Here is a 131,702-nt window from a genome sequence, read left to right on the forward strand (position 1 = left end):
AATGACTGATCACTCAGTCAATATAGAAACTAAAATGGCACAGCCTGGATCCAAGGCATTAGCAAAACACATGGTGAAGCTGCAGAGGTTTGACCAGAGTAATTAGCTATCCGATTAATTTGTTTAGAATATTTCAGGCTTCAACCAGTACAGCTGCAGCTGATGCAGTGATGTAAGAAATGTTGAGGACAGCTGCCAACTGTATAGAAGGGCCAGTGAGGGGAGAAGCAAAAATATTACTTAATGATTAAGGTAGACAGGTACTGTCTGTGCCTGATAACGTATTCATTTCATCCTCTTACTTTCCTCCTCATGATCTACAAAGGCAGGTGAAGGTGTGGACAAAGGAGTCTACAGAGCTGTGCCAGTATTCACTGGGCCGCAATCTGAGTGACCCACTCCCATCCGAAGTATTTCATTTCACTGCACATGTATTTACGTGTGTGTGGTCAGGAATTCTACCGAAGAAGAATAACATTCAGAGTGGGTAATGAAAAAGGTTTGACTGATTATGGAGACAAAGAAAAGCCTGAATAGTGGTGCTGGGTACAAATCAGCAGGTCGGCTGAAGTCAGCAGCTGTCCCAAGAAGTGTGTGTGTTCAGTTCCTCCAAGTTAAATATTGCCTTAAGCTCAGGTCCTACACATGAAATAAAAGCACACGCGTAATCTCTGTGCCAAAACAGACACTGCTGAGGAGGACAGGAGGAGAAAATTAGCAGTCCTGTTGTTGCCACTTCTGGAAATCCCTACTTTGCGTGAAACAACACAATCCAAGCTGTGACTTGTTTAAACGGTGGGCTGGGTACAATGTAAATACTCTGACTCAACAAACGAGGCCCCCTCTCTGCTCATTACAAACTAAGGCTATAGAAACTGTTGCCGATTACTTACTTACTTGTTCCTTATCTCAGTGACTGACAGATTTGTGTGTTACAGTATATAAAAGAATGATGGTGAACACAACAAAGAGAAACAGCCAAGATCTACAAGTGCTAATGCTACACACAGGCTTTAACACTGTCAAACACAAACAATGAAGGGTTCTGCTTTTTCTGTCTGTATAAATCAGCTTGCTGAGAGGCTTGTTGCGTGCCATGGTTCTAACAATATCACAGTGTAATGTTACCATGACATCATGTGTTGGATCTTCAAAGAAAAATCCATTATTTGACCTGACAAGCAGTTTATTCTGACCCAGAAGTAGATTAAATATGAGGCAAACTTGCCAGTTAATAGAAGTTGGGGCTTTGGGGAAAAGAATTCTAAATATTACTTAATGGGGTACATGGTGGTGAAAAAAAAACTTTCTGTTCTGCCAAAAACTGTATGGAGATGGACTGAAAGAAGGAAAGGTGGAACGGTGAGGGGGTGTAGCATCAAGCTATAGGTCGAGCAGCACCCTTCCCCCAGTCACCATTGTTATGTTCAATCTCAGTCACATGTAAATGACAGTTAAACCATGAGCTAGTCTGCTGACAGAGTACACAATCCTCTTCAAAGAGCATGTCTGGCCTTTTTTCTGTCTTCACCATTGTGGCTACATCATTGTGCTCAAAGCTATCCTGTAGATCCTGAGGTCATACTCCCATTCATAATGCATTCATGTGGCTAAAAACACAACGCTTAAAACATAATGCTTTAAGACAGCAGTGAAATTAAGGGTCCTTTTTGGCAAAGCAAACAAAGTAACCAGTCAGAGGACTGTGGTACTTGTTGGCAAATATCAAACCTAAGATAACCAAACTCAGATATAGTCCCTTTTAGTCGATTCTCCATGAATTCTGTGGCTTCACCTGCAAATAATATGGACTTTGACGATGCTAACAGATAATGTTGATAGCTGATGCTTTGTGGATTTGAAGGCGTGACATGCTTCGTATCAGTCTGTGATGTCTTTCAGGAATGCCACCTGTTGTCTAATTAAGCTGGGATGTCTAATCCATATGTTTTTTTTATTACCCTGTGAAACATGTAAAAATAGGTAAAGATGAGTTATCTACACTGCAGTATTATAGCATACATTTATGATCTCCTATCAGAGGCCCGTAAAACAGCATGCAGCGCTTGTTGTACAACATTTGCGCAGCATGAATCCAAAACACTGAACAGCTGCAGAGCAAAATCAAAGTCTGATGTGTCTGTAGAAGGATGGTGCAGCTGCACTTCCACTAAATGAGTCTACAGTACAGAGGGGGACCTGGGATGAATCACATATTATCGATGATATTATACCATCCCACAATAATTATTCATGCTTGCAGATGGCAGCTACATCAATTCACATCATCTGATTAAAGCAGGAATGCTGTTTATCTGACAGGCCACTCTTTAGGCTGACATGTCCAGCCGCCTGAACTTGTTGCTTTGAGAGACAGAGAGCTTCATGTCTCGCTCTCACCTTTAATAATTACCTTCACATTCCACCAAGCAGCAGTCTGGTTCCATCTTCTCTACCTTGGCATTGAGTTGGAAACCTGATTTAGTCTTGCCATGACAAGAAAACCCCTGGAGGTCTCATGCCTCATGTAGTCTGGGAGAATGCATCAAGCAATTGGGCAATGCTCACTTTGTCTACTTCCAAGGTTCGCCGGGGGGCCAATACAGTCCACCCTGAATCTGGCCTTAACCCAGTCAGAAGTAGAAAAAAAATCTCCGTAAACACTTCAAAGACCTAATTCTTTGGCTAAACTTTATTCAGATCCTTGGCAAAACGTTCAAGCATAGAGTGGCAGGGTTGAGATAAGAGCAGCATGAGGACAAAGACACTTCCAGAATTCTTTCATTGCTTGTATGTGATAGATTTATAAATAACGGTTAAACTGGGGGAGAGACGGGAGTAAATTGAAAGGGCGAGCTAACAAGTTCCACATGGCTTTGGTGGATGAGCTAAGCATGCCATGTTTGTGAATCAAAGGCAGCAGCCTGGCACAGGATAAAGAGCCGCTGGCCTTCTTACTGCCTTTATTTCTCCTCCTCTGCCTTTAGATGAGCGATGGATTATATTTCAGGCAGCTGTAAACCCTGGAATGCCTACTCACTCTTTATGCCGCTCACCATCTAATCTCTTCACTGTTTTCTGTTTCTAATCAGCTCATCTCATTTGAGGCTGACTGTAAACCACAAGCAGGCCGGCCTTATAGAGACAGCAGCACTATGTTGGCCATTATGTTTCTCTGTTAGGGGGATAAGAAATCGGAGTAGACTGGATTTTCTTTATCCAGGCATTTGGTCTCTGGCTACATGAGCAGGCCTCGGTTCAGCCATGAGGGAGCCACATAACAACAGTCATCAACTCAACTGTAGTTTTGGATGAAGATACACGCCAAGGGAAAGGCTGGTCTGGAATGCAGAGCAAATTTTAAACATTTCACCCTACTGATGGCCCTCAAAAACAAGGCAAAACCCAAGGTTGTGATTGTTCTGAAGGTTGAGTCACATGCAGATCTTAAGCGCACCTTTAGCACAAAATTGTATGGTTAAGGCAGGCAGAGCTTAACAATAGATGCATTTTAACAGGTTCAATCACCATTACTGCAGCTCAATATATGTTCAATCAAAGCAGAGCAGTGCTGCAGCACATTGTGTCATTGTTGACATTGTAATATGCTAATTTAGCAAATATCACTCAACCCCTTTGTTTCAAAATAAAATACATTTTTGCATTTGGGATTGTTTTCACAGTGCGCACAAGTAAAATCAAACATTTTCCTTCAGTCCGGAGGGTTTATCTAGGTTACAGAGGCTGCATGCCAACAGGGTGTTGCCTTTCATCGCAGTGACACTGAGCAGTGCTACCATTCTTAGACTCTGTTGAAAACTACAGAAGCAAGATTTAAAGCCAAAACACATCATTATGATGGGAAGCGGTGCTCAGGAGCCCTCCCTGTTTGCACGACAGAGTAGGAGTCAGCCAAGAGCCAGCTTGGGAATAGGGTAAATGCGTATTAAATGTATATAGCAAGTAAATTAAGTAGGTTTAGTGATTTTTATGCAGCTTGGCTCATTGTGTCTTGATTATGGAAGACACCTGTAGTTAGCCTTGTTTTATATGGAATTTATATGAGAAATACCGTACAAGGCTTGTACTCACCAAACTGAAGTCCCATTGTGGTCCGGGTGTGAGGAAGGTGAAGGAACTTCCTCTTCGCAGTGACCTGTATGATGACATGGACACCAGATTACAGGAGAAATACTCATCTACAAGGCCTGTTTATCATGCCCCACCAATGTAATTTCCCTGGGAAAAAGTGATTAAAGCCATTAGTGGAGTCCACTCTGACCTAAAGTCCTAGCCAAAGAGTGAGCAAAGCTGAGTTCAAAGCATTCATACGGTGATAAGACGAGGACTGTGACTCCTCATCGTGGTGTCCTGAGAAAACATTCACCTCCCACTACCTACCACAGCCTCAGCATAGTGTAGTTGTAGCTCAGATAGATGAGGATTCATCCAGTCACAAAGGGAAGAGAGACATCACCACAGGAAGCACTAAGCTGTCCTTAGCCCTGAGACCCTTGTGACATCTGAAGGAGTCCCACATCCCCACCCTTTCTAAAAACATCACCAGCACCCAACAGTCTTCTCCTGTTAGTTTTTTGAGAGGGGGTGTTTTTTTTCCTTTTTGGGACCCCAAGGTGGAGTCATGCAAACTCTAAATCCTTCTCATGTCAAACAACTTATCTCCAACCTGTGTGATTATAAAAGCATTACGAGGTCAGGCTGGATAAGACCAAAGTGAGGACAATTACACAACACATCACGCTTGGTGAACGGATGGTTACACAGCGAGAAGAAAAACATCAAAAGGAACACTCAGGATCTGTCTTGTACCAACAATAAACTAGACTTTTACTGAAGCACTGTTTTTCATACAGATGAAATACTTTGTGAGAAGTGTGCCTCACTGCCGTACAAGGTAAAGTTACTGTACAGCTTATGAAACTAAGTACACAAGTTATAAAAGCTGTGTTATGCTATGTGTTATAAGTGGCCTGTTTAAAAACACACATTAATGGCAGAAAGAATTTTATGCCTGTAGTTAAAAAAATAAATTAAAAAACCAATGAGTACAATTCAAACAAAAGATGACATGTTGAGACATTGTGTAGTGTGTTTAAAGGAACTATTATGCGAAATGGGTCATTAGACTCCGCACACACGACAGCGTGCTCGATCAAAACCACCTACACCGTTCAGCTTTTAAAACTCAATCTGGAAATTGCACATGATCATAAATGGTGTCAGAACAGTTGATAATATCAAAGATTTATGTCTTGGGGGGCCTTAGATGCTGGGACCGAAAAAGGTATCAGCATCCAGAGAATGCAGAGCTGCTCAGAAACACTTGTCAGTGTGTGTGTGTCCAGCAAGAGCTGCTCGTAAGGCTGAGTCATTCCAGTCATACTGCACACACACCAACTGTCCTTCTAGAGTCAGCACCGGAGGCAGCTGCAGCATTTTCTTACCCACATTTACTGCAACAGAATAGAAGAAAAGAAATCATGTGACAAACTAGTAGTAGTCTTTATTTTTGCATTGATAGTGTTGCTTGAAATGACTGGTGCTATTAATCAATCATCAAAACAAATATTCATTTGACTGGATTATTTGAGCCAGTTAAATACAGCCACAATACAGCTGTAACATAACTGCTGGAGAAGCAGTTATTAAGTGTTATCACAGACATGTTGGCTGATACAACAACAAACTGAACCAACAAGCAGTGGGGAGGAACAGAGCAGGACAGGTCAGACAGAGCTCCGACATGCAAAGATTGGGACCACCCATGCTGAAATATAAGCACTGATGCTGCCGAAAGGTTTTCCAGATAAACAGCATGTGTAGTGCAATAACAACAGCTAATGATAGAGTAAAAATGTGAAGCTCTCTGGGTGTCCTGGAAATATGTCAGGGGTCAAAGGTCGCTGCAGGTGTTGTTCAGACTTAAACCGTCAAACTGCTGCCTAATTGTTTAAGTAACTGTTCCCTCAACCTTCCAGCCAGCTACACAAGAGGAATCAAATAAAGTGGAAGTAGCTAAGCAGGACAGTGATATATTTATTATACGCTACACCACAATGACACACAAAAATCCATATTGGATTTTATGTACTATTTTAATTGTACCCATTTTTTATTCCCTCAAAACAAAAGCTCCCACAGTGTACTGTGTAGACGTAAGATTTACTCAACATTGCCTACTTGGGCTGTGGCTTACAGTAAGGCAGAGGTGTAAGGTGTGGAGCATTCACAAGAGCTGAGTATTAATAATCATTGTCATATTATGTTGCTGAAAGATGATAAGCATTTACCCTAAAGCCAGGTTAGGAGTGATTCTTTTTAAACACACTCAACTGTTTCATCATTGGAACAAAGAAGTTAGCTAATTTCTCACACTGCTGCTGAAGGACATGCCGGGAACCTCACTGGAGCAATTAAACAGAACCACTCTTCTGCTCACTTGATGTATGCATAATCTAAACATTACATTGTTCCAAAGAAGATTTGTAATTACAGAGGAGTGATTCAGTAAGCTCATGGCAGCCAACAGGAGCACTGGTTTGACTCTTAAAAGAAAAAAAATCAGTGTGATATACAATCAAGCAGGGATTTTGGCTCTGGTGCTAGAAGTCCCCTGTAAAAACTACCGGTAGTTAACCATTTCTGGATAGAACACATTTAAAAAAAAACTGATAACAAAAAACAGCACTTGTGTAAAGAGAAGAGGAATTTGCTTTAGGGCAGGGGTGGGCAATTATTTTTTTTGCAAGGGCCTCATAGACTTCCATAAGAAAAGTCCATTTTTTTCTTAAATAATAATATAAATTGGAGATCACTGGCAGAGTATCTACCTTTATAAATCTGCTCTTGTTACATTTTCATCATTGTCAGAGTCTTTTGCTGTCATTTAACGCTTACTCATCTGTCCTCTGTGTGTGTCCATGTATGTGCATGCCGGCTGTGGAGTTTCTGTACTTTGTACTGTACATTTCAGCATAGTCACACATATACATTATGTAACCGGCATAATGTATATGCTCTGTGTATGCTTATGCCGTTCACACAGGACAGTGTGGCCAATCAATGGCATACAACAGAGCCACGACGAACAGGCTGTGTGAAAGGGACAGCAGAATGCAAAAGTGTCACAGTTTAGGGACACCATTCTTAGACATATTTGAAGACAGACTGCCTCAGTCTAGTGACTATGCAGTCCTCTTCATATGTAGCTTCCAAATGTTTTTCCCTGCTAGCCAAGGATGCAACGGCTGGATCCTTTTACCCTCACATATTCCATGATTCACTGCATGATGGAGGCCGTCTCTGTAGTGTAAAAAAGATACACTGAACTCTGATGAATATCTTTCTTGTCTGTTGCTTCATGGGCAGAGAATGAACAAAAACCGTCACACCTACACAGTAAAAGACTGAAGGTGGGTGACATCATGACAGACATCATCGTGATGGTTGCCTCCTTCAAACAGCCTAACCGCGTACGTCAACAGTTTTGTGCCAAACCATATTTCAAAGCGTCTCCTGAGACAGAATCCCTGTGGACACATGAGTAACAACTGAACAACAGAAACATACATTATTTAAAGAGAATTAGAGCTCATGGCCAAGAATATCTGATATGCTTCATTGTTTGTTTTGTTTGCAGACAACTTCCTAAACGATAAAATCATATGAACCTGTCTCTAGAGGAATGACTCATGGAGCATGTAGAGTTATCCAACATCAGGAACTTCGTGTAAACCAATTTTTCAGAGACACATAATTGATATCACTACACATTCATCACTGCAATGCCACTAAAACTCAGGGGACAAAGGTCCTTTCTCATCCTGTACCTGCTCTTATGTGTCAAGGGAAGTGTAGCCCATGAGTCAGTGGCTTAGCATCCTGGCCCTTCCCTTGTTTGTTAAAGTTAGCCAACTCTGAAAATGAAACTGCCCGCACCCCACAAGCAAAGGCTTGTCTTTTATGGAGATCCTATAGAAGACACAAACAACAACCTGGCAGACAACAAGTGCATGTGCATACCTCTGGAAAATAAAATGGAAAAAATATGTTACTTTAAGGCTTTCTTCACTCCTATTCAAAACACTGTGCTTTATCGGTCAATAACATCAGAATGCTGAGAGTACAAGCTTTCATCCATGTCTGTTTGGTTGAAACAAGATAAAAAAACTGAACCGGCAGCCCGGTCTAATATTTTATTGTCGCTTGGGAAATCAAGCCTTATTTTCTTTCACTCAACATTTATATTTTTCCATAAGCCTTTTTATGGAGGTCAAAGAACGGGTGATGTTTTTCCATGTTTGTCAGCAGAGCCAGTCGGGCACCGGGGTAGGGCTAAGGCACATTGGCACACACTATGGAAAGCCTCTCAAAACGAGTCCAACATAAATGTTCTCAGGGGTTTATCATCACAAAACATGATGGTTACTACTTTATTAGCTGCCAGTCTGAGAACACACCCAACAAAACTCATTGTATTGGTGTAACTGGGCTCTAGGGCGCTTCAGTAAGATGCTTTTAAGGACAAAGATCAAGTGCTGTGTTACTGTCAGTTTCTACACTGTTGTCTACAGATTCAAACACAATACACATCTATCAGTAGTCTTGTTAAAGATTTACAAGGCCCTGAGGGCAAACTAGAATCCATTAAAACGGAAGCAGGATGTAACGGGTTAAAAACTTCACGTTAACCAAATAATGTATGTGCACTATTAACGCGTGCCTTACATGTTACATGAGCGTACAACAGATTGATAAAGCAACAAGAAGCCAAGAGGCTGCGGTGTCCACAGTGGACCTCGGCTGCCATCTTGTGGCCATATGGCGCAGTTGAAATATCTACAGGACGTTTAAATGTTTGTATACGCGCTTCGTTTTCATGTTTGTCTGTTGCAGTACATGTTTTGTATTCGAATATGACTCGTTATTGTCATACCCTTGTTATTTGCACGCAATGAAACACCAGTTTAAAGGAAAACACACATGTATAGCTGCTTATTACAACGGCACGGCAAGCTAAACTATTCTAGCTAACCTAGTCTCGACATGACAGGTACTGAGGACTCTGCTGGTGATGGTAGTTTTGTGACTTTAGTTCTAGAATCTGAACAGAAATACACGAGGACTTACCGTCTCAATGTCCTGCTGTTGTTCTCAAGTGAGCAGGCTTCATCAGCCGAAAGCTTTCTCTTTAAGTTCACGGCACTCGGCTGGCTTTTCAATTTTTCTGAGGTCGAAAGGGGAGCTTGGACGTCAGCGGTTTCACCCATTTGAATGATTAGACTTGCTTTTTAGATTGTGTGTTCCTTGAAAGGGTTAATGGGAATCATAACAATAAATCTAACAATAGCAGAAACTCGTGACTATTTTTTTGAATATGGCGGAAATCCAAAGGTTAACCAATGAGAGAAGGGCAGTAGAACGCGTTGCTAGGATATTAAGATAAGAGGGCGGGGCTACAGTAGTTCAACTTGAGGGAAAGTGTAAGAAAACAACGTAAAACGCTGTAGTGATGTTAGTAAATTATAAATCACCATTCACTGTAATTTTCTACAAGTTTTGTGTCAAGTGTAATGAGCTCAATTACAATATGCATTTACTTACAAACTAATGTTTCGAACGTCATACTATACACCAAAAATACTATGCACTCAAAGAGCATGTGTGCAAAAACATAGCTACATGCATCAACTAAGCAGCCTACAATAAGTCAGGACATCTCAGAATGTGCTGAAGGACAAGTGGTGACAATATTTGTACTTTGTTCTACAATAACAATAAAGACCTAGTCTACATTGTTGTACAGGAAATATCTGCAAAAAGTTTGCACTTAAAAAAAAAGACCACCCCAGCAATGTTTTTTACTTTGCTTAATTTATTTAGAAGTAACACTGCAGTGAGTCAGGAGAGGCCTTAGTGTACAGCCAATGCTGCCACCCTGTGGTATCTAATGACATCACCAAATTACATTTGTAGTGGGACATTTGCTTTTGTGTTGACTAAAGGAAAAAGAACAGTTTTTGGAAACATACCGGTAGTAGTCCTTATAATTTTCATTTAATTCAGGACCAACCCCCAGACCAGTCACAACACAGCAAACAGCAACTTCACAAGGTTATTGGATAACATGGAAAGCTGTGAATCCACATGTTTCTTACTCACTCATAATTTTCTAAAGGGACTGCTTAAACACGCATGAAACTGGTAAATGTTTAATAAATTGACACAATGATCAGAAGGGCTCGTATAGAATAGTGAGGCTGACAGTTTCACGTTTACTCAAGCTGAAGATGTTTATAATTCTGGGGGGAAAATATATACATATAACAGCATTTCACTGTAAAGGCTTTAACATCACTGCTGAATCGACAAAGTGAACGGGTGGCACACAAATAAAACAACAACATCTTTGAGCACTCTTCAGTCTCTCCCAGTGGTCTTCTCCTTATTTGAATTGTTGATGACTCACAGAGGCAGTGATCCACAGTTTTATAACCGATTTCAAATGGTGCTAGAAGGCTGCAGTGGGCTCTAAGCACCAGAGGAAATCAGTTATCTTTGAGTGGAGACAAGAGGAGGTGGGGGGGGGGGGGTGTCCTGTTCTCGTTCTCCTGAGGCTCACTCACTGCTGGAGCTGTCCTGCTGTCCCCAAGAACACTGATTTCAAATGGTGCTAGACAACGGGAACACACATCTAAACCACCATGTGAAACCAGCTTCTGGGGGAAGATGTTCTGTGATCACAGCTGCAGCGGTGAGGTGAACTTTAGACCCTCATCTATACTTCATTGTCTTACAAAACAGACTAGACGGCTTATTTTTTGTCCTGTTTGCCAATGTCCAATTTACCACCACCACCTGTTCTAAACACAGTTCAAGGATAAATAAAGAAAAATGTGGGAAATTAATGGGAAGAAAATTGAACTTTTTTGACTTACCGTACCTTTTATGAGATTAATTAACAGCCAGTTAGCTTAGCTGCAGTACACAAGAGTGCAGCTACACCAGACTGCTGTGTCAAAGTGTGCAGGAGTTCAGCTCACCTGCAGCCATCTGTCTGAGCTGCCCAGCACAGGTGTGTCAGATCTAATCACTTCAATGACATCAGCTGTAAAGGATTCAGCATGAGAGCCTCACAATTGTAGAAACAGGACAGCACACTTTAACTCCTGCAGCCGAGGCTACAAATGACATTGTTCACATTCTCATCACAGAATATTTATATGAGCAGAAGACAGTGCAGAGGAATTAGGCATCAGTAGGAAGAAGATACTGCCACACGGCCGAGTCGTGCACTGCCAGCTGGGATAGGTCAGGGCCAGACAGGGACAGCAGATGGAGCTGCTGTCTGCAGCAGCATGTTGTTGAATGGCATCATTTGGTTTTGTTTTCAGGAAAGCTGTGGGCCATACACAGACAGAGGAGTGCTGGATACAAGCTTCATGATCCACGGAAGAACCAGGAAAAAACAACAAAAGCTAGTCAGCATTGAGATTTATGTGCCTTTGATGCCTTTTAGCACGCACAATGTCCAATTTGTAGCTGTTTTACTGTGACAATAACAACCACCACAACACCAAAGGCGACCATGACATGCCATTCAGGCGTGCGTCACAGACTCACACAGCCCTGTTAGTCAGGTCAGGTCAGCCTTTTCTCTCCTGCAGTACGTCCACGTGTCATTCTGTCAGAGGAGGTAAAACGTGACGGCGCTTTTTACCTACAGGAAGTCTGCCTCAAATGTGACAGCTGTCAGATGCACTGTTGCTGCGACATCGTCACGGCAGCACCTTGTCATGAGTGGCTGACACGTGAAAAGTCTCCTCTAACAGCGCAGAGGTATTCAAATAGAACAAACGTCACAACCCAGCACACTGAGAAACTGATGGTGGCTGTTGTCAGGTATGTACTGAAGCATGCTGTTATTTTAGACATTACAAACACAGAGTAAGTAAAGATGCTTACAGCCTCGCTGCCATCACTGCTGGGAAAGAAAAGACAAGAATCACATGACAGCAGAGCAGAAAGCCCCGTGTGAGGGAACAAATGAATGTATGTACACACATTAGTATTCAAGAGTGTACTGTACACACCCCTCAGCTCTAACCACAGCTCACTTAACAGCTGAATACGACTGACTGTGCCTGTCCTGATATTAGCAATCGGCCTATAATGGAAACTCTCTTTATAGGTTGCAGTATGTTGGAGTTTTAAATAAGAATTGATAATGACATAATAATCTGAAAAAAGAAGATTCTTTAAATGTGTACTATATGGTTTAAGTATTATATTGGATTGGATTGGATTAAAAGAAGGCTAATTTACTAAGCTGATAATTCTTTGCATACGTAGACGTTCCGACAACCTTGCAGTTTCGTAATTAAAATGTTTTTTTTAACACTTTTGATTTGCTTTAAATTTACTTGTAGGAGGAAATACAATTAACAAAATCAAAGAGGTCTTATCTCATGTAATCAGCAATCTGAGAATGTCACCCAGCTGGCAAATTCTTCCCACTCATTCCCAACACAGGATTAAATGACTTATGAAAGTGGCTGTATTGTGACAAGTATCGGGTAATGTACATACACTGACTGTGTGTGTGGTGTCTCATGTCGCAGCACAAAGACCTCTGTACAGCACTGCTTGTGAGAACTGGCACCCAGTACTTACATAACCAATCAGGTTGTCATGACAACAAAGCTACTGTAAATGCTCCACATTGTCCCAGTGACTATTGAGATGGGTGTCAGGTGATCTGAAGTGTGACAATCAGCATATCCATATTGGAAAATTACTATTTGGGGCTCTGATGACATCATACTGTTAGGTAAAAGGAGAGTAAGGAGAGTATGACCTCATGCTGAGAGGTGCTTCAACTCTCAGCACGATGTTTTGTCAAGCTGTCAAATATGATAAAGGCAGTGAGTTATGTAATTCTACATTGAGGCACAAGATGGCGGCATTACACATAGAAGCGCCCATGTTGGCCTATGTAGTTACTCCTGCAAGTAGATACTGTAGGTAAGGGAGGTCAAAGGTCAGGGCCAGTGCAGCAGCAGCAGGGAATAAACAGCATCAGCCAGCACACAAACCATTTGTAACAAGGTCACTTCCAGTGGGATGCAAACATGCACACTCTCAGCAGTGTGTCTCCCCCTTTCTGTCTTTGTAGTACCTGTTTAGTACTGATCTAAGACAGCACCATCATGCCGAGTGTTATTTTGGCCCCAGTCTCCACAGGACCACTGCTTTGACCTCTGACCCAGACAGAAGAAAAAAATGACCACAAGCTGTCTCTCTGTGGCTTAAACAAATTCTTAACCAGCAACATCTCTCTGTAGCATGAATGCAGGACTGAGTGACGGACACACACACACACACACCCCTCCTTTTTCTGCTCTCGGGGGAGAAAGGCTTCCTTGTGGAGGTGAGGGCTGTGGGTTCTCACTCCAGCTTCCTGTTCTATTCTCTCCCAGGAAGTGACACACAGACACACCGCTGTCATGAATGGCAGGCTCCAGGCTCCCACGGCCGCTGGTGATGTCATCCTCCCTGCCACTCAAGCCGGGCTGCCTCTGTGCCTGCAAGGAGAGAGGTAGAAATGACGTTAAATGTTGATGATTGTGACTTTATATAAGATTTATTTTCTCCTCCCCTGGCTCCAGTTCTGCTGAGTCATGGTGCAATATTCCACTGCGCCGACCTCTTTCATAACACGTCTATTTTTTCTGGTGTTTGTTTTCCTCTGAATCATGAAAACTCCCGGCTTCATATGCACTGTGATAACCTCTAGGGAGGGACAGATGAATGGATGGATAGAAGGGAAGGTGAGCGTAGGATGGGGGGGGGCAGCATTAATCAAACAGATGCACAGGATGTTCACGCCGTTTAGCCGCAACTATTAGTCACACTGCGGAACCACTGTCTGCACCACCTGCCGCAGGCCACATCATCACACCCCTTAAGGTGAGAAACGAAGAGCAAGTGTGAGAGTCGCACACAAAAAAGGGTATTTTATTGTGTTTAGACATGACAAGTTTCACTGAAAGGCAGAAGATAGATCAGAGCAACACTCTATCACCTAAAACCAATTTAAAAAAAATCACATGGTTTCTTGCCCAGGGACAAATAAAACTCTGTGTCTTCTAATCAAACCACCCGCCAGAACGTGGTATAACCCAAGGACAAGGATGCACCAAAAAATGGGTTTATCCACCTATCCACGTAACTTCTGCGTACTGCCTGGTGAGCTGCCAGAATTACACATGACTGACATTGTCTAATTAAAGAAATGCTATATATATTATTTTATATGTGGCTAGATAGCAGCTTCATTGCAGCTTCACCAACCAATGAGATGCAGTATCAATGTGAAACAACAGAGAGTGAAATCAGGATCACCTCTTTGCATAGATTATTGTTGTCAGAAATTGCCTTTGTCTATGGGATGACCGTTGTCAGTGTTGGACATTATAAAAGAGAGATAGAGGACAAAGCGAGTAATCTAAGTGGCATGTGACAGCTAAGGAAATGATGCCAAGTGATGCATTTCTGGGAACTAGCTAACATTTAATACCACCACCAACATCTACTTATTTGAACATCACTGGCTAGTGACAGCACTGACTAGCCTGGTCAGCCATCTTAATTCTGAATGTAGGTAATTTCTTTAGATTTGTCTCAACTGTGTTCTTGGGCTCAAGCAGTGAATTTAATGGTCTAAAGGTAAGGGTCAGAGAGACCTCATAAAACATGTTTGGCCCCTTTTGGGCAGTACGGTGGTCCAGTGCAGTGGTTAGCACTGTTGCCTCACAGCAGGAAAGTTAGTGGTTTGATTCTGGCTGGGGCCTTTCTGTGTGGAGTTTGCATGCTATCTCTTGCGCCTCCCCTGCCACATTCTAAAGGTGATTGTAAGGTTAATTGGTGACTCTAATTTGGCCACAGAGTGTGTGATGGTTGTTTGTCTGTGTATGTTGCCCTGCGATGGACCTGTCCAGGATGTACTCTGCCTCTCACCCAGATTTAAAGCAATAACCGCGCTTTTATTGTCTACGATTAGGCTTATATATAGATCTGGGACAGGCAATGGCACCTGTATTCACTTATAATTCTTTTAGCATTGATTTGTTGTAAGTAAAATAAACAAAAAAAATCCCTGGCTCCAGTTTTGGCACTAATACTTTGAGTATCATTTATTTTTCGAAAGGAGGTCGTTCTGTGGAATGAACCCCTTTAATTGTTCCTGTAACAGAGATGACAGACTTGGGTGCACATGCAGCATTAAAAAACATTCATCATCCTATGCTCTTGTGACTCTACTAAAGTCAGACAGGTCCGGAACCTGAGGGCTGATGACCTGACACTGATCCTCCTTTCCCGTAAAGAACCCCCCCCCCCTCATGAGTCGTCTTATTGTTCATACGTGTTCCAGGAAAAAGAAAGTGGTTTGACACTGACACGAGGAAGCAAATATGCCATACAGAGGCAGCAGTGTTCTTTAACAGATGAAACACAGAGCAGTTAACTGCAGCTAATGATTGAACCAATAATTCCTTAAAGAGCTCTAATACACTGCTGCTAACTTCTTCTTTTACTTCCAGGGATCTGGGAGGGAACGCTGGCACACACTCAAACATATATCATTGGGAAACCAGCTGCAGCTTACAGGTGTCTGTAGCATGGGAGAGTGACTGCTTAGCATGTTAGCATTAGTACGTGCTGTACGAGGTGCATAAGCTCTAGCTGTTATCTGATGCCTGTTGTGCTGTTTGAAGCTCTTTCACTGTAATGAGCGGCGCAGGCCTCCCTCACCCTATCACTGACAACAGCCACAGTGTACAGTAGCTGGCTCGGCTGTTATTTGTATTCAGCCCAATATGAGCCAGTGTTTGCAACAATGACTAAGGCTGTGTTGAGGCAAACATTAGTATTGTATGAGACAGCAAAAAGACAACACCAAACATTTCCACAAAAAATATTGCTTCGTCTTTACACAGGGCGAAAAACAGCTTGGTACCTTAGAATATACCTGTACTTTTTGTTTAGAGGTATATTCTAAGAATACACGTCTGGTGTGACCACCCCACAACAAACAACAGCCAGAACTTAAAGCTGTCAGCTATCAGAATAACAACTGAACACATGATCACATGTTTTGTGTCACTCTTATCAGCCAGCTGCACTCTATACATACTGCTCTATTTCATATGATTGTTTTGGTTGTGTGGTAAACAGAAGTTTACTGTTTTGGACTTTGGTGCACAGCCATGCTTATCAGTGTTGTCTCTAGCAGTAGCATTACTCCCACATAACTGTTTTCAAGGCAAGGGTCTGATAAACCCACTGAATGCTGCCTTTCATGCATTGAGGAGCAAATGAACAACTGAGCAAATGAACTGATGAACAACAGCTGGTCTTGCAGTTATGTTACATATTGTATTTATAATGGCCAAAAACATGACTTACAAAGTTTAGAGTTATACTATCCATAATAATTCTCCATTAACCAATTAAAATGTAAAAAAAAAAAACGGATATCTAGGGATTCTGAAATATGTGGTATATCCTTATTGCGTCCATTGATAACACCCTCCCCAGTCTAATACGTACAGCAACGTTAAAATCTAGCAGCCCAATGTGTGCTAAGGTATATCAAACCATGATGAACAATCCAAGCCCTCCAGCAGGTTTAATGCCTCAACTCTGGGTACACTTTATCTTTCTCACGCCTTTCATTACTGTTAACCAATGCCTGGATTTATGGATAAATGTCAGGGTGTGAGACAGACTGCTGCTGTTCCTCGCATCGGCGACATTACCATAAAGCGGCTCATGCTGCGCATATAGCCGAGGGTTCCTGTGTGTGTTAATGTGTGTCAGTGCAGCGGTTCAGGCGGAGGTCGTGCAGAGTAAAAGCCCAGAGGGAGGCAGGCGTGTGCAGAGTTATGCTAATGGAAGTGGTGCTGATGGCGGCAACCAAGAGCATCAATCCCAGCTAAGGAGCGTATGCACACACACACACACACACAAAGACACACTGCTTTACAAGAAACCAGAGTCTTACAGCTTAACATTTATTCATGAACTCTATATCATCATGAATACCTCTTCTTCTCCTCCTCTACCCGGCCCACTGTCAGCAGAATGGTTCTTCCTTATGAGCCGGTTCCTGCTCAAGATTTCTTCCATTAAGGGAGGCTCTTGGTGTCTGTGAAGCGCCTTGAAACAATTTTCTAATTGTAAAAAGTGCTGTATAAATAAAGCTGAATTAAATTGAATATGTCATGGTGCGGTGTACTGTAGCTCATAATTAAAAGGTGAAGTGGGAAACCACAGATGACATGAATATGACAACTGAGTCTTCTTTTTGCTGTTACTGGGTGTCAGCTGACACACAGGAACCAGAGCTAAAAGTAACCAGCTGACAAAGCAGAGAACAGCTCCATGTCTATAACGATCATGGCTAAATACTCACAAATCTTACCAGTAGGTCCCACCCCAACTGTGCCCTGAATGCACTTCATTACATACAGCTGTGTGACAATCTACTAGAGATAATCTGCTTCTCTAAAACATCAGTTGATCATTTATCTTATCATTTTACAAATCAAGGTCATTTCAAGGCTGCATTTATAAGATGCCAAGTAAACACTGCTCCAATATGTCTGGAATCTGACCTAGAACTGGGTCCTTGGTTCAGAGAATTTTGTAGTATTAAGTACACTGTAAGATATTACCAGGATTTTACAACATTTAACTGTAATGTGTCACAACAAATTACTGTATTTTTGTGTTACAATATTGTACTGCACTATTTACAATATGATACTGTAATCGATGTTTTCACAGTAAATTACTGTGAACATCATTTTGCTGTAATTTCACAGCTACATACAGCTTTATCACAGTGATTACATTGCTGCTGTAGCTGTAAAGTTACAGTATATAGCTGTAATTTTAGTGGAAATTAGTGTGAAATATTCACAATATTTTACTGTAAAATATTTACAGTAATAAGTAGTATTTATTTAAGTAGTATTTACTGGTAAAGTAATTTACCAGGAATATATCACAGTAATTTACTGTGATATATTCCTGGTAAATTACTGTGATATTACTGTGAAAGTAATGCAATTATTAGCCAGTATTTTACTGTAAATTCACAGTGAAAAATTTAACAGTATATGTGTATATCATCTGCATTGACAAAGCCTTAACAATCATCTGTACACATACAAATGTGGCACAAAATTATACATAAAGGTATGTCCTCATTGAAGTATCATGAGAAATCTAACCTGGCCTTGACATATTGGACTTTAAAGGAGCAGTCCAACTAAGGAAGTATGACAGTCAATATCTGTTACAGGCTTCAACCAATCAGATCAATAAATGAAACACAATCTGGTAAGTAGTGGTTAGCATGTCAGCAGACAATTAAGTGAACTAAAAATAAGTCTCACAGGCTGTTATTACAGCTAAAGCTGGGCTTGCACGGTACAACTTTTCAGCTCCAAAGTTCCCTAAGTACTTGCTCACACTGTACAGTCCAGTCTTCAAACAATGACAAGAGTGCTTGCACTGTATGTACAGTATATATGATTTTCCAACCGTTGACATCTGTCAATTAAGTTTTACATCTCTGAGTGATGTAGGTGTGTGTTTGCTAGCATTATTTATAAAGCAAACCAAGCAGAATAGTGGCTAATTCCTGCCAGCGTTCCTCCTGTTGCTGTTCCTTAGATGTTCCTCCACAGGATACATCTCATCACCGTGGCACCTTCAGATTCTCTGCCACATTGTGCAGGTGCAGCAGAAGTGACTAAATCATTTCATGTCTCTGCTTTCAATGAAGCAGAGCAAACAGTGTCTGTGCTGGTGACACAACTCTAAAATGAGTGAAAGAGTAAAGATTTAAATATTCCCTGTGCTTCCTCATAGGAATCCAAACCAGCTTATGGTTCACCTATCAGCACATAGTTCATGGATTTGAATTAGTGTGAGTTTGTGTTCTCAGTGCCTTGCATGCTGTCCATGTTACATGGGAGAAGCACATATTACAAATATTAATATATCTCCTGTGGCCTGCAGTGCAGTCCAGTATAATGACAGATGTGGTTTCAATGGGCCAAAGAAACAACATTAGACAACTCAACAGTAATGTGTCTTTCCAGATCATGATCATGACCTTGGTATTCAAAACAATCCATTGACAAACGCTAGTTGTCATTCCTCAGCAGGCCCTTTAGAATCACAAATACAACCTGCTTTTGGAGTCAGAAACATGAGCTTTGTACCCTAAGGTTTGTGGAGGAAACATTATGTGAGTAAATCCTTATATGATGCCGTGAAAGGAAGCTGTGACCTGATCCTACCACTAGATAGAACATCAAGAAGTCACTCAAACCCTCCCCTTATCATCATAAATACATGAACCTCAGTTCACTGTCGAAGTACTTTGAATTAAATGAAGAAAAAGTCAGTGTAATCAGGCAAAAAGATAAAGGGCAGCAAAATGCCATGAGGACTGGATAACACAGACAGTCTACATGACTGGCACAAATTAAGAGGCAAAGCTAGCATTGATTTTCATCTGAATAAAGACCTCAGACCATGGGCCATCAATAATTCCCTGCAGAAAAAGGCTGCACCAGGATCAGCCTCACAGATCCTGCTCCTCTACAACACAAACAAGAGTGACGTACCCCCCCCCCCTTTTTTTTTCCATTTTGAAAAAGTACACAGGACAAAACAATTCTGGAGAATTTCAAACATCTGGCTTTGTTTGGGCTTGGTTCCGGGAACGGATCACAACTCCAGTCCACTCCCAGTGCCACGGCGGCCAGCCAGCCGGCCAGCTTGGCCGAGAGGCCTTCCTCCCTGGACGCAGATAAACAATCTTAACAGGCCAATTTGAAGTGGGGTAAAAATAGCAGCGTGTAGCTGCTCATAGATCTGAAGTTAACTGGAAAACAGTCTTTAAGGAGGAGAGGAGGAGGGGAAGGAGGGCAAGCTTTTCACCTCTTACTCAAGAGGGACACACACTGCCAGGAAGCAGAAGGAAAAAAGCATCAATGGGAGCATGAAAAAACTCTCATATCTGACTGATGTTTGGATGGATAGAGAGGTGTCACCCTGGAGGAGGGGGTGAGATTAGATGTTGTCAAAGCTAAAAACAGGTTGATATAAGAGTTTAGAGGATGCCGCTCTCTTGGATTGGAATGGGGTTTGGTTTGGGGGGGGGGGGATTCATGATTTAATCGTTACACATCACCCACTTACAGTAAAGAAGGTTAGTCATTCCCTACCAATAACAGCGCCTACTCATCCCCAAAACCCTTTAACTAGCTCACAGCACACACACATGCGCTATGATCACACACTTCAAACTCCCCTGAGACCAATCTGGACTGCACTGCAGTTGTTTTTCAAGTCTGACACACTTCTCCTCAGGCCCACAAAACAGTGAGTCACACACAAATAAATTACAAAGAACTGCCCCTACTCACAATGTGGTGCCAAAAGAACCTTGTCACGTAACTCAAACACTCCGGCCTTGCTGCCGGGCAGACATGCAGCAGCCATGTGATGAATGCATTAAGGCTGCACACACACATACACAGAGAGTTTGCCAGCAAAAGCACTAACCACAAGCAAGACTTGTAAATCTTTAACTTCTGCTCTGCTTCCTTCTTGGCTTGGTGCCATGTCAGCTTCCACAAATGAGCGGCGGTGTTACAGTAAGAGCTGTTACGTTCCTGGAATCTCCTGTCTGCTCTCTGATGCATCACTGCTACGAGCTCTTTATCCAAAACCAAATATGCCCCAATTCCAAACAGACTCCCTGATATCTGACTGTGGGTGTTATGTTAGGAAGTGTAGGCGATTGTCTATTGCTGGTGAAAGATTCATGTAAAGGTCTGTTGGCAAGAGTGTAAACAGTCTGAGTGCAAATGAAAGATCTGCTTTCAGTAAATTCTGGCAGCGCTCTCGCCATCTCTTTTATAAAGAAAAGATCTGTGAATGTGGAATGAGCTGTATTCACCTAGGAGGAAGGCTTGATATATTTATTAACTGTCCAATTTTCCATGTCAAGCTGCAAACAAGTTACAGAAATCCTTTTGTTGAGCTGTCACTGCACCTTACAGTGTGATGGATCAGTCCACACCCACTGTGCTGCCTCTTGGCTGGAGTGACAGGGAGGAATAGGTGGATATAAGCATCCATTCCAGCAGCTCTGCTCAGGCTTGCTTTTGTTCGTTTAGTCATTTAAAGATTTTCATGCATGGTGCCTTTGCACACTGGACTAACTTCCTGTGTATTTGTATGCAACAAACTGTGTCAGGATTTTTGGCAAAGGCTTAAAAAACAATGTCAAAGACTCAAAGCCTCAGCCCTTGATCTACTGTGAAACCACTCCCAGCAACTTCTGGAACAGGTTGACTGCTGGAATCTTACTACTTACTTACCTAACCTTACTTTCTGTTGATTTTATAAAGTTGTAAATCTGTTGGTGTTGAAATATTTAAATCCAGAAAGTGAATGTCCTTTTAAATTCAGCCATATTGAGCGATTTGGAAATTATAAATGTAGGTCTCCCTGTTTGAAGACTACTACAACCAGAACATGGGTCTTTACAGTATAATTACATTTGGTTCACACACCACTTCTTCACTCTGCTCGAAAGTGATGCTTTCCTTCAAAGCCAAGCAGTGTTTGTTCAGTAATTCAAACCATGAGTTCCACTGAACACATTTTTCAAGCAACCAGTGACCATGCTGGGCAATTTAATAATGACAGTAGGGTCTTGTGTGCCAAAATCCATCATGCCTATCATGTCAAGCTAGATCTCAGACAGCAAAGATACAAAAGGTACCCATCAGGTCACAGGAGAGTTCAGTTTCACACCTGAAGAAGAATGCCTCCATGTAGGCAGCATTTTTTATTTAGATCTATATCTTCATTAATAATTATCACCCTGCATCAGCCAATATCTGTTAATACAAACCTAAGCAGAACAACTTGTCAGGGATTAAATAAGACGAACGCAACCCACATATGGCTCAGCGATCACCAGCTGGGATTCATAAATGTCATCCGTCAATCAGCAGCTGTGGGCGTGTAGGAACCCATTATCGGGTTCAAAAGCAGTGCTGACAACACAGAGGAACAGTCATGCATATAACAGAGGTTTGAAGCTTCAGGAGGTGTTGTTTCATAACGTCTGAAGAAGTAATACACTTTACTTTCCTCTGACATTTTCAAACCTGCAGAGTTTGGACCTGTTGACTCTGGGTTGCATTACGCATCGGCACAGGTAAGATCCAGTCATTTTTTAAGTCATAAGTAATTCTCACTGATAAGCCCCTAAGCCTCCAAGTTCCAAGTACAAAACTTCGGAGATTTGAACTCCATCATGAGTAATGCACACTGCACCAAATATGATACCATAAATGGACCAATAAGCTGCAGTCCTATTGGATTGTATTTTCTTACAGTACTTTGATTGGTCTGAATCTGAAGAGAATAAGGATGCACCAAAAATGAAATATCACTAATCCCGTCTGAAACTACTGATTGTGACCTTTCAGCTGTTATAATGAAACTTAAAAGAACCAACAACATACTTCACATCCACCATGCTGAGTCATTCAAACTACACATGCAGGCTGTTACTTTGTCATGACATTCATTGTGTTTAAGAAAGTGTCAGCCGGCACTGGTGTCAAACGTCATAACCCTGTGTCTAATTTGAGATGTGAGGGTGTAAGTAGAACAAAAAAGTCTGTCTAGTTGCATGGAAACAGGAACTGTGGGTCTAATAAGCCACCCCTCCATCTGACTCTGCTTTCTGAGACAACTATGATGGCAACATGGCTTGATGATGGAGTGATAGCTACTGACGGGGCGTTGTGAACAGTTTCCGGTTTTAGTCAGCATGGTCATAATTCTTCATTACATGAACAATATATGAGACAAATAAAGAGAACAATGGATGCAAAGACAGAGGAGACTCCAAGTACTGCCAAACACATGGGCATGAACAGTCATCGGTTCCTGTGATCTTATTAGTGGGTAACACCAATAGGACAATGCAATTCTGTCATGTTAGAAAGGAATAACTAGCATACAATACATACACAAAAATATATCTTAACATAACTTACTGTGTTTAGGTTTCAGTCAGCTGATCGTGAGTTTTTCCCTTTGCTTTTTTCCAGTGTAGTGATATCACTTCATCTCTGCTTGGTCTTCTCTTGACTCTGCATGGACAGAGAGAACAGGAAGACTGTTAGTTGGCCACACCTCCATTATGTATCATCAATAACAGGTGACCAGCACATTAAACCTAATCCACAGAAGTTGTCTTTCTGGCATTATTACTCCAGATCCATTACTGATCTGTAATTGAGGAAGTATTATCTTTTGTGTCATTTAAAACTTGTGGCAATTGCTGATCCCTTCATATAATATTTCCTTCCCTCCAGAGCATATGAAAACATAACACCATCTGATTCCAGGAATGGCCCTTACACATTGGTCACGCTGTGTTAGACTGGTCTGAGCCAGGATCAGCACCTGGACCATTGAAATGGCTTCACAATAATGTCCCTCCTATACAGCCTCATTAAGAACTTAAAAGATATTTTGACAAAAACCGCCAGCAGTACGACCACACATACAGGCACGGAATAGCCGGATGAGATCACAGCTTGTCCTTCCACTGAGAGCTGCGGAGTCAAAGGCTCCCTCACAGCAAGTTAACGCCCGCCACAGCACATAAACACACCCCTCTGTGACACATGCTCTCGGGCCGCTACTTCCAACTTAAACAAAGTGTTTGGCGTGGCTACTGCCAGCTCCCAGCCTGGCAGGAAATGATGCAAAGCAGGCGCACGTCACACCACGGCTGCTGTCTGAGGGCACTCCTTTGACGCATAATAATGGTCAGGTGTCAGACTTTGTTGGGTTTAAAGCATATTATCAAGACTGATTTTTTTTTTGCCTTGGACTGGCTGAGCAGGTAGTGTGAGATGAAGGTTGGGCAGTCAAACAAATGCATTATAACATGATGAGCTCAATCTGTGGAAAATCCCTTGTTTGAATCAAATGAATGGAGTATATCAGGTTTTAAAGCTAGTCATATGACACTTAGGAAGTGAAGTTACCGAATGCAAACGATCAGCAAAGTCATCTTACAAAATAGCACAGGAATATCACAAAAATATCTTGTGAAGTTCATCAAGGAGCCTTCATTTTTTAATCTGCATGTTTTACTTATCTTTCAATGACAGTTGAATGTTTTAAATGTCTAAACTTAACCATGTAGTTTTCATGCCTAAAGCTAACCACATATACAAATCACAGTCACAGTCAATCACACTGCTGTAGTAGGTAAACAAAGTCTGTCATTGTTTCTGTTCTAACCTGCAGCTTCATCCAAGAGGGGAAAAAAAGTTTCTCTCCCTACCGGCATTTGGCTTCTCATCAAGACTCCCAGACTTTCTCCCTTCTCAACCTCTTAACACACACAGACATATCCTCCACCTGCCTCAACAACCTCTCTTTTTCTGTATCCCCGTGTTGTCTACCTGTCATTATTCCAAAGACAAGAACACAGCATTATTGAGACGTGGCTGGTTAATTGTTTATGGCAGGGGTGGATCGGAGCCTGGCAGGTCCTGTTACCTTCCACTGATGTGAGTTCATGTGGGAAAAGCACACAGGCAGGTAAACAAACCCAGGTGGGTTGTTGCATGGGGCAGCGGTGACACACACTCCTGCAAACAAGCTACAGCCAATCATCAGATCTGCATCACACATTAAAAAAAGGAGGCATGTTGTATGCCATTTGAACTCACCATCTCCTGTGCCATGGTGTGTGTGTGAGTGTGAGTATACGGTAGGTGTGTGCCTGTCTGCTCGTCTCCTTCTGGCTCCTTCCCTGACATACAAAATCCTTCCGTTTCTTCAAAGTTTTTCCACATCTTACATCCTCTGACTGAACAGCTGCTTCAAGTGGTAGTTCCTCACCATGGATGTGTCCTAACAGTGACAATTACAGCACACACTCTCTCTCTTTCTCTTTCTGTGTGTGTGTATCCTGTCCTACGAAACAAAGTGGGTGTGTTTCCTTGAAACTAGCCCAAAAATGTGAGTAAAGCAGTGGAAGCACACACCCACATACAAGTGAACTAGGTTTGGCAGTGTGTGTGTGTGTGTGTGCATATTGTAGGTGTGTAGGAGGGGGGTCCTGGGAGTGTGTGTGTGTGTGTGTGTGTGTGTGTGTGTGTATATATCTGACCTAGCTACACTTTCCCTCCCAATCCTTCTGTCTCTGTTTCTCTGTCAGCATTTCCTTGACTTCAGGATGCACACTTTGCACCCTACAGCAACAGTTTGATTGTGTGTGTGTGAGAGAGAGAGAGAGAGAGAGAAAGAGAGAGAGTTCTAATTTTCCAGGCAGCTGGACAGGATCCCAACAATGCCGGAAGGATCAGAGGGAATACCCAGAGAAAATGCTCTGACTAAGATATGACTTCATGGAATTGAACCCACAACCCAGTCAGAGTTACTCTGCCCACTGGGCTGCCCAGCAGGGCCACACGCACCACATCCCCACTTGGTGGTCAAATAACTCTCCTTGTGCTCTGTTAGCCTCCAACATATGAACTGAATGGCAAACAGCAGGAGAAGGAATGAAGCCTCCGTCTCCATGGCAATGTCATAGGCAAAGAGTGGTTCTGTCCAAGTGGGCTCCCCCCTCTTCCCTCCCCTCTGCACACACACACAGGGCATTGTGGGAAAGCGGATGTGGTTCACATGCCCTCTCTGTGGGTTACTGGGCTTGTTCATGGCCACACTAATCTCTGTACAGACAACACTGGTCACTCTCACCTTAAAAATGAGTAATTTAACCAGAGTGGACTTGAGAGGTCAAAGAGTGTATACCTGTTTACTCTGGCATGGTAGAGAAGGCTGGAAATTTAAGGGGGGGGGGGCATCCTGAGACAGAATTCTGTATCCCAGTGGACTACAATTAACAGTCTTATTGTAGGTTAGTTTAGAATAAAGTGACTTTAAAACTGTTGTGTAATCTGTATGAAACACTATTCCTTTGAAATTATTCCCCAAAAGCAAAGCTAATGGATGATCCCCATTCATTTGAGCGCAACTTATTATTTTGGTGTTCACAAAGCTGGTTTTGTCTCCCCTTCCCCACTCTGGTGAGGCATACAGGCTACAGGAGTGGCACACTGGTTCCAACCCAAGTTTGAACATCTTCAAGAACAGCACAAAACAAGCTCTAAACCAGAGCTAGAGTTGGGCTTTTGGGTTGACCTGTCCCTTTAACCAGCCACAATGATCTGTCTGCAGCAGGTTTCTCAGGTATCTGGGTCACAGCAGTAAACATAAATACAGCTGCTCAGAGAAGGTGAGAGCAGGAGAACAGGAGCTGTGTCTCCAATTAGAGAGCATGATCCATGGCTACACACACACACACACACAGCTGTGTCTTGACTTTTAGGAGAGTGTGTCTAAGAGAGAGGGAGAGACTGCACATGTGTGACCTGAGCGATGAACTGGGTTCTCGCTAATGAGGCCGAACTCTAGTTTACCCCCCGCAGAGATTCACCTTCTGACGGAATGAGGCCTTCCTCAAACCTCCCTCCACCACACCAGCATCACCACACACATACACACAGGTAATCGACAACAACATAGAGGAAACAGTGCTGTCCCTATGTGTGTTTTTCGTGTGTGGGTGGAGATAATGCTGTTCAGAATTTGATGTGGTTGCAGTGCAGGGCAAAGGTACAGCAGGGGGCCACACCCAGCGCTCTCAGCCATTCACAAACACTGGTCAGATTCCAGGAACACTGGCAAAACATGAGGAGGCAAAGTGCTATGAGTCAACAAACTGTGCCTAAGAGACAACGAGAGGCCGGCCAAGATGTTCAACTGAAATAAGGCTGCAACTTTGCAGTAACCAGCAGCGAACCAAAGAGACTTAAGCAGCAAAGCTAGATTACTCCGTTTGCTCTTGAGGCTTGCTTGAGGCTCCGTTTAAAGCAAACCCTTCTCCAACAGATGTTTCCTATACTGTCAGGATAATGTCCAAAGAATGTGTGAATGGTCAACGTTTGGGTAACCTAAATAATTCTGTAGCAGCTACAGGATAATCTAATCTAATCTGAGCTATGGCTGCAACATTTTGGCAGAAAACGAAGCATAACACTGTGTGTTGATATACACCTCAGTGGATGTTACATGTGGTGAATACGTCTTGTATTTAAACCACGTCTAAGAAATAAACAATTAACTATTGCTAGCATGTTTCCAGTTAGCAATAAAAATGATCTAAACTTTATCAGAAAATCTACCTCGCAACTTCTTCTGAGTTCTTATGAAGCTGATGTCACATCAAGTGGCACTGAAGACCAAGCTCCACCCAGTATCAGCAGATCGACCAATCAGAATACAGTAAACAAACCTTTTTCTGTCCCTTGTGGTCATAAAATAACATGAAGAACCCTTATTTTTTGTTAGTAGCGCCAGACAGATATATCTAATACTACAAAAAAGCATATTTTTGGTATATAATTACACTTTCAATGAAATATTTATGTACTTCCTTCACCACTGATTTGAATTGGTCCCCACTGTAGCCTCATGACGTGAAACAATACTGTAAACCTACAGAATAATAAATACACAAACACTCACAGCTAGAAGATCCCTGCTGCGTCTGTGGTCCATCCTGTCCCGTTCCCTTCAACACAGAGTATCACTGTGTGCGACACACTCCCACCAGAGGCTAATGTGTATGTGAGTGCACTGTCATTAGTGTAACACCACTACAAGTGTCGTCATACCAGCTCTGACTCAACAGGCAAGAAACAGAAAGCTCCCCCTCTCCCTCTCAGTGTGTGTGTGAGAGAGAGAGAGAGAGAGCGAGAGATCTTAACTACACATCATATACAAACTTCATGGCTTTAGTTTCAAACCACAGAACACATTAAAACTTAAAACGCATACCTGTGGTTTACCCTCACTCACTGCGGGCTGCTGTGTGTGTTGGGGGGGGAGTTTGTGTGTATTTGACAGGTGCTGGTGCACAATAGGAAGTGAGCTAGAGATTAGGAATTCAGTGAAGGCCATCGCTTTGACTAGTGAGAGGAGGAATTCTGATGCATGTTGTATCTGAGTGTGTGTCCTACATTCATCATGACCTTTTACCTGATTCACCACCAATCATTACACCACATTACATGATATCCATATTTTATATCCAGACCTTCTGGTTTCCTTTATGCTGGAAGCTGCTTGCTGTCTGTTGGCATAACAGTATTTTTTTGTTTGTGTTATTTTGTGTAGTGTTCACCCACATGACCGCCCATCACATTGTGTTGTCAAAATCTCTTTCTCTTTCTCTAGCTTAGCTTAGCGCAGCCTTAGCTTAATTGGTCTAGCATAGACAGAAGCTAATGGCAACTAGCCATCCATCCATTTTATGAACCTGCTTTGTCCTGTACTACAAGGCCACACAGAAAGGCCCCCAACGTACTTCAAGGGTGAACAGAACAGAAAAGACATCGACATATTTGTTCTAATGTCATTGACTTTCAAGTTGAAGTGAGGAAACACCTACTAAAACAAGACCTCAGCGCAACAGCTTTCATGCTCCTCATTTCCTCCTTTCACTCATCTTCCTCCATTTATCACAGTTTTCATCCCCCCATACCGCTCGTGTGCCGGCCAGCATACATCACTGTCAGGTGACTCCAGGGAGAAAACTTGCACACACCCTCACCAGAATAAGGCTGTAAACGCCACACAATGCAGTGAGGAGGCAAAGTTCACAGCAAGAGGGAGTGTTGCAGTTTGTAAGGGCCAGAGAAACACACAAGTCTTTCACAACATGTAGGATCACGCTGTTCGCCCACACGCACACATTCTTTTCATTCCACAACCAGGTAAACACTTTGGTCCAGAGAGGTGGAGTGCAAAGAGGCACAACACTTGGACCCAAATGTGTAATCTGAATTTCCCTGAATCGGAAACATGATTGCAAGGAATTCAAAGTACAAACACACACACACATAGAAAGAGAAAGATTCAGACCTTTTTTCCCCAGCAAGGAATTATTCCAATCCCGCTTACTGATGTGAAGCCCAAAGGTATCTGCAGCATACATTTACATCCAGCAGAGCCTGCAGAGAGAGAGAGACAGACCACATGGTTACATAAGAAGTCGCTGTGAAATGGACAGCATCTCTTTACCGCCTGCCCTTGATCAGCAGCCAGTCAGCCAGCCAGCCAGCCAGCCTTGCTGCCCCAGAGGAAAAAATAAAAAGATGTAGATGTTACATAAAAGCCGATCAACATAAACACACAAGACGAGAAGAGAAGCCATGAATTACCCGCACACGCCTGCTGTAAACAGATTAACAGAGTCATTTATCTGCATCTCCGCTCAGATCTGATTTCCATATGTGTTTACTACAGCGCCTCTCTCTTACATGTCAGTCTACAGGAATGTCATCATCATCTCCGACCTTTAACCTCCTCTCTGCTGCCTGTTTATGTATCTCAAAGCAGATGATATCAGACCGAGCAGGGAGGCGAGAGATGTCATGGACTTTTGCTTATATCATGGTGATAATATGTCTTTTTAGACGATTTTCCCACTAACAAAACAGAGACACTTTTTATGTTTTTAATCAAAAATCCAGCCTATACCTTTACATTGATGTTCTTATTTAGACCAAGCTAGTTTTTAGCAAGCAGGCTGGTAGTTAGCAAGTGTCTCCACATCACCACAACACCCTTTTTCTAGTCACACAGAGAGAAGACGAGGGAGAGGAGCAGGATTTTAAATAAAAGGCGATCTATACCAAATAGTTCTATATGTCTACATACTTCTGCATTACACAAAATAAAGACAAATATGTGCAATGTAAGCAGAGGGCCACTGTACAGGTCAGGGGCCACTAAATGATCTGATACCACAGGAATTCATGACCACTGAGTTTTACAAGTGCAATACATCAAAATAGTATGTAAACAGCACTTACTTCCTGCTGACACTTGAGGTCACCAGTGTGCAAAAATACAGCTTTAAGCACGTCACTTTTAACTTCCTGTCATCCTTGATTGGATTAGGATGTGAATCCTTCCTTCTGGTGGCTTCATTACCTCACAGCCTATCATGACATTGCTTTAGGGGCTATTTAAACTCAGATGCCAGTGTTTTTATGACCAGATGTTAACATAACAGTAACATGCTTTGAAATATGCACACACCTCAAAGACTGTATGTATCCCCAAAGCAGTGCACAGGGGCAGCACTGCCTGAGCTTCTGCGTTATGAACACTGTGTGTTCAGTCAGAACTGTAGGTTCTACACATTTTACTGTATCCAAATGCAACAGCAAACTGTACCAGCTCCTAAAACAAACTTTAAACTGTGGAAGATAATATTGTTGTGATATTATGTGTTGTACTATATGGTAGTAGATAAATAAATGCTCTTAGACACGCATTATTGTCAGATTGGTGTCATTTAAAGATCACTTTTTTGTCTATCAAAAGTTAACTGTATGTAAGGTGGACAAATCTTCTGTGACACCACCAAAGGCAGATTTCCTAACGCAGAGCTGCTAGCTGTGGGAGGAAGTGGCGGTTGCCATCTTGGCATTTTCTAACACTGCCTCACCTGCAATTAGAGTGTAGTGAAAATGAGACAGCTAGCATCTGATGACCCACCTGTCACTCAAAACAGCTCATTCGCTTTTAGAAAGACAGAGAGAAGCTCAAGTGGCCACTGAAGGAACTGCAATTTGGCGCCTCTGTGTTAGCGTCATTATCAGGCCTTTGTTGAACAACTTTTGAATATTCAAATAAACACGACTGGTAAAAAACGCACATTAAATTCTGTTTTCTACTGCCAGCTTTCTGAAGAGTAAGTTTTGTTTTCATTTGTTGTGTGTCCTTGGGCAAGGCACTTTACCCGCATTGCCTCCAGTGCACTCACTGGTGTATGAATGCGTATGAATGAATCGGCGGTGGTCGGAGAGGCCGTAGGCGCACCTTGGCAGCCACGTCTCCATCAGTCTCCCCCAGGGGAGCTGTGGCTACCACTGGTAGCTTACCACTGCCACTGTGTGAATGTGGTGTGAAAGAATAATGCATCTCAATGTAAGCGCTTTGAGTGCCTGCCCAACAGAGCAGAAAAGCGCAATATAAGACCAATGCATTATTATTATTATTATTATTAAGTTAAAAGTCGTGTGATGTTCTAATGGAAACGTAAGTTCCAAGCAGAAACTAAAACGTGTGCAACATACAACACAGGTTTCAAGTGTGGAGAGCTTAATTTTAGCCTCAGTGTCGTCAGTATAAATCACTCAGTGGGGTATCGGCAGATGGGGTTTTTAAAGTCAATGTAAAGTCACCCGTGGCAGTGCATTGCTGACTGCTAGTTTCCCACACTGAGGCGACCAACCTGCAGAGTGTGACTGACAGGCAGCGCAGTGGAGCAGGGCCAGCAGGGAGCACACAGGCTCTTGATGCAGAGCGACACAGTGGTGGCGTTGTTCCTGTTGCCCTTGGACTCAGAGACATTTATCCCCTGAGTTTGAGAGACAAAGACCATAGAGAGAGAACCAAAGTCAGAGAGAGCGAGCATTACAATGGCTGAGGGGGCTGTCACAGCCATTGGTGTTAATGTAATGCAACACACAGTGTTAACGTGACCACTGCAAGGAGGGTAGTCACTGCCGATGCTAAATATGACACTATGGTTTTAGTTAGTGATGTAAACACAGCACCGTGACAATGCCAAATCAGAACTGTGTGTTTGATCTCAGGGTTCTGCTTTTGCTCCATCCAGAGCGGCGTACATCGTGTTCTGAGTGGCGTCTGACAGCAGCTGTGGATGCTGCCAAAGAATGTGCTTCCTGGCATCGACCCGAACCTCAGACTGCACAACACACACACACAGCTGGCCCCTTTCCCCTCTGTCAAACACACAGATGTACACACACATTTTTGTGCCTTTCTTGCCGTTTCACCTTTGTGGCTATTTGTTTTGGCAAAAGATTGAGAGTGGGTGGGACTTTAATACACACAACAACAGCCCGCTCTCTGAAACTCATCTGTTTTGTGTTATTCCTCATTCTAGATGTTAAGTACGTATGTTTCATAATGTTCCCCTCCAGTCGATTCTGCTATTTTCATAATTCCCCAGAAAGCATTTGATAAATGACAGGTTTTTTTTTTTCAGCTGAGGTAACCACTGTGGTTAACTTTTGAAAATACACTCTAGATTTTACCTGCTGCTCTGACATGAAGGGGAAACCCCCTAATATTTGATTAAAATACTCACATGTGTTCATTTTGCACTAGTTGTCACAGTTTCATATCTGCTAGGATTTTTCTGAAAGAAACTTGGGTATGTTTACCTTCAGATTTGAATCAGTTGACTTTCTTTTGAAAGCACCCTGAACCTTCACATGGTGAGTCAGTACGCCGTGTGGGCATACTGAATTAGCATAAATGGTCGACATCAGGGGGAGACTGGAGAAGAAAGTTTAACAACTTCTGGCAATCTGATAATCCTGACATTATTCCTCCAGCTCCAGCCCACTATGGTCTGTTGCTGTAGCTGCTAGTTTGGAACATTGTGTAATTTCAGATAGCATTGTGTAATTCTTCCATGTTCGTACTGACTCCAATGAAGTGATATGGTCGGTCCCTGTAGCCTGGGTTTGGGTAATATTTTTTTTGGTAAGGCAACTGTTCTGAACTGTGCTGGAATGGAGGCTCTGTGCTCACTTGGATGTAAAATAAAGATAACACACTGTAAGGCATTAAAACAAGGAAATCCCTTTTTACTGTGAATTTTAACTGATAAAACTAGCTGACAGCATGCAAAGTTTTCCTACTTTTCTTTAATGTTAATCAGTCCATCATTAATGGATGGGCTTATGATAGCAGACAGTGGCTAACTGGCTAATTTACCTAAGTGAAACCAATGAGACAATGCACCGACATCATGATAGAAGGATGTCCTAATAATACAACCGGATGACACCTTCACTCTTCCTCCACATCCAGAATGGGTTGATTAGTTGATCAGTTCCTGCACTCAAAAACACCTTGCCTTTCGCCTGTCTGGTCCACAAGGCTAAGAAGCTGATATAATAAATGTCAATTGCTCCGGACTTTATAGATCTTTTTTCACATTCACATCATTCTGTATCTTCTTCCCTTCTGTAATTGTTCTGATCTGGAAACTAAAACACTGTTTAACCAACTGCTGTTGTGTTTTGTTCCTTTTAGAGAACAGCCCTGGAAGAGTTCCTGCAGAAACACATGCACAAAGGGGCTAATATGTCCTGTTGGTTCCTGCAGTGGAAAAAGCAACATTAGTATGTCAAACTCAGCTGAATGGCTCCCAAAACTTTCCACACAAATCAGAAGTCATGCCAGATATGCCACCGTAACAACCATAACGCAAAACAAATCTGTGGAAGAAACTCACATACATTTTCTGTTCGTGGTAGACTGTCCAGAAAGAAGTGCCTCACTTTGCTGAACTACAGAATGAGTCAGCATGCTGTGGCATCACCAATGTTGGAACTGAATTTAGACTTTGATCCTGACAGTATGTTAGAAAGGAGTTTTGCCTTGATTGACAGATGTAATGGTTGCCACTTGCTCATAACCTCAGCCTGACTCTAGTGCCCGAATAGTAAAAACTATATTTCTAGTTATTACACTATTATTAGTGAAACCTACACTAACAGAAAGACTGTAGGCTCTAATACAGTTATTTGTAATGTGGCCCCAATCTGTTCTATCAGATGAAAATCCCTCTGTTAGGGGCTTTTTATGATTAAATATGTAAGTAATAGAGATACAGAAAGATGTATATGTGGATTCAGAACAGGCTGGTGGCCGTTAACACTGTCTTTCTGTCACACACTGCAAACCAGAAGTCTGACTCATAGCATAACTGAGTATCTACGATGCTCAGTACTCATTGCAATAATACTCTTATTGCTCACTTTCTGTCACTCCCACTGATGGGTGCTACATTAACGAGGAAAAGCATTTGAAAAAAGCTACAACTTTCATGTCTGAGTGAAGTTATGGCTGATATCTAACTGACTGAGGCTTTCACAAAGAGCATGTAACTGCATCATGAGGTTCTTTTTAACTCATCAGAGGAAACACAGCTGCACACCTTTGTGGAACTGAACTTTGCACATAGTTGAAGGTTGTCCAAGCACACACTGAACTCACATTAAACTGTACCAAACCTTTTATAGGCTCTCAGTCAATGCTGGCTGATCACATTTACTCTTTAATTGTAAAGAAGGAAAAGTAATAGCAACAACAGGGTTGCAGTTGATGGTAGAGATCAGTGCTGAATCGTAGACTACAGCTCTCGATCTCCTCTGACTCTGGTTCCGTGGCATCTTTTTTTCCATAAATGAGATATTTCAACCCAGCCTTCCCCATAATGTGAAATACTCTCTGATCATAATTTTCTTTCTGACAGGAGTTATGAGTTTTAACACATTTTGTTTTTTGACTACATGGTGGTGCAGTGGTTACCAAGAAGGTTTCTGGTGTGAAGTTTGCTGATGTTTCTACGTTTGTTTTTGTACGTTTGTTGAGTACTCTGGCTTCCTCTGATTAACCAAAGACGCGCATGTTCAGTAAATCGGGGGCTCTAAATGGATGAATGCATGGATTTTTGTCCTCATTTTGTTGTCCTAAACTACAGTAATTGAGGTTTGAGAACTTGACATGCCAAGTCACCTGACTTGACATGCCAAGTCACCTGACTTGGAGGACTAACACCTTGCTGATCTTATCTGGTCTCAATTAGCATAAAAATCATGCAAAAGTATATGAATTACGGCAACACTAGTGCTCTTAATTTGTTGCATGATGCAGAGTTTATGTATCAGCTAAGAAAAAAAAACATTACATATACCAACTTCCTCCATTTTGTAGCTTATTAACAAGTATAACTATGAAGCACATGAAAGCCTCAGCTGATCAAATAATTACCTTCCTCTGAGCAAATTAACTCACGGAGCACCAGGTAGAGACATTAAAAACACACAAACCTGTAGCCTGAGCACACTGATCTACAAGGATGCTTCCTCAGAACACGTGTGCACTTTGACCCTGACACCCTGCTGCCTCAGAGGGACAGAAAAACACAGTGCGGCACCGGACAAGACACTCTGATCTTTAAATAACAGCTTAAAAAACAGCCACCAAGCAGACAAAACAGCCTGCATGCTCTCAGAATACTCACGGCAGGATGTTCTTCCATCTCCTCTGGTTTTATAATCTCCCCTCCTCTCCGCTCACTCTGCCTGCACAATCATGAATGAAAAGAGGAACAGGACTCACAGACAGTCCCACTCACCGACCACAAACAAGCAGTTCTAAGTAATCCACTGTGCTTACGTATACACGCACATATCTGGTGTGTGTGGTGTCTTTTGAAGCGTTCACCTGGCTGACTGGATGAATCATAGCAACCAGGCAGAGAAAGATGATGTATCTGAGGTCAGGGTCTAACCCTCACACACATAAATACACTCAAATATTAAAGATGAGCACAGGGGAGAAAATGTAATTACCTGCATGGCTCAGCCAGTTTGACATCACAATAACTCCTGTAATAAAGAATGATCAGTCGACCTCATCAGCTTTTTCTGAGCATGAGATGGAGGAAAGTCCCTCAAGCAGTCAGATTTTTTTTTCTTAGAATAACTGTGAAAGCATCCTTTAAAACATGTCAACAGCCACAACGGGGCATCTTATTGGCTAACATGCAAATATTAGGATCAGGTGAGCCAATAACCAACATGCGGGGCGGAGCCTCAGCAACCTGTCAGTGATATTACTCAACTTGTTGTTCCTTCAGGAGTATGGTGCAATCTGTTTTTTTATTATAGCAAGCAGCAAAACAGAGGGGCCATGGATGCACCTGTCACTACATTTAGGTCGCAAGTGGATAACGCTAAAAAAAGGGCAAGGGAAGACCAGTGAAGAGTGTGGTGTGTGTGAGGAGACTGGAAACGAGGTGCTAGAGAAGTGACACCAATACCTTAGACCATCAGGTCACCATCACTTCAGACACAATCCAAGACAAAAACAGACATGTTTTTTTCTAAAGTTCTAATGGTAGTAAGTATATTCTAATGAATATGCAATTTTTGTGCAGCATGATACACCAGATCTTTGAGTGTCAATGTGGTGCAAATAAGATGTTCTTCTGAACAATAGTCACATGACAATTCAGCTAGTTAGCTGATTTTCATACTAGCAGGTTTGTCATTGCATACTAAAAGTAGAATCATTGCCAATGTCAGTGTTAACTGATCAATCTGCAGATGTATGCAGGAAGGTGGTCCGAAATCTAATCTGATCACAGTCCTACATAGTCTCCCTGTGATATGTATGTAGGAAGTTTCTACCTATGTATTATTCTTTAGTTTCTAGTGTTGACTCACTGTGACTACACACATGAACAACAGATTAAGTCAGTGAGTCAGTGAATCACAGATGAACAGAGTCAGTGAATCACATAGTTACAGATTAACAGAGGCAGTGAGTCAGTGAGTCAGTGAACCACAGAGTCAGAGTCAGGTAGTCACTGAGTCGGAGAGTCACAGATTAACAGTCAGGGAGTCAGTGAGTCACAGTCACAGATTAACAGTCAGGGAGTCAGTGAATCACAGATTAACAGAGTCAGTGAATCACGTAGTCACAGATTAACAGAGGAAGTGAGTCAGTGAACCACAGAGTCAGAGCATCAGGTAGTCAGTGAGTCGGAGAGTCACAGATTAACAGGGAGTCAGTGAGTCACAGTCACAGATTAACATTCAGGGAGTCAGTGAATCACTGATTAACAGAGTCAGTGAATCACATAGTTACAGATTAACAGAGGCAGTAAGTCAGTGAACCGCAGAGTCAGAGAGTCAGGTAGTCAGTGAATCGGACAGTCACAGATTAACAGTCAGGGAGTCAGTGAGTCACAGTCAAGGAGTCAGTGAATCACAGATTAACAGAGTCAGAGAATCACAGATTAACAGAGGCAGAGATTCAGGGAATCACGGATTAACAGAGGCAGAGAGTCAGTGAATCACAGATTAACAGTCAGGGAGTCAGTGAGTCACAGTCACAAATTAAAAGAGTGGCTGAGTCACAGAGTCAGTCACATTCCAAAATGGTCGAGACAACATTTATTAACATTTATTGAGTAAGTGAGAGTAAGACTAACAAAAGTCACCAATTGCAGAGTCACTGAGTAACAGGTTAACAGAGTAACAGATTATGAGAGTCACTGAGTCACAGATTAACAGTCACCGAGTAACAGAGTTACAGAATCTGAATAAGAGTGGCTGACACACAGATTAACAGAGCAATTACAGTCTCTGGATCACAGAGTAACAGAACCACAGTTGCAGATTAACAGTCACAGAGTGAAAGTTTAAAAGATATCAGGACATATCAGGCTACTACAACCACTAAGCAAGCATCCAGACAGTATCTTTCAAATGTGCAACCTCACAGAGTTAGATCAGCCAGGCAGATTGTCTAGCACTGACACACAGTGTGCTGTTATAGAATGCGTATGAGTTACTTTGTGTGGTTCATGTCACACAAAACAGTGTTGCCCATAGCAACTCTGCCTTTATTTTGATTACCCGTGTATCCACTTTCTGCAGATCGTGTTACCCATCACAATGAACTATGAGTGAAAATAACAGCGTCTGATGATGTTCTGCTGAGCAGGTACCATCAATAAAGAATTTCTGCAAGATGATTTTTGACTTTAATAGAGCTACTATTAACTCAAAGGTCACAATAGCATTGTAAAACCTGACAATCTCTCTGTGAAGGCAGAAAATGTGTTTTTTATATGTAATTCAAGTCACACAGTTACAGATTAAAGTGAGAAAAAACAGCAAGACTGCCCTTTAAAGTTCATAAAATGTCGCTTAAATAGAAATTGATGGTGCAAAAAAAATGCAGCTATGAGGCTGCCATTTCACCCTATTTAAATCGTTTCTGTGAAGTTGTCGAATTTCATTGGGAGGGGGGAGTAACGTCGGGTCGGTGCACACTGCATCAATGGCTGCTGAGCACAGTGTGCTCAGCATAACCAAAGGACACCACAAAACAGCCACGTCATAACAGCCTTAACGACCCACGTCAGACGGAGCTCATATCTCATCACTTTATGAGTGGTCTGGTAACCAACGGGAATCGAGACCTGAGCTTACACAGCAATTCCTCACTTCTCTGTCCTAGACATATATTTCTGCTTGGGCTCTTAGCTAATTTATACATATATTACTTTCTTTTAAAATCACAGTGCTTTCACGGCACGACAGCTTATTGAGACCCCATTTACACCTGGTATTAGCATGCAACCTGTATCCTGACAACTTGATTGGATAGAAGAAAAACTGAAGGTGTTACTAGAGGTGAAAACCTGCATGCTTTAGGAATTGAACTGTGGTTAGATCGGGTGTTTGAAAATGCAAAACTACTTCCACTGAACTAGTCCATCACCTTCTGTGGACTTCTGGCAACCTTGATATGTACACAACAAGATGTGCCACCGCGGCCTTTTGGCGATAACATGAGCATCTGTCCTATGAGCAGGAAATGGGAAGGATCTTATTTTTTAAGATGACATTAATTGTCAAATGGGTACAGACTTGACTTGGCACACAAGACTGGAATAGACTGAAATAATTCAGGGTCTCCTTAAGATTTTAAATCTTTTGTTATCCATGTTCCCTTCAGTATAAATGTGTGCAAGCGTGTTGATCCAGTTCAAACCGAAACTCTTTATGTGGTGCTTCCACATTCTAGAAACACCTACGTGACCAATTTCAACTCTCTCAATTCTCAAAGAGAGAAATAAACCTTTCCTGTAACCATGCTGTTCTCTGAATCAAACCCAGAAGAGGACACATCAGCAATAAGGTCCAATTGATGACACATAAAGAAAGAGAGACAATGAAATAGAGAAATGATGGTGATGCTGGGAGTATGTTTTTACATTGGTGCGGCAGCGAGCGAGCTGCTGTGGTTTGGCTGTAACTACCAGATGAGTGAGGTTCATGTGAATCAAGCCGACCGTTGGAGATGTTCTGAGGACAAGTCTCTAACTGACTGCAGGGAAAGACGCACAGTATAGAATAAAATGGGGCTTCAAATGGTGTAGTATTATAACAGCAAAACATCCAGCTATGTAGAGGAAATAAAAGCACACAAGTCAGAAATTGCCTGCAAATGGCTGCATTTGGAAAATGTATGCAGTGAAGCTTTTCATCTTGGTGCATGAATTATCACTTACAAAGTCCACACATTGCATATAAGTATTTGGAGGCCCCAGTTGTTGCCATCTTGGCAGCACCTAAGCAATTCAAAACTCAGGAAACAGGTGATCAGTTTGAATGTGGTGCTTTTTTCGGCTTTTTTTCCATACATTTCTTAAGTCTTTCTAACCTAGAGGCCCTGCACTGCATCACTATGAAAAGTCACCTGATACCAATATAATAAAACTAGATGTGGGGCTGAATATATGTCCATAGAAATTGCAGCCCTCTGTGATGGACCCTTGCAGCCATGCAGCTTAATCAGTGAAAGCATTCCCGAGAATCAATCATTCAAGGAAGTTTTACAGAAATTCACTGGGGAGCCCCTAATATCGAAGGCTTCACCCGTGGTCACTAACGTTTTTTTTTTCAGGATTGCTATGAAGGGACTGTCGCTGTTATGAGTCTGTGTGGAAAGTGACCAAAACAGTAACTGAGACGACAGGAAAGATAACCAGCCTGCACAAACACTCTGTGTTTTAGTCCATTCTTGTTGGTGAAAGGCTTCCTGGCCACACATGAGTCAGTTCTGTCAGGACAGCTTATAACCACTGATGACTCAATATTGTTTGAAGACAAAATCTCCCTGTGTTCCTGTAATGCTGATACAACTCATCTGAGTCAGTCTTAAAACAATAAGAAAAGAAATCCTTCAAAGTGCCCTTCTATCACACTGTGTGACTTCCCATCATCTATACATGTGAGTGTCCATTACAGTCAAGCCAGAGACAGTTGAGTTAGCTCCAGAAGTGGTGCTAAAACAAAGGAAGCATCCAAAAATGCTTCAGGAATCAGAATAAGATCCAAAAAATAAAGTGCTATATGCACCAATACTAGCTCTGGAAAGGCTATAGAGGGAGCAGACAGTCTATATGACACAACACAACAGCAAGTGTGATGGATGCTTAAACCTCACCTGAGAGCAGAGTGTGGGTGGATCACATGGGGAGGAAGAGCGTCAGAAAAAGTTACCCGTTCACTCTGACAACAGCTTCAGAACAGGCCTCCACATCTACACAGCTTCACCACATCGGGTATCAACAAATCGTATGTCAAGAGAGAAGATGAGGAAAACGAGCGTTGCATACAATCAAAACAACTCCTACACACAGCCTGCTTGAACTAATGCATAACTGTCAAACTTTATCCTATTTTATTTTAGTTAGTTATTTTATTTACATGTTTGAGTGAATATATCTGACACATCAGACTCTACAATTCTATATGTTCACAGTGGCTTGAACTGTAAACATTCGTAGTTGTGCTGAATGCACCCAAAGCCAGCGAGACACCCTGAACCCATCATCTTGAGTCCAGGACTGTTGTTGTAACCATTACAACCAAAAATAAAGTGCATCCAATACATATTCTTAAAGCTCATTCAGAGCTCATGAACATGTGGAGCGTTTAGAATGTAGACTCTTCTGGTAACGAACAACATAAACATTAAAAGCACAGTCAGCTCACATAAAGTGTTATGTACTGTATATTTTACTGTGACTCAACCAGGGGTCAAGGACACAGCAACACCTATAAACTCAAGGACAAGTGAATGCAACACATGCAGCAGAGAAGAAATGGTCCTCCTTCCTGCAAACATCACTCAATGTACTGTTTTCTCTCTTTTAGTTAAAGGCCCGTTTACATTTCGCACAGAAGACAACAGACCAAGAGATAATAAAGTCGAGTTTAATAGGAAATGGCTCCTGTGTGTGTGTGTGTGCTTCACTGGCGCCTGACCCCCCCCACTCTCTTCCAGTTTCTATGGAAACACGCCATAAGAGGCAGTGCTTGTGCCTTTCCAAGTGGACTGAGTCACCAAGAAAGTTGTGGATCAGGGCCAGTCACAGGCTGCCAGGAGAACCGAAGGCCATTTCAGAGAGCCAATCACATAATGAGACTGAGACTGACATGCCTAACTTTTGCTGTTCTTGTTAAAAAATGAATACAATAGAAATGCCAGTTTCAGCTGTTTTTCTCCACTCTCCACCCACCTCATGCCATCCAAACTCTGTTTCACCATGACATGGGTTAAATCCATTGACAGTAAAAACTATGGACAGAGCCTCCGTGACGTCACCCGTTTGTTTCTGAAGAGCCGTTTTGAGGCTCGGTGGGAGGTTCCAGGACGTGATGACCGCCGCCATGTTGGCAGCGTCACGTCAACTAAAACTCCGATTATGGACAAAGAGGGGGAGCACGAGCGGGGTTTAGGGGGGCGGGCGATCGTGGAAGCAGGAAACTCACACTGTGATACGTCAACTGTCTGTCACTCAAGCGGCAACGCCCATAATTAGGCATAATTTTAAGTCCGAATACCATTGAAACGAGTGAGTTGTAAAAAAATTCACCCTCCCTACAATTGACACTAGCAGAGAACCTATCATCTGAGACCAGAGTGGTTTTTTGTACCAGGCCGTAAACATGTTTTTTTCTGCTGTGAAGTCGGCCATTTTAACATGGGAGTCTATGGGAAATGACTCGCTTTTGGAGCCAACCCCCAGCTGTTGCGGCGTGAATTACAAGTTTTGACACTTCCGCATGGGCTTCCACTTTGAGCCCCGAAGGTTGCCGCTTGGTTAAATCCTGGCAGCAGGCTATTAGCTCACAGGTCATCTTTATTGCCCTCTGGTGGCTGCTTGTGGTATAAGGTCCGAAGCCCCGCCCATTACTTATTAGCAAGTCCATACAACCAAAAATAAAGTGCACCCAATACATATTCTTAAATATGGTTTTTGCCATGGTAGCAACATTTCACTGGCTAAATACCAAGCTAATGCTAGCTGCTGTGGCAATTATATAAAATTAATAAAAGTGAAAAACAAAAATGGTGATATAGTGGCACAAACCTCTCTATATATAGTGACGTTTATTATTATATGTTCATGTGTATGTATTTAAAAATATGGTGCATGAATTTTAACAGGTTGTTATTGTCTCAATTTGAACAGCGGATGTCATGCAGTCACAGGAAATGACAGTATAGCGACTGGCTCATCTACCGTACTGATGCTAAATGCTCTGCGGCCTGGAAAAAACACAAACTCACAAAAACAGTAGCCAAGATGGTGACCATTGAGGCTGAACAGTGCTAATCATTTCATCAATACTTTTTGACTGGTATGAGTACACAGATAAAAACTTGAACTTTGCTGACGTGCAGCCAAATACTGATTCCCACTAGTTCAAAGTGGGCATTTGGCCCGGGGGCACCAGACCCGCAAGAACTCAGATACACCTTGTTTATTTTATAGTTGGTAATTTATCATCATTCAGCTGCATTGTCATTCCAGGACACAGCCACAATCCCACAGTGATCAACCCTTGAGCAGGAAACAAGTAATGCTATGAGTCTGGGTAAGACACAGTTAGTGCTGAGTCGTCAGGATTTGTCAAAGCCAGTTTGGTAGTGCGAGCATTAGATGAGCAGCGTGAGTTGTATAGACTTTTTACTGCCCTGCTGCACGGTTCGATACTCTACACCCAGCTTTTCCTCTGAGGCCCTGAAGGCTCAGAAGAAGGGAGCTCACTTACTGCAGGTGCTTTACACACACACACACACACACAGAACCATCATCCACTTATGCAAATACACTGCCAGCCTCTCCTGAGTCGACGGCACAAACAAAATCTAAACTCATCTTCTCCCTTATGCATCCAAACCCAGTCTCTATGTGAACACATATTTTAAGCATCGTAAGTGAAAATGCCCCCCATGGGATCAGCAGAGCAGAGTGTTTATGGATCGCTTTCTCCCTCATAATTATGAAATGAACTCAATTAGTGTGAGCGTGCTGCGTGGGATCACTCCTTGACATGGCTTTAATTGAAACGAACAGCAGCCTGGCCTCCCCTGCCGGGGCCTGCCTAATGCCATTAGAGGTGATCTGAGGGCACGTCTGTGTGAGTGTGTTATTCATCTGGCACCCCTACACACGGCCACCTCACTATTTAATCATACACTAATCCTCATTCATACTACCAACAACAGCAAGGACACCCATTCAGTGAAGCAGAACACACACAGGGGCAGCACGCACACTCAAGTGGGAGAAGCTGTAAGAGTGTTACATAGAAATAAAAAAAAACTGTGCACCATCAGCATCTCAGACTGACAGCACACTACCCATCATCCATCACTCTCTCATCACCTCAAATCAGCCACAACGAGCACCTGAGAAGCAGCATCTGCTCACTGTTCCCATCTAGTGGAAATTCATCAGACTGCAGCAATGTAACACACACACACACACACACACAGGTTGTATCTATGCCTCAGGTGAAATCAGTGTTAACACCATCAATAATGCACTTGCATGAGACTGAAGTCTCAGTGAGTGAAATACTGAAAGCTGCATGTTTTGTGTTTGTTTTCCTTAGGTCAGGGGCAACGACAGGGACACACACACACGCACTGCAAGAGCTGCTGTTATGTAACCAAGAGCCACGTGTTGCCGTGGGAACAAGGAAGGAGGGGAATAGTGCAAAGACAGAGACTAGACAGAGTCAGAGAGAGAGAGAGAGAGAAATGAAAGGCCGAGTGGAGTATCAGATCCATATAATGACACTGCAAGATTTTGGAAAGAGAAAGCCAGACCAATCTCTCAGAGCCATCTCACACACACACACACACCTCATGACTGGGCAGAGGGGGTTCAGGAAGACAAGAGGGACACGGAACAGCTAGTAAAACTGATAATATATCCGACTGTCTCACAAATGGAAACAAAGATAACGGTGCAACATTGTTAGTCACTTTTCTTTCATTTTCACTCCTGGTAAATTTAGGCATCAAAACTACCTGATTAGGTTCAGGAAATCTTGAATTAAAACACATTCATTTGACAACTGTGATCAATTTACGTGATACATTCAATCTGCAACAAGCTTCTCTGCCATTTTCTTGATTGCTTTGATTGATCTCAAACACCACATTTTAGATGCGCAATATTTACACAGCCACAAGAAGGTGCTGGATTCATCTGCCTGACAACTGTTACTGCATGGTGTAAATAGGCAACTTCTATAGCAAGGTGATAATGTACAGCCCCTGTATATAGTCTTTATTTGTAGTTCTAATATACATTGTGCCATCTTGTTGTCTTGTTTTTTGTTCTGCTGCTGTAATTTGCTTAATTTCCCTCCAGGGACAATAAAGTCCTGTAACATTTACTTTTGGGCACAGAAGCATCCAGCAAGATGTAGCAAAAAAAAAACCTGGCCTGGCCTGTAAAAGCAGCCTCTTTTCTATTGTTCTTCAGAAAGGGCAGCAGAATCTTTTTTTCTGGAGAAGTCGTGCTCTGCTGTTACATCAGGGAGAGGCAGAGGAAAAAGGCTATAAACGGCAAGTGTTCCAGGTCCATTTTCAGCAATCTAGGCCAGTCATTCTGACGTAAAAGCTGACAAGAACGAGGGGAGCTGCTACACCGTTCATCAACATGTACGAGTGCAAGTGGTTGACAGAGCATGAACAAGTGTGTGTATGTCTGTGTGTCAAAAAAACTCACAATGTCAGCAGCATCAACACATCAAGAGGCTGAGAAACCAAAGAGTTCCAGGTGCTACTTTTGTAAATTTTCGAGAACACGTGAACCCCCGGCACTTCCTCCTGTGTACGGCCAGTCTTTTAGGTTCCACTCACTAGTCACTGGGGAAACCAGTGCCCCCCTCCTCCCTGTGCTGGTCAAAGACAGATGACAGACCGGAGAAACTCTCCCAGAAACATGCAGGAGTAAATCCATGGGCAAATATAGCTGGGTTAGTCGCAGGGGTGGCATCGATTGGGTTGTCTGACCTCACAACTGTATCCATAATTCTTCTCACCAGAGTGGATTTCTTTCCTCCCTCCCTCTCTCTCTCTCTCTCTCTCTGTTGAGGCCTGTAGCCACCATCCCCTCTGTTGCCTTGGGGATGTATCTCCCTATAGTGGGCTTGCAGGGTGACTGACCCATGACTGTGGGAGAGTGTCAGAAGAGGAAGGGGAAGAGGGGACGAAAGCATTGCCAGGCAGCATGCAGACAACAGAGTTTTGTCACTGCTGGCTGCTGGGACCAGGTCAAACGTCATGTGACCTCTGTGACCTTAGATAAGAACTGGATGGCAGCCCTCGGCCTGGAGAAATTCCCCTAGCTCTGCTGACCTTCAGCACTGGTTAAAGTGGTTAAACAGAAGGTCAGTGTGATCTCCGGCCTGATGGAAATGAGTACTTCCCCTTTTCAGCAGTGCGGTTTTGGGTGTCATGCACAGACGTCAAGCAGCATGGGATACATGACGCATGCTAAGTGTTCTCTCTCTCTCTCTCTCTCTCTCTTCCCATCTGTGGCTGAACAAGACACGGGAGGATGGCTAACATAGCAGTGTTGGTTCATGTGACACTCCCCTGTGCCTTTGGCCTACTTAGTAGAGCTGTAGCAGCCTTTACCTCTTAGACAACTATCTAACTATTCACTCAACAAGCTGTCAAAAAACACAGGTATAAAATCTCTCCGATTACATTTTCAATTAATCCTGCAGAGCAACTAAACACAGAATAGCCACAAGCAAAAACAATTGTTGTAGTATTGTATTGTTGTAGTTTTGGTTCTTTTTGAAAGGTTATTATTACTGTTCAGAACGTTTAGAAATGACCTGTTGAAAAAGCATGCTAAGATTAGCCAAGGTAAAACATTGTTTATTGACATGGTAGCCATATAGTTTAGTTGCTAACGCTTTCACAAAATCCTGCTATTATAGTACATTTAATTAATTTGACATTAGGTAGCATAAAAAGGAGTTTTAGCAAGAGCTAATTTGTTTTTGTCTTTTAAAGCTAGCTACACATTTTGTAGTATCACTTAGCTACAATAAGTTATAAAATGTGTTCTAATATTAGCTATGGTTAGCAAGAACAAACCTAAAAATGTACCGGTATATTATTTACCTTAAGTAATATACCTTAAAAAAGAACACGTGTCAAACTCAATGCCCACTCCGGCCTGCGCCATGATAAACAAAACATATATGATTCAGCCAAAAAACATTTTTTACATGTAAGATTTTAATTTTTCATATAAATTTAGACTCACTGAATAAAACCGCAGTAAGTAGGTTCCTACCTCCTAGCAGCTCAGAGCTTTTAATTGTTGTACAGCTGTGAACAATAAAGGTGTTTCAAGCCGAAAAGGAAAGTGGATGGTGACCACAGTTTCAAATATGGACATAAGCTGACGTGCTGTCGTTGTTGTAAAGGATAATATCTCAATCGTGATTTTTCAACTAAACACGGAGAAGATAAGGATCAGAGAGGAAGGATGAGAGAGAGTCATGCACATGTACGCATATGGCACAGCAGCGTAACCACCACCCCTAAAAAACAAACAAACAAACAAATAAAAACAAAAAAATCAGTGGCCCCTTCATAGGAACACAAGGTCTGGAGTGGCCAGCTAATATCTCCTTTCACATCATGTAAACAGCCAGAATCTCCTCATCGACTGTGTGACTGTGTGATGGCAGAGCTCTCTCTCTCAGTCATGCTCTGCAATGCGAGCGCCTTCTGGATGTGAATCAAAGAAAACAAGAACAATGTGTGCGTTTTATGTGTGTGTGAAGTGGGGAGGTGAAGGGAGCCGAGGAAGAAAACACACAGCTATCAGGAGCTTACGGTCTCTTCCAGGCTCAACCACATGTACAACCTAGACCATCACTTCACTAGTCTCCCTCTGTACAGTTCTGTTTATATCTCGCCCCCGCAGTGCACTTCCTTTACCCATCTTATGGTTTAATTGCTGTGGCCAGCGAACATATGGGCGGTGGGCTGCTGCCAGAAAATGTTACACGTTTGCTAAAGCCAGACCTGATGTTCCCACAGTACAGCCACTCTGCCAAATGAGAGGAAGAGGAAGAAAAATCACAAACATGTCAAGTTAGTTGAGGACGGACTGTTGTTTTTTCTTTAATCAAATCTCTCTCTGTCTGTCCTCTGTCTAATAAAGACATGGACGGTTTTCTCCTCCATTACCCATGCCCTGCTGAGGTTTCATTTCACGTCCTCCCCAGGCTGATTGTACGCCAAGCAGCTTGGTGCCTGGCCAGCCTCTCTCTGCCAGCTCACCCTCCATCCTGCAGGCTGCTTAACAATGCAATCTGCCGTTCACCTCTGACCAGACCAGCTCCATTCACAGTTTTAGCACAAAGCCTCCAAGAAGGCACGCAATGCAGTTAAAACTCTCAGAAGTTCACCTGGCAGTCATAACACAGAGAATGAAAAACCACTACAGCATGAGATCTTCATTAGAGACATTTAAATATAGTTAATTAGAATTCATGAACCTCTGATTGATGTCCTGTGAAGTCATGTCAATATAAAATTCTTACTGGTGCCAGATTATTGGACTAAATGGCATGAAAGTTTCATCATCTCCTCCTCTTCCTCCTCTGATACTCTCTTACAACCATCTTCATGCTCCCCAGAGTATACTTCTTTCTTAATTTTTTTAATTTTTCAAACTATTAAATTACATGAAAAAAACATTAAATATTCAAAAAAATGAAATATTTAGTTGTCGTTACAATTAGCACAGGATAGGTTCTGTGTGGGCAATACCAGGATATTCCATAATCACTGCCACACCAGTTATACTTGAGAAATTCATTCTCCCCAGAGGATTTGCATCTTGGATGCTAAAAAATGAATGCCACCCTAGTTTGCCAGAATGTAAACACTGGTCAGATGATGGCCTATTCTGTGTCTTTTCCCTTGCAGGCATTTCCTAAAATATTTATAAGTTTAGATTTTCACAGTGAGGTATACACTCCAGTAAGGATCACATTCAGACCTCACAGAGAATAAACCATTTTCACTATTCTATACTACTATTAAGTCATAAACTCTCTCACAGGTTGCAATGTCTGCCAGTTCATGCTCCTGGACATCAGAAGAGCTACAATATCAGTGTCTCATGCAGGCTCTCATAAATTGATGGAGCACATCCATGCTCCACTCTGTTCTCACACCACCCTCAAGACAAATGTTGAGGTTTGTTTGTCTCTGCTGAGTGTAATAAACTCTGCAGGGCTTCACAATGTGATATTAAGGAGCTCTTCAATTGTCCAGTTCCAGTAGAGGAAGGTGAGTATACATTAAAGCTTATTGTTCAGTGAATGGACTTTTCCTCCACCACTTCTCACAGATAATACATTCTGTCAGATCCCTCTCTAGGTCCTTCACTGGCTACTTTGAGAGCCTATCTTCCCATGTCCTTTTTCCATCCCTTAGGAAAGCCACAGTTTGCTGAGGAAATATTTGAGGAGTGTCTATTACCAAAGCTGTTATGAAAGTCTTCTGTCCGCCAAGAAAGTTCGAGTCTGCTCCAGTCTGGGAGAGCAGCCGTGCAGAGAGATGGTGAGGTCACTTTGAATGGCAACCGCGGAGGTTGTCTCAGAGCTGGAACAGGGACAGCTCTGGACAAACAAAAGCCTGTGTCACTACTTTTATAGTGAGCAGAGGGTAAACACATTTCATAATCAAATGCGCAGTTTGCCCAACCTACACGGACACTGACTCATTTTTGACTGCGTTTGTTTACATTGGGTCAGGCGGCTGATAGAGGGCGAGGATCCTGCAGTAACCAAGAAAGTGATCGCTCATTAGTTTCTTTGTTCCTGTCTCGCTCTTTTATCTGTCTGTGGTTTTCCTGCCCCTTCCCTCTCTCTCACTCTCTGCAGCAGTGTACCGTCTGCCTCTGTCACCCCTCCGCTGCCTCCTGCGTCACTTCCTTTCCTGGTCGACTGTCATGTAAACACAAGCACAGCCCTCCTCGCAGGCGTGCTCTCACTTACAAGCTCAAACACACACACACACGTACACCCAGTCACATGGGAGCTGCTAATTATGACCACATAAACCCAACGGAAATACAACTTTCACAGCTGGCTGTTTGTGCCATGCTCACACTCGAGCACATAATTCACAGACAAAAACCAAAAAATGTAGCAATTATTCAGGAAATGCACACCAGAGAGAGAGAGAGAGAGAGAGAGAGAGAGAGGAGGTAATGGGCTCATTTCTCAGATTAGCCTCTGATGCTGGGGCTGCAAATAGCAAAGATTGTTCTGTAGCGGTGATCCTGAAGGAAAAGCACTGCGAGCCAGGGACAGATTGAGTAAAAAGAATAAAGGGAGAAAGGTTTAGCTCCATAGATTGGTCTCAGCACCATTCATTTACACAAGGCAGCACAGGAACGGATGAAAACACCACATGCTCATTTATATCCAAATGAAACAGATCTATTTGTTGAGACAGGCAAGCACAAACATCTGACAGACGTCATGCACAGTCTGTGACGCAGATTGAAAAGTCTGTCTTCACTAAGCTCATGCACCCACAAAAAAAACAGATAAACAGGAACACACACAAACAGGGAGGACATGCTATTACTGCTGTGCTCCTCTCACACACTCTGGCCATTTCAGGCATGTCACTTAATCTGACGTTCAAGCTCACTGGTAGAATTCTGTGCATATATATGTTTGCCAAGCAATGCTCTCAGAGCGGAAAGAACAGCTTAGAGCTGCAAAAGTTTGCTTCAAAAGGGTGATGGATTTGTTCTCGGCTAATAAGGCCAAACACAGCGGGATTAATGCTGGTTAATGGTTAATGCTCCGGGATTATTGCAAATTTCATTGTCATGGAAGTTCTGGAGGACAACAAAGCTCGTGTTCGAAACCAATCCCACAGTTGTGAATTTGTTTAGAAGGAAATACTGATAATTCCTATGTTTACAGAGAAACACATTACAGTTCTTAGAAGAAATAAGGATGTTGGTGCGGAAGTGAGCGTTCACAGCAGGTTTCTACTGAAGAAGGAACTGGTAATAACGAATAATGAAACATTCAAGTGCCAGCACAGCCTTATCAGCTCGGTTAATGTCATCAGTTTCTCGATGTAATTCATACAGAGAAAAACATGGTGTCGCAGCTTTGTTCTTCGCTTCATTGTGCATCAGTCAGTGTTATGTAATGTCTGTCCTGGATTCCAACGCTCAGGCCACATGTTTCACAGTACAGAAACGCACTCAGTGCAGTGCATACATTAGTGATGGAAGCTGACATGGTAATTTTGTCCAAGCAGCATTTAAACACGTATATTTTATTTGAATGTGTTTATGTTTTAGTAAAGGCAGCCTCCAGTGACTGCAGTTATCACGATGTCATTATTGCAACATGTCTTTACATATAAATGCCTGGAATGGAGGACTGTCACAGACCCAGCCTGGAGTCGTCTAACAGAGGCTGGTTTGGGACCACTGCTCTTTATTTAGACGCTTCATGACCTGATGTATGAGACATTTTTGCTCACAGACACAACTGGGTCTAGTCTTTAAAACAAACTGGTCAAGTTTAGACAAATGCAGAGAATTATTGTAACATCCTGAACTATTGTAACTTTAACTTACAATGTGCTCACAGCTTGATCTCATTTGATGGACCTAGCCTTAACCTAGCCAGTGAGGACCAATCATGACTCCCTAAATGATGAAACGATGGCCTGGCCTACACAAATGTCATACATACATTATTGATCTGGTGATGATGCAGATGATGCATGCATTTAAAAACTGTACGCCCTCAGTCGCCAACGTACTCCTTGCTGCTGACCATTGTGCAATTTTGAATTTTGTGTGTCACGAACTGCGTGACAACCTCGTTTGCAGAGCTAGTCAGCCTTCAAACTTAACCCTTTGGAGGATGTCTATTATGCTACTGTTGTATTTACAGCTGTTAAAACATCTGTCAATGCAGCTTTAATGAATCTATAAATAATATCATAAACAGGTTTGACAAAAGTGATTGATTGATTGATTGATTGTCACTGCTGTAAGAATTTTCTGGTATTCCACTAATTAAATAAATAGCATTATATTTGATTATGATAAATTGATCGTTGTATTATTATTAAATTCATATCAAACTGCCATTATTGACTCTGCTGCTGGGTTTTTTTTGTATCAACTGCTGACTCAATAAAAGAATAGAAAAAATTCGATTTATGAGACTGCTGCCAAAATTGAAGTTTGAACTGTCTGTGTCATATACACACTGCCCTGTTATGAATCAGCAGAGTGTTGTCTAGTGTGTGTATGTGTGTGTGTTTGTGTTTGTGTGCCTGCCTGGGCAGCAGGCAGGTGGTTTTCTTGTTTTCCTCTCTGGTGAGAATTGAAATACTGAAGCGCTGGTGGCACCTCACAGGCACGTTTCCAAACATGCCGCAGGAAAATTGGATGGCTTTATTAAACCAACAGGGCGTTTTGCGTAAAAGCTACAGCCCATAAATTACATTCACAGCCACAGAACTGCCACAGCCGCGCTAACACGTATTCAGAGTTCACTATTCTTTGCGCCACCACTGCACATTAAGTTGGGGAACTGCTATTAAACGTCATAAATCCCCTATTATTAAACTTGTGAGTTTAACTATATGAAATGACAGACTCAGAATTAGTCAGTGTGATCGATGGGGTGGATCTAAATGTCACTAAATCGTCAACAATTTCTTGGCATCTCGCCGCAGCGCTTCAGGTCGGGTTTGTATAAAGGGGCGTGATGTTTCCAGCCTGGAGCACTGTGCTGAACATGAAAACGCTGTCTTCCAGCTCCACCGTCAAACCCTTATTCCCACTTGTTTACTTCAACTTCTATTTCGATGTGCGCAACACCACCTGGAATGCGGACACTGGCGAACACGGAGCGATAAAACGCTCATTATCAAGAAGATGATAGCTGCAGGGTTACTGCGTTTTCTCCAACAAACACACTTTTCCAAAAAAAACGCCAAGGTCCTCGCTAGAATACAGCAGGCTACTAGGAACAACACAGGCGCACAAACGCACCTGCGGCAGCGAAACAGAGCCGATCCCACATCAGCCGAGAGCGATCAGAAATAACTTCACTCACTGAGAGGCGCTCCTCTTCTGCTCCGGGACTGAGCCGACATACGCGCGAAGCCCGGCGACATGTCCCCCTTTATAAAGTGTATGTTATAGCTGGCAGGTGCAACTGCGGACGCAAAGGTCCCGTCCGATGAGGCGCAGTGAGTCCGACTCGGCCCGCCCCGGTCAGGATCGGCCGGGCTCGGCTGGGCTCGGCCCGGCTGGCCCTCTCCCCTGTCGGCAGATGACTGCGCAGCTACATTTCTGCTCCTTTCTCCATCAGCCAAGAGCTCAGCGCACTCTGGCTCACTGTTCCTGCCTTTTCATTATATCATGTCCATGTGACACGCTCAGGCTACAGTCAATGGAAACTTAAAGGGACCTCCCACGTGATGGCGCTTCGCGCGCGCTCCGGTGCGCGTACCGGAGAAATGAGATGCTGCGGCCTTATAAAAAGTAAAGCAGCAAGCCGTCACACACCCCAGCTGCTTTCTGAGGAGTTCACAGAGAAACGAGGACGATGATGATAATTTTACTGACATAATAATGTATGTTAAAGGTTCATGATGAGGACGAGGATGAGTAAGATATAGGTGTATGATGATGTCCTGATGGTGTCCGTTTTGATGACTTTGATGATCATGATGAAGATTACTATTTTGCTTGTTATGATAACAATGCTGATCATGATGATGATAATAGCTGAGAATATTGGTAGTGGTAATGGTAGGCTATTTGTGATGAAGACCACAATGAAGATATTTGTTGTGAACATAAACATTACTGGGTGATGAGGATGCTTATAATTGAGAGCGTTTATGATGATCATGATGAAGATGATGATGATGATGTGATGAAGATGAGACTGACGGTTGCCTTTTTCCAGCTCTCACAGTGAGGTCATGCTGTGCAGTATGTGATATCATCACAGGGTGACTAAGATTGCGGGAAAAACACAGATGATCTCAGATTAACAAAACTTCAGTCACTCTCCTCCGTATCACTACACTTGAACTTCCTCTTGTTTACATCAATACCTTCTCTCTCTCACCCTGTGTGTGTGTGTATTTCCTGCTTCATAATAAACATTGCATATTGCTGAGAAAATGCTGTGATAGATTTGCCTCGCAGTAAAAATACATTTTCTTCTTTACTATCCTATTTACACCCTAACATGCTCTAATCTAAAATAAGGTCATCACATGCATTTCAGCTATAGGTTTATTAGCCATTTGCCATTCATAGTCTCCATTTTGATTTAATCAATCAACTGCTTGCACAACAAAACCCACCTTTAAAATGCAAGCGCTTCAAAATGACAGATAATGAGTCAGTAATTTAACCTTGGCCACAATTAGCCACTCCAGGCTGAATTATAATGCAGTCTTAGTGCTGTGGTTTTTAACCTCAGGGTACAATCATAATGAAAACGCAGTTTATTATTTAAATGTTGAAATCATCAATTTATGAGACGGCCACACTTTCCCGTAATTCTAACTAACAAATCTTTTCTCTGTATTTTAGTACATCCTACAAATTTTGACAAGTGATCTTCCACTTGCAGTAAGTGGAAGTAAGACTCTGCCAAGTGCTGGATGTGCACCTTAAAAGGAATACCATTATCATTCACTTCCCATCATTGAGGCTGAGGATGATTCATTAAAAACCTTTTTAGAAATTTCACAAAAACATCCAATCCAAGCAAATGTACTACTAATCTCTGTTCCAACAGTGCATTTAGTAAATCATAAACTCCTTAAACCATAATTTGTTTCTCATTTTTCTCATAATTATTGTACAGCCGTTTCCTTTTTGCCTTTTATCTATTGTTTCATTTGACCTACTTTTTTATATTCTGTAATGATTGAGGTCACAGTCCTAATGAAGTTGTTGGCCTATAGGTGGACATTGGGTACAAAGTTGGAAATAAGTCCTGGGCTTTATAAAGTTTGTACTGTAAAATAATCTACAAGAATTTCAAATATCCTAAAACAGGGACCACTTTTAAAGCAAGGCATGCATGTAGGCTATACAGTAGACAAAAAGGGTAAAATACAATTTGCGAGCTCATTAATGAACACTAATAGATGCAGTGAGAAGGAGGGGCTCGCTGGCAGTCAGGACCGTGTGAACATACCAGAGGTCTTGGGGTCTCTGAGACTTGCGGACCCCCTGTGGTTTGAATTAGAGCGGATTACAACTCTCACCAACAAAAGGACACCCCCCCCCCCACCACCACCACCACCTACTTTTCTTGAACTGTCTGCTGCCAGCTTAAGTGGCTCCTATTGAGCTGTCAACCACCTACAAAGTCTAAAATAAGACACCTATCATTGAGACATCATCATATACACACAAAGCTAGAAATTATGAATTATGAACTGAATTATAATTATGAACTAACACTTATTTTAGTGTACAAGATCTATGAGACATATTCACTGCATTATAAGAGGTAAGACTGTAAAACACAAACTATACCATAAGGATGTTTTGACTCAAATTTTAATTCTGTGTCCACAAAATTTTGGACTTCAAATTAAATTTTCCATTTATGTAAATAAAATATTACATAAACATAGCATAACATTTATTGTTTGCATGCTATGTGCAAAAAATAAATGCTATGCTACATTTATGTAATATTTTATTTTCTAATTTCTAAATCCTAATAAACTTAGTCAAATTAAAACAGTAAATTGAAGTTACATGTACTGAAAACAATATTAAAATATTAAAATGTAAACTGCCAAATTGCAAATTATGTGGAGTTTAAATTAATAACAGAAAAGTATAACATAACTTCGGCCTATAGGAGTTTTTGTTCATTACGCCTGTCATAATGTAAATTATCTGTTTCTTCTGTAGCTTAATTTCATTTTGACCAAAAAACAATAATAAAAACATCAAGTCAACAAATGGTTGTCATCTATAATATAACTGTAAAACCACATACAAGTAAAATATAACAGCATTAACTAACATCCAATATGGATAGACTTAATAAGACTATGTGCTAGATGGTTAGTTTAATGGCCACAGGACGGAATGTGGCGCTCAGTGGTGCATTTGGGAGGGATCATTCTGGCACTGAAAGTCCTCCTGCACCTCAGCAGCACGTGGTGGAGAGGATGGAAGCGGTTCTCCAGGATCCCCTGCAGCTTAGACAGCAACCTTCTGTCAGGGAGTCCAGCTCCGCCCCCACAACATCACCGGCCCTTCTGATGAGTTTATTGAGTTTGTTTGTGTCCGCTCCTTTCAGTCTGCTGCCCCAGCACACAACAGCAAACAAAATGGCACTGGCAACCACAGACTCATAAAACATCCTCAGCATGGACTGACAGACGTTAAAGGACCAGAGCCTCCTCAGAAAATAGAAAACAGAAAATCTGGCCCTTCTTGCCATCCCATCGCTGGCAAACTGGAGGGGGTCTAGCTGAGGCCTAAGGCCAGAGTCTTCATGATGTGTGGTGTCAGTGCCACCAGTCAGTAGTCCTAAGAACCACTTGACCACAGCGTCCTTGGCACCGGCACTATGCGGGACATCTTCCAAAGACCCTCTGGAGACTCAGGCTCATGAAGACCCGGTGTTTAGCCGGAGTCTCATCTTCTCATTGAGGATGGCACTTAACAGTTCTTGCTATGGAATTGCAGTCTACACAGAAGTTGATGTAGTCTGTGATGCACCCTGTAAGCCCATCAATGTCCTCACCCTGCGGCTCACAGTGTACCTTCCAGTCTGTTTCCTCATAGTAGCTCTGCAGTGCCAGACAGCTGTCCTCTGACCACTTCCTCACTGTCCTCGTGGTCACAGGCAGCCTTTTAACCAGGGGCACATAACAGGGGGTGAGGAGAACCAAGTTGTGAACTGATCTTCCCATAGGGGGGTTTACATACAACAAGTCTAAGGTCCTCTCTTCTCTAGTCTTACAGGTCACATACTGAGTGAATTTAGGTGCCTTGTCTATAGAGACGTGGTTAAAATCACCTGAGATTATAATGAGAACACTCATTATATATATAAAATATTTTTTCACACGTTGAGCGTGTCGTATTTATCATTAGCTAGGCTATAAGGCTGTAATTCAGACACTGGGTGGATTTTTTTAATCATTTGACAGACAGGAAATTATAATCATCTAATCAATCATATTCTAATCAATTTTGTCTGAATTTGAGAAAACAAAAACAACAATGGTTTATTCTTTGGCTTATATTCAAATTTTGTCCCCAGGGACCTTTGTCAGAGCTTCTAGCTTGACTTCTTGTTTAAATCAAGCACAGCCTGGAAAATGCCAATTCATGTCTTGACATTATTGTATAAACCTCACAGACATACACTGATAATTAAAATGCTGGGCACCATTCCAGTGGACTGGAATATAGCTCTATTCACATTGCTCAGTAGATGACTCATGTAGGCCGTAAGCTATCAATGACTCGACATGTAGCAAAGCACTGAGATCACCCTGAAGGTGCTTTTATAACAAGAACACTGTTCCTTGTTCCTGGATGGGAAACACAGCAGTTTAGAGTGGTAAAATACTCTGCATCCATATCGCTGTATCATAATCCTCATTTACAAGCGGTGAGATAGCTGTGCTGTTCCCCCCCAGTATTATTCAGATTATCCACCAGTAAAACATAATACAATATAAACTGAAATGAAGAGCATGGTAAGATAGGGGACTTATAACATCCTCACATCCTGCCTTATAGGGTGGTTTTGTGGATTTAGTGGGCATTTAGTTTTCATTGCAGATAATGCTAAATCAATTAGTTATTCAAATACAAAAAATATGCAGTAAATTACGAGTTGTGTATTGGGGTCCGAAATAAGTTTGTTTGTAAAAAAAACTATTCGTTTATTTAATGTTTAGAGTTAAGAGATGATTTAAGGATGTGATGTGATAGGCTGTCTGTTACAACCTGCAGGCCGCTTCGTGTAAACAAACCATAGCAGGTGTACTGTCTCTTTAAGGGCTGACACTGCTCCCTCCTTGCTAGCCTCCCGCTGCCTGTTATTTTCTGCAACAAGATGGCTGTCGTTCCTGAGAGCAGAGTCCTCACTTTCAGCGTTTTTAAATGGAGCTCTTACTCGTCTACATATTTACCTGAGTGAGTATAACGCACGTTAGCTGGCACAACGTATGCACTGTGATTTGTGGTTACAGGTGGTCTTTTGTCGTCTCAGTGCACCATTGTTTCTTGTAGCCGGCCCGACTGGCCTAGCTCGTCTGTGATCCAAGCCATGTAGCCTATCTTTTTCAGCAGGGACAGGGTCGTTTCATTTGTAGACTTAGCCGGCCGACAGCGATGCGTTGTTGGAATTGAAGTAATTCAGATGGGGGTTGGCGTTGGTGCATTGTTTCCTAATGTAAACAAAGTTACATTGTTATTTTTAAAAATCAAACTGTATTTGATCAGTACCTCTCAGTAGTTCAAAAGATAGTATTTCTCAATATTCTGTTAAGCGTTTAACTAAAAATGGTTAAAAACAGTGTCTGTGTTTGGAAATAAATGTAGCAATATGTACTCCGGCACTCCGTTATGGTGAAAACGAACGTCCATGTTAGCTAACTGTAGTCCAGAGCTAAAGTAGGTGCTGTTATCTAACCATCCTGCTTTAGCAACTATGCTAATGAGCTTGTTTACTGGCTACCTGAAGCTGGTGTTAGAAAACGAAACCCCGTTTCATCATGCGTTAACTCCTTTAAATGCAGTATTTTCTAAATGAAGTCACCCATGATGACAGAGCATGCGCCTGTTGCTTGGTCAGCAGTACTAAAGATACAGTTTTGCTGTACCTAACGGTAATGTTAGCAAGCTAATCATAACAGTTGGCTAGCCTTTAGTAACGATTGATTACGAACTAAATAAACTCTCCAGATGCTTCTGGTCTGGTTGGCTTTTATAGATATTGTCAGTATAATAGGAATAATTTACCATTACAGGTTGATTATAATAAAGCGCGAAACTGCCTTACACGTCTGTCAATTCTGCCCAGTTGTGATTTGTAAACCCAGGCTCATAACTTTGATTCAGTGCTGTGTGTCTTCTGGTCATTTGTTGCTGTGGTGGGTTGTATTTCCACATACATAACTTACCTGTGCCTGTGTCTCCCGTAGGAATATCTTGGTGGATAAACCTAATGATCAGTCTTCCAGGTGGTCATCTGAGAGCAACTACCCTCCACAGGTAAGACAGACAGTGAAACACATGGAACAGGAGTGTTCTTGTGTTAATTGATTTCTGCAAGTAAATATGAAACCCAGATAGATATGACCTTTTTCTTCAATTAATAGAAAGTTTAGTTGCTGTCAACCAGCTATCCTAAGCCTGTCTCTAACTGCAGACTAGCCTAGCCAGGTTCCTGCCTCTCTAGTGATGTGTCCTGCAGATGGACTACATCCCGGATTGCAGCAGGCAATGGTAGCCGGCCATTTCACTGCAGACACACAACCTTTCTGTTTTGAAGAGCAGATGAAGGGTTACTGTTGACAGAACAGTCTTAGTGGTGGAGTTGTAGGTTGAGAAAGTTGCTGCTGTGGCAGCTGAACCACAGTATATCAAGAACTGCAGCATTGACCTGGCCAGTCTACAGAGGCTGCAGCTTGATGGTCACCAGTGCCTGAAATTCCAAAGTAAATTACTAAACATAATTTTTAGCTTATAATTTTTATCTCCTTTCTGAATAAAAACAACTAATGATGTGATCATGCATCAAAATCGGTGGGACTATGGCAATTTATATTGTTGATCATTTTACACAGTATGGTGTAGTTTCTGATATTTGGAATGATCAGTGAAACACTTGTGACACTTGAGTTGATCAATTGTTTAGTCAATCGATGGAAAATTGATGGAAATGATGTTCGTATCAGTGGAGTCAGTCAAGTCAGAAGGGCTGCCTTTTTTATTGATCACAAGGCTGGCCTCTCAGATTAATATTTCGTGGATTGAAAGAATATCAGTATCCTTTATCAATGGATGTGAAAATGTTGGCCTCTGGAGTTTAAGTGCCGTCTTTCCAGTGGGGCATTTAATCAATGCTCTGGGCTGGTAGCCTCTGCTCAATCTGGCCTAATGGCCACTGGTGATTTGTCACTTGATGTCCTGGCTTGTTAAAGCAGCAGTGACAAGCAGGTGCAGCTCATGTATTGTATGTAATGCCACTTACCTGACACAGTAGATTGACCTCTGCTGTAGTTGTTTAGGTAACAAGCAAATTTCCTTCCAGTGTCTGGCCTTTCATAATCGTACGCAGTTCCATGTAGTCTGCAGTCACACACACACAGGATCATTTGCTGTGATTTCATGCTCTATTCTTTGTTCCTCCAGTTTTTAATCCTAAAATTGGAAAGGCCGGCGATCGTTCAGAGCATCACCTTTGGGAAGTATGAGAAGACTCATGTGTGCAACCTAAAGAAGTTCAAAGTGTTTGGTGGGATGAGTGAAGAGAACATGACAGAGCTCTTGTCCAGGTATGAACACTGTATTTGGTATTTTTTTGTCTACTGCAGTCAGAAATGTCAGCATATGTCTCTATTTCTGTGTGGTAAACAAGCTTCTACAGACTGTATCTGTATGGAGGTGGGATTATTGACCCCTGTGATTGATTTGACTTTAAACTATCGTATAAATTTTCCTCTGTGTGATGTTATTGAGTTTGATTCTGATTTTAATTGGCGTGTTGCACTTCACTGAGTTCTTTACGTGAGTTATAGATTCTGCCTTGTTTTGATCACACATCAATGCAGCTTTTAGTGATTTTCTTTCATGTTTGCATATCTTTAAGTAAATTAATCGAAAACCATCAATTCCAATATAGGTTTACTATTTTTATACGTAATAGACAAAAACCTTTTCTGATTTTGACAATACATTGTGACTTGAAACACGTTTTCTTGCCAATTTTATCTAAAAATTAGGGCAGCCTTCAGTGATTACTTTATTTTTCTGACTACTAAGTCGCACTTTTTTGATCCTTTGGCTGGGTATGCGACTTATACTCAGGTGCGACTTATATATGAAAAAATATACAATTAGTTATTCTTGTGTCCTGACTTTGCATTCCGAGCATAGGTGATGCGCACGTTCATGGAACGTGTGCTTGCAGCTGAGCCGATATGTCGCTAATTCCAGACAGCTGTAGCGCATGGTAGTCTGCCTTTGACTCATTTACAGAATGTTTATAGGAATTTCTGTGCAGTGAAGCTAATCATTTCTCCGCGTGAGGACTTGTTGAAATGCGTGTGTCTCACTCTCAATGCCCTGCAGCCGCACCACTTAAGAGGAATTCAAGAGGCAACGTTACTCTAAAAACGTAGTGATTTACGCTGGCCCGCTGGTGAGACATATAGTCCGGAAAATACGGTACATCTCTCACACGCTCACACTAGTTCTTGTGAGCATGTTGTCTGTTATGGGCTCCAGTGCATGTTTTACTTTACCTGTTCAACTTATGATGTAACTCTTTTATATCCTCATAGCATAATAAAACATAAAAAGCTTTAGAAGTAACATATTTTATTATTTTACATCAAGTGACATTAAAATCTATAAAGGTAAAAGAAGCTAACCGGTTGAGATCTTGCTGGATCTGGAAGTAAGGTTTCAAATATTAATGCCAGTCAAAATACTAGAAGTATCCGCATTTTATTATTAGCATATAGCTGTGCTCTTGAGTGATGCTGGTTCTCTTATTTGCTGCTGAGAAGAGACATATTGGTTGCAGGAATACACAAGAATGATGGATTGTATTGTATTATTGTATCTGTTTAAAGCGCTCATCTTCAACTTAGTGTCATGTCTTTGACAACCATGTTGAGGATACTGTCTGTGAAGCATGAAGTTTAAGGGGTGCAGAAGCTCTATGGCAAACTTGTCCATAAGCCTCTGCTGCTCTGTTTCACTTTGTTTCTTGCACACAGTGTACTGTTTACAACCATTTAGCTGATTAAATATCTTAAAACTACAAAGAGTCATTGACATGCTCCAAGGAGAAGGTTTACTATTTAGAATTAAATCTAGTAATAACACAAGCAAAAAAAATATCAAGACAACATAGGATAGGCCACTTCTGCACTGATCTACTATCACTTTAATGGGTCAGCTAACATACCTAAAATAGTGTTATCATGGAATTTAGGGATTCAGTTTTTATTCACCTCACCCATCTTTTAAAGGCAGAACAGGTGGAGAGTAGGGGTGGAACGGTTCACTAAATCCTCGGTTCTGTTTTTATCACGTTTCTGAGGTCACGGTTTTCAGTTCTGTTTACAATGTTGAGTTTTTTTCTACTTTTAACACTCTGGAAATACCAGATGAGCATAAAATACACAGCCTATTTATCCAACATTCAACATATTTAAGAATCAGTTCAGTGTTTCCCCATCATTATATCAGGTCAAGTCAATTTCATTTCATTTTATTTTCTATATAGCACCAGATCATAACAGAAGCCGTTTAAGAAAACCTTTCCTATAGAACAGCTCTACACCTTGTTCCTTTATTAAACAAACTAAACAGCTCATGTTATTTATGTTATTTGCACGGCAGCATGTCATTTCTGTCTGCGCTGCTGTCTGCGCACAGAGGCGCAATGTACACACACAGACACACACCGTCGGACAGAGAACGTGTGTTGTTTTGTCCACCGTTGCTCATTACATGCTAGTTGCATAGACTGAACTCTATTTCTATGCTAGGCTAAGCTAACGTTACTGATGTCCATGTTTTTATTGTATTTTTGCCATTGAAATATGCTATTTATATCCCGCTCTGTGAGCATTGACGGGACCTTCGGCAGCTTTGCGCACGATTGAGTGCTGTGGGTCTCTCTGCTCCGCCTGCAGCTGAACCTGCTGCGCAAAGCTACAGAGAGACTGACCGGCTGTAGGTGCGTTGAGGCAGGGGAGGAGCTCACGGTCGCTGCTTGTCAAGCAGAGTAGCCTGACTGCAGAATGATTTCATGTCAGTCTCCAAAAGTCACCAGAGAGAGTCACTCTGGCTTTAAAAAAAAAAAAAAAGGTTTGAAAAGCCGCCAAATGTAGCGAGAGAGACGCCAAGTTGCCAACACTTCCATGCTGTGGTGAAAACGCCTCCCTGTATTACTTGATGCGCATGTCCAGAACCGAACAGAACACGTGCCCCGAACCGAAACACGTGTACCGAACGGTTTGGATTTCTTTCCTAAACCGTCCCACCCCTAGTGGAGAGGAAAGAGAGCAGAAACAGTGACCGGAAGAGTGAGGTAGACAGAAGGAAAGGTACAGGTTAGGGTACTAGTGATGTAACAGAACAATGTGATCCACCAATCATGCAGGCCAGAGGTGCAAGTAACGTCGGACTGAATGAAGATTTATGTAATTGGACAACTTGAGGCAGTATTTAATTTTAAAATCTCATAAATAGTGTGTTCTATGTTATTTTTTGTCTTTCTGGATTAAAAAAAATCAATTACCTCAAAACTGCACCTGCATAAAACTTGCTATGTTATAAAAGGCGGCTGTATCAGGGAGATACAGAAGGTGCCTGGAAAAGAATTGCTAAATAAGGAACAGTTATGGTTCAGACATCCTGTAACAGGCTTAGGCACACAGGGTGTGGTTGTTGATTTATTAACATTTTCTTTGTTCACAATGTTTAATCAGTAACAGAACTGGAATGTAGATATTGAGTTTAATGGCTCCAGTATCAGTGCTGGAAAGTTATTGTTATTAAATCTGTTTAAGTGCCACAGCTGGAAGACCATCCACACATTACCAGAATATGTACTCGGTTTTCATTTTGACTCCGTAAGAGAATGTATGAAACTACTAGATTTTCTTGATTCTCTCTTTGTCTTTCTGCCAGTGGCCTTAAGAATGACTACAACAAGGAAACGTTCACCTTAAAGCACAAGATTGACGAGCAGATGTTTCCCTGCAGATTTGTCAAAATAGGTAAGATATGCCTGATGCATGCTTGTTTACAATGGTCATGATTTTACAGTGGTCTCCCCTTTTCTTCCTATTGTCTCAGTGCCTCTGATGTCTTGGGGTCCAAGTTTTAACTTCAGCATCTGGTACATCGAGCTGCACGGTATTGAAGACCCTGATGTAGTGCAGCCCTGCCTTAACTGGTACAGTAAGGTAAGATAATTAATCCAAATGGTTGGTAGAACTGGGAGAGGGGATAACAGCACAACCATGCTTGAGTTTGTAATTAAATTGATTAATCACGTGGCAGAACTAAACCTCCTAACGCAGGCATTTGATGAAGAGACTCCATATGAGGACTCTAGTAAACGGTGGACAGAGGTGACAGCAGCAGCTCCATTTTTCTTTAGATATGATTCCCATTGAAGTTTGATCATTTGTTCTAAATCACATTGAACTTTAGGAGTTACTTAAGTCTCAATACTGTATTTATTGTTTAACCTTAGGAGGCACACTTCAGTCTGTTTCAATGACTGTTGAATAATACTTTACAGAATTACGTTAGTCTTCGTTTTAACTAGGGCTGTGCGATTTGACGATAAATGATCGTGAAGGATTTTAACGTATCGGCGATCTACCAGAACGGACAGATCGTTTTATCATCCATAGAGCACGTTCTATTAATTGCAGTTTTATGTTCGCGCAGAAGCATGAGTTTTTTTCACTCGTCCCACTCTCAGTGCGCTAAATGTGAACACGACCAACCAATGACAGCCTCCCTGGTAGGAAGCTACGGCTGAAAACGAAAAGAGAACGGAGCAACTGGTCCCTAAAATGAACTCCACCTTTATGTTCGGTACTGTTTCTGCCGGCAGCAGCGGTGCGTCTTCTAAGCCCGTGTCTGTGTGTCCGCGCGACGTGTGTCGCAGTGGAAGGGCCGCGTGTATTATAATGCTACGAGCGCGTACACGCCCACCTCTCTAAACATTACCAGCTCGTTATACTCAGGTTCGCTGCTGTTGTGCCGTCAGCAGCTCTTCTGTGTGTGTGTGTGTGTGTGTGCAGTGGGAGGGCCGCATGTACATCAGATGCAGACAGAGGCAACAGCTAATGACGTCACCAAAACAATAACGCAGGCATTTGATGAAGAGGCTCCATATGAGGACTCTAGTAAACGGTGGACAGAGGTGACAGCAGCAGCTTTTTCCTTAGATATGATTCCCATTGAAGTTTGATCATTTGTTCTAAATCACATTGAACTTTAAGAGTTACTCAAGTATCCATACTGTATTTATTGTTTAACCTGAGGAGGCACACTTCAGTCTGTTTAAATGACTGTTGAATAATACTTTACAGAACTACATTAGTCTTCTTTTTAACCTATTTGAAATAAAACTTAATTTTGTTCTGTAAGTTATTTAAATTTTCATGCTTATTGCATACTGAGTGCACATTATCAGAGTTGTTGTTTGCCTTTAAAATCTACTGACAGTTTTTGAGAGGTGACAGAGTAGGCTACCTGACGTCATTTACACAGAAACATGCAAATTAGTGTCAATGTAAAAACAAAACGTGATAAAATCGTGATTGTGATTTTTATCATTAAAGAATCGTGATATAAAATTCATATCCATCCATATCGCCCACCCCTACTCCTTGGGATGATCTTTACATGAAAAATGGCCCAGAAAGGTGATGTGTTGCTGCTGCAATGCAGTAATTGAATATCAAACAGTATTTAACAGAGTGGCATTGACTAGTTGACGTTTAAGACCAACAGCATGTGTACCGTATTTTCACGACCATAAGGCGCACCGCATTATAAGGCGCAGTGTCAGTTACACGGTCTATTTCTGTCCTCAGCGCATACACAAGGTTAACTGTGCGAGTGCTTGCATACCAGCTTCCCTCTCATCGCTGTCAGAGTCACTGTCGTTGCCGGCTGGCTGTTCTGAAATTACGCCGGCGTTTACAAAAGCTCGAACAACAGTCAATACAGAAACATGAGTCCATGCGTCCACAATCCACTCACATATGGTGGCGTAACTCGCCCGGCGCTGCCTCCCAGTCTTGGTAAAGCTGTGCTCGCCGCCTGCCATCCATCGCTCCCACGCCGCTCGCAGCTTAGCTTTAAACGCCCTGTTTACTCCGATATCCAGCGGTTGAAGTTCTTTGGTTAACCCTCCCGGGATAACGGCAAGCTCCGAATTCGTCTGCTTCACCTGGTTTTTTACTCCAGCGGTGAGATGGGCGCACATGGAGTCACAGATCAGCAGCGAGGGTGATACGTGGAAAAAAACACCCGGTCTCTTTACATAAACTTCTCTGAGCCACTCTCCTATTTTCTCCTCGTCCATCCAGCCCTGATCTGCGATCGGACCCTCGCATCTCAGCTTAAAGCTCCGCATCCTCCGCAAGCCGCTCACCTCTCTATCAGCAGCGATTCAGTAAAAACCGGCTGGATATCAGTGAGGAGAGCCGGTGTAGCCTCTCTCTCGACGGTGGCAGCGACAGAGAAACAGCATGTGTGTTTCTATGGGCAGAACAGTGGCTGCTGCTGAATGCCTGTTGTGATTCCAACTTTATCTTTACACTTTATTAACAAATAAAGACCATCTTCAGATATACGTTGTCCCGCATTTTAATCAGATGCACCACAGTGATTCCTAATTCATCCTTACCAGTGGCTGACTGTACAGAACATTTATTACAACAATAAACAGGAAACAACTGCGCGAGTTCAAACCTGCCAGCTTCCCTCTCGCTGTCAGAGTCACAGCCACACACGTTGCCGGCTGGCTGTTCGGAAATTATTATTATTATTGTTCGGAAATTATGCCGGCTTTCACAAAAGCTCGGGCAACAGTCACTGCAGAAACATGAGCCCATGCATCCACAATCCATTCACATAACTGATGTAACTCGCCCGGCGCTGCCTCCCAGTAAAGCTGTGCTCGCTGTCGGCCATCCATCGCTCCCACGCCGCTCGCAACTTTACTTTGAACGCCCTGTTTACGCCGATGTCCAGCGGGTGGAGTTCTTTGTTAACCCTCCCAGGATTACGGCAAGCTATGAATTCATCTGCTTCGCCTGTATTTTTACACCAGTGGTAAAACGGGCGTATGCGGAGTCGCGGATCAGCAGCGAGGGTGATGCATGGAAAAAAAACCATCTGGTCTCTTTACATAAACTTCCATGAGCCACTCTCCCATTTTCTCCTCGTCTCCTCATTTCTCCTTAACAAAGACTCCTGCTGGAAACATTTCTTTAGGCAGAGTCTTTCTCTTCCATAGGCGGAAGTTTCTGTCCATTACCATCCAGTCCACCACTACAGTCCGTATTGATACCGTGCTGGTCCCCATTCTCTCCACAGTTTGGTTCACGGGGATGTCGAAAGTGAGGTGGACTTCATCCATGTTGGTGATGTGGCTGGGCTGGATGTTTTTGCTGGCAAAGTTGTCACTGCATAACGCGGAAGCTGTAATCAGCTGGAAGTTGCTGCACCAGTACCGTAGCATTCAGCTGATTGGTGAATTGCTGCCAGCGTACACTACGTAAGCTGGCAGCAATTCACCAATCGGCTGAACCTGTGTGTTACGTAGTATCCATCTGATTGGTTCATCGCTGCTAGTGTACGTAGTGTACGTATGACGTACTGTTCAGCTGATTGGTGAATTTCTGCCATCGTACGTAGTTTACGTACCACGTCCCTGTGTCTGGTACTCAACCCATACACAAGGCGCACCGTATTATAAGGCGCAGGGCCGACTTTTGAGAAAATTTTAGACTTTTAGGTGCGCCTTATAGTCGTGAAAATACGGTACTTTGCTCTTGATGTGTATCAGCCTTGTTTAAATGCATTGTATAGCTAGTGCTAAACCTTATTGACATTTTGGGCTTGTAGCTAAAATGCTGCCTTGATAGTCTCTAAATAGTAACAGTAGCCATGTTTATATTTGTAAGCATTTATTATGACAATATTAGCAGTTTTCTTTTTGGGGAGACATTAGATCATTAAACTAGGAACTGAGCAGCTGTAAAGACGTAAGGGTGTGGCTTTGGAAGTGAGATATTTTAATTTTTCTAGTTTTCAAGAATTACCAACCCTTGCTTCAGTTATAGCTGAAAAAAAACAGCTTTTAGCTCATCATTCCACATTAGTTCTAGTTTTGGTTTTAATGCATATCAAGATAAACTTTATCCAAACTCTTTTATTTAACTTATTAACAGCACAGTTCACTGCAACATAATTATTATGTTTGGCTCAGTTCATATTGTGCTACACCTTTGAGCAAGAGCTGATTTAAAGCCAGTATCCTTCTTTTTATGACAACATAATGTATATGAAATTTATATAGTGGGAATTATTCAGAGCTACACCTAAGGCTGCTTTAGTGTCTCTGGTGGTTGAAAGCTCTGTTTGTGGACTGATTTTTCCCTCCATCATGTCTATGCAGTACAGAGAACAGGAAGCCATCCGCCTTTGCCTCAAACACTTCCGGCAGCATAACTACACAGAGGCCTTTGAGTCACTGCAGAAGAAGACACGGATAGCTTTGGAGCATCCCATGCTCACCCACCTACACGATCGACTGGTGTTGCAAGGAGACTTTGATGCCTGTGAGGAGCTCATAGACAAAGCTGTGAGAGGTATTGCGCTCAACAATAAACTTAAAGCAATTATTGTGTACTTTTTGTTGTTTTGTGTTTTCCTCTAATGGTGATTTTTACCACATGTGATTCTCCCCTGTCTTTAATAGATGGCTTGTTTAACCAGTATATCAGCCAGCAGGAGTACAAGCCTAGGTGGAGTCAGATCATCCCAAAATGCAACAAAGGTACAAGCACCCAAGAACTCAGCCGAGACGACATGAACAGTGAGACCATCTTTTCAAGCGGGAAATATTCCCCATTTGTCATTTTACATTCATTGCATTCTGAAGGCTTTTTGACCTTGTTTCTAATTCGCCTTTTTTGATTGCTACCACCCTCCTATCCCTGTGCTTCACCCATTTTTTACATTTATTCACTCCCTCACTTTCTCCTGCGTCATCCCTTTATCCCATGCTCATACACCATCCTTGTTTCCTCCTTCCTCTTTACAGGTGACGGTGACGACAATAGGCCAGGGATGAGGGGAGGACATCAAATGGTCATTGACGTCCAGACTGGTGAGACCTACGCAGCCAGTGTTATGACTTAGCTACAGTGTGACTCACGTCCTCCTACAGTGACTCACATCACAAAGCTCTATTACTGTTTAATCAAATTAACCCTCCCTCCCCGTCCCTGCCATTCTCCTTCAAAAGATAGCTATCCTGAGGGCAGTTCTCCTTTAAAAGCACATAAATCACCGCTTTTGTTTTGACAGAGGTAGAATACACAACTATTTGTTGTCGGTGGTGTACTTTCCCTGCTGGCTATCTGAAAAACAAAAGCCTGCATTGTGTTCGTGAGCAAAAGTGATGCAGTGTCTATATCTTGTGTCAGAGCAGGGAGTCGGCATTGCCTCCTGCTGGTCTGTGTCTCGAGCTGTACACACAGACCATTGTGTTTTTATTGGACTAGTCAATAGAAAATGTTGATTTTAATTTCACTTGCAGTAAGTTGTGTTATGTTTGACCTTGTCTTGGCCTGGGTTTACAGTCTGCACTACAGCCTCCTTACTGTTGTGTGGGTTTTTCTGACAGAGAGCAGCAGTACCATCAGTATAGTTTGTTTATCTGGCTCTGGCACTATGAAATAAACACTAAGCTTAATAGTAAGGGAAACTCATGCCAGATTGTACGTGGAGTGTCTAGGCTAAAAACCTGCATACGCAAGACCAGGCTTTTTAACATTTAAACACAGGCCCACTGAACTCATTCAGCGACAATGATCTGACATGACATTTTAAAAACAATAGTTCATTTCCTTATATTCAGCTAATGCATCATGATGTCAAGCACTATAGACATTGCAATGGTACATTCTTGTTCACTCCCGGACTTCTCTTGTCCTTCTTCAAGCTTGTCAGTGTTGGGCTGTTCTGGCCCACATGTCATTGTTAATGCAATAATATGTTCATCTAAGCTGCAGATTATCTACCCCCAAAGCCCCAACAACCACACATGTGCTCATGCTTTTATTAGAATGCACTCACATCTCATACAATAAGAACAGTTTTGTTGATCATCACTTGTTTTGAAATTACAGCAGTAATGACACAGCCTAAATGGAATAGAAATACTTTATTCCTCCCAAGCTGGGAAATATAGGGGCATAATAAACATATACCGGCACATCTATCTGTAAAAATAAACAGTATAGACATTATTTCCAGCAAATAGAAATATAACATAAGTACAAAACAAAACTGACATTTCCTCCTATGTGTGTTTAATACAGTCACAGCTTCCCTTATCTTTATCTGGCAGCACTGCACTGACCTGTGTTTGACCCAAGCAACTATGTTTTCACAGCAGTGACAGCAGCTCCTTAATTAGTGGTCATATATCACAAACCTTTCTTCTTAGTTCTTAAGTGATCAAAACTTAAAGTCGATTCACAGCATTGGGTCTGGGGTCAATGCAAGCATGTTATAGATTGCAGTTTGTATTATAAACCAAATTGATTTCTGAGCCTTTACTTTGCTGTTTCTATTGTAATTAGATAGTGCCAACAGCTGAAACAAAATGTACCTCTTGCCTGCTGACTGTTCCTCCTGCCTGCCATTTAGTAAAGAGTTGGTGTTTTGTACGGCTGCAATCTTTCCACTTACCGAGCAGTATTTCTGCCCTGCAGAGACAGTTTACCTGTTCGGAGGCTGGGATGGGACACAGGACTTGGCAGACTTTTGGGCTTATAGTGTTCAGGAGAATCAGTGGGCCTGTATCTCCAGAGACACGGAGAAGGAGGTAAGGAAGGATCATTTTTTGTATATAGGAATCAGGTTTTCATCAGGATCAGGTGGTTTTTATCTGCTCTTTTCAAACAAATTGAATAGTAGTCTGTCTCCTGTGTCAGAGTGGACCAAGTGCTCGCTCGTGTCACAAGATGTGCATTGACTCTCAGCGGCGTCAGATCTACACACTGGGTCGTTACCTGGACTCTAGCGTCCGGAACAGCAAATCTCTGAAGAGTGACTTCTATCGATACGACATTGATGCCAACACCTGGACGCTACTCAGTGAAGATACATCAGCCGATGGAGGCCCAAAGCTGGTGTTCGATCACCAGGTATCTGGATGTTTCTTAAGCCTTTTACATGAAGTCGGCATGCTGAGCCCAGCTGCTCCATTGCTATAGATTGAAATTGCTTATGTTACTGTACATTCCACACTCTTTTCCCTCATTTTTTAACATTAACCACATCCTGTCTTGTCCTCCTCCTTTTGCTACAGATGTGTATGGATTCAGAGAAGCACATGATCTACACATTTGGTGGTCGGATCCTGACATGTAATGGCAGCGTGGAGGACAGCCGGACATCAGAGCCACAGTTCAGCGGCCTGTATGCCTACCATTGCCAGGCTGCAACATGGAGCCTCCTGCGGGAAGATTCGTGTAACGCAGGGCCAGAGGACATCCAGTCCCGCATTGGACATTGCATGCTCTTCCACACAGTGAGTCAGGACACTGACTAATGCGACGTAACTCTGGACTGAATGTTGATCGTTATTTTCTTTTTTTTTTCCACCACCAGAGAAACCGCTGTCTGTATGTGTTTGGGGGTCAGAGGTCAAAGACTTACCTCAATGACTTCTTCAGCTATGATGTAGATGGAGACCACGTAGAGATCATATCTGATGGCACCAAGAAGGACTCAGGGATGGGTAAGAACTGGATTTAAAGTAAAATTCTTACTTCTAATTTTGTGTTTGTACAACCTGGACCTCTGATGCTGATTTTTGATTAAAATGTGGGAAGCTGTAACACAGGGAAATCCAATTCAGTCACTTGTTAAATTGTGACAACACAGTGATCCTAGTGATTATACCGAAGTACATTTCCTTGTGTTAAACTTCCTTTTTGGCATTTCCTCAGTTTGTGACAAAGAACATGGATGTCAGAAAGCCTTTGTGATGGTTTGACAGACCTCAGATTAGTTTCACATTTGAGATGGTAATAATAATAATTTGATTATTCCTACATATGTTGCGTATTTTTGCTTAGTACAACCCTGTTAGATATTGTATATAAAGCAGATCAAGCCATCAGTAATGGACCTCAAATGATTATTTACATTTCGTCTCATAAAATCCATTCTATAGAGTAGTAAAACCTTTTTTTGCATGTTGTGGCTTAAGAGTTGTGTTTGAGAGGTTAAAATCTTGTTTTCTGGTCTTGATCTTTATCACTGTTCTTTTATCCCGTTCTAATCCAATAGCAGACATGTCGTTTGTTGGGTCTGATGGGTTCACTGCATTTATTGGCTCTTACACCTCTATCAGCAGGCAGGTGAAGGATTCACTCCCTCTGCCAGCAGTCAGATGCTCCATGCCAGATTGACTGAAATCTGTACCGCCGTCTCAGCTCCACCTAAAAGCCAGTATCAATAGACCTCTGTCTGCCCGGCACTCACCTCTGTCTTACACTGCCAGAATCAGGGAGGGAAGAGAGTTAGGACAAAGTGATAATGGGGAGATGAGGAACGAAAGAAAATTCAAATGGGTGTGCGAGTGAAGTAGAGCAAAAAAGAACAGAATGTGTTTTGGCAGGAAGGAAGCAGCAAGCCTGAACAGTTCTCTGTTCTCCTCTCTGCCACATAATCAGTATCACATGTGGATGTGTGCTGTGGCTCAGGCTGAGCTCAGCATTGCAGCAGCTCGTCCTGTTGGTGCTGATGTGCTGACCTGTAACCCCAGTCTCTGTGTGGGAGGGCTGATGTTGCCCACACCGTGCTTTGTCTGTCTATCCAATCACACGTTATCTGAGTAGGTTTTGTCAGAAACTGCGGTTTGTGCTACTTGTGTATTTGTTCATTTTTTCGTCTTTAGGAGTAGCTGCTTTATTTTTATAATGTTTCACAATAGTTGTCTGATGTGTGAAACTGCACTGTGTTCTGTTTTTCACACTGGAAAAAAAAATATTTTTTTAAACCATTAAGTATTGCTAATTACTTTGGCATGGCTGATTTTTGTGTTCAAGTCCTGTATTTATTTTTTTACAAAAGTGTCAAAAGCATCAAAGCTGTGAGCTGGAATACAGTTAGTTTGAATTCTGAGTCAACACGTTTTAAATTATCCCTCATTTTCCTGCATGTAAAGCAGCGGATCGCCACAGCAGCTCTAATGCTGACTCAGTCTACTGCTGAGCTGCCAGAGGCTTATCATGAATTTCATGCTTGTTTTGCATCATCTTCTCTGTACAGTTCATGGAAAAAAAACCAAAATGAACTTCTTTGTGTCTACTGAAAATAAGGGCACAAAAGTTATTATCAGTATTATCACAGTATTTTTTGGTATGCATGTTCCACATGCTATAAGTTGCATTTTTACATACTCTGCAAATAAGTGTTTGAATGTCCTCATATTAGCTGTATAAGCCCGCAGATCTGCCAAAAATCTGATGTGACGGGTGGTCCATAGTGAGAATAATGGGTTTTTTACATCTTATCTTATTATGCAAAGAGAAATTTAGATTAAATTGGTCTGAATAAAATAGTTAAGCTTGGATTTGGTTCTGTTTAGTAGAAGACCTGCATTTCACACTTTATACATTTAAGGGCCTTCTGAGAGTTTGATTTTTTTTTTCTCTTTTTCACAGTGTCTGGCTGGTAAAGCTAAAGCTTAAACCTGGTGTCAGGCTTTGACATTGACACTATGCTGTAACTGTAGAGATATAATGGAGCCAGTTTAGATTGAAGGAATCAAGCATCAGACACATTTTATGAATGGTATTTATCATGTTCCAGTATTTTAGTAACTCAGTAAATGAGGCATGCAGAACCCACTCTGACATTTGTTAGGTGCCATGGTTTAACATCATACCGACACACCTTGCTCAGATGGCTGACCTGCACAGGCCCTGCAGGCCTGTTGCTTCAGTGCTGTACCCACCGCCCATCTCGGGGCAGCTGTAATCATAGGAGAGGACTGTGTGTTTGCGTGTCTGCATTTCTCATCACACTGAGCTCAATTTGCATGCTGTTCACTCTCCCTTGCACTGTCTGGCCTTGTTGCCATGGTGGCGCGTTGCTATGTTATCAAGTAGTTTTCTTTGATATCCTCAGTGCTGTTTGTTGCTGTTTTACTTTTTTGTTTTGATTTAATGGAGAAGGACATTTTGTCATTATTGAAAACTTTCATAGAAAGCTCATGTCACTCACGCACTGGTTACTTCTCTACTAACAAAACCAGCTGAATCAGACTGACAGTTTTATGTATTCTTTTTAAAGCTGATCATCAGGCTCATTTGTAGTTCTTTTTTTGTATGTTCGCAGTGCCGATGACGGGCTTCACTCAGAGAGCCACCATTGACCCAGAGCTCAATGAAATCCATGTTCTGTCAGGCCTCAGCAAAGACAAGGACAAACGTGAGGAGAACGTCCGCAACTCTTTCTGGATCTACGACATCGCCCGCAACAACTGGTATGAGGCAGGCTGAAAAACATACACACTTTGTCCTGCTGAGACGTTTTCTCTGATTGTAACCACAATAACACTCGCAGGAAGTACTTTCACTTACACACCAGCTCTTTGTAGCCAAGATCATTCACCACAAGAGATAGCAGAAAGCATGCAAGCAAACAACACTCACAAACTCTACACACTTAAATACAAATGTCAGCCCTGAAGTGCGTCACATGCCAGAGCATTCTATGACCTCTCGCACACAGCTGGTAATCCCCCAGCCCTCCACTAGGGAACTGCTTGTTTCCAATGAGTATGTGTGAGAGAGGGACTGCATGTGCATGTGTCATGTTTGTATTGGTGTTTATAAAAGGACAGGCTGTAGCCCTCACTGTTCCAGTTCAGTAGTTGTTCTTGTACTCAGTGAACAGTTAAATAAGTCAATGAGATGCTTACAACAGTGTGTGCATGTGTGCTCGTTCATGGTGAGGATCAAGATTAGATCCAGAACAGTTTGTGTCAGTCTTTGAAGCACCTTCAAACAGGCGGTTCAAACATGGTTTCATGAATCAGGTTTAGGTTTGCGTAGGCATTTAGTTGTGATGTTTATGTCAGGAAAGCCTTAGTGATGACCTTTTTTTAAAAAAAAAAAAAAAAAAATACCAAGTGTGTTTTCCCGACCACAAGGAACTGTATGTATGAATTTTTCAAGGGCTTTAGGAAGTGTTGAGATTTTTTTCCAGTAATTTAAATCTGACTACTTCCTGTTTTTATTTCTGCACGTGTGTCTCTGCTCAGGTCATGTGTGTACAAGAATGACCAGGCAGTGAAAGAAAACCCAAGTAAGGCTCTGCAGGAGGAGGAGCCGTGTCCACGCTTTGCACACCAGCTGGTCTACGATGAGATGCACAAAGTAACACACACACAGTACATTGTATCACACAGTTTTCATGTCATAAATTCAAGTAGGGACACTTCAGATGCTTAGATTTGAGGACAACGTGAGCGCTACTTCAGCATGCTCCAGTTTTAATTGATGCTGATTGAAGTTAATGTGAATCCTCAGGACATGTTCAAGCACACTGGGTTCTACTGTCCACTGTCCGACATTAACATGTTTAAGGAGCTTTCTCCTTGCACTTGAAAATATGAGAAGAATCAAGTGATTTGTGGTGCTTTACAGTGAACAAGGACAAAGGCTGCAACATATGTACAGTTTTAGCTGTTTATGTATATACAGTATTTGTTGTATGACAATTTTCTCCTTTTAAAATGACCAAATTAGATTATTACTAAGGAAAATTGTAAAATTATGTAAACAGGAAGACTTTGAATGTAAATATTCTGAAGGAGACGTAGACCTGGATCTCTTTCTCTTCTTGCTTTGAGCTAGATCAGAAGATGAAAACCACTCTCATGCATAATCAGTATAATCAGCAGACTGTCATGAGGTAAAAATAAATCTATCAGCATCTCTGAAGCTCATTAACACTTCCTTATTGCTTTAAAGTCACGTTTAAAAAAAAAAAAAAAAAAAAAAAAAATGGTACATATGCTCCATATGCACTCTGTATCGAATAGAGTGCACAGACACATTTTTGATTGTTAGTGTGGGTATATGTGTATGAAACGGAATGTTTCCTTATATTCTTCTGTGTGATTCCAGGTGCATTACCTCTTTGGTGGAAACCCGGGGAAGTCTTGTTCTCCTAAGATGCGCCTGGATGACTTCTGGTCCCTCAAACTGTGTCGGCCCTCCAAGGAGTACCTGCTGCGCCACTGCAGATACCTCATCAGGAAATACAGGTCTGGGGCTCTTTTCATTCCCGCAGCCATTGCTGTGTATTTTACCAACCAGTTTAAAGTCCTATGCCAATGAAAGGTTCTACCAATATCTGCTGCATTCATCTAAGCTAATATAAAATTGGATAAATAACAACTGAATTAAACTCTGTATCTGAGGACTGGGAGTCATGTGGGATCTTCTATTCATGCTGTTGTTTCCTGCCTCCCCAACCATGCTTCAGTTCCTTTGTTTCTGTTGCCATCTAGTGTGTAGCACTTGTATCTGCAGCCTGCCTGTCTGTGCATGTTTACCATCCATGTGTTTCGGTTGGTCAGGTTTGAGGAGAAAGCCCAGTCAGAGCCACTGAGTGCACTGAAGTACCTGCAGAATGACCTGTCGCTCACTGTAGACCACACAGACCCAGATGAGACCAAAGAGGTACCAGATTTCTTCTATATATTTTCCACATTCAACTTATTTCATAAAATAAGGTTTGTTTTTTCAGTATTTCAGGGTTGAATAAATTCAGAAAAAATAAATCCACTGTAGGCGAACAGGCATAAAAGAGAGGCAGAGGAAAATCACAGGTTATGTGAGCCTTAAATGAGTTCCATTGAGTCAGAGTAGGCTGGTGTGAATGTCTCAGTTTGTGAATAATGCAGAGGTCCCATTACGTTACAGCCTCAGCTGTAATTTGCAGCCACCATCTGTCAAAGACGGATGTGTGATCTGAAGGTGTGGACCTCATCTGTATTCAGAGGGGAGCCGCAGGAGTAGGTTGTTCTGTGTCGTTATATGTTAAAGTGACTCAAACGTTTGTGCTTCAGTTCCAGCTCCTGCCCTCTGCGCTCTTCAAGTCCAGTTCTGACTTCATCCCTCTGGGTAAGAACCTGATCACTCATAAAAACACGATACACTTCCCGTGTGTTCACATGGGAAGATTACTTCACCGTGAACTGTCACCCATTTTTGTTAAACAAAGTTCTCTAAGAACAAAGTTTATGGAGTAAGTGGAAAGGCTGCACATGGATCACATCAGTACGATAAGTTCTTTCCTGTTTTTCCTCAGGTTTCTCAGACGTAGACCAGACATACGCTCAGAGGACTCAGCTCTTCGACACACTTGTTAACTTCTTCCCGGACAGCATGACCCCACCTAAGGGCAACCTGGTAGACCTCATCACTCTCTAGCCCCTCCCACCTCTGACACCTCACCCATTGGACTGACTGAACACTCACTCATGCACACTATGTGGAGACAGAGACCACTTATTTTTCTATTCATTGATGGGATTACACTTCACTACACTGACCTGCTACTGTCACAGGCTGCGTTACCATGGCGATGAGGGTTGTAAACACACACAACAACACTGTGCTAGTTGGGGGGAAAAAGCAGGATTTCACAACAGCCTGACATGTGTGTTTTTCCTTAGTTTTCGTTCCCTCTAATGAAGACTCATTGGAGACATTTGCATTTTTCATCATTGACTCTATTTTTAAGTGCAGGATATGTGCACACATCCATCCGTGTTTGGATGATGAGACGCCATGTTTTGAAGCCAGTTGTTTCTAAAGTTCAGGTTAAATTCCTTTATTTATTTAAAGTACAGGACAGCTGATAATCTCTGTTTATTTAGTGCTTTCAGCATCTTGGTTGCAAAACCTATCTGGTTTCACATCTGCTGTCAACTTTTCTGTAACGTACACCCTAATTTATGATTGTGATGGCCACACAGATGCAAAAAGCATTAACAATTTGAATAGTGTTGTAGGAACAGAGGAATGATTCTATAAGATAAAGTTTAATATATATCTAAATATACATTTATATTGGTTTTGGTTTTCCCTGTAAAACTGGCTTTCCTCCATAATTATTGGACTCTAATTTAATTCTAAGTTGTGTACAGAATATGTATATATACATATAGGATATTTCAAAGTTTCCCTGGATGGAACAAATCCTTTCAAAGAAGTCAACATGCAGGAACTTTCCCACGCTCAGTGTATAATTCATTTAACAAAAGGACAGAACACGGGGTGTGTGTGTGTGTGTGTGAAGTGCTGGTGCCTGTTATCCAGTTTGATAATAATTCGAATGGGAAAAGCCTGTTTGTGCTGGTGTGTTGACTCGATGCTCTTTCATTGTGTGGTGATTTTTTTTTTTTCTCCCCTCAACAATCCCGAAGCAGGGTTAAGATGAACCAGCCTAAGATGCTCTCATGAGGTGTTTTTTTTCCACTGCAGGAACTCAGGGGATGCAAAAGGTAGCCCCCTAGTCAGCCTATTCAGATGATGGATTCTATCAAGCATGATGATACAGCAAAGCAAAAACACATGTGGAGTGTTCACAATAGATCTTGGGATTTTTTGTGTGACTTTTAATTTAAAAATCACGAAAACAGGACTTCTATTATTATTTTTTTTTTCATTAATGTGCTGGGTATTTTTTGATTGCCGTTTGCCCTAAAAATGTGTTTAAAAAAAAAAAAATCAGAAAAAGGAAAAAAGCACAAACAATTTTGATTAAAATTATCCAAACAACTTATTAATTATCCCAGTTACCTCCAATTAAATTTCTGTCTTTACTCTGTTTCTCTTGAGTTCTTATTAGCCATTGATTTGGACACTTACATTCACTAAAATAGGAAATGTTAAAATAAAGCCTTATGATCTTCAGCTTAAACTTCAGCTATATCTTAATAGTTTCACTGCAAACATTGCAGTGACATTATGCTGTCCAAGTACAAAATGTTCATAGCTCCCGGTCAAATCAGAATGGAGAATTGTCTTAGTTGGCTGTTTCAGTAGGGGGCGAGAGTGAAAGGCTTTTATTTGAAGCAAAAGAATTTCACGTGCAACCTGATGCATGCAATAGACAGTCAGTCATTGCAGCACTTGGAGGAACTTGACAGCGATCATTCAGAAAGCTTCATTAATGTATCTAAACGTTTTCATTCCCAGAGTAGTGTGAAGAGTGCTGTTTAGCTGAGGTGGCACAACAGATGAGATGTGAAAAACTGGGGTGTGATTCACCAAACGCTGATACAGCAAGTTTAAACCAAAATGACTGATGAATGGAGGAGGTCAAAGATTAGGTTCAGGTCTCTGCTGTAATGGAGTAGCTCTGGTAGAATATCTGTGTGAGGCATTTGGCTGCTGAACCACTCAGTTAGTCGACATGTTTACCTGTGCTGTTACCAAATCACATTGTGGGATTTGGGATCCATGCCCTCTGGTGCTTACTCCTCACTCACAGTCCCAGTCCCCCCCCCCCCTTGTGTCTTCTTATTTGTCTTCCTGAATCTCAGTCAGACTCCAGCTAATTGCCTTTGGTTTTTTTGGTCGGGTAATGGCAACAAACTATTGTCTCTTCCTGTACTGTGACACAACAGAACACTACATGACTGTTAACCAGAGTGTATAGATAAGATAAGCTGTGCGTTGACAGACGGAGGAGATCATGAGGTCGTTTTAACAGGAGGGTAAAATATGCTTTGCAAGTACTTCAGCTTTTTGCCATTTTGTCTTTCATGTTGAACTTTTTTTTTTTTTTCAAACGACGTGAGTCACAGGTGTTTGTAGGACACATGAACACATGAAAAAAATATTTAAAGATGGGCTGTAAGGCTGCGGCAGAAAGTCTAGACTGAGAATGGGTTTGTCAGCACCCGAAGAACATGTCATGTCTCTTTTCAATACAGATGTAAATGAACATTGACAGTTGATTGTTCTGAATTGAAACCCAGAGAAGTACATTCAGTGTAAAGTTATCTATACTCTTTCTGTCTTAATAAGAATGAGCTGATATGATTGATACCTCACTCATATATGCCAAAGAGGAAGCTGCTGCCAGCTGGTTGTTAGCATACGTTGCTATCAGGCCTGAAACCTGGGTGGAATGGCTAGCCTAAGGTCCGCAGGATCCTAAGTGTTATACAGTCCACAAGGGTCTCCCAGTTTCAACATCAAGGGTTAACTTTTTGGTAAAATTGATCATGTATTGAAAAAAGAGGCTGTTGTTGAGGTTGTTTTAGTCTTTTCCTGGTATTTGCACATGTGATAAAAAAGAGATCTAAATGTGTTATTACTGCCCAGATCAAAGGATTTGCAAATTGTAGCAAAGATTCTATCTTCCTATATGTGTACTGTTGATATCTATAAGCCCTCCATGTGCTTTACCGCCATGTTTCAGCTCCAGCATGAGCGCTGACCTGCCACTCAGACCTTCCCTGAGATATAATCAGGATGATTTATGTGTCTGTGTGTGTGTGTGTGTGTTTACCTGCGCACAACAGATACAGATCAGTCATTATTAAAACACATCAATGAGGGATGACTTGTGGCATTTTGATGAAATTTAGTAGCATTTATGTTTTGTGCCAGAAGAAAGCTGTGTTTAAGAAGATTAAATGAAAGCACCTTTGTAAAGGAAAAAAGAAAAGAGAAACACACAATGCCAAATACTACTTTACTTTTTGCTATTTTAGGTGAAATCCTCCACATGGTGACGTTTGCTGTGTGGGAAAGATGCTTGTTCATTTTCTCGCCCTCCTCTCACGCCCTGGGTGGGACTCAGGAGTTTAAAGGCTGGTACTCTCAGATCAGTGAGCACTACTCTGTGGATACAGTGAATGTGTAGAAACCCTTGTAGTATTGCATTGTATGTAATGTATATAATGAATAAAGATTGTATTTTGTTCAAGTTTTCTTAACAGCAGTCTCTGTTGTGCTTCTGCCACCCGTTGACCATATGTAAGCATTACACAGTAAACCGAAGTGGAAAAAAACATTTATTTTCAGAAGTACATCGATGGCAGCCGAAGCCATCCACAATTTACAGCTTCCAGTGTGTCAGACCCCTGTTGTTTGCCTTCAGCAGCAAACAAAGCATAAATACATAAAATACTGCTAAGATACTTTGGTCAAAAAATGGCACAACTATAATAAAAGTGAAACTGAAGACACACACAAAAACACACAAGTTAACAAAACATAGTTTGAGTGCCCAGTTGTATATTGGGTGAAGTGAAAGTAAATATATTAAATGGGTTTAAAAGGAAGGAAAATATGCAATTCGGCAAAAGAATTTCAAAATACAAGTTTAAAAAAAAAGTGTCAAAGGTGTGCCGAGAAAGGGTTTTAATGGCAGACGACTCCTTCAGCATCAATGTAAAAACATACAGTATTTACAGTGTGGTGACAATCCGGGTGTCTTCTTAATGACATCATACACTCCTACAAGGAAAAACATGAGCAGACAAGCAGGTTTTGAACAAAATCCCTTAAATTAGAGGATTCATCCTTTACTAGTGGATTTTCCCCCTAGTGGTCACTTTATGGTATGACAGTTAAACAAAAAAAGATCTGGTTGTACGTTAAACCTCTCGTTCTATCTATTTTGATGAACGTTGTAGTCCTGTGTGGACAGGAATGATCAACCATCTCTGCATTAATTTTAGGTTTTACCTCCTAAAATTACCTTATTATCCTCTAAAGTTTCACAGAGACAACACAAGTGGAAAATCACCAGGATGCTTCAAAGTATCCTGAGGTCGCCTGTCTAAGTTAGTAACTGCCCAAGCAGCTGACATTACCTGCCGTCCCTCTGGGGCTAAAGACGACGGAAAGTGGTCAGAGTGTTGGCACAAGTCATATAAAAATAGTTTATTTACAGGTGTGTGTGTGTGTGTGTGAACAGTAAAAGAATAGGCACCTCTTAGTATAATAGGCACTTCCTGTGTGTTTAGAATATTGTGAGGAATAGCTTGATTTGTGCTCTGCAGGAAGTCACACCTCCCAAAAATCTGTGTAAAAACTACAGAATAAATACAGTGACTGATGTAGTGGGTTTGTTTGTAGCAGTTGTACTAAACCACAGCACAAACACACCAACTGGCCAGTAGTGTTGTTGTGTAGGATGCATTTCTTTGCAGTAAAAGTCTTGTTGGGGGGGTGGGGAGTGTACGGTGGTTGTGGACATGGTCTTGTTTTGCCGTGGGATTGTCCTTACAGGTGGGTGTCCTCCTCGTCGGGCATGTCCTCCTTCAGCAGGTTGTCGATGGGAACGATCCAGCTGTCGTTGAACTCCCCATTCAGCGCCACCTTCTTCTCCTGCATCTCTGGCTGCACCTCCATCACCTCCAGTGTTGGGTTGTCATGGTAACCGTTCTCCACTGTGTGCAGCTCCTCTGTAAGGTGTTGCTATGGCAATACGAGGACACAGTATATAGAGGTGCAGCTTCTTCCACTAGCTGTTATGCTAACATGTTTAGCACAAAAATGCTAGCATTGTTTTGCATGCTAATTATATGCTAGCACTAAACAGCTAAAGCTGATGGGTGGAATTGTTTCCTTCCCTAAATCAAAGTACTGAACACATTTTTCTTCATTATGATGAGCATTATCCAATTTATTATTATCTTCAAAATAAATTTATATTTAAAAAAAATTAGTAGAAAACTTTACAGTAAGGCATCCACTACTGCCAAGAACTGCCTAAGGAACCATAATGGAAACCAGATACTGGACCCTAAAATAAAAACAGGATCAGATTGCTTTGTGTAAGCTATCCACCTACCTGGTTCTCATTGTAAGGCTTGCGGTGGTGGGAGGCACAGACAGCGAGGATGACTATCATGATGAGCAGGGCTCCACAAGAGGCCAGGATGGCTATCAGGGTTTTGTTATCTGTTGGCTTCTTCAAGTGGAAAAGACAAGAGAAGAAACACTTAGTCACACCGAAGCAGCATTCCTGGAACATAACGTCCACATGGGAACCCTCACCTTGGTGATTTCTTCATAATACTGGGCTGCCAGGCTGGTATTCACTGCAAGATGAATTAAAATGTGTTGAAGACAAAATGAGGCTTTGTGGTTTGTCTAACAGGCGGAGGTTTTTACCTTTGCCGTTTATTTCCACAGCATCAAACAGGACTTTGTCGTTGTGGTGCCTCCACATCAGGGTGCAGGTTCCATTTTGCCAGTTGGACATGAGCCGCTTGCACACCTCCACCAGGTTCTTTTGTTCCTGTGCCTGAAGGTGAAATGACACATCTGTAAATATCTTTGCACTAAATCTATTCACACCACATGGCTGCTTTTTGTCCTGTATACTGCTAAAGAGAGGCCACGGAGGTCAGAGGTGACGGCTGAAGTCGTATCTTCCTGTGCTGTGATGTGTGGATTATTTCTGGAGTATTATGGAAGGTCACAGCTGCGAGGGCAGTCAGAGACAGAGAGGGTGAGTATATGAAAGGGGTGTGGGAATGAAGGAAACTAGTGAAAGGCCGGAAAGGTTCCCACTAAGATACTTTTTCCACCCTGTGAATGGAATCGTTTTTTTTTAATAGCCGACTTCACTGCTTCCTGTCCTTCCTCCTCCTGTGGTGGAAACATCATCGTTTGTGAATATGATGTTGCTGTCATAGACTTTAATCAGAATAGTTGTATTTAAAACCATTTATGAGGACTGTGATGTCATCTACAACAAGTTAGCTACTGCTAGTCGAGCCAAATGGCCAAATTGGTAATTTAACACTAATGGTTGTCTAGTGCTAAACTAGACAAGTTAGCAGTAGGCTACTGGTCTAAAGCTGTGTCTCAGTTCAGGAGCTGCAGCAGTCAAAATGTGCGTCTGAAGACTATGAAGGCTCCGCCTTCATCTCCTGGTCCTCAAGCTCCACAAGCTTTGTCCCTGCTACATGTAAGGATCAAAAACAGCTGACAAAAACACACTGTGACGGCTAGTGACGCTAATACACAAAAAAAACCTTTAGTAGGCCAGACTGTTTAATTCATTAAAGGCTTTCTAGACTCTTAGACAAGGCCATTTTAAACATTTTAGCATTTAAAGTGTTATATTAAATGTATCTATTTATATCATTCAGTAATTATTCTCCTTTGACTGTCTACTTTGCTTCATACATGAAATCCAAACAAGTTGTTAAGTGGTCTCCTGGCTCAGTGGCTGGAACTGCTTAAACAGGCCTGAAGGCCAATGCAGTGTGTGTTTGTTTAGAAAGTGACATTTTGATTTGTGATAGCCAAACGTGTGTGCATGTCAGTGACTGCTGAGGACTATAGGTCAGTATGGCTAGCTTGGTGTGTTGACTTTTTTTCATGTCAACAGAGAAAGGCCTACAGCTGGAGCTTAAACCTAAGGACTGGCTTTCTGACCATTACAGAGAAGGACAGCGAAGTAACACAGCAAACATGCTACTTTATGATCAGACTGACAAATAACAATAATCAGGGTCTGCACTGGCATCATATGTCAGTATATGAAGGGAAAAGAGGAAAGGGTGCGGACTTTGGACAGGACAATAGAGGGACGCAGGATCAGAGTGTGGTAGAGCTTGTGTGAACACATAAATCTGCGTGAGTCAGAAGCTTACCTGATGTGGATTGTGTAGAGAATACTGTCAAACAAAACAAAAATAAGTGTGTCAGTCAGTTACAATGTAATTCCTCTGAATAATACATTATTGTTACAGTGCTGCTTACAACAAACGTCTTTGGTGGAGCTGCTGTGGTAGGGACTGTGGTCATGGTGGAAGTGGTGCTTAGCGGTGACGTGGTTCCAGGTGTGGTAGTTACGTTTTCCTCTGTGAAAGGCCCGGTTTTGGTCTGGCTGGAGGTGGTGGGGGTAGGGGTGGTGGTTTGGGTTGTGGTGGTAGTGGTGATCTCTGTGGTGTGGTGCTGCTTCCCAGCTGGCTGGGTGGCCTGTAATGTTGTCACCTTCGGTGTTTCCTCGCTACCTTTAATGAGGGATAACATGACAACAGTAAACGGTATTGTTCCCATATACAGACCCACAGTGCACCTGTAAGGTCGGACTGTGGGTGGAGACAAGGTCAGGGTTGTCAAACTGTCCTTACCTTTGCTGACCTCCTGGCTTGTTGTTAAAGGGATGGACACTTGTATTGTTGTGGGGCTGTTGCGTTGTTGTGGGGCTGTTGTAACTGTTACGGTTATAGTTTGTTCCACTTTGCCAGAGGGTTCAGAGGTCGCGCTGGGTTCAGAGGATCCAGACACCTGTACTGTAGGACTGGGGACCACCACCACAGTGTTGCTGTTCTGGCTTGTTGCAGCGGTGGTTGTCTTGGGTAAGCTGCTGGTAACAGTCGTACCAGGAGTGGTATCTGACTCCTGTATAGAGACAGCTTTTGGTGAGTTGCTTGTGGGGTGGAGCGTAGTTGAGTGGGTGGTTGTTGTGGAGGCTACAGTCTTTATAGGAGTGGATGTGATAGGTGCATTGGTTGTTTTTGCTGGATTCTCTGGAGGCTCGACAGCTTCTGGTGCTGCAGTTGTTCCTGTAGGAGTTGTGAGTGCTTCGGATTTACGTTCAATAGCTGTTGAAATCCTAGTTGTGCCCCCAGGTGTTACCATGGCCACAGTAGGCACGACCCGACCCTCCTCAGTCGAAGAGACACCATGAAATAGAAGGCCTAAGAAGGAAAGACAGGAAAAATTAGCTTTAGCACACAGACAATTGCAATGTAGTAGAGAACAGGGACCTATATATGCATCCAAAACATAAACATGTTTACAGCCTGATACAAGATCATATCCTTGTTCATGACAGCTCCAGATTCTGAGGGTTCACAAGTTACACAATTGTTGTTTTTATTTCAAAGCCGGGAGCGGTCTGGAGTCTGATCTTTGTCGACCCCTGCTCCTGGATTTCCTGCTGCTTGGACAGCGTTCGGCTCTCCTTCTTCTTTGTCTATTCCTCTATTTATAGCGGCCATGGCAGGATGCTGCACACAATAAACTTGAAGGCACCACGCCTGTGGCCACGGCCTGTTTGGAGTGAACAATCCTCACCAGCTATAAAACAATGGTCTTACCCACTCGCACCCCTCCACTCCCACAGTGGTTTTTTGACCTCGTCCCACCTACAGTACATCCACACTGGATTCCACATGTCCTATTATGTAGAATCTTGATTGAAGGCATGCCTTAAGTATTCTTCCTTAATCAGTCATCCAGTGCTTTTCACTTGATTCATGCCAGCACTCCATGTTAGATTATGTCGGATTTTCCTCCAGTAGCTCCATATGATGTGTATTAGCTTTTACAGTGCAGCCGTGTTCTAAATTGGTCAATAAATTCCTTAAAAGTCCAAACCTACAAAGTCAGTACCTGCTCTGTAGCCTCAAGCCCCAAACCCATATTTTCAAACCTCAACATAACATAACCTAACATAACTCACTGTTCTTGATCTGATTTACTGAAGACTGAACAGCATCCCTCAAACTGGCCCTTTAAACTCCCAGTGAAGACATCAGCAGCAGATAAGAGTGCTGTTGTGGTGGAGTGGAGGCTGGTGGAGCCATGCCTGTCCTGTCTCTGTTCAGCACTGACACATCACTTATCAGCCCACTGCCCTCAACACAGTTACTAAGAGAGTGAACGTGTCAAAGTTCTCCACTTTGAGCACTGAGCTGAGTGTACACATGCTTCCTAACCCACCTCCCCTGACCTGTCATCAATGAGCTCCAGAACCTAGATTTAGTGGAATTAGATGGAAACATCTACATTAGTGGTGATCAGACCTTCCCTTCACTATACATATGATATATATATATATATATATATATATATATATATATATATATATATATATATATATATATATATATATATATACATGGTTTTATATATATGAAACTAAACCCATGATCATCTTTCTCCATCCAGCCTCTCGTCCTGTTCGCCATGACCCCTGCTGACCCCTGCTGTCACTGGTGCATCTGTTTCTTAGCGGGCGACAGCACCCACTGATCCTGCTGTTATCAGCACCGAGGCTGTTTTTACCTCGCCCACACATTCCTCGCCACACAGCCTCCAGAAAAACACACTTAGACACACACACACAACCCTGTACCACCTGTAGTCTGTTAAATCCCTTACAGTGCTCTGTTTCATTGTGCAGACCCTGACCTCGGTGAACACTTTCAAGCTGCCCTTATCAAAAGTGTGTTAGCCTCTCACAGCTCATTGTTTTTGGTCCATGACTCTCATTAACCATGTTTCAGCTTTAACAGCTGTGATAATAAGCATCCTGCATAGATCCTGCATAGATCCTGAACTTAGATCACATCAGTACTGCTCATCAATCGTGTCATGTTTATGGTCGAATGTTAAATATGTGCCTACACTATACTCTTTGCATGTTTTTGGCAACAAGCACAAAATCCACTCCCTGAGCCACAGCCACATTTGTAGATGTGTAGATGTGACTCTTATGAGCTGACTGACACTGTGGACACTGTAACGAACTGTACACTCTCACACCCTCCGCTGTGTCAGACAGCGGAGGGTGTGAGAACCGACCTGCTGTCCTTTCCCTGGCTCTTCTTTCCAACTCTTGGCTCACATTAGTGACAGGAAGCAGGCTCAGTTGATTCGGGGCCATGTTTGACTTCTAATTTTAATCCACATCAATATTTTTTTTGTGTGTTTGAATGCACCTGAATCTCTCCAAACAAGCTACTGGAGGAAAAGTATTTACTCCCATTTTCTAATGTTACGCTCTTGGACACAAATATGTAACTCTAATACAACATGGTGAAAACACAACATAATTATCAGTTCTTCCTCTGTTTGTTCCAAAATGAAACACATAACTTCCTGTGCAGGACGGCCTTTGCCTGATGTAATGTCTTTCACAGTATTGTTGTGTCAGAAGAAATAGCAAGCAGTTATCATGCCTGGTCCAGAGCCCTGTCTTTCTCTTCTGTAGCACGAATCACTGCTGTCTATGGTGCCACTTAAAATGGCACCATAGACAGTTTGCCAGTCTGTCACAGAGATAAATTTAGCAACCTTTAAGGTAATTTATATTTACAAATGCAAAGTGACCCTGCTGTTATACAGAAGACAAAACGGTTGAGTCCATGTGTACTAAGATCTGTTAGCTCTATATGCTATAAGCATTTATCAATGTAACTGTAACTTAATAACACTTAATAGCACTATAAATAACTGCCATTCATTGTGATGACTATAACCATTATGTAAATATGATAGAAGTGATCAAGTGTTCAGATCTATACATATGAACTAAAATATTTTTCACTGTCAGTCATTGGATTTGTTTAGGATTCTGGCACTTATCACCCCCTATAGAAGCAGCATTTAGAGGGTTAATGAGGAAAGGACCAGAGCTGATGGAGCTGATCTACCTTTGAAGCTGCTCCTTTAGTGAATCTGTGGAGCGTGACAGTGTTTAGCCCATATTCACTGACACTAAGTGGAGGACCCAGAAGGTCAGAGGGTGCCCTCTGTCTCCCTGGGTTGGTCACACTGTTTAAGTCCAGTGGGCGTCAACCCGTTCCTGTTCAGTGTGAGAACCACCATCCGACCGCATTAAAGGAAAATGGCAGTGTGTCCGAGAGGGTGGAGACTGGTTGAATTGTCCTCCCTTCCTGTGACTGCCTTATTGTAAATAAATGTCCCAAGGAATGAGGCCCCACACAGGCTGAAGCATGTAGAGGAAAGAAGAGAAAGGAGCGTCCATTTTATAGCTCTGTCTGAGCAAATACTGAAGATGTCAGTGTTATTTGCTTCTATTCAAACACATGAACACGAGCCAATGTTACACTGATGCTGGGAGATAAGGCATCACAGCCAGTGTTCCACTCAGACAACCATATTGAATACAGCAGTGCAATATGTTGTTTAAACTCACCGAAATCTCCTTTTACTTAAAGATGGTGGATAAATACCCATAAAACTGACTCTTAAAAAGACAAAAATGTCTGACACCCAGTCATTGCTAACATTAGCGGAAAGGTATATCTCTTTTATTAAATATAAAAATAACAACAATCATATTGGATAAAACGCTCAAAAGATCTTTAAATTCCTCCGCATAACCCATTAACCATTCATGTACAACAAGGATTTACACACACAGATTACACTGTGTGTGTGTCAGCCATGCAGTCGGTTATGGGTGCAGCTTGCCAGGCCCTGTGACTGTATCCCCGGATTAATGTGCATCGGAGTGTGAACATGTACTGTCCGAGCCAAGTGGAGTAGAGTAAATAAATAAATGTAGCTGTCGCTCCAAACCACCGACGGGACAAAGCTGCCCAGTTAGCTTGGTGACAGCCCGCACAAAGGCCCCACGTGCGGCCATGCTAGGACGGACCACTCCCTCGCTGCAGACCCCTGCTGCAGCCGCGGCCTTTTAGGGACTGGTCCCCACCCCCCACCACCACCAACACATCCCCGTCCTATTCAGAGAGGTATTTCAACTCTCTGTGGGCCTGTGTTGGGGTGCTGAGGGGGTGGATGGGGGGGGGGGTGTCTTTGCTTTACATTGTGGCACTGCATTAAAGGGAGGTGAGGAGCTGTGAATGTAAAAACACTCTGCCTGAATAAAAGAGGGACAAGTGAAAGGGAGGAGAGAGGGGAAAGGCGGGGTGAGAGGAGAGAAAGTGAAGAGGGGTTTGAGATGCTGTAAATCTAGCAGCCACATGGAAATGACTGACCACACACACACACACACACACACACACACACAATCCCCAAACAACACACTCCCTGTCCTTGGAAACCAGACTGGTATGTGTGTTTATACAAGCTCTGGGGTGCGCTAATGGTAAAAGTTCAATGTTGGAGCGCTGTCACACACCCCCACACACAAATACACAATACACTAGCCTTCTAATTATATATAAGCAGAGTGAATCACAACATTTTACACCGGTGGTATAATGCATTTCACCCAGTTACTTATCTGCAGCGTCCATGCTACACCGAAGGCTTTCAAGGATATGAATAATACCAATAGAAGGATAGAAAAGTAGCCACTGCTGCCTGCTGTGCATCTTTCACCACTGAGATCTGAGCAGTGATGAGGACTCAGAGAGATGCTGTTTATTTCTCTTAGAATAGGCAGGCTGATTGTGAGTCAGTGTGAAGTTTTTGTGTTTATTTTATTGTGGCGGCGCACTCATCATACATCAATAACAGCCTGCTTGTTTCACGATGGTACAAATGCAGAGAAACTATAGTTTATTGTCAATATTGTTGAGACCCCCGATAATCAATCTAAATCATAGTATGATGTGGAGCCAGCTCTGCCTGGCTCACTGCTTATATGTGATCAGACAGGCTCCTCAGTAAAAGGAAGAAACACTGCAATGGCTAACATGCTGAACAGCATCAGTTTCCAATTCATCTGTGAACATACTTTTAATTGTTCATTTGGTCAGCTGTATATCTCGTCTTGCACAATATACAAATATGGCCATCAGATTGGCACATTACAGAGCCAAAAAAAAGAGCATCAAAAGGGGATAAAAAGTCATGTCGAAGTTCTGATCTCTCTTTGTCTTTGTACTCAAAAATGTGTATGTTTTATAACAAACTCTTTCTTGATTTTTAAAATGATCTTTTAATTGAGTAAATGTCATATCCCTTGTTAAAGATAAGCATTGATACTTTTTCAGAAATTCAGACAGGGTTAGGATGTTAAACATTTAACAAACACATGTACTTAAATATATCATGTACGAGTTAGAAGAGATAAGCTGTTGTTAGCTTAGCTCCGTAGCTGTTCCAAAGTTTTTTGTTATGTAAAATAGGATTTAAAGTAAGGCTAAAGCAGCTAACTAAACATATAGTACCATCTACACTAGATAAGTACTATGTTTAGTTACATAGGCAAAGGCCGCTGAGCTTGCATTTGCAGAACAACCCATTTCTATGAAATACAAATAAATGGCACTTTATATATTATCGGAAGCCTAGACTTCCTGACAGACACTCATAATAAGGATGTGTTTTGTACTTTGGGTGAACTAGTGACAGTTAAAATGGGTTCAGTGTGCAGGCATGCATCGTCACACACTTGAGTCACAGAGGAGCAGCAGCTGTTATGTGTTTGTCCTGAAAGCTGAGAAGTGAAGGGAGTTAGCACAAAGTGATGAGGCAGATGAAAAGAGTGCTGAGACAGTATGAGGAGGAAAAGATGAAGAGTGCTGAGGAACGAGGGGGAGCTGGAGGTGAGCGGAGGTACATGACGGTACCAGCCACAGGACTGATTAATGGACACCTGGGTGTGCAGCATGGCATGCCGGGTGAGGAGAGGGGGAGTGCAGGGTTACAGTAGAGGTGAAGGCGAGCAGCTCTATCGTCAGCATCGGACAGTGATTAAACGCTGGGCTTTCACACAGAGCAGAGGTTCCTCCCTGAGTGAAACCTGGGGCCACATGCCAGCCATGCCTGCCTTTGAAAGCAAGATCCAGCACATCTGGATGGTACACACAGTTCCTAAAAAGGATGCCGCACAACTCCAGGGTCCCTCAGACTACACGTTCCACGATTATTTCATTTCCAAGGTTACAAAGTCCTTACGCTGAAATGGTGTGAAATAAACATGGTCTTTAAAAAGCCTGATGGGAGCGGGGTGCCCAAGGCTGTCTCCTGCAGCCGCAGCCTCCATGGGAACCAGGATGTTGATAAAGATCCCCCCTCCCCTTTCTATTGTTTCTCCTTTCTCTACCCTGCTGGTCAGTACAGACACCAGAGCAGTGTGCCAGCAGGCGGGCAGTGTCTCCACCGGCCGCTGATGTCCACACAGACCAGAACCCCGACTGCCTGTTATCTTGTAGGAAGCGGACAAGTCGTGAACTGGCGAACGCACAAGAGAGAGACGGTCTGTGGAGGGGTTAGGAAGTCCTGGAGGGGACTGATAAGGGATGATACTGACTTCCTATTTCCTAACTCAAGTTATTTAAGTAGTGACATTATTCAAAGGCAATCAGTTCAGCAGCATTTTTTATATCTTTGATTGAAACGTGTTACTCCAGTTCAAAGTGTAATACTGTGTCACTTTAACTGTAGTTCAGAAATGAGAGCTGGTGAAGGAGAGCAGCACATGTTAGAGGACTGAGATGTTAGCCACTGTTAGCAGACAATGACAAATACAACTGTATTTTGTGTTTTAATATCCATAGATTAACATTGTACATCACTGTGTGTAGTAAACAGTATAGCCTACTTTGACAGCTTTAATTACTGTTGATGTACAGAGCAGCCATCTTGAATTTTGAAGTCAGGTTTGGAGTTGGAAATCCTAGACTACATCCTTATACTAGACTACAAGGTGCAGGCAACAGGATGCGGCTGCTGTCTTCAGCCTCTAAACTATGCTATGATATGCTACTTGTGCTTGCTTTATTTCGAGAGGATTTTTTTAAACTATTAAGTAATGTAAAAAACCAAACAACTTGGAATCAGCAAAAAGCTTCACAAAGCCGTAAAACAGCATCAGAAGCTGCACACTTTAGCATGTCTGTGCTGTACTTATGATTAGACTGTGTTAAACACACACAGATGTTTGTTCTCACACACACACGCACAAACCTTTTATTTTTAGAAAATAAAAGTGCTGACAGCCTTCAGTTGGAGTGTTGTGTGGCACGTTCAGTTTTTCACACGCTCACAAACATAAAAGCCTCCCGTCTGAAGCCACCTACTGCAGTGGTGAGAGAGCGGCAGGTGCATAATTAAAGAAAAACACTTTCCGCGCCTTTCAGCCGAGGAGGAGGAGGTCAGGGGTGCGCTTCATTATTCAGGCTCCTTGTGTCTCTCGGAGTCTTTTTGGCAGACTCAGTGTGTTTGGAGGGGGGGCACTGGGGGAGTCCTCAACTGTGGAATGGTGGGAGGTAGAGGGGCAGATGTTTCAGCTCCGAGTCTTACACATAATAATGATGGCGTTCTGAGATGTAAATTAGGGACAACTGTTTACTTGTGTTGTATATTCATATAGTCATAGAGGTTGACTCAAAACTGAGTCAATCCCCACAGCCCTCTATGTTAACAGTAATAAATATGTTTTCAGCGTAAGGCCTGAAGTTATTTAGGTACTTTTTTGATTGACAAGTGGATGCTGAGGCTACCTTCTTCACCCATCTATAAGTTCATTGGTAGATATCATTTTATGTTAAGTTCCAGTTGTTTCTTGTACTGTACACTTTCAGCTGCCCTGAGCTCCAGTAAGCCTTCAAATGATACACAACTGCTAGCTAAGGCCACACAACCACCTCACTCTGACCACAAGATTCAACTACGCCACAGTGCAGAAAGTTAAGATATACTCCACTTAAACTAGCTGCAACATTCAAAATGTGCTTATTAGTTACATAAAATGTTGTTGTCCGTGTTATAATGTATTTAAATTCTATATTTTTAAATTGTTCTAACACTGATACACTCACAGTTAAATAATGTGTGTGTCCACACGTCTGTATTTATTTAGTTGTGGTCTGTTTTTTGTTAGTTATATTAGTTGTGTGTGACAGAACAATGTAAAACCTCATGGAGATTTTGCATACCTTTATATGTGATAGAAACCCTGTTTATATCTGTAGTAAAAGAAGAATGTGCGCACACACACACACCTGTTGCTGCACCGCACACACTCTTTTTGGACTGTAAAGTGATGCTGCACAGACTGCCTCACAAATCCTTTTAGATTTTCCATTTACCTGTAAACACACTAAACCAGCAGACACACACACACACACACATCTGAAAGTGTACTCACTGAATGAAAGTAGCAGCCACGTGAGGGTCCGAGTCGCTCTCATCCTGTTTCTTCTGGCTTCTTCTCCCAGATGGATTTATCCTTCATGCAGCACAGCGCTACAATCCCGCACTTTGTATCAGGAGATGTTTCACTGATGATAAACCCCAATCTGCAGCAGCGCTGTCACGCCTTTCTCCTTGAATTTGTATCTGAGAGTAAATGATCTAGCCCAGCGTATTCTTCTTCTTCTTCTTTAAACTGAAAGCCAAGAATGCTTTTGTTTGTTAGTGCTCCTCTCTCTCTCTGCAAAGTTGGGGATTTGGGGGGAAGAGTGTTTCTGTGGTCTCCTTGGCTGCACTGTTGTTCCTCAGTGTCTCTCTCCCTCTCTCTCTCTCCCACAGTGGCTTGGTGCTGTATTGTGCTCAGTCAGTCCTCACTCTCCTGCAAAGTGTTCAGCTGTTAGTAGAGCAGCAGCATTGCCCTGCCTCCCTTATCATGGGAGAGCAGGGGCAGACCCAGACCAGTCCAATCCCACAGCTCTGTGGACTGACTGGACACTTTGAATAACAAAGGAAGCTGTGAGACAATGTGTTCCCCTGGTTTTGATTCAGTCCTAAAAATGGTCCATGACTCAAGGACGTGGTGTAAAGTCACATCAGCACTGATGGTGTTTGATCATAGAGAGTCAGTGGAGCTTCATGTTAGTATCATGCCCATCTATAGCTGAACACTTAAAGTAAAATGGCCTGCTGTGTGACTGCAGGGCTTTATACATGTGAGTTGTAACCTGGAAAAATGTAGTCTTGTCAAGAAATTATTACTTAGTCATGTTGTCCTCATGTAAATATGGTAAATGAGGTAAATATTCTGAAGATGACTGAACAGGGACACAGATGAAAGGTATAAAGCAGAGCTTTATTATCAATGCTCAAATGTGAAAGGTAGAGACAATGACAGCTGCTTGTTTTCATTCAGTAAATCATATTGTAACATAGATGAAGCATTCACATCATCACCTATAGGGGCTCTGACCATCACCATGTTGCCAGCGTCACAGTCCAAACTAGGTTTCCAATGCAGCCAAAGAGGTGGAGCACGAGTGGAGCTGAGGAAGGCGGGCAGGAAGCAGGAAGCTCGAGCTTTGAGTTTGTTCCCCACCCATCACTTAGATCAGTCACGCCTATACTTATGTGAAATTTGAAGTCTTAATATAATTAAGACAAGTGAGTTCTGTACAGCTGTCATAAAAAGGGAACTTTAACAATAGAGACCAAAACAGTTTGTAAACCTGTTTATATCAGCTGTAGACTTCAAGAGTTAATGCGGATTAACCCTGTGGTTGTTGGCATACCACAGTTGTGGTGCTGGTTAGGCTTCATTTCTCATCAAAGACACATGTGAGACCATGTTGAACAGAGACTTGTGGCTTCTTGCCTTCCTATGGCCATGTGGTAAGTACATGTTAGTATGGAACCCATACCGCGATGGAGAACCACCTTCGAGCCAATCAGTGAGATAAGGATATCACCAAAGAGAACACAACTGATGAAGCTGCTGATGATCTAACATGTCAGTGGGGTAAACATGCCCAGACAGTCACTTCTAACTGCTGTCTCCAGGCCATTCTCACACCTAAAACGTAGCTTGCACATGATGTATTTATGTGAATCTGTATTCTTATAAAAGTCCTGCTGCCTCCTAAACAAGAACAGTTTGTTGCACATGGAGGGGCTTGTCCCTTTAGCAGGGTATGAAATCAGACCATCATCTCCCCCTACCCCTGTCTGATCAAAGCATGATGGTTTTAATGTCATGTGTGCTTTCTTGATAATAGAGCATACTCCATGTCATTGTCAAATAAACCATAGACCTGACTGATGTGTGATTGTGGCTTGATTGGTGTTCTCAGTGTGGTGTCTCAGTGGGTTGGCTGTGTGGATGTAGTCTTAAGACATCAAGTCATTGTGTTTGGATATAAAGTGATGAATATTCATGGGCTCCTTTTGCATTAGCCTACAACGACAGTTTCACTTACTCCAGAAATGGGCCTGTTGGTCCAGCTGGCGTTGTGTTTGACTTCTGGATTAAAAACAGGGAGTTTGGCTGGATTGTCACTCTGCAGCATCCACTGAGTTGACTCGGTCCCTTGTAGCCCGGGCAACATATATCCACAAATGTTTCAGGAATTGCTTTCAGGACACATTTTTTAGGTATACCTCCATTCATTTAGTTCCAAATCTCTCCTGACTGAATCTAATCCGCCCTCTTAGAATTAAAAATGCAACAACACGTCTACATTTTTGGCGACTTTGTAAACATCTAGCTGCTATTGTGCTGCCAGGGACGTAATGCTGTTGATGGGAAGTCGGAGGAAAAAAAAATAGGAGATAAGATCAGGGGTGTGGAGGTTTTCATGGGTGTTTCCTGCAGCTAGAACAGTTAGAAGTCATTAATAAAAAGCTTTGGAGACTGAGCTTCAAAGACTTCAGGAGTCATGGTTGGACTGCAGATCTGTGTAAAGTTCCACTGAGTGAGCTCAGGATTACTGTGTAATCATTCATGCTGCTGCTGTGTGTAAACATAGCACTGCTGGTATCACCCCATGTTAATTCATGAATATGTGATTACTCATGTGGTGTATAAACACAAATCATGACATGATTTGAACTGGACCAACATGGCTGCTTGTTTGAAAACATTCTCTTATACCTTGAAAACTGTTCAGCAAATGGTCGCATATATGGTGAGAAATAAGCCCAGCAGTTTCTGAAGCTGCCACAATTTTAGATTGATAACATCAGCTCATAACATTTTGGCCAGATTTTTCCTAATCCTAAAGCAGCAGAGCCCTGAACAAAGGTGTTTGAATTTTCTTAAATCACAATGCTGCCAGAAAGCATCTTACATATGTAAGACTGTGAGAAGCCCTGGCGACCTGTCCAGGGTTTACTCTGCCTCTTGCCTGTAGGATGGACTTCAGCATCCTGTGAACCTGCACAGGACAAGCAGCTTCAGAAGATGGATGGATGGATTGATTATCTATAAGAATGAATGAAATGGAAGCCGTTAAATTAAGGTGTAAGTAAAGGGCAACGACCACCTGTAACCTGGCTGCTGCCATCTTGGTGGTGTCTCAGCCTGCTTTAAACCCCTGATTAATCCGAACATGCATGAAGCAGTGGTGCCTTGCACAGGTAGCTGGGTGAGCAGGAAGCTCAAAGTGGAACCGTGCTTGTCACTTAAGGTGGTCACACTCTTAGTTATATTTGACTTGAACTTTAGCTGTACCATGGAGGTCTTTGGGAGTGACTCACTCTACTTTAAACTCACCTGAGGTCAGTTGTTTTGTTACCTGCTTTTGTTGTTGCCTGCTATCTACTGATGACTTTGTGTAAGTGTAATGAAGGAGGGCAGTTCTGTGTCTTTTAGATTGGTTTTTCTGCCACCCTTCTTTACCACATCCTTGTTATCCTGAAGTTTCCCCCCTGCTGGACTAAAATGCACACAAAAGCCCACAACCACTGGTACCCCAGTACTCTGGTCAATCCCAATGGTACACATTCAACAGCAAATCACGGGTCAGGACCTAACAACAAGCACATGGATAGCAGCACCACTGATTTTCTACAGAAAATGTGGCTTCAGCTGGTGAGTTTGGCTCAGATTGTTTAATCTCTAGGCTGCCTGTTGATCACCTACCTGAACCGTTGGGACTCTCTTGATGCCTCAAAAAAATTGTTAGGCTGAGTTATGTCAGTTGTGTTGACACACTTCCATAAGCAGATTAGCACTCTTGAATGTGCCAGCATGCGTGACTGCCAGCAGCCATCCTAATTCATGCAGCTGGTCTGAGGAATGCCATGTTATCTTTAGAGAGGCTGGATTCAAGAGCTCCACGCGGATTTCACCCTCCATTACCTCCATGTGGCCTGGGTGACGCACGGGCCAGCTGGATGAAGACGGACAGCTCAGCGAGCTGATGCTGCTGAAAAAATGACAGATGAAGGGAGGGGAAGGATGTGTCACAGAGCTTCCTGCATGTGACAGAGTTGTCACTGCCCTGTCTGTCAGCTGTGATCCAAGAGGAAGGATGTGCTTCATCCACTTTGATGTTAACTTTAGTTGGATGAATAAAACTGGGCACTTTTTCTTAAGCCTGCATTTTACCATGCCTTTGAACAGTTAATTTGTGGCATACACTACTGAATATACTGTGTTAGAATGTATTGAATTATGCCAAATTTACAGTCATGTTCAACAGTTAGTACCCCCAGCTGATCAGTCAGAGAAAGCCAGACAAGCCTGTAACAGGGATCACTAATTTATCCATGGCCTATTTTTCATGATTTATTCCTATCGTAACCTTTTGGATCCTCAGGTGAATATTAAATTCTTCTGTTAAATAACATGACATACACAATGCAGATAATGTGTTTATTGTTCTGGATGTGAGAACTGGCTGATGTCTGCCTTTTTACTCCAGCCCAGCTTTGGTCACCCTGTTACAGACATGTGTATTTGCCAGCGCAGAGCTGGCACCGTGCCGTGCCCTCTCACGTCAGCCTATTGGAATTCCTCAGCTGTGAGCTCAGCCAGCGCTGCGGTGGTTTTGTCCTGTTTCTGGGTTCGGTGCAAGCAGCAGCAGCAGCAGCAGCACTCGCTCACTCCCTTGGCTCATTAGGCTGCTACAATGAGGTGAGCATGCCAGGAATGTGAGAGTGCATTCTTCCCCGTACCCCCCTCAGTAACCTCCTCTAAACACTCACAGCCCCCCAACATTCCCCACTCACCCCTCACACACACACACACTCCTCCACATCTTACAGCATCCCCCCCCCCCCCCCCCCCCACTAACACACTCAAACCTCCCACCTCAGAGCTCTCTGAGACGTGGTACCAATCACAGGCAGATAAGATGCTAATCCTCCCTATAATTTACTGCATTTTTTTGCATCAGCTCTGAGCAGATTTACTTATTACTAACATCGAGATTTCTCAACAGTTGTGACATAACTCTTCATCAGTCAGCATTTTGACTGATAGGTGAATCACTCAGTGTTTGTATTAGTGTATATAGAAGGCATTGAAGCTGTGGTTTCATGTCAGAAACAAAGGTGAGAAAGAAGTTACATTTACATTATTACAGAGAGGCATATTCATCTGCATCCACTAATCCACTTCTCTCCCAGGGTTTGGTCCAGGTGGTGGATAGCCAGTCCTGGTAGCCATCATCATGTTATCACCATCATCCATATTACAGGATGTAGCATGCAGTGTTTGCTGCTGCTTCTAGTAAGTGGTTTTCCGGATAGTTTCTCGTGCGCACTACATAATTTTTGTTTTGCCGATGTCCCATTAGGGGCGTCTGACTCCGACTGAGCATTTGTATATTTGCATGACCCCTCCTTCAGGCAGGAGAGACGTTTGATCAGATGAAGTGTGAACTGTAGATCTTTCATCAGGAGAATGTTTTTGCATGTTTGCCATTCTGTTTTGCACAGTGTGTCAAGTGTAGGAGGAGGCCTGACATGAGAGTAATGATAGGACCCAGAACACTCCACACCTTGTTATCAGAAGCCTGGTACCAAGTGGAGCTGCATCTGCAGGCTGTGTGTGTGTGAGAGAGAGAGTTCAGTGTCAGGGGGTTCTGCTCCGTGCAGATGCCTCTTTCCTGTGCTTTGACTGAGCTTCGCTGTTAAGCCTCCTTTTTTCAGTTCACACGGCGTCACACAGGCCATCTTCACACTTGCAGAATAGGGATCAAAGGTTAAATGGAGGAAGGAGGTGACGTAGGACAGCCTAAGAAAGGAGTGGAAGGATGGAGACTGGTGTGTGTGAAACATTCTCCAGACGCAAGGCCTGAGGGGAAGCTATCAGGCCGAGAAGCCTCAGCAGAATGAATGACAGCAGAGGGCAGACACCTCTATCTGCCTGTGATAGGGCTTATCTTGAGGTGCTGCTATATGAATACCTCTGTGATGGCACCACAGACTGTCTGCCTGATCCACCACAGACAGAAAGTGTCCACTGTATGAATAAAGTCTCTGTTTATTGGAGAACTGCCAACTCACCTGTTCCCTGGCATCATCAGCAACAATGTGGCGCTCAGTAGAGATTATGTCATCATCTGAAATGGCGACCAATGAGCTGCTTGGATGTTAGAGGAGTGACAAAATGGGCAGCAGTGACTTTGACAAGGACTAGGCTAAACAAATAGATCAGAGAGTGGTCCAAGGAAAACAAGAGGTGACACATGGTGAACTACTGTAGCTTAAACTGCTTAAAACATAAGTCAAGAGCGATGAACCTACAGGTATATTTGAACCATATTGTCCCTTTACAGTGGTCTTCAGACACATTTTGAGGAAGATCAAGGTCTAAAACCTTTTAGGAAACACACCAGAAGGTAAATTTATCTGCTATTTTCTAGGCTGCCATGGTGACGAGTCTCATCCCGACAGGGTCATTTTACTATTGACACAGAACCATAAAGATGGCTGCTCTTGGCTAGATGTGACTTTATTTTTTATTTTCCATGTTTATTCATGTCTATATTTACTTTCCTGGGTCTATTATACCAAATGCTTCCCGGGTATCTGTCAACTTTAGGAAAGCAGTATGGATGAAACTTGAACTTGGAATTCAGCCCCAGCTTATTGCTGTTTGTGTGTCTGTCAGGGGATGTGTGAGGCTGTGGACAGACACTGAAGTGTGCTGTTTATTCACGGACTGGGAGTGGCTCAGGAAACAGCCAACAGAAGCTTCCCGGGGAAAGGGACCAGGGCGATCCCTGCGCTTCTATAGGAGGAAATGAGCTACGGGGGCGTGGGCCTGAAGGAGACCACTTCCTGGCTTGAGGCCCCGATGTGGGGCCGCCCACGGGAAATATGACATTTCACACATACATTACATGTACATTCAGGTATTTATCTTATCTGGAGTGACTGAGTACAATAAGGACTACTGTGACAGATAAACAAGGAATGGCCAGAAGTTACTTCTCCTGTGACCTCAAAATGCTATTTAAACTGAAGCAGAATGGACAATGGTCAGTATAGTTATAGTGACCATCCACCCTCCATCTTCTTCTGTGGGCTGATGCACATCACACAGTCAGATGTGACATTTTAGCCATGTAGCAGTGATTATCTGACATTTATGGAGTAACTCTGGATCCATGTTCAGTGGTAAGGTAAGGTTAGCTGCAAAGGACAGGGGGCCAGTCACAGTCTATCTACTGCTGTGCTGCTCTGCTATGATTGGAGCTGATAGAGCCACCTGATTGGTTTAAATTTCAGAGACAACAACACATCCATATTTTTGTGTAGATCGTGGCAACATTTTGTCAAAACTGTATTTATAAAATGTAACAACATCAACAAGTAACAACAAACTCTGTAGAAATGTAGTGAGTAGTCTAAATAATGCACTATTATTTTTACTTACGTACAGTAACAATCTACAAACACTTAGTTACATTCCACCACTGGTAGTAGTTGAGGCTGGAGTAAAGCCAATGTGACCTTGTCAGACACTACAGTTTAATTTCTCACTTTAGCGCCCTCTCTGGAAAACATAAAAATGATATGCAGTCCCACCTGAAGCACAGACGGCGGACTGAACTGAAAGCGTTTTTTTCCTACTAACATTAGACTGCTTGTAATAGAAACATTGCACCTCATGGTGGAGCTGTTTCCCAAAACAGAGCAGCTCCATCAGTCTGGGCAGGCACTGCCCATCATTCCATCAGCTGTGCATGTGCTGTGTTCTCAGGCTGAGATCCAAAGCTGGTAGGGCAGCTTGTAATCAACAGAAAAAAAATAGTTCACTACCTGAGTGCAGGATGAGTCATCATCAGGGTTCGAGATACACGCCCTAAAATAAGACTGACAGATTAGCAGAGGCAGATAAAGGTAACATAAAGGTGCCATACAGTGTGTTGGAATCAGTTATCATGACAGATAACTGGTTATTACACAGCTGTGTTAAATACTTGCTTCTGATTGGTCATTATTCTGTAGCCTGGTATTTCTGAAGAACAGACCTCTGTTCAGTCTAACAGCTTGTTACGGATTCAGTTCTGCTCACTGAATTGATCACATTCAGTCCAAAACATGTTATTTTAAATCAATGTTTTATACTGTAGTGTGGTCATTATATTGTGTGTACCACTAGGCAGTGCAGAGGTGTATGGGTTAACCTACAACTAATGTATTTTGTAAAACTACTGACCTTTGAAATAAGATTTTGCCCACAAAAAACTTATGAGTTCATTCTTTACTTCCAAAGGTTGATCCACGAATCAATGAAGTAAATGTTTGCACAAAAAGCTTCAGCCTAGTACACCGTTAAATGACAGCTGTCACTGTTGAACGTTACTTTTGAATTTTTATTCAAAGGGTTTCCAGAACAATAAGCACATATTCATGGTAAACTGTGAACTTACAAAAGAGCTGCATGACTTATTATGACAGTAACAACATGGCTCCTCTTGATTTTAACAGAGAAGGTGTTCAAAAATAAACATCCCTTAACGACCCCTCCCTACTCCCCCACCCCGAAGGAGAAACAAAATGCATAAAAGCAAACACAATAACACACATGAACAAATAGAATTACATCACCAAATCATAAGAACACTAGCCTTTAAAATAAAGCCTCAAATTTCCCAGCTGCTTTGGAAGCGCTCCAAAACATTTGGTACCTCACAACTAGAAACTACACTTTCTACTGAACAGGTTTCTCTGTACATGAGGGTTTCTGCTATGGCTCCCTCCTCGTCTGACTGGTGACATCTACCCTGTGGCAGGGTTGAAGGTCATCTGGTGAGCACGTCTCCCGCATGGAGCCGCTGTGTTCAAGCTCGGAGTAATGCCTGGTCATGAAAACTGGATCTGCTGTACAGTGGGAATCTGGAACAAAGAGGCAGAGCGCTTAAGATGTGCTTTAACTGAGAAAGACTAAACACACTTTTCATCAGGCTGAAGTTATCCAGTGAGGACCGATTTGTTTCTCTTCTCTTGATGTTTACCTGTTGATATGAGGTGGTGTACACCATGACGTTCTGCTGCTGACCATCTGCTGTGATGATCCCAGCTGGCAGTGGATTTGCTGAGAAAGAGGTAAAGTTGATTTAAGCAAAATTAAAATCATAAAATATGTTTTAAAAACAGCACTGCTTGTGTTTCACTTACTGAAGCTGTCATCTGTCAGGTCCTCACCCATGCTTTCTCCCACCGACACCCCAGGCATCCCCTTCTCCCCCTTCATCGCCTGGAAAAAAAAGCAGAAACACACAGCGGTTCGTTTAACCACACTGCTACTGATGTGATTCAATCAAATTACATAAGATTACAAACAAAGCTCTGATGGCTTAACAGCTCTGTTAATACTGTTGTTTTAAATGTGAATGCTTTATTTCATCATCTAGCTTTTTACATTCATAACACTGTGTTTGTTTTGAACTTCGACTACACTGGAAGCTGTCAAAACCTAATCCGTACCTCATCAGATCAAAGACTGCTTTTACAAAACAAACAGAGGATATATCAAACATGACACACGCTATGAGTTATATGATGAAATAAAAACAGAAAACAGACATATGAAGAGCCTCACCTCTCTGAATTTCTGCAGGTAGAGCTTGAGTGGGTCCACGTACATGTCGAAGCCAAGCGTGGACATGGCGAAGAGGATGTCCTCCCCATTAATGGTCTTCCTCTTCTCCTGGTGGCAGCGCTCACTCGCCTCGGACGTGATGAAGCTGATGAACTCGCTCACACACTCCTGCACACACTCTTTGGCATCTTTTGCGATCTGTGAGGAAAAAACACACAAATATTACACAAAGTTTGTAAGCATGTGTTTCAAAAGTTGAACTCTCTCAATGCACGCTGCTTCTGAGCTGCAACGTCCTGACCTCAATGAAGACAAAAGCAAATGCATTCTAAATAGCACAGCTCTAAATCACAGCAGTGCATGGCTAACATGAGACGGAGTCCTGTGACCTTCATGGAGACATTAGACACGAGGCTGCCGTGAACTGCAGACGATGAATCTGCAACACCCGAGGCAGCTGATATTCCAGCATGTAGTCTTTGGAGCCATTATGGACCACATGCTTTGATGCATGGACAAATATTTTGTCATATTTCTCTCATGATTGTTATTTTCTTTTAGCTGAAATCAGTGTGACAAACAGGATTTGGTAAATCACTCCTACATGAAACATTGAATCTATTCAACTTTCCAGGTGAACTTATTATTACCATTTAGAACAAAATAACAGAAACTAGTCTCACTGTAATGTTTCGAAAAATCTGATATTAAACAATCTCGCACACCTTTCCAGTCTGAGGAACAGCGTTCTTCATGATGCGAGCCACGTTGGCAATAGGAAGGTAGATGTCCTGCTCCCTGTAGTTCTCTTTGGCGCCACCGTCGTCATGATCATTCAGACTCTCATCTCCATCATCTATCAAAAACACAGATAGAATTAGCTCTTAACAATCTAACCTACAAACACAATAGTTGTTTGGTGGCACTGTTTTTCTTCTCACCATCCTGAGACTGAAGAACATAGTGACTGGAAGCCATGTACTCTCCAGTGATGCCCAGCTGGGAGGCGTCGGTGGTCGAGCTGTCTCCGTCCATCTGCAAAACACACAAAACACTGTGTCAGAAATGCACTTTATATATGTAAAATGTACCAGGCACCTCGGAGTCAGAATGAAGGCATGATTTGAGAGTTATTTATAATTCCTCCTGCCTTCCTGCACTTTAAAGAAAAGGCAGCCTCCTTTGGGATTTAGTAGTGTTCTGCTTGACTATCCTCTGAACTGTAAAATGTTAGAAATGATGACAGCTCATCTATCTTCCATTTCCAGCTTCACTGTGGATTCAAAACTGACAAGCTGACCTACATAGGCCTGACACAAAGTGAAAATAACATTCATGGATACTACCTAACAGCTGTATATTCTAATACAGTCATCTTTTATGACATTAGTTTGCTACAAATGTACTTCTAAATCAATATAGACGTTTTTAAATTAGCAGTTTAAACGTCTACAGATCAATGTCACTAAAATGGTGTGTGTGTGCCATATGCAGTAACATCTAAACATTACAAAACCTACCTAATTTAATAGACTTTCATAACAGTAGTACAGTAGATATTACTCCTAATAAACCAAACGTGTTCTGCTTTGTCTGAGTTACTGTAAGGAGCTAGCTACAGCCGATGTGCACAACGTAAAGCTCACTGAATTGGCGCGTCTGTGCCCAATGCTGCATTATGGGTCATTTTCTTTTAAAGATACAGACTACTTTAGGTGTAGTCTGTCTTAGAGCACGGACACACTATAAGAGGTGGACATAAAATGACCTACTCCTTCATAATATATACATTTTATTGTGTTCATACATATACGAAATGTAAAATTACGGCAGTGGGACTGCTAGCTAGCTAGTTGGGTTAATTATGTTAGTTTTGTTAAATTAAATTGAAAATGTGATGGTTAAGGTAGCTGTACCCACGTAAATAGGTCAGTTTTCTTTAGCCACACGCTATATACACTGATGTGTGTTTGGCTACCGTATGCTAACCAGATGTCAGCGGCGCGTATGTTAGATGTTTAGCTAACGTTAGCTAATACATGAATAGGACTAGCTAGTCAGCTCGTCTGTCTTATGCAAAAATATGATTCGAACACAGTGAGCAGACGCTGTCCAACGGGTCATTACCTTCTGTGGTAAACCTAGTCAGGTACACAGTGTCCCGTGAATAAATTCTCATTGCAATCCCACTGCAATTCGCGTCTGCGTTGGCCTGTTCTTTGTCGTGCAGAGCAGAGCAAGACATGGCCAGGGCCGAAACGTTAAATAGCAATTTTCTAAGTTTTGCCTGCTGGATACTTCCTGATGAGGAGCCCTCATTCACTCAGACAACAAATAAAAAATCAGACAGAGACGGACATTTCCATTCGAGCTAACGAGAAATCGGTTAGCAATCATTGGCCGGAGCCAGGCACAAACCTGCAATGAAGCCCTGGTTGGTTACCTTCCTGAGACGGCTGTTTGGTTGGACAGAAAATGGCTGCGAAAGGACCAGTCCCAGCGCGGAGCCGCGGCTGCACTTCCGCGCCTCATCGGTAGAGGGCTGTGCTGCATTCAAGGACTACTCGCGAGCTCCTACATTACACGATTGTACTATGTTCCCACAAACAATGTGGTAACAGAATAAAAATTTGAGGCAAGAAGGACACAGTCAAATAGAAAAAAAATACAGCAAGTTTGATTAATGTTTTAATCGCGCACTGCACAGCGTTACATCGGCGAAGTAGATATTGTATCGCAGATTTGATGGTATTATTTCCCACATTTACGCCTGTAGGGCAATGCATCTCTTCTAGTCCTTGGGTTTTCTACGAATATGGTTCCCTCCCCCCACTTCACATTTTTGAAAACGGCTATGACTGTTCCAACAATCGTTCTAACTCCCTGGAAGCAGCAAACATACAAACTCCTATCAAAACTCACTCTGTGATTGCAGTGTTGTGGTAGTGTAGTCTCAGACTACCGAATTTACAGACAAATTGTAACTTCTATCTGTTCTGTCTAGTAGACAAGAAATGCGGACATTTCCTGTAAGGTAGGCCGTGTTACAGCAAGTATGTATGCCCAAAACCTAAATAGGTAACGGTGTTTCCTTCCATTACTTGAAGTGTTTTATATGACAGAGCGTCTCAGGCCTGTTTGTTAATATAGCTGTTGTGAACATGCTCAAGCTAAATTGAAGGATTTTATCACAAGATGGCGCCCTGTCACTGTAGAAGCTCCCATGCCTTCTTAAAACAACCCATGGCATTTGTCAGTCTGACCAATAGACTTTACATCATTGAGTTTACTGACGTTCGTTTAGCGCGATGAACATGAAGCATTTAGTATTTATATACTAAATTTATGTAAAAGTTTGGATCTGAATTTTAAGATTGAAAGTCTTATCTAGACAGTTCTGTTTACATTTCGACATTGCTGTCGAAACTGATGTAATTCAACGTATTGATAGAGCAGAGGTCAAAGTCTTTCCACTCTGTTAGGTTTTGATATTTTGTGTCTGTGCATCCACTGTAGGTCCAACTGCTGTCAGTGTCTGGTAAAGCATGGATCCAGCAACAGGCCTGAGCTTGGGGCTCTATGACTATGATCTGCTGGTTATTGGAGGAGGATCAGGAGGCCTGGCTGTGGCAAAGGTCAGTTCGCTTCTTATTCATCTCTGCAATCCTACAACATGATTTTTAAGTAGATGCATGGGTTTATTTACTCCTACTCATAAACAGGTAAAAAGGATTAAATGACACTAGTGACTAATGAAGCAAAAATGATCGCGTTCCATAATGATGTTTAGCTGTGAGAGGTGCTATTTTAGTTTGTAGGCAGTGTAAAGGACATTGCATGAAGTCACCTATACAAGTCAATGAATGGAATCCAAAAACAAAGCCTTATCAATTGTTTGGATCTACTGTGTGGGAGTGGTGCAGTGCAGTGTTTCCCAGGTGAGACTCAGAACGTCTTTCCTCCCTGTTGCTATCAGACTGTATAATGAACACTCATGTGCAATATTCCTACACCACATTGTACAATACATATTTATTTATATGGTTACTTGATGCACTATGTACAGTTAAATCTACAAACCACTCCTACCTCCTCTCATCTGAGCAATATCTGTTAATATATAAGTTATCTTATTTTTCCTCTATTGTATCTTTTATTGGTATTTTTACTTTACACTGTACATTATATTTATCTTATCCTATATTTACTACTACTGTATCTGTGCTGTTGCAATAACACAATTTCCTAAAATGTATACAGTATATATAGAAGGGTACACAAACCACATACATAGAAGTTAACAAAGAAGAACAATTGCATCTAATCTAAACTCTCTTTAGGAAAGAATGACACACAGGTTAAAGGTGGTGTAGCTGATGGATGGATCTGCAAGGGTGACTGCATCCTGCAGATTGTAAGCATCTTGATATAGGAGTGCACAAAGCGTGGAGTAGATTTCAGGTTTTGATGATTCCAAACAGAATCTCAAAAAACTTAGCAGGAGAGGAACTTTCCAAAGGAGAATAACAGCACACCCTGCATTAATCACACAAAGAAGGAAGAGGGGAAAACTGTAAGTTGGCTACGTCTGTCCCTTGGCTGGAATCTGATAAAAAGCAGAAGATAGAGCAATAAAAGCAATGTAGCAAAACATCACTGCACAGGTCTTTGATGGATTGCTACATGCACAACAGTAGACTGACGTAGAGTATATATAAAATTCAATCTTGTGGTTGAAGGTGGTACAAGTCATGTCTTTCATTAAAATAAAACAGCTGTATGGGAAGAATCTGCAAAGTACACATGCCCCATGATCATCCCTGGTTATTATTTGCATAGCTTCCAGGAGCTTCTGGCTTCTGTCAGACATAGATAACTCTCCTACTTTAAGTTCTTCTGCATGCATCCAACTGTAACTCTTCACCAACTGAACCTAATAATTACTGTTAATCTGGTCAATGAATGTGCTCTTTGCCAAAGCACAGCTCAGATAATTATCATATTAATGGGCTTTATGGTAATGGGATGATCTGTCAGCAGCTCTAGAGGAAAGTATAAATGAGATGAAGGGTCACGAGGATTGTTGAGAAGGACAAATGCTTAACCTATTTAAATATTTAATTTCTCTGCTCTCAGCTCTTGTCATTCTGACTTTCTCTTCTCTCCATCCTTTAGGAAGCTGCAGTATTGAGGAAAAAGGTGCTTATCGTTGACCTCACGGCCCCCTCTCCAAGAGGAACCAAAAGGGGTAAGTGTCAAAAGCTGTGCTGATTATAAATCTCTTCTCTTCTCTCCTGTCCTTATGTCTCCTCTTCTTCCTCTCTAGGACTGGGAGGTTCTGGTTTAAACATGGACAGCATCAGAAGATTTCTACAGCAGACATCTCTGCTGGGAAAAGCTGTTGAAGACTCTCATAAATATGGCTGGAGGTTCAAACAAGGGTGAGTCAATAATAACAGGTACTTAATTTGTCTTTTTTCTTAAAACTGAATATGTCATCCATGGCCCATTGTCATTTAATTCTACATAATTCAAAACCCAAGATCTGGGCAGCACCCAAAGCTTTGTTGTTGCTTGATTTCAGAGTCACATGTGTGGAGTGAGCTGATGCAGGCCATACAGGATCACGTTAAATCTGCCAGTTCAGAGCTTAAGAGGGAGCTGACGAGCTGTGGAGTCTTTTACCTCAATGCTCGTGGAGGGATAGTGGCCCCACATACAGTTGAAGTATATAAACTTAACTTTTATCTTAAACACCTGCAGTTCAAGTCTGTGCGAATCATTGCAAAAAATTAGCAGCAATTAGTCATTCTGAGACAAAGCTACTCCGGAGAATGGGTTATTTTCAGCTCTGCAGACTGCACCAGTTGGCCCTGTTTTCACTTTTTCTGAGCTACAAATGTTACTACACACACCTTTCCAATGTAAGACGATGGGTGTGTTTGTTGTCTGTTAAGATTAGGAAAACCTTTATTTTTTGTAGTTGTGTAGTTATTTGCGTTATTTGTAGTCTTCTGTGACTGGCTAGCTTCTATGATATGAGACAGGAGCCAGCCACTGTACTTCACTTTGTGCTTCCTTGTCTCTGTCTATTACTGCACTGATTCGTGTGTAGAACCAGTACGACACTGGTGGGAGATGGTGCCATTGTTATTTGAAGAGAGTGGGAAAAACCTAACATCCTGGTTTGATTTAAGCTACAGTGCGAGCTGTGTTTTCACCAGGTGACCGACATGAATGGGAGCAAGAGGCGCCTGACAATAGATACCTTGGTCATTGCTACAGGGGACAGACCTCAGTATCTGGGCATACCTGGGGACAGAGAGTGCTGCCTCACCAGGTCAGCCAGTGCACCAGATTACACATCTTCTTAAATGAAGAAACCATTTGCATCTCTTAAAATCATCTAACCATCTCCTTCTTTCCTCTGTCCTCCCTCCAGTGAGGATCTCCTCTCCTTGCCTCACCCTCCAGGTCGAACCCTGGTGGTTGTTGGATTTGCTGAAGCGTTGGAGTGTGCCAGTTTTCTTTTTTCGGTCTTGGACTGCCGGTCACCATCATGCCACAGCGCAGCCTCCTCCCAGGTTTTGATCAGAAAATGGCAGAGAAGATAGAAAACCAGATGCTTGTTGGAGGAGTGGACTTCCTTTACCACTGGTCACTCAGTAAGGTACAGAGACACGTAAAGATAGCAAACACGTCTCAGAAAACACACAACAGCTCACGTTTGTTTGTCTCTTTGTGTCTGACAGGTGGAGCAGACCAACAATTTCACTAAAGTTTCTGCACTGCAGAGATTTATGTCATTTTACATAAAATGTTACCAAATGTAGTGTACATCCTAAATTATGGCCTAAAAAGGACCCAAATGTAACCTCCATACACTTTAGTAAAAGATCTAGTAGTGCATGCAATTTAGGGAGAACAAGTATTCCAAGTAATATAAGCTTCTAAAATGCTTTATTTTTTTTTCAAATTACATAAAAGTTGATTATTGATAGTTCCACCAAAGGCAAACTTTAAAGTTCTTCGACAATTTTACTTAAATAACCCTTTCAAGGTCCATAGAAGTAAAACTCCCCAGTATTTCACACAAAGCAAAGATAAGAAAACTTGGTGTTCTCTCCCATTAATCATCTCATGGTCCCTCAGATTTATCTTGTGACCCTTAGAGGGTCTGACCACAGATGGGAAACCAATGGACCTGACTACCAAACTTTATAAAAGAACAGGGGTGTTTTTCTTCTGCAGACTCATGCAGAAAGGGCCCTGTGTCACTTGATTTCCATTGAGTGATTTTAAATGTAAAAAAGATGGAAGAATATTACTGCCTTTTCTTCACTTCAGATATGTAATCAATACTGTATTTGCTAAAACTAAATTACTGCACAATTCAAGTGTTTTTATTTCAAAGCAGGTATGAATAATTATATTAGCTGCTCAGCTTCATTAATTCCTATTAACTCTGCTTTTTAACGCTTGTGAACTGCAGCCAGTTTCTGTACACTGTCATTAATATGGAGTGATCAGGCTCTTCCAAGAAGCCTGTGGGAAGCATTTAGCTTACACAGCCACATACACTGAAACAACATGGCTTAAAACCATGGGTATAACATGGCACCTTTACGTTATACAGTCAAACTCACAGAAGGTGATTGTCAGGCAGAATCCAGAAGCCTAGACTATCAGACAGACTAACAGGCAGAAACAGCTGCCAAAGCTGCAAACAGCTGGCCATTTTAATACTGTAAAATGGTGTGGACATATAATTGTAGATTAAGTGCAGAGCTGGAGCGATCAGGCACACAATAATATACTGTATATGTGATGTTATGGGATGTCTCTGGTCATATGCCGCATGTTTCTGTAAGGACTGTGCTTTGTGTACCCAATGCTTGATATATCTTCTTCCTCTGCGCCAGAGAGCTTCTCTCTGTGGCAGTCTATTACCATAAACACACACAGACAGTGGTTTACTTTGACTCAGCCCCACATACACCAGACGGCTGCTGGGAATACAACACTCAATAGAGCACCAAATTAATCACCTGAAAATAGTCTCCAACAAAGTCACAGTTTCTGTTCCAGAAATTTTAAAAGCTGCAGTGGCCAGCTGTTTAAGGTAATTGCAGAGTCCCTTTTAAAGATGAAGCACATGTTTGTGAGGCAATGTTAAAGATTTATGTCTTTAAGTGTGCTTGGAGCTAAAGGCCATAAAAAGATTTTTGTTGGATTCATTGACAAACTGATACTTGTTGACATATGTTAATCTAGGACCTAAATGCTTTCTTATCACCTCCAAGGACAGCCGAACTAAGCAGAAGGACTTTGATACGGTACATCTTTTTTTCTCTGACATTTCCCCTTGTATTTCCATTACTGAGGCTGCAGTCTATTGATTTCCCAGTTGATTTTGTGTGCAGGTGCTGCTCGCTGTCGGGAGAAAACCCTGCACCGACAACATTGGCCTGGAGTGTGTTGGGGTGCAGCGCAGCCAGGAGTGGGTTTTAATCTGTCCACATTTAATTAGGTCTCTGTTTGTTCATGGAACATTTGTTTACTTGTTGAATGGATGTGTGTGTGTGTGTGTGTGCACGCAGCACTGGCAGGATCCTGGTGAATGAGAGGGATCAGACCAATGTAGATTATATTTACCCTCTACAACTGGGCTATCAATGCATGCTGGGAAGCTGCTGGCCAGTCAGCTCTATGGAGGGCACGACATCATAGTATGTAATATGGGTATAGTTCATTTTTAAGTATTTCTGGATCAGTCTTTTGATGTATCCATGGGTCCTCCACAAGCCAAATTTGATTTGTGCTAATCTTGTTATTCACTCACAGTGTGATTACACCAATGAGCCTACTGTGGTGCTCACTCCTCTGGAATATTCTAGCTGTGGTCTGTCTGAGGAGAAAGCCAACCTGACATTTGGAGAAGCCAACATTAAGGTGCACATACACAAACACATATTCAAGCAAACAGAAGTTCTTGGTTTTTACAGCCATCTAAAATCAACATGTCTGGTCTTTTGCAGGCGTACCCCAGCTACTACTGGCCCCTGGAGTGGACTGTGCCTGCAAGAAAAAAACTTGTCCTTGCTATGTTAAAGTTGTCTTCTGCCACATTCCAGGATGGTCACTTTTTTCAACTGAATTTAGTTAGCACTATATTTAAAGCTGCATTTATGTTATTATTTTGGTAACTTATTGTCAGCTCTCTACTTTTAATAGCATGTTAGCATCATTGAGCCAATTGTTTTAGTTTTACAGCTTATAATTGTTTATATTCACTCTCATCATATTTTCAGGTGCAGCAGGTTTTAGAACGGTACACTAGAAACCCAGCAAACATCTAGAGATAAAAGTATTGTTTATTGGATTTGGCCAGACACCAACAACTAGTAAACGCCAATGTTCTTCTATTGCCCCCCTTCACATATGCTGCACTGGGCAGATCTACATATGTGACTGGTCAATATGTAAAATGTGATGACATTTGAAGCTTGTGTCAGCTGGATGTGTAAGTTGCATAGGTTGTAAATAAAGATGGACACACTTTCCATGATGTCCATTTTACTCAATCAAAAAGCAGTGGAGGGAGCACAAGTTGAGCAAGCAGCTGACACATGAGACATTATTTGCCCTAATCATGCACAGTTTTTTTCATCAACATATAAATGGGCAACTTACTACATTGTGTCAAATTTTGCACCCTGAAACCCAGCAGACGTTTCTTGCTATTCTGAGCTGCAATGTGCAGTAATCTTTGTACCAGGATCCCAAGAGAGCTCTCCATATTGACTCCTAATAGTGTGTCCATCCCTCCTTAGTTTATGATATTTATACTTTTCTATACGTTTTTCTTAAACCTTAAAAGTCTACGGTAGGTATGAACAATGGATCATGTCCAGTACTCAGCATCTAATTCAATTAGATGTGTTGGTAAGTGTCCAAACAAACTGAAGGCCTGTACAGCTACACATCTATAAAACAAGATATTTTTCCTTAGTCATAACGGCCCAACTTTTGTAAAGGCTCACACTTCATTAATCCACCCACTCTTTATTATATTTTTAGCTCTCCGCCATTGACTTGGCTAACACACTTGAGATAACTGCATATTATAATGCCTCTCTGTCAAGCTGGTGATAGCAATGTTAAAATCAGTGTTCTCTGCTCTTTCACAATCATTAGCTTTCTGTGTATAAATGATACTGTGATCCCTCTGTTGTTTTAATTGCGCTTTGTTGGCTGTTGGCAGATTGAAATTCACTGCAGCCACCATATAAAAAATTAATTGTCTTTTAATATGTATTATTTTTTTATTTTTTATTTTTTTTAAGATACTTTATTAATCCCAGAGGGAAATTCTTTACGGCTGCTGCCAAGCAGTGTCATACAATGACTAGCAAGGCGCGCCACAGGCTAGGGTGAAGTGTCTTGCCCAAGAACACACAACAGTGACTAGGGAGGAATTGGGATTGAACCACAAACCTTCCGGTTACTGGACAATTTAAAATTTAAACATTTAAAATTAATTCTGTATTTAAACATCAGTCACTAGAGCTCACCATCACGTCTGCATTTCCACAGGAGCGTGTTGTTGGCCTCCATATCATGGGTCCCAATGCTGGAGATATGCTTCAGGGTTTTGTTACTGCAATGAAATGTGGTCTCACCAAACAACAGCTAGATGCCACTGTAGGCATCCACCCTGGAACAGCCCAGGTCAGCATCCCCTTTTTTTCTACACGCTTTCCTAAAAAGAGTTGCAATTGGAAGCTATTGAGGCACAAAATTACTAACTGCTGCTCTTGACATCAATTGATTTTTTGTTAATAATTCACTGCTGCCTTTTTGATGTCCTGTTTAGTTTTGAGGTACAGTGCCAAGAGCTCAGTTTTGAGATATTTCCATGCTCCGCCCTTAAGAAAGCTCTGCTGTGTAGGGTCAATGCCAGAGCAGCAGATTTAAATGAGTTCCCTGCTTTGAATGCTGTCTGTTCTCTCTGCATTATTCATGGGCCATATTTAATAAAAACCTGTCGCTCACAGTCTATCTCTGGCCCCACAGCACATGAGCAGGTTAATGCTTCACATTCTCAAAAGTTAATTAATAAGCCAAAATCAGTGGAGTGTTCAATAGAGGTCACTAGTCCTGGCAGTGTCAGACTTTGTAGAAACATGGACAAAACCAAAGAGACAAAATAAAAAATATCATGCATCGCACGGAAGGCTTTCCTGCTTAAGTCAGCCCATGTCCAGGCCCGTCTAAAGTTTGCCAGGGACCATCTGGATGATCCAGAGGAGTCATGGGAGAAAGTCCTGTGGTCAGATGAGACCAAAGTAGAACCTTTTGGTCTTAACTCCATTCGCCGTGTTTGGAGGAAGAAGAATGATGATCCCAATAATACCATACCTACAGTGAAGAATGGGGCTGGAAGCTTTATGCTCTGGGATGTTTTTCTGCACATGGGACAGGGCGCCTGTACTGTATTACGGAGAGGATGAACGGGGCCATGTATTGTGAAATATTGGGCAAAAACCTCCTTCCCTCAGTCAGAGCATTAAGGATGACAATGACCCGAAGCACACAGCCAGGATAACCAAGGAGTGGCTCTGTAAGAAGCATATCAAGGTTCTGGGGTGGCCTAGCCAGTCTCAAGCCCTAAATCCAATAGAAAATCTTTGGAGGGAGCTAAAATTCTGTGTTGCTCAGCAACAGCCCCGAAACATGACAGATCTAGAGAAGTTCTGTGTGGAGGAGTGGGCCCAGATCCCTCCAGCAGGGTGTGCAAACCTGGTAAAGAACTACAGGAACTGTTTGACCGCTGTAATTGTTGACAAAGGCTTCTCTACCAAATATAATTTTTTTTTGACTCAGGTGATCAAATACTTTTTCAATTCACCAATAAAGTGTTAAAACATCATGTTAAAAAGCGCTGAAATACCTCTCTTAAGGTGTTCATATGTTCTGTTGCCTTGGTTCTTTGTAAATAAATTTGTAAATATGTAATTCGTCATCTACCTTGGGAGTCGGAACAGGAGGGGAGAGTCACTTTATGTTACAGCTAGGTTTCCCCTAGGCCGGTTGCAACACTAGTTAATGTGTGTGCTAACATGATTCATGTATAACTTATTTTAGGTCTGCACTGAAGTTATAATAAAAGTCCGTCAATTTAGGCCTCATAGAATCACTGGACTGGCAGTTGACATTCTGTAGCTGTAACATCTATACGAGCTTTTAATACGAGCTTGAATCACGTGAAACCATAACAAAAAAGTTATTGATATTTGCCTTGGAAGTTTGTCCTAGAAAAATAAAGCTTCCACTTGGGCTATTTATGTACTCTTGCTTCTTCAAACATTGATTTTTGAACAGTCCTGCTCACTGATGTTCATTATGAAGGATAGTATTAAGTTATAAGGCTGACATGCTTAAGCCAAATCAAATGTGGATTCTTCAGAGAGCTAAGACTAAATAAAATTAGTTTACGAATGATATATATAACAATGACAGAGTAGCTTTTTGTGTTCTGTATTTATCTGCCTTGTGTTTCCCCAGGTTTTACAGTTAGTAGTATGCATTTATATATTTTAATTAAAGAAGTTTTGTATTGATTTTACTGGTAGTGGATTAAACCCCTATCCATACAACTTAATCTTGTAAAACAGACAGCACCTAAGCTATCAGAAAACTCCATGTACTGGACTTAAAATATAACAAACAATATTCTAGTGTTAAAGACAAGTTTATAAAAGTTATTTATAATTATTATTATTTTAATTAATATTATTAAAAAACGTACATCTAAATATGTATGAGCTGAGATTTTTAAGTGAAAAACGGACCATCAGATTTGTCTTCAGTGCTCGCCTCTTCTTGTACATTTTGGTCTCTCTGCTGCTGCTCGACTCAAACCACAGCAGTAACAGAGGCCTTAATCAAATCTAACAAACCACTATCTCACTTCACTGCTCATCTCCATCCATTAGACAATGTGTGCATTAGTCTCCAAAGTGTAGATGTAAATAAAATGGAGGTTAATGAGCTTTCATCAACCACACCTCTCCATAAAACAGCATACCGTCCAACAAAGAATGACAGGTGCAACTGTTCTCAGGGGGTCATGAGAGGGTCAGCGAAGCTTCTGTTTAGTTTGTGTAATGGGTAAGCTGAATTTGGCATCGTGGGTTTTTTGTGTGGTTGTAAATGCACGCAAACCCTACATGCATGCATGCTGAACAGCTCGCTGGCATTTAGAATGTGCGTATGCTCCTGCAGTCACATATGCATGCTAGCAAAGTGCTTTGGTGAATGGTGCGGCAGGTTACGCAACTAAACAACAAAACAAGGGTCTCAGTGAGCAAAAATGTGTGACATGACATTAAATGGGTATTAGTAAATACATTCACATATCTGTTGCATTAATGTGCGTGTATGTGTGTTGCTACAGAAGCTGAATGTGCTGCTTGCATTAGGCAGTGATGGAGAAGTGAGTGAACCTCTAGAGGTCAGTGCCCTCAGCTGTGACACTGTGGAGCAGGTCATGGAGAAAATCCTGTCTACTTTCAAAGCCAAGTTTGGTTTCCCCTACAACACTCCCATCCGGGATGTTTGCATTGGTAAGTAACAGAGCAGTGGTATAGCACGAGGGGACAGATACTTGAAAATACAGGAAACCAAACTAATCAACGATGGAGCGTGAAACTGCCAAAAACAGGAAATGCAACAGGCTGACATTTTCAAATGGAAAGAAATCCAAGGCTAGTAACATACAGGCCTCATTTCAAAAACAAACCCAAAAGAAACACTGAGCGCTGTCCTGCTAAACTTAGCAAATGTAACACACTCGACCAAGCCTTCATTCTTTCAAATAGAGAGCAAGTGTCAGAGTATTAGTAAAAAAATGTTTTAATTAATTTTGTTTTAATTTAATTTTAATTAATTTGTTATTTGTTTTTAAATGATGCCAGCTCTGCCTTCAAGCTCAGAGATTATTTAATGTCTAGTTTTCATGTTAAACTTATATTTAAACTTATATTTTATATTTTTATATATTATATTTTACAGCCATGACAGCCATCATTGAGTCCATCCTCACCTCCTCCATCACAGTGTGGTACACTGGGGCCAGGGACAAGTATAGACTGCAGCGGCTGCAGCCTGCCATCTCTCCAAGACCTGTACGTGTCCAGGACTCTGAGGCGTGCAGGTCGGATCACAGCTGACCCTTCTCACCCTGGACATGGACTATTTGAGCCACTCCCTTCAGGCAGGAGGTTACGGTCCATTCGGACCAGAACCTCACGCCACATGTCTGTAATGTCATGTCAATTTATAGCTTTACTCTTAGATTACATTATTTACTTTGTTTACTTGACCTTATTTTATCTTATTTACCTTATTTTTATCTTAGTTTTACTTTATTTAATGTTAATTATTATACGTTTTATGTATGCACCAATCACTTAGGCAAATTCCTAGTAATGTGAATCCTCTTCACTTACCTGACAATAAACACGATTCTGATTCTGATTCTTCTTAAAAGTATTCTTCCCAACACTGACTATCAATGACGCAAGTCGCTTTATTCAAACATCAACGACAGCATCCTCTAGTAAAAAAAGGATTCCAGCTTTATGTTACCAGCTGCATCAACAAGTTCGAAGGTAAGACCCGAGATTGTGTTGTCATTAGCGTTAGCATACAACAGAAATAACACATGAGTGTTGAAATGATTTCAATTACAGGCATATGGTTTATGGATTATTAATGTAATTTTTAACATGATGATAAAACATTATTTCCAATGTCAGTGTCAAATAAAGATCCCGGTACAGGAGAAATAACACTCAGGGCTGAATGCTACAGATCAATGAAGAAAAGCCAGAACACATTGAGTTGAGTGTAAGACACACTTTGAGTGTAAGGAAAGGTTATCCTGCAAGTTCCATGCATGCTGGTTGTTCGTGCATGTGACAAGTTCTTGTCTGTGAAATTAAGTTTTGTAAATAAAAGATATCCTGCAAGTTCCATGCAGGCTTGTTAGCATATGTATTGACTAATGTGAAATATATTAAATACGTTATATATTGGGATACATTGTAAATTAGTGTCAGTAAAGGAAATACTACAACTACTAAAACGTGTGTTTTAAAATCATTAAACTGTATGTATTTTAACATATATTTCTATTTTCAGCTTGTGCTGAAGGACTGCTGTCCTGTGGAGCTGCAGAACTACAAGTGTTCCTGCACAGCAGGTGATGCTATGGCATGCAATGCCATGTGCAACCATGTGGCAGCCCTTTTGTACCTGACTGCTCATTACTGTCAACAGAAGATCAGTACTGTTCCTCCAACACACAGCTGCACAGAAACTGAGCAGAAATGGCAAAAGCCAAGAACCATGGTAACTATTTACTATTATTTACCCTGTTCATCCTAGCCAAGACGTCATGTGGGCTTGTACTGCTTGTGTTCCAGTATCTTTTGATTTTAGTGATGAATATTTGAATAGATTGGTTAAAGTAAAATATAAATATTGCAGGGTGTTAAACCTGGTGTGGTAAATGACATGGTCATTCGCTCAGCAAGACCAAAAGAAAGAAGAGTGGGAGAGGGCATCAGATTAGTATTGTTAAATAGAATAAGTTAATAACGTCAGTAAGACAATAAAACAATAATCTGCTAAATGAAAGGCTAAATGGTTTTTCATCTTATATTGTATGCATTTCAATCAATCCAAACATGTCCAAACTAGGCAAACAAGGCCTCTACTATTATTACTACTCTGTACTATTCATAATATTCGCGTAGATGAGATCTACCACGATTTTCCAAGTGATACAGCTTTTTGGAAAAGTGCAAGAGGGAAGTGTGTTGTTGTGTTTGATCCACGGGGCAGCCAGCATTTGGCCTTGTAGAGGTTAAATGCCCAAATTTCCAAGTTATGTAGATTGCCCATACATTAAGTTCCATGATGGCACAGAAACACTAAGAAAATCTCATCCTTACTTTTGGCAGATCCAGGGCCAAATGTTGATTTCTGGACTTGACTGGTGGGACTTTGTGGTCTATGCACAGGAAGACCTTTTCATTCAGAGGATACCCAGAGATAAGGACACCACAGAAAAATCAAAGAAAAAGTTGATGGTTTCTTTTTTAACTTTTACCTCCCCGCTTTCCTCGAAAAATATAGCAAGCGTCCCACTGCAAACAGAAACATCTGTCTGAAGTTTAAAGGCCATTTCCAGTCATAATAAATGTTTGTCTCAGAAATCACCTCAAGCATGATCAGTTCATGTTGAATTATCATTACCACTCTTAATGTTTGGTTAAATTGGAGCTGTTTTGTTTTACAGTTACCTTCTGATGTTCCTGTGTCAGATGTACTACAATGTTACAATTTTATTGCACTAATGTGCATGTTTTTCTGCCTATTTTTATGTATTTGTACATATCTGTGTAGCTGTTTTCTTTAGGTGTTCTATATATGTAGTACAATGTTATCATGCTCCGTTTTGGGTGGCTTGAATCTCCAAATCTATTTTAATGTTACAAATGAAATGAAATGATAAAGCACTGTCAGATCACTTTGAAGTAACAGGTCATGATTGCTCCTAAATGACACATAAGGCGTATGTGTGTGTATAGGCCTATTAAGATGCACAGGTCGGAAAAATCTTACCTCAGTTGAACGTCAGTTAAACGTCAGTGTTAAAATAATACAATAAATCAAATTAGCATATGAGCTTTGTTAACTCAGTTAATTGTTAACTTGTAGGTGAGGGGGACCAAAAACATAGTGCAAGTCAGGTTGAACAAAGAAAATGTTTAATCAGTATTAGTTGGAATTTTGAGAACAGATTATTGTAATTTACAAGATTCGTGTTTGTGGCCAGATTGACCCTGTTGTGCAATTGGCCTACTGCACTCTGAGATACACACAGCTCGTCACTGTTAACAGCTGTGCCAGGGCTTCTACAGCAGGACTGCTCAACTGGTGGGCCTGCAGGCCAAATTTGGCCCGCCAGCTTTTGTTTTGGCCTTTCATGGCATTTGAAAATTTCAGAAAGACCCGGTGACCCCTAGCCTGTTTTCAACAACCCCCTTTAGTTCTTTGATGTTAGAAAAATGTGAACTGTGGACTGTGAACTGTAAACGGAGAACAACTTTGTTTGGCACACCGAAAAATCAAGTCAGCCATAGATTACTAATAATGCAGCCATGTTATGAAAGAGGATGGAAGGCTATAGAGATGTATTGGAGCACAACTAAAGTTGTAGTTGTTGTCATAGTATTGTGGGCAATATTTAAAAATCAACTAAAAACACAAATGCAATGCAGGATAAGTAGTTTTTAAATGTAAACATGTATACATGTCTCCATGGTGATGTAACGTGCTTTGATGACAAGGGTTCCATTCACAGTGTGTCTTTGAACTTCTGTTTTATACTGAGAGGAGACAGGCAACAAACACTGAGAAAATATAAAGTCTGCAAAGTCAGCATGAACGTGTACACAGATCTCCGTGAGCAGGGGCTGCTCTGCGATGCTGTCATCAGAGTGGAGGATGATGACTTTCCCATCCACAGGGTCATCTTGGTGAAGTACACTTACTTCAGGTAAACTGATTATCTCAATTTTAAATTAATGTGTTAGTAACCTTTACATAGGGAGACAAAAATAAGGATTTGTTGTAGTTTATGATGTGAGTGTTGGAGATTATTCACTGCCAAATGTATCTCCTCCTACAAATTTCAAGCTACAGTCTCCATTTTAGTCTTAAAACGCTCATTAGATGCTGCTCTATCAAACTTGTATTCAGAATTGTCTAATTCCGAATCGTTTCTGCATGCCAGGCTCTCAAAGTTGGAGTGGTTTTTGAGGTCTCCTCTGAGGTTAACATTAGTGTGTATTGCGCGGAATGTTGGGAGCCAGAGTGGGTGATGTCATCACTCAGAGTGGAGATAGGCTGAGGAGATGCCTAAAAAAAATCTCTCTAACCTGCGCTCAGGCCTGCACCTTCCGTCTAACTGGGATAATTTTCATATCAGTTTGAAGGAGCACTCGTTAGCTTTCTGATGGTGTCACTCTTAAAACTGTTTAGCCTCTACAGCCAGCTGTTTGGGGAGAGTGCCTGTCATTCTTCCATTAAGATGTTGTGGAACTTTTTCTGTGTTTTTCAGAGCTCTCTTCACACGCTGGTCTGAACCTGACAAGAAAGTCTACAGTATCCCTGACATATCCTCAGACATTATGAAGCTCATCATTGAGTTTGCATACACCGGCTCTGTTAACGTGACAGAGTCCAATGCACAGAGGCTTTTCATGGCAGCTGATTCCCTCAATATAGTGGAGCTGGTGCAAATATGCTGCAACTTTTTTGAAAAGACGCTCTGCCCACACAACTGCATCGGCATCTGGCAGTTCACAAAAAACTACCACGCCCCTGAACTGCACCTCAAGGCTTTCCACTATGTCCTCAGTCACTTTGAGGAAGTGGCTTTCGGCGAAGAGTTCCTGCAGCTCTTGGATCAGGGTGTCAGTGACATCATCAGCGGTGACAACCTCAATGTGAGAAAGGAGGCAGCTGTGTTTGAGGCCATCATTTGGTGGATCACACATGAACCTCAGGAAAGAGAAGGATACACAGATATTCTCTTGTCAGAGGTACTTTATATTATACATTATAATTTTCACTTTATAGGTTGCTCTAAGAGCAAAAAATGAAAATAAATAAAAAAAACAGAACTTCCTGTTAAAGCTGGGCGCTGGCACATGCATTTATAATCATTTATTATTATTAGTAGTACAAGTACATAAACTAATAAGGAACATGTACATGTAATGCTGGCTATTTGCATAAGCTTTGTGTGAGAGGAATGAAAAAAATATATCAAAGACTTCAAAGAGGGCTTAGTCCATCCTGACCAGTGGTGGAGGGTTAGGGTTACTGAAGCTTGGTAGTTAAGTCAAAGTACAAATACCCAGCAAAATATATACTCAAGTAAAAGTAGAAGTGCTACATCAACAATCCTACATACTGAATATATATTATTGATTTCCATTGCAAAGGATCCGAACAAGTTAAAATAATCAAAGAAATCATCTAAAAATTAAAATGGACAATGTGTAGGTAATTTACATTTTCAGTCCAGAACCAGCTATGGACAGGTCTGTGTGTCATGAGGCAGGCTGAGGGCATAAAGTGAACAGAGAGGCTGCTAATAAAAACAGGCATTCAGCATTTTTACTGTGTAAGTATTCCTGCTGTAGATTAATGTTATGATTCATGTTAATCAGACATTAATGGATGGACCTGTGTTAGCAGACAGTAGCTAACTAGTTAGCTAACTGAGCCAGAGCACCGGCATCATGACTGAGGCTCATTATAGAAACACCACCTCCATGCAGAGTCTGACCTCACATCAGTCCAGCACTGTGTTCATCAAATGTAACAAGTAACTACAAACACTGTAGAAATGTAGTGGAATAGAAAGTATAGGTAGCAGCTGCAACACATAATGGAGTTAAAGTATGCACTATTATTTTTACTTAAGTACAGTAACGAAGTACAAATACTTTCCACCAGTGATCCTGACTGACTGCCACAATGTAGAATAAAGAGAATGAAGACCTCGTTTGTTCTGGTTGCTAATAGCATTTCAATAACTGACCATTATTTTATTGTTTTACTTGTTGTATTTATTGTGATGTTTTTTATTAGGAATCATGAATTTGTATGCATTTTTATTTATTCTGACACAGACTGTTAAGTTATATCCTCTTTATTCTCTGTATTGTTGTAGGTCAGGCTGAGCATGATGCCTACAGAGTACATACAGAGTCATGTGCTGTCCAATAAGCTGGTGACGGACAACTTGAGGTGCCAGGCCATGGTCTCTGAGGTCATCGAATGCAAAGACAGAATCGGCCTCGTCTGTTGGCCATTGGAAGCTTGAACAACAGCATAGAGCTACCTAATATAATCGAGGCATTTGACATCCGTGCAAATCACTGGATGAACATAACAAACCTTTCTGAGCCTCTTCGCAGTTTCCATGGTGCAGCCAACCTCGGTGGGTATGTCTACTGTGTTGGTGGCTTTGACCAGGTGTTCATAGCCACCAATAGTGTGCGCAGGTTTGACCTGAGCACACAGACATGGCAAGAGGTGGCACCGATGCACTATTGCTGCGGTAATGTGAGCATGACTGTGCTGAACAGGTGCATCTATGCCATGGGAGGCTCTGATGGGCACACATATCTCAGCAGTGCTGAGTTCTACCAGCCAGAAACCAACCAGTGGCTTGAAATTGCACCCATGCATGAGCAGAGGAGCGGCGCCAGCTGCACAGCACTCAACGGCAAGGTGGGTGGAACACAATGGAACATCCCCTCCCCTTTGTATTCAGATCTACATATGTGGTGGATATCATGGGAATGAGTGCCTGCAAACAGCAGAGTGCTACAACCCAGAGACCAACCAGTGGACCCTGATCTCTCCCATGAGCAGCCAGCGCAGTGAACTAGGAGTAATTGCATACAACAACCATGTTTATGCAGTAAGTGCATGAAAGAAATGTGTGACCAGCTTTCATCAGCGGTTTAAAGCGGCTAGTTTTTTATGTGACAATTGAATTGATAAGTGATGCATCTTCTTCTCATGTTTGACTCCAAAGGTTGGTGGCTTCGATGGAACAGCCTATCTGCAGACCGCTGAAGTCTACAACCCTCACACCAACACCTGGTGCAACGTGTCCTCCATGATGACCCCCCGCAGCAGCTTTGGCATCGAAGTAGTTGAGGACCGGCTCTTTGTTGTCGGGGGCTTCAGTGGCATCACCACCACCTCCTCTAATGTTGAGTACTATGACAGTGAGATGAATGAGTGGTCTCAGGCCTGCGACATGGACGTCGGCCGCATGGCTCTGAGCTGCTGTGTGCTTTCTGGTCTTCCTAACATGACTGACTACACCATCCCTCGTGATTCGTGATTTCTGTAAATCTTGTATAAATATGAATGAATGAATGAATACATTTATAAAGTGATGTAACAATACTGTCACAGTACCTGGCTGTAAATTTATATCATCTGTTTATTCCACTCTTATGCAATCTGCATGTATGTTTTAGGCTCGCAGTTATGCTGTACACATCTGGATTACTAGACCTGTCCTATCCACCATACAGTATGGTACTGTTTGGGACCATGAGCTCTCTCTCACTTAGTGTTAATTACCTTTGAATTATAAAGTGAAGCACTTTCTCCTTGGTAAAAGGAGTGTACCATTAAAACACTACTATTTATGTGTGGATCAGTTATCTGATTGAACATCATATATATATATATATATATATATATATATATAAATATATACGCACCAGAGCAAGTAGCTGCTTGCTGAAAAGCTAATATCACTTATCAAGCTAGCTGCTAAGGGAAACATTCTGAAAGGCTCTGTGGCCAAAAATTGCTCAGGCTAGAAAAGAAGCTAAAGCTGCAGGCTTCAAAGGGCCATTTGGTTTCAAAGAAGGCAAGCGCATCACGGTTGAGGGCTAAAATACACTGAACATAAAATGAATACTAAGTGGTAAAGTTTAAAATGGGACTTTTCCTCAAGACCTTTCTGTTCCACCTCCTCATACCGCTTATAAAAACTTTGTTTATGTGTTCTGTATTCCGGTTGAAAACAGACATTTCTTTTTTTTCAATACAAGGGGACTTAAAGACTCAATTAAGCGCAAGGCTGTTTTTCTGTTCTGCAAGGGGCAACAAGCAAACTGCATTTTTCTTTGCATTCTGATAACTCTGATGTAAAGTTTTGGTCACAGCAATGGGGACATAAGATTCTCTTCAGTCATGGCACAAACCTGCTCGGCTGGTGTTGCCATTTGCTTCAACAGATGGCCTGTGTTTTGAAGACTGATAACATTATGATTACTTTGGTTAATATCTATGGGTATAACAATGATTCAAAGAATAAGAGCCTGTTGCATCAAATATCAACAGTTGCTAAGGAACTAAATGCTAAATTCTCTACAGACCATCTGATAGTTGGAGGTGATGTAACTCAATCTAACCAAATTTTTAAGGGAACATAAAAACCTAATTATGGAAAATTTTACTAATGATAACAAATTAATAGACATATGGAGAACCTTGAACCAAGTTGTAAGACAATTTACCTGGCACAAACAAATTTACTGGCACAGCCAGTAATCACGTATTGATTACTGGTATCACATTCAATACTGCAATATGTTATGGAAACAGTAATCTCTAATTGTCCCTTAAGTGATCACTGTACTGTTAATCTAAGACTCGTTCACCAGGGCCAGATGGAATAACAACACATTTTTATAAACATTTTTGGGAAGATATAAAATTCAAAAATTATATTGCTCCAAGCATTAATTGAATGAATGTATAAGTTGAAAAGAGCTCATGGAAACAATGAAACAAGGCCTAATAAAATTGTTTCCTAAACCTGGAAAAAATAAAAAGATCCTAAGCAACCTGAGACATATATCACTCTTAAACACAGATTATAAAATCTTTACTAAAGTTTTTGCAACAAGATCAAAAACTGGCATTTCTAACATTATTAGCCCTACTCAGTCAGGATTTCTTAAAGGAAGGCTGATCCATAATAACATCCGTTTGGTTCTAGGTTGGCTCATTCAAACATTTTGGGTTCAAACATGATTGCTATATTATACACTAATATTAATAGCTGGGTTTCCCTATCAGAGGGTGCATGTTCCAGGTTCAAGGTTGAGAGAGGAATCAGGCAAGGGTGCAGCATCTCACCTCTCTTATTTATTGTAGCCACTGAATTACTGTCTTGAACAGTCACACACTCAAATATTCAAGGATTAGACATAAATAACCACAGATTAGATCAGCTTGCTGATGATACTACAATCTTTCTAAAAAACAAAGAACAAATCCCAACGGCTCTAGACACAATTAAGACTTTTTTCCCAAGCCTCTTGTCCGCACTTGAACCTGGATAAATGTGAACTTATGAGTTATCATGGTTGTGATGACTCTTCACTGTATAATATGCCTGTCAAAAATGAGATCAAATATTTACGAATCTGGATAACCAAAAGTGCTGATGGTAGTGAAAAAAAGAATATTCAAAACACTGTTAACAAATGCAAAAACAACTTAAATGTGTGGCTGCAGAGGGATTTAACACTGTTCGGTAGGACACTGCTAATAAGGTCAAATCATTATCCAGATTAATATACCCAGCGTACTCCCTGGCTATCCCACCCAGAATAATAAAAGAAATTAATAGAATCCATTTCAATTTCATTTGGAAAAATAAACATCACTACCTTAGAAATAGAGACTTGATAAAGGAATATGAGGATGGAGGTATAAAAGTAATTAATTTTGAAATTATGGATGATATACAAAAGATTAATTGGCTAAGATCATTTTTATGAAATAATGATGAGATATGGTTCTCAATACCTTCCCTTATGTTTAACAAAGTTGGAGGTATTGAATTTCTACTCGTTTTGTCAGGGTTTGTGGTGTGGGAGGACACAGTTGCAGATCAGCAGGCAGAACAGTTAAATAAAGTTCCTTTATTTACTGCCAGGAGGGCAAACAAAGCAAACTAAAAATCACACTAATAGTGGCAACACTGCTTGAGGCGAGAACAAAACACTTAACTAGGAGAACAGGATTAAAAAAACATGACAAAACCTGGATCACGTGGCGGTATAGCGTAGCATGGCAGGGCAAAAACGAAGACGAGACTAAAACACAATCCCCTTGGGTGACGACGAGACAAACTGGCAGAAAGTGCAGGGAAGACAAAGACTAAATACACAAGGGACCAGGGAAGACAAGGAGGCACAGGTGGCACACATTAGGGCGGGGCAGGTGATCACACAAGGAGGGAAAACACAGGAAGCAAAACTCCAGACAATGCACAGGGAGGACAGGACTACCAAAGTAAAACAGGAAGCACAAGACACAACTAAACAAAACACTAGAACAACTGGAAAACAACAATAACTAAACACAGATCAAACTAGAAACCCAAAACAAGGAAAACAAAACCATAAATAAACACCAGGTCGTGACAAGTTTGTGATTTTGATATAGTTACCCATAAAACTCTCAAAATTTCACCAACAGGTTTTATTAAATTGGAAGATGACGTTCAAGCATAAATTCAGCCCCCATAATGTGCCAATATGGAACAACAGAGTGATATTGAGTCAGAGGAAATCTAGATTTCTAGAAGACTGGATGACAAAACAGATTTGGTATATGTTATACACCTTATGGATGGAAATATTTACGTTCTTGTTGTAAAAGATTTTAATGCCAAATATAATTTGAATTGTTCTGATGATATTTATAAGAAGATTTCACAGAATATCCCAACAGTCTTTATCCAGTTAATTACAAATATGGTGGATATACCAACCCCAAAATTGAAAATAGATGATTTGGACCTAATAGATGTAACAATACATTTTTAAAAAAGTACTTGATAAATTAATTATATCCAGGTTTAACAAAAAGCTCACTCATTCTTAAAGATTATAATAATTCTGAAATAGCATCTTTTCGCACAAATCCCAATTTCTCCAAAATGTAAAGAAATCCACTTTAAAATTATGAATAATATTTACCCTTCAAACGAATTTATGAAAAAAAGATTTAAATTGGTGGTAGAAAACTGTTACATTTGTAAAACTAACTTAGAATCAAGAGCATAGAGCATATGTTTTATGAATATGAAACTATTCTGAACCTCTGGAAAGCTCTCCACGACTCGATATCACTCAAATTTCCTAATGTTGACTTTTGATCGTTTAGAAACATTCAAATTGGAGTAACCCACCTAGTAAAACCAACTGAGTTTCTAGTAAATAATCTTATTATTCTCACAAAATTTTACATAGGGTCAACTTCGTGGGGGTGCCACAGCCAGACCGTATGATGAAGTGCTGCGTTTTTGATAACTTTTGGTCCCTAATGCTTTAAGAGTAACCAGACCAATTTTCAGGTGGATTGGACAAATCCCGTAGGAGGAGTTCGTAAAAGTGTGGGGAGGGGAAAATGCAAAATGGAGCGTTTTTTGCAAAATGGCGGCTTTCCTGTACATTTTAGAGGATAGCTCCAGGAGACTTTCTTTCTCGTCTAGAGGTGATACATATGTGTACCGATTTTCATGTCTGTAGGTCAAACTCAGATCTCATTCTAGGGGGCGCTGCTGAGTCATGTGGCCACACCCACATATGATGATGAGGGGATATGAAAAGGTGCACAGGGGCTGATGTCATGATAGAGCAAGAGGCAGATTAATAAAGCATTAATAAATCAAGAAACACAGCAGCTTTCTCTAGAGTGGTGAAGGGTCACCTTTGTGGCGTTGCCCCACCCACACGGTGTAACATCAATCTGCGTTTTTGATAACTTTTGCTCAACCATGTCGTCAGAACCATGTGACAAAATCTCAGGTCTATCAGAGTATTTCCCTAGGAGGAGTTTGTTCGAATACGAGCTGTGGAACATGGAAAATCAGCCTGAACACAATTCATACTGCCAGTAGTGTAATTAGAGATAAAAGTTTCAAAACAACTAGCTGTGTGTTGGTCTGTGTGAGGAGTGTTAATATAGGCGATTGTTCTCATCTGTGTCTTGTGTCAGCCCTCCATTTAAGTCCCGTGCTCCCCTTTGTCTTTGTCAGTTCATTGTTTGCTGCTCCACTGTGCTGTCCTCTATCGTCTTACCTGCATGTCTCCCGTTGGGCTTTGTCCTCCATGTTTCTCGCGTCCTCCCGTCTTCCCCTGGATTATCATTCATGGTTTGGTTGGTTTTGATTTCCTTTTCTTTTGTACCTTTTGGACTTGGTTTTTGGGTTTGGCTTTTGTTAGCGAAAGCTTCTCTTTTAGTTCGCCTGCTTCCCTTGGACAGTGTTTTGAGTTTTGAACTTTTAGCTTTGAATAAAGCTCACCTTTTGTTCTACCAGTTTGATTACTGAATGTCAGTTGTTTATGAAAAACAACATAAAATTGGGTGGCAGATAAAAAGCAGACTCTCTGGAAGACAAAGGTGTTGCAAAGGGAATAATTAGGACATTGCTTTAATATTTGGAGCATCTCTGTTGCTCAGACACTAATTGGTTTCAACACCATCCCAACTTTTTGGAAACAAGTACTTGATGTATATCTTGCATATCTTGCATCCTTTGTTAAGACAGTTGGCAGGGACTAAATCAACAAAGGGAGAATATGAATCCTGCAGGACCCTGAATCCACACCAAGCAAGGCTTTGCTTATCTACTTTCCATATTTCTGCCTTTTAACTTCTTCTGCCAAAGACATTTCCAAGTTCAGACAGGAGGTGAAGGCTTACTACAAACAGATCAGAGACCAGTCACCACTCAGAGACAGCAAATTCAAGGACTTCCTGCAGGAGGAGTCAAAGGTACAGTCCATTTCAGTACAAATATATATAGTATATATATATAGTGAGGTCAATAAGTATTTGATCACCCTGTGATTTTGCAAGTTCTCCTACTTAGAAATCATGGAGGGGTCTAGAATTTTCAGTATAGGTGCATTTCCACTGTGAGAGAGAGAATGTAAACATAAAAATCCGGAAATCACATTGTATGATTTTTTTTAACAATTTGGGAATTACTGTGTCAAATACTGTAAGTATTTGATTACTTGCTGATCAGCCAGATTTCTGACCCTGAAAGACCTGTTATTTTGCTCCCTGCCATCAGTTACAGGGAACTACATGTGATCCTACCTGAGGAGTGATGGCAGCAGGATGGCCGTCTGACCATCCAGTGACGACTTCTCCTGAAGTCTGACTGACAGGCGGGTGAGGACTGATGGTCTGCTGCTAACACACTTCCTTCATGTGTGTTTGTGTCTGCGCTGCTTTTTAGGTTTGTTTGCATTTTCTATGAAGTGTTTGCTTGTGGCAGAACTTTGATATATGCAATCCCATTGATGCATTCCTATGGATCTCAAATTTGAGGGAGATGCACCCCAAGGTTCTGCCTTTGAAAGCCTGTGCAAGCTCGAATATAGCAGATTTTTTAAAGGCTGCATGAGAGTGATAAGACTCTAGGATTTGATGCATTTACATGGAGTAAAAGCCCTGGCTTATAGTCTGTGTTTTTATTGCCGTAGCACGAGCCTCGAGGGCTTTACATCCTTAATTTCATGTAATGAACTAGACGAGGATTATGGAATTACCCAAATTAATAGTGTTTATAGGCGAGTGCTCTCACTTTAATTGATGCATATGGTGTCTTTATTGAGACATTAGGCCAGAGGTCCTGATGCACTGCCATGTTTGTTTTTCCCCGTTTATATTCTCTGTCTGATTCAGCATCGCCAAGCACAAAACAGCATCCTAAAACAACTGTTGAATATTCAGTGGCCATTAAGTGTGTCTCATACAAATGAAAGCAGGGACTGGAGGCCAGATACGTCTTTTAAACATGTCTCTGACCCTCTGTGTTTCCTCTGCTCCACACTCTGCATTTAGATTAAGAAATATGTATTTGTGAGTTTACAACACGTGTGTGTCCTGAGCAAGGACAACATTTTGATTCTTGTGATGTAGTGCAGCTTGTCACGAGTTCACAGGTCCACATCCACTCCATGTTAATGCTGGTCCTGTTCAAAGCCTGCTAAACAATGCTGCAGACTGATCAGATGCAAATATGTGGAGGTTATCCTCTAGACCACCTTCTGATTCTCTCCCTGACAGACCTGCTTGTGTAAGACAGATATCCTAATCAGAAAAAGTGCACAGGGCTGTTTTTTGGCACATGTCTGAAAATGCCATTAAAGCATAATTTGATCAAAGCCAAGCAGCCTGGGTGACTTTGTGCAGGTCTCACAGCAAGGTTAGGATGCTGCTCAGAGGTCTATCTATCACTGCTTGCTCCCCCTGGACAGCGTTCAGAGGCCTCACTGGATTCTGCTGTGCTGTTTGCTGCTTCACCATTAGGTGGCATTGTAGCTGTATGTAGGAAGGGAAATGAAGTAATTCTCAACTCAACTCTAAAAAAGAAAATTAAAAATGGGAACAGGTGTGTGGGGTGATGATAATTTGCATTTCATTAACACTGATGTCTGCAATAATACTCCCAGCATTCAGATCCTTAATGATGTTAGATGTAAAAATAATCCACTAAGTCTATGTAATCCTAATAACTTACTCCTACTATATTAAGTGTTTTAAGTATAGGAACTTGTTTCTTCCTGGTGCTAGATTGCTAATACTAATGCAGTCATATGCTGTATTATGTTGTTGGTGCTTGAGGTGGAACTTGTCGGGTAGTCAGGAGGTCACAGGATACATCAGAGAGGCTGTGACAAGGGAAGAGAGAAGAAATACAGTTCTAATCATACCTATTTTTTTAACATATAAATCATGTGACAAACATATTTTCATACCTCCGCACTGATTTTGCAGATTCAAATTTTCAGATTCAAAGTCATAAGTGTGTTATATATTTTAAACTCTCCAACTGTAGCCCATAGGGAAGAGAATGCATAAAACTAACCCGAGGGGATGACCATAGAAGAGAAGAGAAGAGAAAAAAACACATTTAATCTATATAATACTACAATAAGATAATATGGCCACTATTGTAGTGGATTGTTCTACAGTGACTTTAAACATACTAGGCTATAGTGCAGGATTAGATTTCATTATTTTATGTTATTTATTGTGTCTGTGTGTGGGAATCAATTTTAAATATTCATTTCAATAAAACAACTATAACAGCCACTACCGATACTAGACGTATCTCATTGGACAATATAGTCGTGGGTTCCATGTAGTGTCACCTTCGGGCCTTGTTTTAATAAAACACTTTACGTTTTAA

The 131,702-nt window shown here is 41.8% G+C and overlaps 3 protein-coding genes and 3 long non-coding RNA genes across 21 annotated transcripts; 3 read left to right on the plus strand and 3 right to left on the minus strand.

Annotated features, from left to right (window-relative positions):
- Positions 1–9,875: 9,875 nt before the first annotated feature.
- LOC114452717 (uncharacterized) lies at positions 9,876–52,706 on the minus strand. Of its 12 annotated transcripts, XR_003672311.1 has the most exons (7): positions 35,697–35,850; positions 35,533–35,576; positions 35,366–35,426; positions 31,532–31,657; positions 29,149–29,237; positions 23,190–23,285; positions 9,876–13,604 (listed from the first exon to the last, which is right to left on the minus strand). It is a non-coding gene; the product is annotated as an uncharacterized LOC114452717 (long non-coding RNA). The 12 variants fall into 12 exon arrangements; XR_003672313.1 differs by lacking the exons at positions 35,533–35,576; positions 35,697–35,850 and adding an exon at positions 52,389–52,706; XR_003672325.1 differs by lacking the exons at positions 31,532–31,657; positions 35,533–35,576 and having other exon boundaries at positions 9,876–11,458; positions 13,407–13,604.
- A 4,650-nt stretch (positions 52,707–57,356) lies between these two features.
- Positions 57,357–79,958, plus strand: mkln1 (muskelin 1, intracellular mediator containing kelch motifs). 2 transcript variants are annotated; one of them, XM_028396101.1, is made up of 18 exons: positions 57,357–57,481; positions 58,492–58,561; positions 59,705–59,847; positions 63,221–63,309; positions 63,389–63,498; positions 67,743–67,935; positions 68,046–68,162; positions 68,391–68,456; positions 70,069–70,181; positions 70,291–70,503; positions 70,668–70,889; positions 70,970–71,099; positions 73,709–73,856; positions 74,637–74,751; positions 75,505–75,644; positions 75,960–76,062; positions 76,452–76,506; positions 76,694–79,958. In XM_028396101.1, exons 1-18 carry the CDS (start codon positions 57,402–57,404, stop codon positions 76,813–76,815), a joined length of 2,229 nt encoding a protein of 742 aa, XP_028251902.1. In that variant the 5' UTR covers positions 57,357–57,401; the 3' UTR covers positions 76,816–79,958. The 2 variants fall into 2 exon arrangements, with proteins under 2 accessions (XP_028251902.1, XP_028251910.1); XM_028396109.1 differs by having other exon boundaries at positions 68,046–68,123.
- A 774-nt stretch (positions 79,959–80,732) lies between these two features.
- podxl (podocalyxin-like) lies at positions 80,733–93,658 on the minus strand. Its single transcript, XM_028400800.1, has 8 exons — positions 93,194–93,658; positions 84,504–85,073; positions 84,130–84,383; positions 84,021–84,044; positions 82,528–82,660; positions 82,411–82,454; positions 82,205–82,324; positions 80,733–81,828 (listed from the first exon to the last, which is right to left on the minus strand). The coding sequence occupies exons 1-8, from the start codon at positions 93,234–93,236 to the stop codon at positions 81,634–81,636; spliced, it is 1,383 nt and encodes a 460-aa protein (XP_028256601.1). The 5' UTR covers positions 93,237–93,658; the 3' UTR covers positions 80,733–81,633.
- Positions 93,659–101,638: 7,980 nt separating this feature from the next.
- nfyba (nuclear transcription factor Y, beta a) lies at positions 101,639–105,317 on the minus strand. 3 transcript variants are annotated; one of them, XM_028398388.1, is made up of 7 exons: positions 104,921–105,186; positions 103,735–103,828; positions 103,519–103,649; positions 102,794–102,991; positions 102,370–102,448; positions 102,207–102,286; positions 101,639–102,087 (listed from the first exon to the last, which is right to left on the minus strand). In XM_028398388.1, exons 2-7 carry the CDS (start codon positions 103,826–103,828, stop codon positions 102,055–102,057), a joined length of 615 nt encoding a protein of 204 aa, XP_028254189.1. In that variant the 5' UTR covers positions 104,921–105,186; the 3' UTR covers positions 101,639–102,054. The 3 variants fall into 3 exon arrangements, with proteins under 3 accessions (XP_028254189.1, XP_028254198.1, XP_028254181.1); XM_028398397.1 differs by lacking the exon at positions 104,921–105,186 and adding an exon at positions 104,314–104,428; XM_028398380.1 differs by lacking the exon at positions 104,921–105,186 and adding an exon at positions 105,212–105,317 and having other exon boundaries at positions 101,641–102,087.
- A 2,702-nt stretch (positions 105,318–108,019) lies between these two features.
- LOC114432661 (uncharacterized) lies at positions 108,020–112,356 on the plus strand. 2 transcript variants are annotated; one of them, XR_003670295.1, is made up of 10 exons: positions 108,020–108,041; positions 108,120–108,234; positions 108,378–108,520; positions 109,018–109,133; positions 109,236–109,463; positions 109,546–111,129; positions 111,217–111,293; positions 111,394–111,535; positions 111,638–111,745; positions 111,832–112,356. It is a non-coding gene; the product is annotated as an uncharacterized LOC114432661 (long non-coding RNA). The 2 variants fall into 2 exon arrangements; XR_003670294.1 differs by having other exon boundaries at positions 111,394–111,522.
- Positions 112,357–117,360: 5,004 nt separating this feature from the next.
- On the plus strand, positions 117,361–119,002 carry LOC114432549 (uncharacterized). Its single transcript, XR_003670288.1, has 3 exons — positions 117,361–117,468; positions 118,001–118,210; positions 118,825–119,002. It is a non-coding gene; the product is annotated as an uncharacterized LOC114432549 (long non-coding RNA).
- The last annotated feature ends 12,700 nt before the right edge of the window (positions 119,003–131,702 follow it).

Source organism: Parambassis ranga, chromosome 2, assembly GCF_900634625.1.
Source record: "Parambassis ranga chromosome 2, fParRan2.1, whole genome shotgun sequence".
NCBI lineage: Eukaryota > Metazoa > Chordata > Actinopteri > Ambassidae > Parambassis > Parambassis ranga.

Bases quoted from the DNA above. Each gene is read 5' to 3' on its own strand.
- mkln1 (XM_028396101.1), top strand. From the start codon at position 57,402: ATGGCTGTCGTTCCTGAGAGCAGAGTCCTCACTTTCAGCGTTTTTAAA. The intron at 57,482-58,491 runs GTGAGTATAACG...TGTCTCCCGTAG, and splicing joins TCGTCTACATATTTACCTGA to GAATATCTTGGTGGATAAAC. The intron at 73,857-74,636 runs GTATGAGGCAGG...GTCTCTGCTCAG, and splicing joins GACATCGCCCGCAACAACTG to GTCATGTGTGTACAAGAATG.
- podxl (XM_028400800.1), bottom strand. From the start codon at position 93,236: ATGAGAGCGACTCGGACCCTCACGTGGCTGCTACTTTCATTCA. The intron at 84,384-84,503 runs GTAAGGACAGTT...CCCTCATTAAAG, and splicing joins AAGCCAGGAGGTCAGCAAAG to GTAGCGAGGAAACACCGAAG. The intron at 82,661-84,020 runs GTAAGCTTCTGA...TTTCACCTTCAG, and splicing joins CTCTACACAATCCACATCAG to GCACAGGAACAAAAGAACCT.
- nfyba (XM_028398388.1), bottom strand. From the start codon at position 103,828: ATGGACGGAGACAGCTCGACCACCGACGCCTCCCAGCTGGGCATCACT. The intron at 102,287-102,369 runs GTAAGTGAAACA...CCTCTTTCTCAG, and splicing joins CCTGACAGATGACAGCTTCA to CAAATCCACTGCCAGCTGGG. The intron at 102,088-102,206 runs GTAAACATCAAG...TCTTTGTTCCAG, and splicing joins ACACCACCTCATATCAACAG to ATTCCCACTGTACAGCAGAT.